The 122432-nt window shown below is 45.8% G+C and overlaps 1 protein-coding gene across 4 annotated transcripts; it reads left to right on the forward strand.

Annotated features, from left to right (window-relative positions):
- The first annotated feature begins 52504 nt into the window (after nt 1-52504).
- AHNAK2 (AHNAK nucleoprotein 2) lies at nt 52505-120349 on the forward strand. Of its 4 annotated transcripts, XM_083607837.1 has the most exons (14): nt 52505-52925; nt 84677-84744; nt 86893-86988; nt 87951-88013; nt 89338-89479; nt 90763-90944; nt 95924-96998; nt 97722-98965; nt 101843-102292; nt 103016-103352; nt 104061-105491; nt 106923-107431; nt 108155-108877; nt 109334-120349. In XM_083607837.1, exons 4-14 carry the CDS (start codon nt 87999-88001, stop codon nt 117827-117829), a joined length of 14604 nt encoding a protein of 4867 aa, XP_083463963.1. In that variant the 5' UTR covers nt 52505-52925; nt 84677-84744; nt 86893-86988; nt 87951-87998; the 3' UTR covers nt 117830-120349. The 4 variants fall into 4 exon arrangements, with proteins under 4 accessions (XP_083463963.1, XP_083463965.1, XP_083463966.1 ...); XM_083607839.1 differs by lacking the exons at nt 106923-107431; nt 108155-108877 and adding an exon at nt 106215-106306 and having other exon boundaries at nt 108917-120349; XM_083607840.1 differs by lacking the exon at nt 108155-108877 and having other exon boundaries at nt 106923-107471; nt 109374-120349.
- The last annotated feature ends 2083 nt before the right edge of the window (nt 120350-122432 follow it).

Consider the following 122432-nt stretch of genomic DNA (forward strand, 5'->3'; position numbering starts at 1 on the left):
CTATGTGGAACTATGTAGAATGTAAGAAAGAACCTCCATATGCACTATACATTTAAAAGCAGCATCATGCTATTATTATTATTATTATTATTATTATTATTATTATTATTCTCCCAAAGAAATTTGGGAACTGTGTTTTGTATGAGAGTCTTTCGGAAATCCCTGTAGCCCTCCATGCCTCTTGCCAGGGAACTTTAGCAAGGCTGGGAAAGAGACTGGCCTTGGGGGTTGGGGGCCCTTAGGTTTCTAGGACGGCACTGCCCCAGTTATCCAAGCACACCAATTCCCCCTGCTAATAACACCCCACAAAAAGTGGTACCCACATTCCTGAGTCTTCAGTGGGACTTTGTGCTACGTCAGCACATGACTTTGTCATGTGAAAAATGATGGCATCCCACACAAGAGGGAGCAAGAGACCTTTGTCTCACCCACCAAATGCTATTCTTTGTAACGATTATCAATCCCCACCGCCGCCGCCTTGTATTTCTCCCATATATGTGAGGCTAGCGATAAGTGCACATTACCCAATTTCCTGCACATCAGCATCTTGCTTGCTGGATATCTTTTTCTTTAATGCTGCTGCCTTAAGTGTCCATAAAAGTTTTCTATTTTAGAGTGGTCTTTTATGCTGATAACGATCCCCCAACATGTGAACACCCAGTGCAGCTGCACTGATGCTGTGGTGGCGGCAGCAAACACACAGCCACCCTGGCGCATGTTGAGTAGAGTGGCACAGCAGGGTGAGGCTGGCGAGGGGCGCTCCTGAGCCACGGAGGCCCCCTGCCAGCGCCAAAACTGGCTGACTACTGGAGCCAGGCCTGCAGTCCAGCATTCTCTTCTCTCATTGGCCAGTTAGGATATGAGAGCAATAGCATCTGCCCATTCATAACCCCCAGCAAGGGGAATTCAGAGGCATATTGCCTCTGGTGTCGTCAGAATGACTGGCAGCTGCTGATAAGCCAATGTGCTTTTCAAAGGCCCTTCAAAGGCTTGTCTTCATTCTGATCTCATTGGGAAGTGAAGAGATAAGCCCATGAAGAGATAAGCAACTTGTGGCCCATGAGCCAGATGCAGCCCACGAAGACCGTTTTACCAGACCACGAGCCACCCCTGAACCGAGCCGCCCACTCGGCAAGTCACCCGCACACTGCCCTAAACCAGCGTGGCGCAGGGACTCACCGAGCATGCCGGAAATCGTGTCTGTGCATGTGCAGATACTGGAAATCGTGTCTGCACATGTCCAGACACCCAAAATTGCTTCTGCGCTCGTGCGATTTTTGACGTCTGGGCATGCGCAGAAGCAATTTCCGGCACCACGGACATGCGCAGACGCGATTTCCGGCGTCACGCTGCTCCAGTCTGGCCCACGGACAATCTCTGTGGGAGTGATCCAACCCTAACCTTGCCGACCCCTGAATACAGTGGTACCTCGGGTTAAGTACTTAATTTGTTCCGGTGGTCCATTCTTAACCTGAAACTGTTCTTAACCTGAAGCACCACTTTAGCTAATGGGGCCTCCTGCTGCTACGCCGCCGGAGCACGATTTCTGTTCTCATCCTGAAGCAAAGTTCTTAACCCGAGGTACTATTTCCGGGTTAGCGGAGTCTGTAACCTGAAGCATATGTAACCCGAGGTACCACTGTAAGCCACTTTCCCAGCAAAAACCAGGCTCCCCCATTTCAGTCAAGGAGAAAGAAACCACACAGCTGCCTGGTACATGTTTAAGCAATTGTTTATGTTGGGCTTCAGCATGGGCGCCAGGTTGAACAAAATTTTGGAGGGCCACCTACTCTTCTACCCTGCCCTGCCCTTCTGTGGAGTGCACCTTCCTCTGCTGCGAAAAACTGGGTGCTGGCCTCCCCTTTCTCTGCCCCACCCACTCACCTTTCGCCCCCTCCCCCGCATGCAAGATTTTTCTGCCTGCTCATCTGCCTCCTGCCCTCCACCCCATCTCTACCCAATTGCCTCTCCAACCGGCCTGCTTGCCTGCCTACCTGCCCGTCTCTCCCCAGCTGCCCCAGGCTCCGAAGTGACCTGAAATGGGTTCAAAAGCCAGAAGGCAAGTTGGGAAAATAGAGCAGTACCTGGCTGGGGGTGGGTGGAGGTGGCTAGCCAAGGGAGGGAGAGGCACCAACTTGCACAAGATATTGGGGGGCCACCGCCCCCTAAGAATTTTGTTGGGGGGGCATGAAGGTACCAGGAACCCCTAGAGTTAAGTGCCTAGGGCCCTGAGTGATGCAGCCAGAGTTCAGTAGGAAAACGTTTGTGACTCAAAAGTAAATCCTTGTGAATAGACAAGACATGGGAGAGATCTATAGTCAGATCCTACAATGTTTTCCTTTTTTTAAAAAAATGCAACTGGAAGGAAAATGTATGTGAAGAATTGGATCAGGACAAAATGCTGAGAAGGGTGTAGAACCTGTCCCCTGCACCATATTCCCAATCTAAATTGCAGCGCGTGCCCCCAAAAAGTTGTCTTTTGGTCTCCAGTTTGTACCCTTGGGTCTAAGCAGGGCAAATAGCTTTCATTGGTGGCTGTGGGGAGGGGCGGCAGCTTTTGATCACGAAAATGCTGAAATATACTCAGAGTCGAGTGTGGATTTCATGCTCTTTATTCAGCTCATAGTGGTGAGGAATGTAAGTTCCCCCTAAATGTCTGCTTTATATACATTATTTACACAATGGGCCCCACGTGATTGGCTAATTCCGGGATTCTCCTGTAGGCCAGTCAGGCTGCGGATTCACTTCCACCTGGGGCTGGATTGGGTGGCTCCTGTGGACCAATCAGATTGCTGCATTCTGGATCCTGTTGTTCTAGGACCAATCAGACTGCTGCATTCTGAATCCTGTTGTTCTAGGACCAATCAGACTGCTGCATTCTGGATCCTATTGTTCTAGGGCCAATCAGACTGCTGCATTCTGAATCCTATTTGAAATATACTCAGAGTCGCAAAGTGATTTCATGCTCTTTATTCAGCTCATAGTGGTGAGGAGGAATGAATGAAAGTCCCCTCAAAGTATCTGCTTTATATACATTATTTACACAATGGGCTGCACATGATTGGCTAATTCCAGAATTCTACTGTAAGCCAATCAGGTTGTGGATTCACTTCTATCTGGAGCATGATAGGGTGGTTCCTGCCAACCAATCATACTGCTGCATTGTTCTAGGACCAATCAGACTGCTGCATTCTGAATCCTGTTGTTCTAGGACCAATCAGACTGCTGCATTTTGGATCCTATTCAACTCAGTACATAACAAATGCAATAGAGAGAAAAGCATTTTAAGAAGGAGAAATCATCCCCCAAACAATGTGTTCCCAATCCAAGGTTGCTTTGAAAGTGGGATTGGGGGTGAGAACATGTGAATTGCCCACATTTTCCAGTATAGACCTTACTCTCCTGAAAGTGTGCACAAAATTGCAGCCTAGCTACTGAAGCCAAACTGGCTACGTTGGATTTGAGCAGCCCTTCCCCCTCCCACTTCTCGATTGCCCACATTGTGAACAACTGAAAAACAGGATGAGGGCCTGAAGTCTGTCCCTGGTCCAAGGGATGTTTACCTTCTCCACTCTCCGTCTGTTTTCATGGAAACTTTTACTTCTGCAGCTCAACGTCAAGCCAATTTCCTTGCTTAAAGAGTCTTTGACCAAGGACGTCCTTAGGTGTGGGTCTTAATTGTTGCCGCCAGCTTCCGGAACAGGCTGGTCCCGGGAATGGTTTCCTAAGTGTAGCCATAGAGATGGAACCAAAAGCTGCCCAGTGGTCTATTCCAACAACTCAGCTCCTTTGCGCTGGAGTGAGGAAGAGAGTAACCTTTCCAAGAATCTGCCTGTTTTCAGGTTCTTTTTCCATCATCTGGTTTGGAGAATCTATCGCTGGCCATTTGCCAAACTCTTAATAAGGAAGGCTTCTGTAAATCAGATGACTCCCCCAGTCATTTGATGCTTCCATAGCCAATGTGTGCTGAGTCACGAGGATGGGGGTTACATAGTGTCGAGTTAACCAGGCAAAATGAATTACCGTATTTTTTGCTCTATAAGACTCACTTTTTCCCTCCTAAAAAGTAAGGGGAAATGTGTGTGCGTCTTATGGAGTGAATGCAGGCTGCGCAGCTATCCCAGAAGCCAGAACAGCAAGAGGGATCGCTGCTTTCGCTGCACAGCGATCCCTCTTGTTGTTCTGGCTTCTGAGATTCAGAATATTTTTTTTCTTGTTTTCCTCCTCCAAAAACTAGGTGCGTCTTATGGTCTGGTGCGTGTTATAGAGCGAAAAATACGGTACTCAATAAATTCCTCTTCCAAGGCTGGTTGGAAACCCTACTGATACATGTTCGTGTATGTTATGGTTGAAAAGGAAATTATTTGAAAATGATACATCGTTGGTACCTAACACCAAGTAAACTGGCAAAAAAATGTATAAATCTAAATCAAACAAGTGCCGGAAGTGTAAAGAGAAAGACGGTTCTTTTTATCCTATGTGGTGGACTTGTAGTAAGGTTAAAGCTTACTGGGAAATGATATATAACGAATGGAAAAGGATGTTCAAAATAACCTTTGTTTTTTTTAAAAAAACCAAAAAAACCCAGAAGATTTTTTGGGGGGAATAATACCTAAAGTGTATAGAAATTTATTTACGTATGCTACTACAGCCGCAAGAATGTGACTCACCCAAAAACGGAAAGAAGCAGAAGTCCCAGCAAAGGAAGAATGGATACAAGAACTTGCGGAATATGCAGAAATGGCGAAACTTACCGGAAGAATAAGAAATCAAGATAACAAACTTTTTATAAAAGAATGGAAATGGTTTATGGAATATTTATGGATAAATTGTAAATACAGTGGTACCTCAGGTTACATACGCTTCAGGTTACAGACTCTGCTAACACAGAAATAGTACCTCAGGTTAAGAACTTTGCTTCAGGATGAGAACAGAAATCGTGCTAAAACAGCAGCTCAGCGGCAGCAGGAGGCCGCATTAGCTAAAGTGGTGCTTCAGGTTAAGAACAGTTTCAGGTTAAGAATGGACCTCCGAAACAAATTAAGTACTTAACCCGAGGTACCACTGTAATAGTAATAATAATAATAATAATAATAATAATAATAATAATAATAATAATTTATTATTTATACCCCGCCCATCTGGCTGGGTTTTCCCAGCCACTCTGGGCAGCTTCTAACAAAAGATTAAAAATACATTGAAACATCAATCATTAAAAACTTCACTAAACAGGGCTGCCTTCAGATGTCTTCTAAACGTCAGATAGTTGTTTATTTCTTTGACATCTGATGGAAGGGCGTTCCACAGGGATAAAACAGATAAGAACATTGGCAGGATTATAGAAATAACCTGCAGTTTCATAAGAGTATATATTTAGATGAATAAATGAGCAAATTAAATGAATTTGGGCATGCAGAAGATATTAAAAAATAAATTTAAGGAACCACAGAAAGAGGGGGAAGGAAGTCACACTTTGAAATGTTAAAATGATTGAAAAAATAATGAAATGTATAAACTTGAAAAGTATAAATGAAAACTTTTTTTAAAAAAAGATACATGTTTGTGTATCATGAAGGCATCACAGAGAAAAGCGAAAGCAACCACATTCACATCCCATGTGGCTACACATTAGTGCCTTGCAGGGATGCTACATCTACCTTGCTCTTAAAAGGTTCCAGGTTAAATTCTTGACATCTCCCGGTAAGATGGGGAATAGCCCCTGTCTGAAACACTAGAGAACTGCTACAAATCAGTGTAGACAGCACTGAGTTATGTAGACCAATGTTCTGACTCGGTATAAGACAACGTCCTAATTTCCTTTTTGATGTTGCTGTCATGGACTGGTTAGATGCAAAGGAACAGGGGGAGGCACCAGCTGATGAACTCCCGAGGGAAGAAGGCTCAGAGCCCGGTGGGACGACGATGAGTGGTAAGATGTATAAGACTGAATCAGATAAGCGCTGGAGATGCACTGAGGTTGAGGGAATGTTCTTTCGTATGTGGTGGATCTGTAAAAGGGTAAAAGGGTATTGGGAAATGATCCATAACGAATTGGAGAAAATGTTTAAAAAAACATACCACTACTGTACTGTAGGGATGCGGGTGGTGCTGTGGGTTAAACCACAGGGCCTAGGACTTGCCGATCAAAAGGTCGGTGGTTCGAATCCCTGTGAAGGGGTGAGCTACCATTTCTCGGTCCCTGCTCCTGCCAACCTAGCAGTTCGAAAGCACGTCAAAGTGCAAGTAGATAAATAGGTACCACTCCGGCGGGAAGGTAAACGGTGTTTCCGTGCGCTGCTCTGGTTCATCAGAAGCGACTTAGTCATGCTAGCCACATGACCTGGAAGCTGTACGCCGGCTCCCTTGGCCAATAAAGCGAGATGAGCGCCGCAACCCCAGAGTCGTCCATGACTGAACCTAATGGTCAGGGGTCCCTTTACCTTTACTGTACTGTGGCCCATGTTTTGCTAGCCCCAAAATGGAAAACAAGTGAGGTCCCAGCCAAAGAAGAATGGCAACCTAAGTTGACAGAATATGCACAACTCGCAGACTTAATATATAGAATAAGAGAACAAGAAGAACATACGTTTAGAGAATATTGGAAAAGATTTATTGAATACATGGGAAATAACTGTGTACAGCCGAAAAAGTTGGCAGCATTAAGATGAATTCAACAGTGTAAATAAGTTATGATGGATGTAATAATGGAATACTGAATGGTTTCTGTAAAATATACAGGGATTTATGATGTGTAAAATGAACCGTGGAAAGAGAAGATGGGAAGTCATTGATATTTTGAGGATGTAAAAAGGAGTACTTTAAACTGCAAAAAAGAAAAAGAAAAAGACTGGGAAGAGGAGATATCGGAAGCTGAAGAGGTAACAGGGCTTAGTGAGCAGGGAGAGTCTGTGGCAGAGAGAAGTCCAGAATCAGAGGCAGAAGCGGAAGCCAGAGAGGAGGGAGGCCAAGAGACAGAGGTGAGTCAGACTGATGGCAATCAATGGCTGCTAGCTAGGTTCTGCCTCCACAGTTGGAGGCAGAAATGCTTCCGAATACCCATTTGCTAGAAACCGCAAGAGAAGAGACTGTGCTTGTGCTCAGGTCACACTTCAAGATTTCCCATGGGCTTCTGTTTGGCCACTGTGAGAACCAGATGCTGGACTAGATGGACCAGTAAGCTCTTCTTAGGTTCTTAAAAGCCAACTGACTGCTGGCAAGAGGACAGAAAGCCAAGGGAGGGGAGGGAGAAAGGAATGGAGTATCCTGGAACAGGGCAAGACAGGCAGGCTGGAAGCCTCACTCCCTGCTGCAGCTGTGTGCGCCAGGCCCCTCCTGCACTAGGAAGCCTCTTGCAGTTACAGTGGTACCTCGGGTTAAGAACTTAATTCGTTCTGGAGGTCTGTTCTTAACCTGAAACTGTTCTTAACCTGAAGCACCACTTTAGCTAATGGGGCCTCCTGCTGCTGCCTTACCACTGGAGCCCAATTTCTGAAGTTCTTAACCTGAAGCACTATTTCTGGGTTAGTGGAGTCTGTAACCTGAAGCGTATGTAACCCGAGGTACTGCTGTATAGGTATGAGCGACTTAAACCGCACCGTCACAAAGGAGGATGGTTTCTGCTCCACTTTAATGTGTCAAATGACATTGTCTTCAGACTGCCTTGGGCTGTTTCTCTTTCGCTGGCCAGCAGTTTAAATCTAACAGCCCTGGTTTCACACCCAAGCCCACGAGAATGATATAGGTAGCCTGGAGAGAAGGAGTTAACGAACCAAGCGGAAACGCACCTCCATATGGCTCCCCTCCCATTCCCACCCCTAAGGCGCACTGGCAGCGCAAAGCATGTCTCAGCAATAAAGGTTCTTGTTCCCTGCAATGCTGGAATCTCCTTCAGAGGCTGTGGGAGTTGGCGAGGGAAGGACGGCTCTGAATGATTAGAGGTTTATGCCATCCGGCAAAATTAACGTTTGTTCGCTGCCTGCGTGCCGAATTTAGATGAGGATCTCCTGGGGGCAATCACAGCGCTTTCCCGGCGCTGCACGTACTACTAGCAGGGCAGCCTTGGCATAAAATACAGGATACAGTACAGAAGAGAGGCTGTTAACCGTGTCCATCCCAGCCAAGACAGAAATGCAAAAGCCACTGGCTTTCAGGCACTGTGGTATTGTGGAGAAGATGGTAAAATGTGAGCTAGATGATGCTGGGTGAATTTGTAGCTGGTTGACGGACCAAAGCCAAATAATAATGCTCAGGGCAGCTAACACCAGTAAAATTACAATAAAAACATAATGGGGGGGACACACACACAACCCCCCCCCCAATTTATTAAAATACGAGTTAAAATACAATTTAAAATGCAGCCTCATTTAATGGTAGCCCATAGATCAAAACCATGTTGTTGTTTAGTCATTTAGTCGTGTCCGACTCTTCGTGACCCCATGGACCAGAGCACGCCAGGCACTCCTGTCTTCCACTGCCTTCCGCAGTTTGGTCAAACTCATGCTGGTAGCTTCGAGAACACTGTCCAACCATCTCGTCCTCTGTCATCCCCTTCTCCTTGTGCCCTCCATCTTTCCCAACATCAGGGTCTTTTCCAGGGAGTCTTCTCTTCTCATGAGGTGGCCAAAGTATTGGAGTCTCAGCTTCAGGATCTGTCCTTCCAGTGAGTACTCAGGGATGATTTCCATCAGAATGGATAGGTTTGATCTTCTTGCAGTCCATGGGACTCTCAAGAGTCTCCTCCAGCACCAGAATTCAAAAGCATCAATTCTTGCCTGGCCAGCATCAGGGAAATTTGCCTGCCAAGACCTGGCCAGGCTCCTCACTGCACAGGCAGGCAGGGGAGCAGCGCAGCGCTGCTTTGCTCCCGTGGCCAGCGCTGAGCTGGCGCAAGGGCTCCATGAATCCTCTGCGACCTGCCCGCATGTGCTTGGCAGCTTTGGCAGTGAGGCTTGGCATGGTGTGGTGTTGGCCTTGCGCTCCCCCCCCCCCCACGTCCGGGCACCAAAAAAGGACACCACACAGCTGACAGCGAGCAAATAAAAATCTGCCAGCTGGAATCATTGTGGGATTTGGTACCCCCACCTACCTGTCAAACTTGTCCCATGAGTGATGAGGGTGGTCAGGATCCGGCCTCCAGGCTAGTTATGCTCCCTTCCCTAAAATAAGAATTGGGGAAGATCCACACGATACACTTAAAGCCCATTCAACAGACATTTAAAACCCATTACAGTCATACCTCATGTTACGTTTGCTTCAGGTTGAGCGTTTTCAGGTTGCGTCCTGCAGCGACCCGGAAGTACTGGAAAGGCTTACATTCGGGTTTCACCGCTCGTGCATGCGCAGACGCGCAAAATGACGTCACGCGCATGAGCAGAAGCAGAGAGTCGCAACCCGCGCATGCGCAGACACGGGTTGCGTTCTGCTCGTGCTGCGAACGGGCCTCCAGAACTGTTTGCAACCAGAGGTACCACTGTACCTCCCCCAAAGAATTCTGGGCATACTATAGTTTCCCACTCACGGAGCTACAACTCCCAGCATCCTTAGCGAACTTCGGTTCTACCAAAATGGCAAACTGCTAATGGAGCAGCCTTCGTGGCTCCGGCTCAAAACGAAACAAAGGCCGGTGGGTAATGCAGGGCCCCTGAGGCTCAGGGGGAAGCACCTTGTTGTCGCTCGATCTCTCCGATGTAGCTGATTAAACCATTATGCCCCGGTGCCTTGAGGGACCATAGATGCACATCTTGGCAGCTCAGGCATGTTTTTCCACAGCAGATTTCCTGTAGAGATTTAGATGCTGAACGTGAACAGCATGAAGTAGTGGCTATAAAAACTGACCCAGTCAGGAAATGATAAGTGACTCTGCAAATCGGGCTTTGGATTGGGGCAGCCAGCTGTTTATGGAGCAGCAAACATCAGTCAGAAAGAGTTTTTGCATGACAGGAGGCAGCAGTCTGCTGACAAAGAGCAACTGTGAACACTGTTAAGAAGAAGAAGAAGAGTTTGGATTTGATATCCTTCTTTATCACTACCCAAAGGAGTGTCAAAGCTGCTAACAATCTCCTTTCCCTTCCTCCCCCACAACAAACACTCTGTGAGGTGAGTGGGGCTGAGAGACTTCAGAGAAGTGTGACTGGCCCAAGGTCACCCAGCAGCTGCATGTGGAGGAGCGGAGACGCGAACCTGGTTCCCCAGATTACGAGACTACCGCTCTTAACCACCACACCACACTGGCTCTCAAGAGCCTGCAGGATCAGTGGCTCAAGGTACGAAATGCACCTGGGTGATTTGGAACTAACCTTCCCAGGGGCTGCTCCAGACCACCTGTTTATTGACCATTCATCCTGAGTTGCTTGCACGAAGCCTATGTGGAGGTTAGACAAGGTCTGGTTTTGATTTGCTCCCATCTCTTTGCAGCATGGTTATACATCTGTGAGGACAAAGAAAACAATGAGAGCCTGCTGGATCAGGCCAGTGCCCCATCTGATCAGGACCACAGTACCTGAAGGACTGCCTCTCCCCATATAAACCACCCCAGACTTCTTCATCTGAGGCCCTTCTTCTTCATGTGCCTCCTCCACATGAGGTCCAGCGGGTGGAAACATGAGAACAGGGCCTTCTCTGTAGTGGCTCACCGTCAGGCACCAAACAAAAACATTCCTCTTCAACCAGGCCAGTTTGGGCTGATTACTGGAGATTCCTGGAGTGTCAACACAAGGGGGCTTGTGAAGAAGGCGCAGCAGAGACTGTACTTTTTGAGAATTCTAAGGAAAAACCATCTTCCGCAGAAACTGCTGCTTGCCTTCTATCACTGTGCCATTGAGAGCGTGCTCACTTATGGCTTATGTGTGTGGTACGGAAGCTGTACTACCCAGGACAGGATGGGGTTGTGCAGAGTTGTTAAGGCAGCAGAGAGCATTGTTGGCTGCCCACTCTCCACCTTAGAGCAGATTTATGCCACAAGGTGCCATAGGAAGGCACTGGACATAGTAAAAGATCCATCGCATCCTGGTCACTGTCTCTTCGAGCTCCTGCCGTCGGGACGGAGATACAGAACGATGAAGACAAGAACGAGCCGTCTTAAGAACAGCTTCTTCTCCAGAGCGATCTCGGCCCTGAATGGGAAGCCTGGACTTTGAAAGTCATCTAATCTTCCTTGCTGTACTATACTGTATTGTTTTAATTAGTGTTTTTATGGAGCACTCAAGTAATTTCGTTGTCCCTGAGAGGGGGCAATGACAATAAAGATATTATTATTATTATTATTATTATTATTATTATTATTATTATTATTCCACAGTCTTTTCGATGGGTTTGTGGGAGGGGGAATTATTGTTTTGCTGTTTTGTCTGCCCAGGGCTAATGGCGTCTCTTTGTTTGGAATGTGGCATATTATGGCTCCTGTGAGCAGAAACTGAAAATGGAATTGCTGGACTGTGGAAAACATCAGGGGAAAACATTTCACGCAGAATTAAGAAGGTGAAAGTTGAACAGGCCAGTGGTTGTAAAAGTAAAGGAAAATTATATGAAGGATTAGCAGCAGAATGGTTTATTGATTAACTAAGAAATGCAATGTGATTTCCCCCCCCCCCAAAAAAAATGTATTGGTTTTCTCTTATAATACACAAACATAAACACAGAAAAGAACATTACATTTAACACAACATAAAAACTTAACAATAAAATAGCAAAAGATAAAAGAAAAAAAATAGTTTTTTTCTATCCCTTAGCCTAATCTGTTACTTCTAGGAGTTTCTTAATTTATCTTATATTGCAATATCTCACTAAATATTCTTTAAATTTCTTCCAATCTTCTTGTGTTTCCTCCTCTTTCTGGTCGCGGATTCTTCCAGGCAGGTCAGCCATCTCTGAAAAGTCCATCATCTTCATCTGCCATTCTTCTATTGTCAGTATTTCTTGCAATTTCCAATTTTTGGCTAATAAAAGTCTTGCTGCTGTAGTGGCAGACAAAAACAGTCTAACATCCTTCTTGGGCAATTCCAGTCCTGTTATTCCAAGTAGAAAGGCTTCTGGTTTCTTAATAAATGTATTTTTCAACTTTTTTTTAATTCATTATAAATCTTTACCCAGAAGTCTTTCACCTTGGCACACATCCACCACATATGATAAAAAGTGCCTTCTTTCTCTTTACATTTCCAACATAGGTTATCATTAGTGTGGTAGATTTTTGCTAGTTTCACCGGGATTAAGTACCATCTGTACATCATCTTCATAATATTTTCTTTTAATACAGTACATGCCATGAAGTTAACCCCTCAGAAATGCAATGTGATATTAGATTATCAGCACTTTGCGAAATTCAGAGCATGGGAAGTCAACCAAAGATATAAAATTCGGCATTTATATTTGGCTTTTTTAAAAAAAATGTATTGTAATTTGGAATGTTTTAATGTGGTTTTTATTGGATAATTAAATCGGAAAGCTTAATAAATATTATAAAAAATAAAAATATTGTTTTGCTGTTTTGTTTTACTTATTTATTTGTATTTTTCCTGTATTTTATTCCATGAACCACCCTGAGATCTTATGATGAAGGGTCGTGTATAAATGCAATGCAATCAATAAATAAATATCCAGCATCCTATTCTCATGGTGTCCAATCAGATTCCCGTGGGAATTCCACAAGGAGGACCTGAACACAAGAGCCTTCTCCCCACCTGCCATTTCCACCAATTGGCTGTGCATTCTTGTGAGGTCATAACATTCATTGATTTACCCTGCGTGGGTGGAACCACCCATATAACTAATTTAGGGGAGAGGAAGTCTCAATAACTGGAGGAGGCAATGGCACTGAACAGGGAGAGGAAAATATATGTATATTCATTGATATCTGTACTTATCAGAGGCAGGATTATTTTCCACTGAAACTGCTAAGTTTCTTTCTTCCTCCAGTTGGAAACTAGGTACTATTCAGCACAGCTATAATTCAAATCATAGCCCAACCCTAAACTTAGCGGGTGGCTTTCAGCAAACCTCTTATCATGCAGGATTTGTTTATTTTTTTAATCCTCTGCTTGCTAAAATGAAAATAGCTGATGGGGCTGTTGGGATGAAGAATGAGATAAGAATTCCAAAGCATTTCCCTGCCAAAGCTTTGCTATATAAATTACTTGCAATCTTTTTTTTACTGGGGGAGGGGGTTACAAAAGGCAATTTTTGAGATGTTCACCTGGGTCTATTTTATGCCTCCCCAACATATAACTGCAAGTAGAAAAGTAATTAAAAAGCCCTCCTAATTGAAGGGGAAGCAAGTTTATATATCATCATCTAACACACACACACACACACCCCCATATGATGGTTATCAAAGGAAAACTCTGGAAAACCGTTTTCTCATCTAAGCAAGCAAGGCATGGCAGGTTGGTGCGTTTGCTGGGATTTCCTCAGGGAGGAAAAAGGGGGAGGTGAGACGCAGGAGGGAAACGTTTTGAGGTTTTGCTCAAAGGAAATTCCAGTAATAATGAATAAAGCAAATAACGTTGCCTAAGGACCCAAGAATGCCAAAAGCCAGCTAACTGCTGTAAACAATGATCTTGCACATCGTGCTTATGTTCTAACCGGCTTCATCACTGTCATACAGTGTATGGCACAAAAGCCAAATGAAACCCAGAACAGAGTTGAGGGAGCTGAGGCACTCGAGCTGTTGCTAGACTCCAACTCCCATCAACCCCAGTCAGCGTGGCCGACAATCAGGGTGGATGTAGTTGGAGTCAAGCAACATCTGTGAGGTTGCGCAGCCTTGAGACAGTGCATGGTGTGTGTTCATTCTTGTTCTTGTTTTCATTATGTACAGTGGTACCTCAGGTTAAGTACTTAATTCGTTCCGGAGGTCCGTTCTTAACCTGAAACTGTTCTTAACCTGAAGTACCACTTTAGCTAATGGGGCCTCCTGCTGCCGCAGCGCTGGCGGAACCCAAATTCTGTTCTTATCCTGAAGCAAAGTTCTTAACCTGAAGCACTATTTCTGGGTTAGTGGAGTGTGTAACCTGAAGCGTATGTAACCTGAAGCGTATGTAACCTGAGGTACCACTGTATCTTGTCTTCTCGTTTTGTATCGTTATGTTGTGAACTGCCCCGTGATCCCAAAATTTAACAAATCAGAAACAGGAAGTTAACGAACGGGTTCGTTGGCAGGACACATGGAACCAGCTGGCGTGTCAAACCCCCGTTGGCAGACGTGTCCCGGTGGGAACATGATTCAGCTTGCGGGCAACAGAGCACAAGCACTGAGCACCTATGACAGCCCAGCCAAATGCCCCTCTCAGGAATTGCAGAGAAATGCATCCTTTGCTGCTGCTGCAGCAGCAACATCATTTGAAGGAGAACAAAAAATGGGAGAAAAGATTGTTGCCTCGTTGGGCACCTTGTGGTGGCAAGGCAAGGGAGCATCGTGCCTGCTCTCCTCTTAATTCCCTTAATGTTCTGGCAGTGATTTGTGCCCAAGTGACTTTTCTTGTGGGGTAGGAGAGCGGGCATGGAATGGAATGAAGATGCCTTTGGGTGTCTTTCTTTTGTATTTTGCAGTTATATACATCATTTCTGTACCCCTTAACATACAATGTTATCTCTAAGTAGTGTGCAGAAAACTAAAACAGCAGCAACAGACAACGTAAAAGGTAAAGGGAACCCTGACCATTAGGTCCAGTCGTGACTGACTCTGGGGTTGCGATGCTCATCTCGCTTTATTGGCCAAGGGAGCCGGCGTACAGCTTCTGGGTCATGTGGCCAGCCTGACTAAGCCGCTTCTTGCAAACCAGAGCAGCGCAAGGAAACGCCATTTACCTTCCCGCTGGAGCGGTACCTATTTATCTACTTGCACTTTGACATGCTTTCAAACTGCTAGGTTGGCAGCAGCAGGGACCGAGCAACGGGAGCTCACCCTGTTGCGGGGATTTGAACCACTGACCTTCTGATCGGCAAGTCCTAGGCTCTGTGGTTTAACCCACAGCGCCACCCGCGTCCCAACAAACAACTTAAACACTGATAAATATCACAAAAACACAGTTGCATAAAAATGTCACATCAGTATCAAATTACTAATGCATGAACTCAACATTGATTCCTTCTCCTTCTGCATCCTTCCCTCTCAGCATCCTGGCCCCCAGCCAGGATTCCACCCATCCAGCCAGGACTCTCAGCCAGGGCCCAGACAAATTCACAGCTCGCCCACAAAAACCTGAGAATGAAGAGGGTTCCTGGAACCTGCCGACATCACCCAAGTCTCCCACACTAGGCTTGGTTTTGGAAGGTCAGGCACCAAGGCAGATGGAGAGTCCTCAGGCTGCCCAGAGCTGTGTACCACCCAGCAGTCAGCTGCACTCGTCCCACCCACTTCCAGGTGGTGTAGTGGTTAAGGGCGGTGGACTCGTAATCTGGTGAACCGGGTTCGCTTCCCCGCTCCTCCACATGCAGCTGCTGGGTGACCTTGGGCCAGTCACACTTCTCTGAAGTCTCTCAGCCCCACTCGCCTCGCAGAGTGTTTGTTGTGGGGGAGGAAGGGAAAGGAGAATGTTAGCCGCTTGGAGACTCCTTAAGGGGAGTGAAAAGCAAGATATCAAGTCCAAACTCTTCTTCAGGTACAGCAGGTTTGGTGAGTTTCCCAGATGGTCCCCAGAAAGGAAAAATAATACAATATAATAATAATTTATTATTTATACCCCACCCATCTGGCTGGGTTTCCCCAGCCACTCTGTGCGGCTTCCAACAAAATATTAAAAATACAATAAAATGTCACCCCTCCACTTGCATTTCTTCCTCTAGCTTCTGCCCTCCTCTCCAGCTTTTGGCACACCCATGTTCCTGTTCACATTGGTGTGCATTGGGACCTCTTTTTGCATGTGCCCAGGGTTTATTTTTGCACGCCTGTGAAAAAAGGGGGAGGGATGCACAGATCCTTCAAGTGTCCCTATTTTTCCAGTGACAGTCCTGGATTTACAAAAGCCATCCCTGTTTCTGATTTGATCCCAGAATGTTCCACTTTTCCTTAGGACATCCCTATTTTCATCAGAGAAATGTTGGAGGGTATGGAGTTATGCAACCTCCAAGACATCTGATGGCAGCCCTGTAGGTGAAGGGGGGGTTTTTACGTCAAAGTGCAAGTATATAAATAGGTACCACTCCAGCGGGAAGGTAAACGGCGTTTCCGTGCGCTGCTCTGGTTCGCCAGAAGCAGTTTAGTCAGGCTGGCCACATGACCCGGAAGCTGTACGCCGGCTCCCTCGGCCAATAAAGCGAGATGAGTACCGCAACCCCAGAGTCAGTCACGATTGGACCTAATGGTCAGGGGTCCCTTTACCTTATATTTGGGGGTGGGGGCAAGAGAGTGGGGCCCTAAGCTATAGCTTGTTTAGCTTATACATAAATCTGGTACTGGTTGTTATCCTTGCTTTCTTCTTCTTCTGTTTTTCCTTTTTCCCTTTCCCCCCTTATTCACTTTAATCTGTTGTAAAAATTAGGGACTGAGCATAAGCAAACCCGCACTTAAGAAGCTTTGGCACCTCAGGGATTCGAGTTTCCCATCTCGCCATGAATCTCTGGCGATGGGATGACCCTACACCGTCGTCTGATCTTGGCGAGAGAGAGAGAGAACAACAATCGCATCCTTTCCCAGTGCGCCAGTTCGCTCGCTCAGCTTCTGGTTTAATAGGAGAGCCGCAGCCAATCAGGTGAGCGCATGCAGCTGGGCATCCTCAGCCCATTTCGCTGGGAGTCTTTTCGGTCCCTGCAAGGCGGCGGCGGCGGCGGCGTCTCCACCCCTCACCACCACTCCCTTCCTCTGCAATGACCTAAAGCACCAGCTCTGCAAGGCTGCTGCGATGGAGCAGGATTGCAACGCAGGGCAGACCCGGACCGTCTAGTAGTCTCTGGTGACCGGCGGAGAGTGCCAGCAGTTCGCTCCCACCTCGAGCCACTTTTTCCTGCGTCTCTAAAACCTTCCATCTTCTGCGCTGGGACTGAGCCTACAGCAGACAGGAGGCTGCTTTCCTCCCTCTCTCTCTTTCTCTCCTCTCTGTCTCTCCTCCTCTCTCTCACATTGCTGAGCCAAGCCAAGCCACCAAGATGTGTGACTGCTTTCATCTAGTACTTCCAAACTGGCCGGGATCGCCAGGCAGTGGTGGGCTTAACTGTTTTTTCTACTTTCCTTCTGCTCCTCTGCTGCTGCTGCCGCTGCTGTTTTGAAATGCCTTTGCTAGCTGCGAACCCTCCCTCTCTGATATCCTCCTCTCCCTGCAGCTTCTTAGGGTGTGGCTTTGCCCAGATAACTGCATGCATCAGAGTTCAGAGCAACCCTGTAAATATTCACATGGGCAAAACTTTCCTTCGCCTTCTTACAACGCGACAAAGTCACCTCTGAAATCTCCTGCAATGTGTACAATTAAGTCAAGTGCTCTTTTTGTGGTTCCTGTCAGAATATGTCAGGTTTTTTAAACTCAGACTGCATGCCTTCAATTTCACTCTCCCCCCCCCCCCTCCTTTAGCAGTCAGGATGCTGGAGCACTGTGCATGGGCATGGCATGTTCTAAAAACAACCGCAAGACAAAGCTGGCTTTTTGACTGCAACTGAAAATATGTGATATACACGCATTGAATGTGTAGTTTTCGACATTTCTCACGCTTACTGTCAAGAGTTTATGAGTGATCGTGGTGAAAGTTAATGGTATTTTCAGGCACGGCATAAGGTACAGCAGAGTTACAGTAATGCCACCATAAGCTTTTAAAGTTTCATAAATAATTTCAGAATGTGTTCCCATAATCCTCTTGAGGAAGGAAGTGGAATTGTTTTAAGCTTTTTTCCTTTTCTTTTTTAAAAGGAGGTTTCAGGATTCAATCTTGTCTGGAAGCTGTGCTCCTAAATCCTCAGTATTGGGGGGAGGGTACAGGTGCCCAATAGTGACCAGAATGCACTCTGTGCATGCCTCAAGCTGCTCTTCTTCATTTCATATTCCTTCATGTGTTTTTCTTTAAAGAGCAATATTGCTGAAGAATGATGGTGGAAGCAGGTTAGCAGGTGGAGTTTAGAGAGAAATGTTTAAGAGCAAGACGAACAGAGAGCTGGCTAGAGTTTTATTTTCCTGTTTATTTTCTGACAAGCAACAGTGGCTCTTGACTTGTTCCCCCTCTCCCAAAAGGCAAAGTAGATCTTGTTATTTTTGCATGATAACCATCACCCAGTGTGGCATCTCCGAGAAAAAAAAAGAAAAAGGGGGAGGCAATTGCAATTGGCTGATTCATCCCAAAGGCAACTTTTCAGAAACAAGCGCAGTTGTCTGGGAGGCAGGCTGGCTGGCTGGCTGCCATGTGTTTGATATATTGCAAGTGTGTAGTGAATAGACAGAGAAGGTCGGTATCAAATTAGAGTGCCCGATAAGTGAGATATTTATTTCTTGCAAGATCAAAGCAAACATCAAATCTTTTCCTGGTGGCTCATCTTGTGTTATCCTTTTAGTGATTCAAAGTGTGTGCACACACAAGAAGACATGCCTTTTGAAAGACTGCAACTTGTGAAAAGCTTTCTGAGGAGGGTAGGGTGGAGTGATCTTAAGGGTGTGTGTATTGAATACATGGCTTGTTATAATGCCTGGGTTTTTTGTTGTTTTTTTGCAAGTCTCTTACAATCCTGTTTCCTAATGCGTTGGAATTTATGGGGCTGGCTTTATCTCCCCTTCATTCTCATGCAGAGTAGTAACTTTTACTGATTACGACTCCACGGAGCTGGGGGCTATTTTTCCGCAAGAGAAAAACAGAGCTTTAGCTCTTTCCCCTGACCCCAGGATAATATTTTGATTAGATGAGCATCATCCGAACAATAATATTTTCCAGCTTCGCATTTTACAACAGGGATGGCCGTTTGGCAACCTGAGGGCTGGATTTGACTCCTGGAGCAACTTTATCCGGGGGCCCCAGAGACCCCACCACGTTTTGATCAAGCTGTGATAAAAGGCCTTGCTCATAGTTTCACTCTGGTGCAATAGGAGCGACTCCATCTGTGTTTCATAAAACTCTATTGTATTGCTGTCTTTTCTTGTTTACTCTGGATGTAAGGAGGGACTCTGCTTCTCTTTCTCTCTCTCAGAACATTTATTCCTGAGGCTCCCACCAAAAGTGATGGTTTCATTTCTTCTGAGCACATATGCCTTATACTTGGGAAGCCTCTTAACTGCTAGGGGGTCCCACGGTTATTATAGAGCTCTCACCCACACTATTCATTTTAAAACGGTATCATGCCACCTTAAGCAGTTATGGTTCCATGCCCTCCTCCCCTCCAAGTCATGGAAACTGTAGGAACTTGTTAAAGATGTTGAGAGCTGTTATAAGACCCCTGTTCCCCTCTCAGAGCTCCAATTTCCCAGTGAGAAGCGGGATTGATTGTTATGCCATTCTCTCTTTGAGGGGAATACAAACTCTCAGCATCCATAATAAACCACAGCTCCCAGGTTTCTCCTTGTGGAGCCATGACTGTTTAAAGTGGTATGATACAGCTTTAAAAGTATAGCAGAAATGGAGCCAAAGTCTGACTACCCATGAGAAGTTGTGTTTTTTTTTCTGGATGTAGGCGTTGATGTTTCTGAGGCTATGTATACACCTCACAATTCAAATACATTCAAAGCACGTAACTTCCCCCCCAAAAATCCTGGTCCCTAAGTGTGGGAATTGTGGCTCTATGCTGGGTGAACTACGGTTCCCAGGATTCTTGTGGGAGGGGAAGTCATGTGTTTTAAATGTATGGTAAATTCACAGCCTGTTGTTTCCTCGGATTATGTGGTTACACAGTGCCTGGTGCTGTGATTTGAGCAGAAATGTGTTTCTGTTCGGCTTCTGCCATTGCCTCCAGTCTACGCTTGCCAGAACCTTCAGCTAAGGTCTTACTCACCTGGTTGCAGGGAAGGGCCGTGGCTCAGTGGGAGACAGTCCCAGGTTCAAATCTTGGCTTGTCCAGGGCTAAAAAAATCCAGAGAGATACCGCTAGCCAGTTCAGAGACTACTGAGCTTGTTGGATCGATATTTCAAGATATGACAGTCACCCACGACCTCCATTTTCCCGAAACAACTGAAAACATTTTTCTTCTGGCGGGCTGTCCTAGCTGGATAAATGAAACTTTGCCACACATATTTTGTATGGTTCTAGTTTTGTTTTACATTTATTTGTTGCTTTGTGCTTTTTAACTGTGTTTTATTTATTTTAATCTTACATCACCTTAAGACGATTGCATAGAAGGCGACAGATAAATTAATAATAATAAGAGTAACGTTCCTACGTGCACTGGTTCAGTTGTGCCAATCTTGATCGATGGGAAAGGTAGAGTGTATCTTTACACAAATACAACGGTGTGAGTCATGATAGCTCCCTAGTAGCAGCACCCCTCTTGCACCAGTCCTATCCATTTTGCATCTTTCACTGCAGACTGCAGGATCAGAGGCTTCATCTTAATTCCAAGCATTTGTGGCTTAATTGAATTACAGATCAGGCTGCCTGAGCAGCAGGTGCAAGATCTTGCAATAAGTTAAGTTGCCATGTTTTTGTAGGTTTCCTTTGAAGCAGAGATTAACAGCTTGTCCAATGCCAAGGAGCTGAGAAAACCTAAGAGATCTGCTGCTGATTTGCTAATAATTGACCTCTCTTGCACCTGATGCATACCAAGGAGTCAAGGCTTTGGTGATAAGTAAAGATAAAGGGACCCCTGACCATTAGGTCCAGTCGTGACCGACTCTGGGGTTGCGGCGCTCATCTCGCTTTATTGGCCGAGGGAGCTGGCGTACAGCTTCCAGGTCATGTGGCCAGCAGGACTAAACCACTTCTGGCGAACCAGTGCAGCGCACGGAAACGCCATTTACCTTCCCGCCGGAGAGGTACCTATTTATCTACTTGCACTTCATGCTTTCAAACTGCTAGGTTGGCAGGAGCAGGGACCGAGCAACGGGAGCTCACCCCGTCGCAGGGATTCAAACTGCCGACCTTCTGATCGGCAAGTCCTAGGCTCTGTGGTTTAACCCACAGCGATTTGCTAATAATTGACCTCTCTTGCACCTAATGCATACATAGGAGTCAAGGCTTTGCTGATAGAAACCTGTTATTGCTTAGCATGAGTTACAAATTACTTCTAAAAGGTAAAGCACTCAAGCAAGTTAGAATTGCGGGCACATACGCTAAACCCTGTCTGTGGTGCCTACCCTTTCCCCCAAATGTTGAGACAAGAGACCAGAGTATGGGTTCAAATTGGCCACAACTTTATTGAGCTTCAGAAGTGGGGAACTTGGCACAGGCCTTGGCAGGTAACCCTCTCAGCCCGTCTGCCTGAGGATATGCAGGCTGATGAGGTGTAGTGAGAGGGGACTGTAAAGCACAAACTTACACAGCATGCCCTTCCACTAACCTCATCCCGGGAGTTTGACCTACATGCCGCCGCTCTAGGGCCAGGGACTCCCGGTTTTGCCCTTTAACAGGCCCTGCAAGCGCCACTGCATGGGAAGGGAGCATGAATGCACACACACACACACACACACCGACTTGATGATAGACTAAAGGATACCTTGCCAAGGCCTAAAACCGCCAAAGTTGTGACGAAATGATACAGGGAAGGTGAAACCTGCCAATGCAGGGAAATTTCCTTCCCGGTTCTGAATACAGCAACCATCTTATGACCGCAGCAGCGCCCGCTGACCTGGAATGCAAAATATTAGTCTGTAAAGAAAAAAGTATCATTAACTTGACGACCGCTGACCTAGGATGAAATTATTTGGAGGCAAGAAATTATTAATTTGAGGGAGGGAGGGTGGGTGATCCTGGAAGGAAGAAAACCAAGTGAGGCTTGGACAAAAGGGTCAGCCTCTTTTCTTTGGCCTTAGCCCCACCACCGGTCGGCTGTCCATTGTCCTCCTTGGCCGAGGGCAGGTCAAAGGCCAACCCAAGCAGGTGAGAGGCACCCGTCCAGGTAAGCCCCCACTCGGTGCCTCAAACCCCGCCCACCTGTAGGAAAGGGAGGGCGGAAATTGCAAGAGAGGGGGGTTGTGAATATTATGTTATTGGGTTTTTTCCCTTGTAGGATGCTCTGATCTCCCTAGGAAGGAAGAGCAGGATGAAAGCAGAAAGCAGATTTTAAATAAAATAAAATAAACTTGCACCCCAAACATAATGCTCCTAAGTAGAATCACTTCATATCCATTCATCTGAGAGAGATGCTGAAAAATCCAGGTTTATTATGGGTGGACTGGCCCATTGCTTTTTCCAGTCAATAATATAATAATAATTTATTATTGATACCCCGCCCATCTGGGTAGGTTTCCCCAGCCACTCTGGGCAGCTTCCAACAGAATATTAAAAATAGAATCAAACATTAAAAACTTTCCTAAACAGGGCTGCCTTCAAATGTCTTCTAAAAGTCAGATAGTTGTTTATTTCCTTGACATCTGGTGGGAGGGCGTTCCACAGGGAGGGTGCCACCACCAAGAAGGCCCTTTTGCCTGGTTCCCTGTAACTTTGCTTCTCGCAGTCTATAGTTCAGGGATAGCCAACACGCAGCTCTCCAGATATTGTTGGACTACAGATCCCATCAGCCCTGTCCACTGATGGGATATGTAGTCTGCAACATCCAGATCATACCGCATTGGCTACTCTTGGCATACTTCCAACTATTTTGCACTTGAGAGGTAAAATGTATGCAATCAAATCCCAAACCCTGCCTGCCTGCTTGCCTTCATTTATTTATTTATCTAGCAAAATTTGAATATGGCTTGATTGAAGAAGAAAGCTCTAAACAGTTCACAGAAATATAAAACGAAACTTAAACATTCTCAATAAAAAAATAAAATAAAATTCTCAATTAAGAAATAGTTTAATCAGCATTTAATAGTATTGAAATCACCAGTAGCTAAAAACAGTAGCTAAAAATACACAAGAGGCAAAAGAGATGAAATAATTATACATGTCTAGACGGGCTTGCCCAAATAATACAGCAAAGGCGCCTGCCTGATGTCAAGAGGCGAGAAGTTCCATAGGTGCTGCCACACTAAAAGTTTGATTTCTTACAAGTGTGCGACAGGTGATAAGTAGCACTTGCAACAATGTCTGTTCCACAGATTGAAGTGGTCAAGAAGGCATATGTGAGGTAAAGCAAGCCCACAAGTCCCACCCACTCCCATTAGCAACCAGCTCATATTCACTGTGATACCAAAACAACTGTGTTCCAGCAGGAGCTGAGATTCTGCTTTGTCTCCTGATGGAATGATGCTAGGCTGCTTGGCAAGGGAGGCCATTGAATAAGCCACCTGAGGTGTATATACCCCTCAAAGCCCAAGGCCTTCCCTGTAGCTTCCCTAGATCTGCATTTCCATTTTAGTGTGAATAAGCTTGTCTGCACATTGTGTAATGTATGCAATAAACCTCAGTGTTACAGAGCACTGTAGTCAACAAGCGCTCTTTTTATTCATCACTTGGGCAGAGCAACATGCTTGTTTTATACTTAATTGGTCAAAATAAGGAGATGTGCTTTTTGGTGGAATGATGCATTGCGGTTGCCAAGAGTTATGATTCAGTAAGGACGTGGGCATCATGACTTAGTAATGATTCCAAGCTGCCCCAAAAAGAGTATTTGTGTTCTCTTAGTAGGTCGTTTAGTAGCGAGAAAGAAAAGTGCTGCCTTTTTTAAACCCAAAGAATTCATTCATAAATTTATTGCCAAAATCTTGGTATGGGTCTTTATTACAGGTATTGAGAAAGCGTGAGACAAATATAAGCGGCAGTCTTTTGCGCATTTGGATGCAAATCCTATGAATCTTTACTCAGAGGAAAGCCTCTTGAACCCGATGGCACTTCCTTCTTAGTAGAACATGGATGGGATCCAGCTGAAAAGCTGCCAGTTCTTTTTAAAAGACAAAGACTACATAATAATGAATTATGTACTTTGGGATAGCTCAGTTGGCAAATCATGAGACTCATCATCTCAGGTTGTGGGTTCGAGTCCACCTTGGGCAAAAGATTCCCGCATTGCAGAGAGTTGCCCTAGAAGACCCTCGTGGTCTCTTCCAACTGTATGGTTCTATGCTAACAAAGTGCAAAGTATATCAGGAACACTTGGAAAAAGTCCAAAGACTAGTAATTAAACCGAATATTTGTATCATGTGCTATGCAAGTCATCACCTGTCTCAATAATAATAATAAATCAATAGTGTGTTTACAGCAGGACTAGCCAATGTGGTGCATGCTAGACATTTGGGACTACAACTCCCATCAGCTCCAGGCAGCATAGCCAATGGTCAAGGATTATGGTAGTTGTAGTCTACATCTGGCCATTGGCTGCCCCTGGTCTTCAGCACTATGCCAGAGGATCTGCACAGAGCAGCTCAGCGTTTGTCCTGCTGCACAATGCAATCCTATGCATAACTAAGTTCTCTGAGTGGTTTGCATGCCTCTTCAGAAGTAGTTGAGCCAGTGTGGTGTAGTGGTTAAGAGCGGTGGACTCGTAATCTGGGGAACCGGGTTCGCTTCCCTGCTCCTCCACATGCAGTTGCTGGGTGACCTTGGGCTAGTCACACTTCTCTGAAGTCTCTCAGCCCCACTCACCTCACAGAGTGTTTGTTGTGGGGGGGGGTGAGGGAAAGGAGAATGTTAGCCGCTTTGAGACTCCTTCAGGCAGTGATAAAGTGGGATATCAAATCCAAACTCTTCTTCTTCTAATTCCCTCTGAGTTTATTGAGGCTTATTCCCAGGTAAGTGGGTAGAAGATTTCAGTGGGTGATGGTATTTCCCCAGTTGTCTGGGTTCCCTAGTTTCTTTCTGGCCACAGTTCAAGGCGATAGTTCTTACCTTTGAAGTCCTAAATCGGGGTGGGGGAGACAGATTATGTTCCTCCAGATGTTCGAGTCTGACTCCCATCATCTCAGACCATTGGACATGTTGGGTGGGTCACATGGGAGCTAGAATCCAACAACATCTGGTCTGTACCAGATGTGCTCCCTCTGCCCTGAAAAGGCTAGGAGCAAGATACCTACAGATCCAGCCTCCGATAAGGACCCGACCATTAGAGACAGAATTATTTGCCACAATATAGACGTGGTGTGCTAGGAGAGACTCTGCAGGGATCTGCAGGGCAGCAGCAGCAGCCAAGGTTCATGCCAAGAAATTGAATGGACCTGAGGTGTGGTCTGTGCACAAGACAGAAAGCAATGCAGCCCAAGAAAGTTGACTCAGACTATGAGATCTTCTGCTATAAATGCGACAAGAGAAAGAGAGAGAGAACAAGGAAAAATGCTCATAGCTGGCGTGGAACGCAATACAGCTTTAAATAGTATGTAGCATTTGGAAAGGTTTGTCGTATGAATAATGAGTTTGCACAATGCTACAGTTACCCCAGATAAACAAAAACCAGGAATGTTGCTTCCTGGTCTTAGGGCAAAGGACAAGCTGGTGCCCTCCATTCCATGTGCAGAATCCAACCTGTTTGGCAATTGAACCGACGCCAGCAGCACTGACAGGGCCTCCCCTGCTTATTGTGGGGTTCAAATATGGCTAGTGCTGGAAGAGATGCTCCTTTATGAAATTGGGTCCCTAGCTGTTTGGGGCTTCATGTGCTAGTGCCCTGCAGCTTAGTGGCAGCCAATGCAGCGCTTCCAGGGCCACTGACACGTAATCCCATTAGGCTGCCCCCTTTACTGACCTAGCAGCTGCATCCTGCGGTAGCAGTGACCTCCAGACCATCTTCAAGGGCAGCCCCACATACAGTGCATTACAGTAGTCCAGACAGGACCACAGCATGGGCAACTGAGGCCCGGCTATCCCAGTCTAGCTGTAGCTGGCAAATCAGCCTAAAATGGGCATAAGCACTTCTAGCCATAAAGGCGCGAGACTCCAGCGATAGGTTGGAATCCAGGAGTGCTATACTGCTTAAGAGTGATTGTGTCTGTTATGTACTGAGTTGAATAGGATCCAAAATGCAGCAGTCTGATTGGTCCTAGAACAATAGGATTCAGAATGCAGCAGTCTGATTGGTCCTAGAAAAATAGGATCCAGAATGCAGCAGTCTGATTGGTCCTAGAACAATAGGATTCAGAATGCAGCAGTCTGATTGGTCCTAGAAAAATAGGATCCAGAATGCAGCAGTCTGATTGGTCCACAGGAGCCACCCAATCCAGCTCCTGGTGGAAGTGAATCCTCAACCTGATTGGCCTACAGGAGAATCCCGGAATTAGCCAATCACGTGGGGCCCATTGTGTAAATAATGTATATAAAGCAGACATTCTGGGGGAACTTCGATTCCTCCTCACCACTATGAGCTGAATAAAGAGCATGAAATCCACTCTCGGCTCCGAGTATATTTCAGTGTCAATGGCCCTCAACATTTCAATTAGACCAGAAAGTAATCAACCTCCCAGTGAGGAAGTTGCATGGAGCAGCAGCTGCATTTAAACTGGATCCCAAGCTAATATTTCGCCAGAGCCAGATTATGAACAAATAAAAGCGAGATCAAAACCCTTGCCAACCAATATAAAGCGAAGTGTTTATTCAGAAGCAAATATGCCAGCAAAAGGGAAGCGCCTTGCTAGAATTAAGTATAAAAACAAAGCAGACGGTCCTCCAATCATGGGAGTATGAAAGAAGCTGACACCAGTTTCAAGCCTGGGTGCTTATGGGAAGCTTGAGAAACTGGTTTCATTATGAAAATAAAAGCCTTGTTGCAGATGGATTCCACTGTGCCCCGCAGTGTGACGATCTGAAAGCAGATGAAAACGGATACAGATCACTGGCGGAGGAAGAGGAGTGCGGGGGGAGCGCATCGCCCCCGGCAGCGCGATTCCAGTGGGGTGCTGTCACGGCCGCCCCCCCCCGCCAGAGCTGGGCCCCCTGCCCCCAGGACGAGCGCCAGGCCCACCCCACCTGCTCTCTGCCCACCAGCACCCCCCAGTGCCGGAGCATGAAGCTACGCCACTGATACAGATGGTCCCACCAACATTTACCTGAGGCATCTGCAGGGAGGGGAAAGCATGCATAACCTAATAAGGGAGAAGTTTTTCCAATGTGCACCAGGTAACTGCATCCATCCCTGTGGATGGCAGGATCTATATTCAAGCTAGATTGAATGGCTCCCAGTACGTTTCCGAGCGCAATTCAAAGTGTTGGTGCTGACCTTTCAAGCCCTAAACGGCCTCAGCCCAGTATACCTGAAGGAGCATCTCCACCCCCATTATCCATTATCCAGCCCGGACACTGAGGTCCAGCGCTGAGGGCCTTCTGGCGGTTCCCTCCCTGTGAGAAGTGAGGTTGCAGGGAACCAGGCAGAGGGCCTTCTCTGTAGTGGCACCCGCCCTGTGGAACGCCCTCCCACCAGATGTCAAGGCAATAAACAACTATTTTACTTTTAAAAGACAACTGAAGGCAGCCCTGTTTAGGGAAGTTTTTAATTTCTGACTCTGTATTGTTTTTAATATTTGGTTGGAAGCCGCCCAGAGTGACTGGGGAAACCCAGCCAGATGGGTGGGGTATAAATAATATATTATTATTATTATTATTATTATTATTATTATTATTATTATTACCATCCGTGCTTTAGTTGACATCCCTGCATCATAGGGGGTTGGACTAAATGACCCTGTTGAAGATGAGCACGAATGATTCCAGACTGGGGAAAACTACATTTTTGTGCTGCAAAGGGGTTAGTGTGCGTGCAGCCTCAGCTGACGTATGAGTGATAGGCCTTCCATTGAAGGAGTTAACCCTTATAAGAAAGGAAATGCAGGCTACTGAAATCGTCATCCTCCTCGTTTTATTTGGAGGCCGCCTTTCCAGGGTTACAACCGTGCTCAAAGTCAACAGCCGGCGTGAAGGATCAGAGCCGCTCAATATCTTGTGTGTGGTCCCCTAACACTTTGCAGACACACTCCTAAGAGTGAAAAGCATGACTGTGACAAGCTGCGCAGGGCTGAGAGGAGGAGGCAGGGTGCACCACCCACCTGCTTCTCAGAAAAACAGAGATTTGGTCGAGAGGACATTTGGTGGCAGGTCTGTGCATGTTGGCTTGAGCTGCATGACACAGCATCCTGCCTCAAGCTCTGATAAAAAAAATGTAATCTGTCTCCAGCCTTAATGCAAAACAACCAATGGCCAGTCACCTTCACATCCCCTATAATATAAATCAGAAGTGATGGCAGATGGGCTGTACAATCTGGGAAGATTTCCAAACTTTTTCTTTTTCTTTTTTAATAAAGTCGTTTAAACAGGCTTTGGCAGTGGTGTGTGAACAGCACTGCAGATGTGCTCTCTGGGTGAGGATTAAGCTAGAGGACAGGTAGGGAACAGAATCTGGCAGCAAACTGGTTGGTTTCCTTTATCCAGCTCTTTTTTAAATACACTCTGGCCTGGAGCTGAACCCAGATGTGAGTAGGGAGAGGAGATAGTGTCATATTTATCCCATTCTGATGGGCAGCAAACCCGGCAGTTCTGCAAAGGTAACTTGCAGCAAGAGTTCTGGGCACACGACTTGCACTGTTGAGATTTTTCTTAGAAAAAGAAGAGTACTTTTGCGAATTTTCTCTGAATATTTTCCATCTTTTTGTGGTACCCAGTGTTGTAAACAAAAATTGCCCTTTTCCCTTATGGGGTATCCAAGAGCCCATATAGAGTCCTTACATAGGTTCCCTATTGGTAGGAGAAAATAACAGAGGCCAACCAGAGAATATTGAGAAGCAAAGCAGCTAGTGAACTTGATCTTTATCAATCTGTTGCAACAGGGTGCTCCCCTCACCCGCACGAGAGAGGAGGAACCCAGAAAAATGGCGCGCAAGGCCTTATAAAGACTTTTGAAATTGCCACCCTGTAGATCAAGACCACCCCCAGAAACATCATACATACATCACAGAAGGGGTGTAACCTAAGACCACCCCTCAGATACATCCTACCTGCATCACAGAAAAGGCAGTCTAAAAAAGAAATTTGAATGTTGTTTTTCTCCTGTCGTTGTTTATCTCCTGTCTGGCAGGTTACTTGACTGGATTGCCTGGAGAGCCTGGCCAGTCTTTTGTAATGATAAATACTTAGTTCCTGGGCCATGTCACAGGCTCACACCTTATTCAAACACAGACATATCCTTAAGACAGGATTTGTGAGGAAAGAGACAATGGGGAGGTTTCCCACTTTGACCTTACAGAGAAAACATTTGCTCGGTTTAGGAATCAAAATGGTTCCAGGTTGGTCTTCCTGTGCTGATCTATGTATGTGCTTGGTTGGTACACTTATGAACATTACCATACATCTAAGACCATAAAATTCCTATCACGCCAGGTTGCCAAATACACAAACGGGCCCTAATGTTTGTGCTTCTTAGGGGTTGACAACATGCATACCATCCAAGTGCCCCTATTTTCCAGGGACAGTCCTGGAATTAGAAAAGCTGTACTGGCTTCTCAATTTGATCCCAGAATGCCCTTATTCCCCCCCCCCCAGGATGATGAGCCAGCACTTCTCCTGAGTAGCAGTGGCTGAGATGGAGCTTCCAGTTGCCTCTCCAGGTTCTCTCCAGGGCCACTGCCACTGGCCTCCTCCCTTGGCCACCAAGGCTCAGCACCGTGTGACATGGGAGCTCTGAGGTATAGGCAGAGGACAGGGCCCCCTGGGCTGGAAAAAAGGGGTAGCAGAGTAGAGCACTTTGTGCATTTGTTTCTATTTTTTAAAAAAATGCTTTGTGCAAGGAGTCTTGATTTTTTATTTTAAAAAATCCTTTGTGCATTTGCATCGAATCTTGCCTCTTCTAGAATATATTTCTTACTGTGTTTCCTTTTGTAAATCTACCAAAGAATAAGACCTTAAAAACCATGATATAATCAGATGATCAAAACATAGATAAGAGTTTTTAAAACAAATTTGCATGTTCATTTAGCAAGGCACATTTTTGCACATAAACAAAACACAGAGAAGCACATAAAATCCTGCCAGGATTTGCATTCTGACCGGCAAACCCAGCTCCGGCTTCAGAGAGCTCTTGCTATGGTTCCTGGGAGTATGTGAAGCACGCCGAGGACTTAAAATGCTCTGTATGAGAGCTAAGCTGTATTATTATTAATAATAAATATTTTAAGTGCCTAAAATAGCCGGGCAGTGTACTGAGATAAGATAAAAGACAGTCTCCATGTTATGTACTGAGTTGAATAGGATCCAAACCGCAGCAGTCTGATTGGTCCTAGAACAATAGGATCCAAAAGGCAGCAGTCTGATTGGTCCTAGAACAATAGGATTCAGAATGCAGCAGTCTGGTTGGTCCTAGAACAATGCAGCAGTATGATTGGTTGGCAGGAACCACCCAATCATGCTCTAGATAGAAGTGAATCCACAACCTGATTGGCTTACAGTAGAATTCCGGAATTAGCCAATCATGTGCAGCCCATTGTGTAAATAATGTATATAAAGCAGATACTTTGAGGGGACTTTCATTCATTCCTCCTCACCACTATGAGCTGAATAAAGAGCATGAAATCACTTTGCGACTCTGAGTATATTTCACTGGCGACGAGGATGGGATCCCGCTGAGCTGACTGCCACACACAGCACCGCAGCACCGCCACCTGCCGCACCGCTGCCTCGCACCGTGTATCCAGGCTTCAGCTCCGGGACCCAAGGAACTCAGAATGGCAACCGACAGCAGCTTCTCGCCATTCAACCCAGCATCTGGAGACTGGGAAGCGTACGCCTCCCGTTTCACCTTCCTCCTAGAAGCCAAAGGGGTCACCGATGAAGAAGACGCCAAGAAGAGGGCAATATTCTTCAGCGTCTGCGGAGAGGAGACGTTTGAAATCGCCCGGGCTCTCCTTGCGCCTGAAGACGTGGCTACGGTTCCATACAAAACAATAATGGAACAGCTGAAGGGGCACTTTTCGCCACAGCCCTCAGTGGTGGCTCGTCGAAATGCCTTCTACGCAAAGCGGCAAGCCCCTGGGGAAACCATAACTGGGTTTGTGACCTCTCTCCGCCAAGCTGCCCGGTTCTGCAACTTCTCAGAGCTGGAGAACATGCTTCGTGATCGCCTCGTCGGTGGCCTGAAGGATGAGAAGCTGCAACGACGCCTCTACGCTAAGAAGGACCTAACGTTCCAGGTCGCTCTGGAGGAGGCCCTGGCAACGGAAGCTGCCGAGAGGTCGACGCAAGAGGCACGGCCGACCCAGCCGTCCCAACCGAGGGTCCACCACAAAGACCTCACCGACGACTCAGGATCTGACAAGGAGGAGGTGCACCAAGTACAGCAGCGCACTCAAGCAGCCCACATACCACAGCTGCCTCGACGAGGAGGAGGGAACTGCGCAAGCTGCGGGGAAAGTCACGAGAGGAGGACCTGCCGTTGCCGCAACGCAGAGTGCAGGCAGTGCAGAAAATTGGGACACATCGCCCGGGTGTGTCGAGCTCGGCCCGCCCGACGCCAGGCATCAGATGACCAATCCAAGAGCCCCAGGTCCCGGGGCCCAACGCACCAAGGCAACTCGACGGAGCTCACGGACTTCCAGGTATACCAGTTGCCCCACCCCAACGTAGAGAAAATTTATGTAGAGGTACAGATAGAGGGGGCCCCATGCCGCATGGAGCTTGACACGGGTTCAACTCTATCCATAATCTCGGCAAGGACCTTAAGGAAACTGTGTCCTACTGGGGGTCCCAAACTCAGGCCGGCCCCATTCACCCTCCGGGACTTCCAGAAACGTAAGGTCCCCACAATGGGGGTGGGGACCTTCAGGGTGCAATACCGAGGGCGGACGCGGCAACTGGACTTGCTTGTGGTCAAGGGCCCCTACATTAGCTTACTGGGATTGGCATGGTTTGGACCACTGGGGCTAGCCGTCACCGGGGTGAACCACACAAGCTTACAAGTGGACGTGGATGCCATATGCAAGGAATTTCCGGGGGTTTTCGATGGGAAATTGGGACAGTATACGGGCCCCCCCATTGCTCTACAGCTTGACCCCACAGTACGACCAGTCAGGCTCAAGGCCCGCCGGGTCCCGTTCGCTCTGAAACCCCGTATAGACGAGGAATTGGACCGACTCGTGGAGCAAGGAGTGCTGGAGCCGGTGCCTAATGCCCCCTGGGAAACCCCAATCGTCACACCCGTCAAGCCTAATGGTTCGGTCCGCATCTGCGCAGACTACAAATGTACCATAAACAAGGCCCTCACGGCCCATGCATACCCAGTGCCAGTGGTCAGCCATGTCCTTGCCACCCTGGCTGGGTCGAAAATTTTTGGCAAGCTGGACTTGGCCCAAGCATATCAACAGCTGCCAGTAGATGAGGCCACAGCAGAGGCACAGACGATTGTGACGCACAGAGGAGCGTTCAGGGTAAAGCGGCTGCAATTCGGTGTCAGCGTGGCACCAGGCATATTCCAGAATCTAATGGACTCTCTCCTTAAAGGGATTCCTGGTGTCACCCCCTTCTTCGATGATGTGTTGATTGCCGGGCCCACACCAGAGGAGTTTGAGGACCGCCTCCGCACCGTTCTGCACCGTTTCCAGACGGCGGGTCTCAAGGTGAAGCGGGAAAAATGTCTACTAGGAGTGCCTCAGGTGGACTTTCTGGGATTTATGGTGGACGCAGAAGGGGTCCACCCGACTGGGGACAAGGTACGGGCCATTTGTGATGCCCCAGCGCCCAAGAACAAGACTGAACTTCAGGCCTTCTTGGGACTATTGAACTTTTACCATTCCTTCCTTCCCCACAAGGCGGCGGTAGCGGAGCCCCTACACAGACTCCTGGACAAGCGGGCCCCTTGGGTGTGGGGCCAGCGCCAGGAGGCCGCATTCCAGGCAGTCAAGGACTTGCTGGTCTCAAACTCGGTCTTGGCACACTTCGACGAGAGGCTGCCAGTGGTGCTAGCATGCGACGCCTCGCCCTATGGCATTGGCGCTGTCCTGGGACACCAACTCCCGGATGGAAGAGAGGTACCGGTGGCATACTTTTCCCAGACACTCAACGCAACCGAGCGGAACTACTCGCAAATCGACAAGGAGGGTCTGGCAATAGTGAAGGGAGTAAAAAAATTCCATGATTTCTTGTACGGGCGGCCCTTCACCGTGGTGACTGACCACAAGCCGTTGCTTGGCTTGTTTGCCCCCGAAAAGCAGACCCCCCAAGTGCTGTCTCCTCGCGTCCTCAGGTGGTCAATTTTCCTTGCCAGCTACCAGTATGCACTGATTCACCGCCCTGGGAAGGCGATGGGCCATGCAGATGCCCTCAGCAGGCTACCACTACCGGAAACAGGGCCTGACCCAGCACCTGCACAAGAGGTTATGAGCCTGGAGCTGCTTCCTGACCGCCCCATTCAGGCACAAGAAGTTGCACACCATTCCAAGAAAGATAGGGTCATCTCCCGGGTCCTGGACTGGGTGTGGAGGGGATGGCCCAGCAGCAGCCCCGGGCCAGAATTCGCCGGCTACACAACCCGCAAACATGAACTGTCGGCCCACAAGGGGTGCCTGTTATGGGGAAGCAGGGTCATTGTTCCCCAGCCCCTCCGCAAAAGGGTCCTCACAGCCCTACACGAGACACACCCAGGGGTAGTAAGAATGAAGGCCCTTGCCAGGAGTTATGTGTGGTGGCCGGGGATCGACGGAGAGATAGAGGCCTGGGTCAAACACTGCCAGGCCTGCCAAGAATCCCGCCCAGATCCCCCAAGGGCCCCAGTCCAGTCCTGGGAGTCCGCCCGAGCACCATGGTCACGCCTGCATGTGGACTTCGCTGGCCCCTTTCAGGGGAAAACATTCTTCATAGTGGTGGACTCCTACACCAAATGGCTGGAAGTCGCACTGGTACCATCCACTTCTACGTCCGCAGCCATCCGGGTACTACGCAGGCTGTTTGCAACCCACGGGCTCCCTGACACTCTCGTCTCAGACAACGGGACTGCATTTACGTCAGGAGAATTCCAAACCTTCACAGCGCAGAACGCCATCCGCCACATCCGTTCGGCGCCATTCCACCCTGCCACCAATGGCCAAGCAGAACGCATGGTGCGGACCACCAAGGACACCCTTCGCCGCATGACGCAAGGGGATTGGGAGTACCGCCTTGCCACATTCCTTCTAGCACAGCACAGCACCCCCAGCTCAACGACTGGCCGGAGCCCCGCTGAACTACTAATGGGTCGGCGCCTTGCAATCAGATTGGACCGCCTTCACCCCGATAGAGCTCAGGATGAGGTAGTGGTGGGGGAAGGCAGGAACCCCCGGACCTTCGAGGCCCAGGACCCAGTGTATGCAAAGAATTTTGGGGCAGGCCCTGCATGGATACCCGCCACAGTCACCAGGGTCACTGGCCCCCTGTCGTACGAGGTGCTAACAGATGGGGGGCAATGCTGGCGCCGCCACTGCGACCAGATACGGCGACGATTCCCGGGAGAAAACCAGGAGGAGGAGGACAGGTCAGGGAACAGTGGGGCAGTGAGGCCCATAGAGCAGCAGGGGCAAGCAGGAGAGGCAGAATCAGTAAATACAGAGGGGACCCGTGAGGCCGAAAGGACACCGGAACCAGAACCACGACTGAGCGAGCCGGTTGCGCCAGACCATACAGCCCCATCACAGCCAGCATCCTTGGAACACGAGCCAGAACCTGAACCCCGGACCAGGGAACACCCCAGGCCGCAACGCACACGTAGGCCGCCGGCGTACCTCGAGGACTATGAATGCGACCTCCCAGGCAGGACTGGAACTTAGAGGGGAGGGGTGTTATGTACTGAGTTGAATAGGATCCAAACCGCAGCAGTCTGATTGGTCCTAGAACAATAGGATCCAAAAGGCAGCAGTCTGATTGGTCCTAGAACAATAGGATTCAGAATGCAGCAGTCTGGTTGGTCCTAGAACAATGCAGCAGTATGATTGGTTGGCAGGAACCACCCAATCATGCTCTAGATAGAAGTGAATCCACAACCTGATTGGCTTACAGTAGAATTCCGGAATTAGCCAATCATGTGCAGCCCATTGTGTAAATAATGTATATAAAGCAGATACTTTGAGGGGACTTTCATTCATTCCTCCTCACCACTATGAGCTGAATAAAGAGCATGAAATCACTTTGCGACTCTGAGTATATTTCACTCCACCTTCAGGTTTACAGCCTTCAGGAGGCTGAGGGACGGGTTGTTAAAAAAGAGAGAGGCGGCAGACCACAAGTGCTAAAAGCATCATTTGTGGGAAGTGAGAGACATTTGAAGGAGTTTTTTCTATAAAGCGAGTCAAGAAGTAGCCATGTATAAGATAACAAAGGGGAGGGGCTTCCAGTAAAAGGGAACATCAACTGGGAAATGTCATGTCGGAAAGAGAAAACATGGGGTGTGGAGGAGATCAGAGCCAGCAGAAAGTAATGTAGCATTTGACGTACAAATGTTATTGAAACCACACAGTGCATAACCAGATAGAACCTCCCTTGGCACTACTAGGCGAGGGCTTCAAATTGGTCCAAGGCGCTGATGTCTTTTGATGAAACCATGGGTGCGAGTCGGTGTTGTGCAAAGTCTCTCTCAATGCAAGGATTTCTGCTGCGCAGCAGGACATTCTCCCTACTCTTCTCCTTTTGCACACCCTTAATCCATTCTGAGGGACGCGGGTGGCACTGTGGGTTAAACCACAGAGCCTAGGACTTGCCGATCAGAAGGTCGGCGGTTCGAATCCCCGCAACGGGGTGAGCTCCCGTTGCTCTGTCCCTGCTCCTGCCAACCTAGCAGTTTGAAAGCACGTCAAAGTGCAAGTAGATAAATAGGTACCACTCCGGCGGGAAAGTAAACAGTGTTTCTATGCGCTGCTCTGGTCCACCAGAAGTGGCTTAGTCATGCTGGCCACATGACCCAGAAGCTGTACGCCGGCTCCCTCAGCCAATAAAGTGATATGAGTGCCACAACCCCAGAGTCGGCCACAACTGGACCTAATGGTCAGGGGTCCCTTTACCTTAATCTATTCTGAATGCTCTCCCAATCCTCTGCAAGAAATTTTATATAATCGTAGAATTGTAGAGTTGGATGGGACCCCCCAGGGTCATCTAGTCCAACCCCTTGCAATGCAGGAATCTCAGCTAAAGCATCCATGACAGATAGCCATCCATTCTCTGATTTAAAACCGCAGGGAAGAAGAGTCCACAACCTCCCAAGGGAGACCGTTCCAGGGTCAAACGGGTCTTACCGTCAGAAAGTTTTTCCTGATGTTTAGCCAGACACTCCTTTTTTGTAACTTGAAGCCGCTGGTTCGATTCCAACCCTCCAGAACAGGAGAAAACAAGCTTGTTCCCTCTTCCAAGGGGCAGCCCTTCAGATATTTCAAGATGGCTGTCATATCACTCTCCTCTTTTCTAGGCTAAACATACCCAATTCATTCTTTCTTTCTTTTTGTTAAATCGTTTTTATTAATTTTCCAATAAAAACTTCCAATTAACATATCAAATCATAATCCAATAAAAATAAAATAAAATAATAAAATGATCTTCCAAATTATAATTTTTAATTTTCGGGGCTTCCCATAGTCTGGACCTTGAAGCATATCTCCAAATCTCAATCCTGCCTCTCGTCATTATTTCCATATTTCCACATCTCGATTTTAATGCTCTAAACATACCCAATTCCTTCAACCATTCCTCATAAGGCTTGGTTTCCAGACCCAGATTTGGGAGGTTCTGAGGATGTGCAGAGGGTGTCCAATGGGGATTGCACAATCACAATTACACAAGTGGGGGTGGGGGGCTGCAGCCAGAAACACCATAACCAGACACTGGAGAGACCTGTCAGGAGTAAGCATGGACCAATGGTACCAAATAGTATGGGAAACAGCCCTACTAGAAAAATTAACCAATAAACTGAAACTGACACAGGGACAAACAGAAGAAGACGCCTTTACCCCGGTATGGCTCCCCTTTATCACATACACAGCCCAACAAGACAATGACAATAATCCACCAACAGCATACAAATCAATATGGCTAACCTGATCCAAAACACCCACCCACCCCACTCACACATGAAAACAAAGATCACCACAGCCAATCACAAACAAACAACCACACCCTGGGCCAACCCCAACCTCTCTCACCACCAAAAGAACACAAGTGAACAGCACGAGCAATGCTGACACCAAACCCTACATACATTAAGCAAAATAGAAACATCCCCACCTGACCCCACCCCCACCCATCTCCCCCCCTCCACCCCATCCCCCCCCAATGTCTCAACAAATGGAACTGATTTGTAAAAATGTCACATGGAAAAAATACGAGAGACATTACGCATACTTCTGTAAAACAAGAACATCTTTAATAAAATAATTTTTTAAAAAATTACACAAGTGGGGATGCTCACACTGATGGGACATGACAGTTGAGTGCCACCCCTTTTTCCCCCGAGACTGTCACTTATTTGGGTTTGATCCCAGAGGAGGACTCCAGTAAACTGGTATCCGGATTCCCCCCCTTCCCATTTTCCGGCAGAACCCTTGCATTATTTCCAAATAAAGTGGGTCTTTATAAGCTGAAGATCCCTTCCTTGTCTACACTATAGATGAGGGATGGGGGAAGCATGGCACTCCAGATGTTGTTGGACTACAGGTCCCATCATCACTGACCCTTGATCATGCTGGCTGGGGCTGATGGGATCTGGAGTCCAGCAACATCAGGAAGGACACAGAGTCCCCCAACCCAGCATCAAACTACGGTTGTTGCTGCACTTCCATTCAAGTCAGGGTGCATTTTTAACCGAGAAAGGCAGAGCGTGATCTGTAACTGATTTGAATGCCTGTTCTTCCCACTGGTTCACAGATACTATTTGCATACTTTCCAGCTTGCATTATCTGGGGATAAACGGAAAGCTATTACGTAACTGCTGGGTGATGACAGCCAGCGTTCTTGTTCTTTCTGCCGAAACACAAGAAGGAGAAGGTGGAGGCCGAGAGGAGTGATCTCTTGCTTGTGATCCTGTGGCATTGTTTCTGTAATGAGCTGGTAGATCAAAATGCTCTTGATTAATAGGGGTGGGGAAAATCAGGATTTGCAGTAATGCCACTTTGGAGAGGAGCCAGCTTCAGGGAGTGGAGATGGAGTAAAGTTTCCAAGACTATGAGAGCAACACGAGAGCATGCATTGCCACTGGTGGTGGGTGAATCTCTGTGGCTCAGTTTGCTAACAGCATTGCGCCGATGTCAGAGGGGCAAAAACACAGCTAAGAAGCTCAAATCATGCATATAACTGATACCCTTCTTTGAAAATTAAACCAATGTCCAGACTTTCACATTGAAAAACTTTACATGCAGATACTTATAGATGAATTAAAACATAATATTTAAAGTCACATGCTTCTCCAAGCATGGGCTTTCTTCTTCTAACTTCCAAACAACTGTATTTTCCTTGCTTTCCAGAGCTCAGCACTTTCAGCCTTCTGTATCCCTGTTAAGGTTATGCCTAGCAGCTCCTATGAGATTCCCACTTTCACCTTCTCCTGCAGTTTTGGTCTCTTTCTTCCAAGCGCTCCCACACTCTATTCAACTTAGCAGTGTTCACAGTGGATTCTAAAACATAGTCATCTTGCCACACACAAAATGGAGTCTGTCCTTCACTGGATACCTCCCATGTGACCAACGTTAGCCAATCACATGAGAACCACTTGAGAACTCTCTAGAATTCAGCTACCAAGCAGTCAGATTTAAACACATAGTAATGCACACAAGCACTTACAATTTCAGTGAATTAAATTACAATACTTAACACAGTGACTATGTTCTTACTTCCACTGTTGGAGGCAGAATGCCTCAGAATACTGGCTGGTTGGAGTCTATCAACATCTGGAAAGCTCTATAATGGCTGCCTTATGGTTATACGTGGGTAGATATATCTTGAGCAAAGTTTGGCGAACCTCCATAGCCAAAGGACTTACTGGGTAAACTTCCTTGTGCTTAAAAAAGGTGGAACTTTATTATTTTCTTTTGCTCCTTAGTGCTGTCCACAAATTTAACAAAGTTATGCAAAAGTTAAAACTGTGGAATGGGTCGAAATCCAGGTATGAATTTGTGTACGTCGCGGAATTTGAAGTTGCAGAATTTGAGTTAACTTAGTGCGGAATTTGTGTTTTGTCTGACTTCTCTCACTGTTTCATACCTCTTTTTGACCACTTGAGGGACATACCTGGTGAGCAGTCTAATGAATTAGCCATTATATATTAGAGAGCTACTGTGTTCAAATGGGATGATGTAACATTTCAAGGTGGGTGTGACCGCCATGCTTTCAGCATATGCACTAGTTTCAGCTTAAGGGACTGGGTGAACCAAACATGGACACCGAATTCGTATCCCTGTGATGTGGTCAGTCGTAAAATATGGTTTACGTAACAATGAGAAGTGCTTGTCAGCAGAGGAACAAATTGGGCCAGATATTCAGCTGCTGAAAAATGAGTATAGATTAAAGTTGGAGCACTGGCCTGAGAGCAGGGCACACCCACACCATAATTTACAGCATCCTTTAACCGTCATGCCCCCCCCCGAAATCCTGGGAAATATAGTTTCTTTGGGGTGTTGAGAGTTGCTAAGAGACCCCCCCCCCATTGCCCTCCTAGGCCTACAATTCTGAGTGTTCTTTGGGAAGCGAGATTGACTGTTACCTACTCTGGCAATTTATCTCCTGCATTGGTATGAGGTTGGACTAGAAGACCTTTGGGATCTCCCCCATTCTGTGGTTCTACTCATTAATTTCCTGCAGTAAATGAAATGCAGACACCTTGTATCTCTGGGCACCCTGGTGGGTCAGACCAAAGCCCCATCTAGTCTGGCATTCTGCTTCCCCAAGCAGGTGTCTCCAGGAAGTCCACAAGAGGGCATAAAGTCCTCTGCTGTTGTTCGCTGCCCACTCATAATCTGGGTGGCATGCCGCCAGTGACATACTAAGGCGGTGATTGCCTTATTTTATTCATCAGAATATTTATATGCTGCTCTACGATACAAAATAACAAATCAGTTCTCAGTAATATCTACCCATAACAAAATCCTGTAACTATTTAAGAGACCATCCATTAAGTTTTACGGAAAGGTGTTTTCTTAATTTCCTGAGTGAGGCTGGTGAAATAGAAAAAGTTTTCAGCAGGGATTTTAAGGCTAAAACAAGAAGGTGGGTGCTCAGTCTCTGCTGGCAGAGCTTTCCACAGGACTGGATTGATGAGATTCTTAATAGCTCAGTCGGTAGAACATGAGACTCTTAACTGCAGGGTTGTGGGTTTGAGCCCCATGTTGGGCAAAATTCCTGCCTCGCAGGGGGTTGGACTAAATGACCCTCATGGTCCCTTCCAGCTATACAATTCTATGACTCTATGACACTAAAGGCTTTATTTCACCAACTCAGGAGACAACCAATGACACTCCAGCAGTAGATCTCAGTGATTGAGCAGGGACATAAGGGTTCAGGTGGCCCCTAATTCCTTATATAGCCAAGGAAGCCAACTGTGGTCTACAGCAGAGCTTCTCTAGCATATTCCAGAGTTCCCAGAAGCCTGATCCACAACAACGTGGAGCAGGGCTTTCAGTGTGGCTGCCCCTGTTCTGTGGAACAACATTCCTGCCATGATACAACAAGCACCTGCTCTCCATACTGTGCAGAAACAAATGAAGACCTTTGTGTTCCAACAGGTCTCTGCCATAGTTTTCTACCTTGTATTCATTCTAAATTCATATTGCGGGGGTTTTGTGTGCTGTTTTTAAGTGTTTGGGGGAGGTGGGGTGGCTTTTTTCCAATTGTGTTTTGTGCATTGCTTTGACATATATTGGTGGAAGAAGATACAGTCATACCTCGGGATGAATACGCTTCGGGTTAAGCATTTTCGGGTTGCGCTCTGCGGCAACCCGGAAGTAACGGAGCACATTACTTCCAGGTTTCGCCACGCGCACATGCGCAGACCATCAAAATGATATCACGCGCATGCGCAGAAGCTCCAAAATGTGACCTGCAGACGCGCAGACACGGGTTACGTTCGCTTCGGGATGCGAATGGAGCTCCGGAACGGATCCCGTTCGCATCCCAAGGTACCACTGTATAATTATGGTACCTCTGAATGTGCTTCTATGCATCTGATCAGAAAGTACTGTGGTTACTGTCAGGGCCGTCTTAAGCATATCTAACGCCAAGGTGCAAAGATCCCTCCGGCGCCCCTCCCCTCCCTTTCCAAGAGTTGCCAACCTTTTTTAGGGAGGACGGCGCTGCCGGCGACGCCCCCAGCTTTGCAGGGCTGGAGGAGGTGGGCAGTGGCTGGAGGGCAGGGAAGAGGGGAGGCTGGACGCAGCAGCTCCCGGCTCAGCTGGCCGCTTCATGCCATGGTAGCCACGCAGGTAGAGGTTCCAGGCGTGGCGCTGCTTCGGCATGGCATGGCAGAGGCGGGCAAGGGTGGCGAGCTGATGCCGGGAGGCACCGCGCCCAGCCTCCGCCTCTTCCCTGGCGCCCTCCAGAACTTAGCGCCCTGGCGCCCAGCGCCACTAGCCTCTATGGGTAAGACGTCCCTCGTTACTGTGGCTAAAGCCAGGTAGCTTTTTCCAGTCATTGTGCAGCAGAACATTTTCCAGCGGGAGTTTTTACCTCTTGGGATATAAGTCCTTCATCCAGCACCCAAGAAACACCATTGCTGCACACAGTAGGCGACGTGGCTTGCTTCATGCACACCTTAATGGTTACAAACAATCATTATGGCTCCATTATGTTAAATCCTTCCTGGGGCCCCGAAAAGAACAATGGGCAATGTTGTTTCACCGCCCAAGAGGATCGTGTCCACACCCACACAAAATGTGGGTCCTCCTTCATCAATCATACTTTGTGCCAACAGACAAAAAGACACTGATTTGTCATGTTTATTCAGAAGTAAGTCCCATTGCATTCAGTGGGATTTACTCCCATGCAAACATGCATAGGATTGCAGCATAAGGAAAGGAGCACATTAAGATGCTGGTACATCCCTTCCTATATAACACCCAGACTACCACGCCATGTGCGAGCAGTGAAGACGCTCAAGTCCGCAAAGAAGTCCTGGCAGAGAACACTTTGCTTCAGACTATTCTGAATATTCAGAAGGGATATTAGGACTATGATTCTATGATTCTGTTCACTGTGCGTCAGAGGCGCCATGTGCTGCACGGTGCATTTAAAGCTGTATCATACCACTTTAGGGACGTGGGTGGTGCTGTGGTCTAAACCACTGAGTCTCTTGGGCTTGCTGATTGGAAGGTTGGTGGTTCGAATCCCTGCAACGGGGTGAGCTCCTGTTGCTCTATCCCAGCTCCTGCCAACCTAGCAGTTCGAAAGCACGCCAGTGCAATATAGATAAATAAGTACCGCTGTGGCGGGAAGGTAAACGGTGCTTCCGTGTTCTCTGGCTTCCGTCATGGTGTTCTGTTGCACCAGAAGCGGTTTAGTCCTGCTGGCCACATGACCCAGAAAGCTGTCTGTGGACAAACACCAGCTCCCTCAGCCTGAAACGAGATGAGCACCGCAATCCCATAGTCGCCTTTGACTGAACTTAACCCTCCAGGGGTCCTTTAACTTTACATACCACTTTAAATAGTTGTTGCTTCCTTCCCCCCATGGAATCCTGGGAACTGTAGTTTGTTAATGGGCTGAGAGCTATTCCCGTCACTAAGCTACAATTCTCAGAGTGATTTAACCGTCTTTTCCCATGGAACTTTTGGGAATTGTTGCAGCCACACTGACAGAGGCTGATTGCAGTAAAAACACCTGAATTACTGAATTACAATAATCTATTATATCCCACCCCCCATCCGCACTGGTTCCCCCCCTTTTTTAATGAATGGGGTAGAATAACGTAATTACACAACTGCCGCAGCAGCCAGTGAAACAAATAGCAGAAGGCAGTAGTTCTGGGCAGAAGGCAAACTGCAGCAGAAGGGAAACAGGACTGTGTGTGAAAATACAGGGCAGAAAAGAAAACTCCTTCTTACATCCCTGAATCTAACCTCTCCTCCTCCTCTGGCAATTGAACTAAAGCTAAATTATGCATAACTGCATTTGCTCACAATCATTTCTCATAAGCCCCCCGCACCTCCCCACTATCTAAATTCGATTGCAATCTCCCCGAGCCAGAAGTATTTCCTTTTGCTTTATTTCATTCTGCTGGTACTATATAAATACTGAGGGGTATAAGGTTTCCCAGCTTTGCATGCAACAAGCTGTCAAGTTCTTTTAAAGTCGTTCTCATAAAGGGAGGAATTCCGCCAACTAACCAACGTTCGGCCCACATGTGTCCTTGATTAGATTAACAAAGTGATTTGTTGAAAGAGCCGTTTCTGTTGGCTCTGCGAGTTGAAACACCGCTTGATTTTAAATCAGGCTTCGCTGCTCTCAAAGCAGTAATCGGGAGGCATGAGTACCTCTCTGACAAATCGTTCCGGGGGGCAGCAATTGGTAGGTCCCAGGACATCTTTTTTGGACACATACATTTGCCACCATCTCTGTGCTTCCTCAAATGACCGTCTCCACATCCACACCACACATTTAAAGCACATTCAACCCACAAGAACATGGTTCCCCCCAAAGAATCCTGGGAACTGTAGTTTCCAGAACTACAATTCCCAGTATCCTCAGAAATCTGCAGTTCCCAAGATTCCTTTGGGGGCAGCCATGTTCTTGGGACGCAGGTGGCGCTTGGGATGCAGGTGGCGCTGTGGGTTAAACCACAGAGCCTAGGACTTGCCAATCAGAAGGTTGGTGGTTCGAATCCCCACGACGGGGTGAGCTCCCGTTGCTCGGTCCCTGCTCCTGCCAACCTAGCAGTTCGAAAGTACATCACAGTGCAAGTAGATAAATAGGTACCGCTCCAGCGGGAAGGTAAACGGCGTTTCCGTGCACTGCTCTGGTTCGCCAGAAGTGGCTTAGTCATGCTGGCCACATGACCCGGAAGCTGTACACCGGCTCCCTCGGCCAGTAAAGCGAGATGAGCGCCGCAACCCCAGAGTCGGTCACGACTGGACCTAATGGTCAGGGGTCCCTTTACCTTTACCTTATGTTCTTTAAATGTACAGTGTGGGTGTGAGCTGAGAGATTGGGGGCAAAAGCGAGGGGTCATTCCTCCCAGGTTCAGTCCCTGGCATTTTCACATTAAAGCAGCGTTTCCCGTGTTTTCCAGATGTTTTGGACTACAACTCCCATCAGCCCAAACCAGCACAGCCATACTGGCTATGGCTGATGGGAGTTGCAATTGTTGTAAACAAAAATCTGCCCTTTTCCCTTATGGGGTATCCAAGAGCCCATATAGAGTCCTTATGTAGGTTCCCTATTGGTAGGAGAAAATAACAGAGGCCAACCAGAGAATATTGAGAAGCAAAGCAGCTCATAAGCCTGATCTTTATTGATCTGTTGCAACAGGATGCTCCCCTCACCCGCAGGAGGGAGGAGGAACCCAGAACAATGGTGTGCAAGCCCTTATATATACTTTTGAAATTGCTACCCTGTAGATCAAGACTACCCCCAGAAGCATCATACATACATCACAGAAGGGGTGTAACTCAAGACCACCATCCCCAGATACATTATACCTACATCACAGAAAGGGCGGTTTACAGCAGAAATCTGAGTGGTTTGTTTACCTCCTGTCTGCCAGATTACCTGTTTAATGGTCACTTGATTGGATTGCCTGGGGAGCCTGGCCAGTCTTTTGTAGTTCCTGAGCCAGGTCACAGCCTCACACCCTATTCATATCTTGTTGTTGTTTAGTCCTGTGCTGATCTATGTAAGTGCTTGGTTGGTACACTTATGAACATTTAACATACGGTGGTACCTCAGGTTAAGTACTTAATTTGTTCTGGAGGTCCATACTTAACCTGAAACTGTTCTTAACCTGAAGCACCACTTTAGCCAATGGGGCCTCCTGCTACCGCCATGCCACTGGAGCACAATTTCTGTTCTCATCCTGAAGCAAAGTTCTTAACCTGAAGCACTATTTCTGGGTTAGCAGAGTTTGTAACCTGAAGTGTATGTAACCTGAAGCATCTGTAACCTGAGGTACCACTGTATATCTAAGACCTCAAAATTCCTATCACACAATCCAAAACTTCCAGAGGGCAGCAGGTTGAGGTGGGCTGCCTTAGAGGAAGTGCTCGCAGAAAGACCTAAGACCTCATAACTGCTGCCAGACAGAGTGGACAAAGAGCTTAACTGGCATAACACAGCAGCTTCCTAGGTCTCCAGTCTTTATCCCGAAACTAATGCTTCTCAAACTTAGGCCACATCTGCACTACGCATCTGAAGCAGTATCATTCCATTTTTAACACTCATGGCTTCCCCCAGGGACTCCTGGGAACTGTAGTTTGGTAAAGATGCTGAGAACGGTTAGGAGACACACACCCCTTACAGCCTCATAGCGGTTTAACAATCAGTCCCTCTTCTGAGGAAACTCTGGTAATTACAATGGTACCTCAGGTTAAGAACTTAATTTGTTCCGGAGGTCCATTCTTAACCTGAAACAGTTCTTAACCTGAGGTACCACTTTAGCTAATGGGGCCTCCCGCTGCCGCCGCACGATTTCTGTTCTCATCCTGAAGCAAAGTTCTTAACCCGAGGTACTATTTCTGGGTTAGCGGAGTCTGTAACCTGAAGCGTCTGTAACCTGAAGCGTCTGTCACCCGAGGGACCACTGTATAGCTGGTGAATCGGGGCCTCCAAGCCATTCTCAGCACCCACAACCAACTACAGTTTTCAGGATCCTATGGAGGAAGCCATGACTGCTGAGCAGTATAATTCTTCTTTTGGTGTACAGTGGTACCTCAGGTTAAGTACTTAATTCGTTCCAGAGATCCGTACTTAACCTGAAACTGTTCTTAACCTGAAGACCACTTTAGCTAATGGGGCCTCCTGCTGCCGCTGCGCCGCCGGAGCATGATTTCTGTTCTCATCCTGAAGCAAAGTTCTTAACCCAAGGCACTATTTCTGGGTTAGCGGAGTCTGTAACCTGAAGCGTATGTAACCTGAAGCGTATGTAACCTGAGGTACCACTGAATAGTGTATTATTTGGCTTCAGAGGGTTGTCAGCAAACATTCCTGCTGCAATGTTTCACCTTGATTCCAAATTTTGATTAATTGGTGTCAAGCGCCTTACCATTTCCTGTGTTGTGAACAGGGCCTATATCCCTGCCAATGCCGCCTTGTTTCTGTTTTTTGTTTTTATTTATTGAATTTATATTCCGCCCTACCTCCTGAAGGAGGAATATTAAATAGTACTTCAATTACTCTGGATTACTCTGGCTCCACGTTGACTTTGCCTCCACTGCTGTGGAACCCAGGGCACTCAGCTCTGCATATGCAAAGGCGAGGCAAACAAGTTTTCATTGCAGGTTGCCAAGTGCCCTGGAATGTATAATAGCCGGTGGCAAACCTGAAAGGACTGCATCCGAATTTCCAAAATGCAGGGTGGGTGGGATGAGTAATCCTATGAGAATTATAAGGTCTCAGATATAAATGTTCATAAATGTACCAGGCAAACACATACATAAATATATAAACCACGTGTCAGAAATAGTACAGGAGAACAATCCTGAAGCCATTTTGACTCTCCCAAATTGACCTCAAATATTTCTCTGCAAGGAGGAAGGAAATGGGAAAAGCTTTCCAATTGTCTTTGGACTGTAGGAGCTTACACCTCCCTTTTCAAATACAGTCTGGCAAGTATCTGTTAAGCTGAGCAAACTATGAATATGCGTAAGAGATTCAGGAATTAAAGCATTTACCATCTCAAAGGAATGGCCAGGCTACCCAGAAAACGCAATCAGATAAGGCATTATCAGGTATCTTGGCAGATAGGAGAGAAGCAAAACAGTAATAAACCTGCAGGCACCCAATTTGCAGAAACTCGCAGCAAACATTGCTCTGAAATGTATTTGTTGTTGTTGTTTAGTTGTTTAGTCGTGTCCGACTCTTCGTGACCCCATGGACCAGAGCACGCCAGGCACTCCTGTCTTCCACTGCCTCCCGCAGTTTGGTCAAACTCATGTTCGTAGCTTCGAGAACACTATCCAACCATCTCGTCCTCTGTCGCCCCCTTCTCCTTGTGCCCTCCATCTTTCCCAACTTCAGGGTCTTTTCCAGGGAGTCTTCTCTTCTCATGAGGTGGCCAAAGTCTTGGAGCCTCAGCTTCAGGATCTGTGCTTCCAGTGAGCACTCAGGGCTGATTTCCTTCAGAATGAATAAATTTGATCTTCTTGCAGTCCATGGGACTCTCAAGAGTCTCCTCCAGCACCAGAATTCAAAAGCATCAATTCTTTGGCGATCAGCCTTCTTTATGGTCCAGCTCTCACTTCCATACATCACTACTGGGAAAACCATAGCTTTAACTATACGGACCTTTGTTGGCAAGGTGATGTCTCTGCTTTTTAAGATGCTGTCTAGGTTTGTCATTGCTTTTCTCCCAAGAAGCATTCCAGGATCAAATCAGAAACTGGGATGTCTTCTGTAAATCTGGGACTGTCGCTGGAAAATAGAGACACTTCGAACGGACTGAGAATGTCAGAACAAAAGTTGTAAGGACAACAGCAACAACAACAACAAATTATATATTGCTATATATTGTTGAATTGCACCATTTCGCAATGCAGTGTCACAGAATTGCAAAGTTTCAAGGAAGCTTGAGGGTCCAACCCCCTGCAGTGCAAGACTCCATGACAGCCAGCCATCCAATCTCCGCTTAAAAACCTCCAATGAATGAGAACCCACAGCCTCCTGAGGGAGACCATTCCAACGTCAAACTCCGAATGCGCGCACACAAGCCAGGCTTCCTAGCTGCTTGGAGCGGCTCTTAAAGGCAGCCGTGGGACCAGCTTCTCACACTGCGTGTGTTTCAATAAGAACTTCCATGCTGCTCCTTCTTGAAAACGCTCGCTGATTTGGAAATGAAATGGAACAGCCTTAATGACGAACACATGCAAAAGTGGCACGAACTGGAACGAGTCGGATCCACCGGTCCTCCATTCATTCCAGCAGGCCCCTTTTCCGTTCTGGTGGTGGCTGCGCTGGACCTTTTCATGCGGAGGGGAGGGGGAGTCTTTTTCATCCCAGGGGCCACATTCTCTTCTGGAAAACCTTCCGAGAGTCACATGACAGTGACGGCTGCACCCAGAGGCCAAAGTGGGCAGAGCCATAATTATAAGTTTCGTGCAGTAGGCTAGTTTCTGCAAACAGACACCTACAGCTCCCCACGCCCTTCTCTCTCTCCTCCATCCAAGCAAGGAAGAAGCATCTATGGATGGCCATCTGCCGTGGATGATTTAGCTGAGATTCCTGCATTGCAGGGGGGTTGGACAAGATGACCCTTGAGTGCCTTCTGTTGTAAACAAAAATCTGCCCTTTTTCCCTTATGAGGTATCCAAGAGCCCATATAGAGTCCTTATGTGGGTTCCCTATTGGTAGGAGAAAATAACAGAGGCCAAACTTTTATCACAAACTTTTATCTGTCATTTTATCATCACAAACTTACCACACAGAAAAGGTGGGTGGTCTAAAACAGAAATATGAATGTTGTTTTTCCGGTCTGCCAGGTTATCTGATAATGCCTTATCTGATTGCCTTTCCTGATATTCTGTCACCCATTGAAATGCTGATTACTCAATTCCTGAGACAATGGGAAGGTTCCCTGACCAGCTCCCTGACCCCCCTCCCTCCTTGCAGAGAAATATTTGGTCAGTTTGGGAATAAAAAATGGTTTCAGGTTGATCTTCCTGTGCTGATCTATGTACATGATTGGTTGGTGCATTTATGAACATTTATTATATATCTAAGACCTTAAAATTCTTATCACAAGTCCCACAGCACTTGGTTATCTCTTGATATTGTAGACTTAGAACTGGTTCAGAAAAGGGAGCAACTTCTCTATAAGGACAGATTCAACCTCTGTCAAGGAAAGAGAGTCTCCCACCTCCATTCCACTGTAGAGCAGCTCTTACTATCAGAAAGTTCTTCCTGATATTTATTCGGAATCTCCTTCCTTGTAGCTTGAAGCCATGGGTTCGAGTCCTACCCTCCAGAGCAGGAGAAGGCAACCTTGTTCCATCTTCCATGGGATAGCCCTTGAGATATCTGAAGATGGCTAAGATGCTGTTTGCTTTTGGGGAGATGTTTAAGTATCATGATTCTAGTAGTTTACAGACTATTCACTGCTTTGAATAGAAAAAAGAAAAGTGTGCTAATTTTGTTTGTTGTTGTTTAATCGTTTAGTCATGTCCGACTCTTCGTGACCTCATGGACCAGAGCACGTCAGGCACTTCTGTCTTCCACTGCCTCCTGCAGTTTGGTCAAACTCTTGCTGGTAGCTTTGAGAACACTATCCAACCATCTCGTCCTCTGTCGTCCCCTTCTCCTCGTGCCCTCCATCTTCCCCACCATCAGGGTCTTTTCCAGGGAGTCTTCTCTTCTCATGAGGTGGCCAAAGTCTTGGAGCCTCAGCTTCTCGATCTGTCCTTCCAGTGAGCACTCAGGGCTGATTTCCATCAGAATGGATAGGTTTGATCTTCTTGCAGTCCATGGGACTCTCAAGAGTCTCCTCCAGCATCATAATTAAAAAGCATCAATTCTTCGGCAATCAGTCTTCTTTATGGTCCAGCTCTCACTTCCATGCATCACTACTGGGAAAACCATAGCTTTTACTATACGGACCTTTGTTGCAAAGGTGATGTCTCTGTTCTAATTTTAAGTGTGCTCAATTTCTTTAGATGACAGGGCTGTATGCACTCTGGTAATCCTCCCCAAATTCTGTTGGAAGTGGTAAAGGCCTGTATAGTATCAAAGAAGAAGGGGGGAACCAACTCCTTTCCATGAGGTGTTCCTTAAAGTAGAACTCGGCATCAACAGAACCAACATTTGACTGTGGTTTGTGGCTCATTGATTTCTGTCCATGGAGAAGCTCAACATGATAGCTCAGTTGGTAGAGCATGGGACGCTTAATGTCAGGGTTGTGGGTTTGAGCCCGAGATTGAGCAAAAGATTCCTGCATTGCCGGGGGTTGGACTGGATGACCCTTGTGGTCCCTTCAAATCTACAGTTCTACAATTCGCTTGAAATATTCAGCAAAGCCAAATGTAAGCAGGTTTGGGATTTAAATCCTAGAATTCCGGGGAATCATGCCATATTTTGCCACAAACGAGCCGCATACATGTGCATATACTTGCTATCGTATCTTGCGGCCTTTTGCTCTGCTGTCATAACATGCTGGTAGATCGCACCAAACTCTTGCATTTCTAGTGTGTGTTCAGCAATATTTGCTCTGGTTCCAATCTGAGCTTCGGGTGGGACAAAAAGGCTGAGCCACTGTGCTTCCTTTGAGAAGATGATCCTGAGGTTTGTTCTGGCATTTTATCAAAGGAGTTGATCTCCTGTTTCTTCCCCCACCCGCTGCACTTTCCCAAAGGGGGAATCACTGGAGGAGGGCCGGAACGAAACTTGAACAAACCAGTTTTCTACCAAATGCTAAGCAACATTTCTCGCTTATGAGTATCTTGGATGCAGAACCAACACACCCTGACCTAGACTTGCAATAATATTCCAAGCGAATGCATATGCCTGGCTGCCGGCTCCCAGTGTTAATTGAACATGAATATTCCACAGCCGTAGGTTTTTAAGTCCTCAAAGTGTTAAAAAACTGCAGGAGGCACAGAATTAAGGCAATCCCTTGCATAGTTTCCTAGGAGTTAGCCCCATTCACCATAGAATCATAGAATTGGAAGGGAGCTTTCCCTGGGTGAGCTCGAACCACCAACCTTCTGGTTAACAGCCAGACACACTGCCCCATTGTGCAACAAGAGGAATTAGCATAATGGGCCTTGCTTCAGAAAAAACACATGCATACGATTGGTGGGAAGCTGTTATTAGACAGGCTTAAAAGGGGGATTAACCAACATTACACAGGACACGTCCATCAGGGTAGGATCTTCACACAATCCTGCTCACGGTGCAATCCTTCCCATCTCTGCTCAATGTCCCATTGAGATCAGTGAGGTGTAAAGGTAAAGGTAAAGGTAAAGGGACCCCTGACCATTAGGTTCAGTCGTGACCGACTCTGGGGTTGTGGTGCTCATCTCACTTTATTGGCCGAGGGAGCCGACATACAGCTTCTGGGTCATGTGGCCAGTGGGGCATACTCTTAGGTTAAAAGGTAAAGGTAAAGGCCCTGGACAGTTAAGTCCAGTCAAAAGCAACTACAGTGGTACCTCCGTTCCGGAGCCCTGTTCGCATCATGAGCAGAACGCAACCCACGTCTGTGCGTGCATGGGTCGCGATTCGCCACTTCTGTGCATATGCGTGACATCATTCTGAGCGTCTGTGCATGCATGAGCGGCGAAACCCAGAAGTAACCCGTTCTGTTACTTCCGGGTCACCGCAGGATGCAACCTGAAAAGATTTAACCTGAAGCAACCTTAACCCGAGGAATGACTGTATGGGGTTGCAGCGGTCATCTTGCTTTCAGGCTGAGGGAGCTGGCGTTTGTTGACAGACAGCTTTCTTGGTCATGTGGCCAGCATGACTAAACCGCTTCTGGTGCAACAGAACACTGATGGAAACCAGAGTGCACGGAAACGCCATTTACCTTCCCGTCACAGTGGTACCTATTTATCTACTTGCACGGGCGTGCTTTTGAACTGCTAGGTTGGCAGGAGCTGGGGCAGAGCAACGGGAGCTCACCCCGTCACAGGGATTCGAACCGCCGACCTTCTGATCGGCAAGCCGAAGAGGTTCAGTGATTTAGACTACAGCGCCAGCCGCATCTTAGTTTAGGTGTGCATAGGATCACAGCTCAATTTACAGGTGCTATCAACAACAGCTAGTGAACCTGTCCCAGTGGCTTCAACAGGATTTCATCATGGCTGAGCTGGATCCCAGCTAGAATGTGTGTTTTTGTACTGTCCTGGCCCCAGTAGTGCGATGGTAAGGAAAGTCTGAAAGACACATATTGCCAATCTATATGCTGATCCCACGCGGCCACACCCCAAAAACTTGGGCGCTCCACCATCGCAGGCCCGCAGGTGTGTGATCCTTGCATAGTGCCAGGCAATGTGATGATGACTCATACACGCACATACACACACCTGCACACGTGGCCACAACAGGTATGCAAATCTGGCAAGAGACTGTGTGATTAGGCAGCGATCCTGTATCCTGAGTCCACTGGTGCTAAAATAGCAGGGTTGCAATAAATTTGCTGGATCAGCCTGAAAAGGATGTCTAAAGGACGCCATCGATGGCAAGATATTTAACTATGGCCCTTGCATGTGTGCTTGTGTGTGTTCTTGGCTACGTGTGTGTCTGGTGAGCACCGTGACTCATTGCCCTGAGGCCAGATTGGAAATGAACCTCAGGAAGAGAGATGTTTTGTTATGTGCGCTTTCGTTCCCAATGCATTTGCAGCCACAGGGAAACTTCTGCTCTCTCTCTCTCTCTCTCTCTCTCTCTTTCTCTCTCTTTCTCCACCCCTGGATCCACATTGGTGCTTGCAAATGTAGGCTTAGAGACAGAGTCCGTATTGAAATCCACCCGCCCCAGTCTTCTCCCTCCATGCCTGAGGGTGAGTCACAGACTCGGCAAAAGGCATGGAGAGTTGCTCCAGCCCTGAATGAAGCAGTCCAGCTGTTGTCTTCCTGTAGGGGTGGAGTAGGGGGGTCGGAGCTGGATATCACAGGCTGCCTGAGCTGCAACTGCACCACTGAGCTTGGAGTGGGGCAGGCCAGGAGGACTCCTGGCGGAGACTACGAGGCAGCTCTCTTTCTAACCTGATGGGAGGAACTCCCTGCTCAGCCTGACTTCTGAGATTCAGCAGCAGCAACAACACGTTTGTTTTGCTGAAGTTCTGCGTGCCTCACTTTGCAGAGGGCTGCTTGGAGGAGCTGATCCCGCACTGGCACGCTTTATCTGTTTGAACTACAGAGCCATTTCTGAGAACTTTTGTTTCTTTGTTTTGGTAAGTCTTTTTTTCTTCCCACCTTCTTCCTCCTGTTTTGTTGGGGTATGTGGGCTTGCAGCACCAGACTGCAAAGCCAGACATGAGCTTTTTGGTTCGGGGATGGTTCACTGTCTGCATGCCCTGAGATCTAAAGAGAGAGCGTAAAGATTGCATGTCAAGCTGGACAGTGCTCCAGGGATGTGATGAGGAAAGGTGTGGAGAGTATGTTGTGCGCTCACCATCAAGTCTTGCTGTGTTGCGGAAGTAAAAAACCCAGAAATGAACACCTCAGAGGTTGTGGAATTGGGCTTTTGGGTAACTTTGAGGTGAGGGGCTTTTGATCAAAAGTATAGCAAACAGTGATGACTCAACAGATTGCTTTATGAGTTCAGAGATAAGGGACAACTCTTACAGGTGAATGAGATCTGTATCAGTAAGGTATGCAGTTAAAAGTTTTCTGCTCAAACCTGTGCATGTTAGATTCAGAAGCAGAGTCTCATCAACTTCTTCCAGGGGCGTGTTCACAGGGTTGTATGCTGGCAGTAAAGTCTTGTGTGTATCAGGAGAGCATACTGGCTCAGTGTGGAAGTTGAGCTCCAAGGCCTTTGGTTCAGTTTTTACATATAAAGGTGAATCTATCAAAATTCAAAACAGTGAGAACCAAAGCACCTTCAAAATCTGCATTTATCTTAATTTTCTGAGGCAGTTCTCCAACCAAATAAGGTTTGCAAAAAATGCATATATTTAAGGAAAGTGTGCCTAAATAGGAATGCATTGGTGGAAGTAGCATACAAAAATGGATTATATTAGGAGAAATTGCTTGCAAAAAAAAAAAAAATGACAAAGTTGTATACAACACTAAAATGCTGGATAATTTGCAAGATGATTGGTGTAGTGGGGGGAGGAATGCAAATTGCAGCACATATGCGGAGAACCAAATAAGATTTGGGAAAATGAGAGGACGGGAACTGGCAAATCCTTCAATCCCTAGTCTCCATATGCACCAAGCAAATAGGCACAGCCAGCACACATACACCCTAAAATATTTGAGAATGAGCAGGAGTGGGCTTGCTTGTCAGTGGCTGGGAGTGAGGGGCCTGCTGCAGACTTAGCCCCACCCACTCACTCAGCAGGGTCTACAAGTTGCACCTTGCAAATGAGTAGTTGTCATTCAGCCATTCTGACCACTGCCTTTTGAGACCATGTGCGGAAGGCAAAATAGGCACTGCACTTCTGATGTGGGAGAGGAAGGCGTGTCCCTCTGTATCTAGAACACTGCTGCCTTGCTGCGAGTCAGTTTAGGGCTGTTTTACACTGAGTGGCAGTAGTAGTAGAGTTTCAGACAGCCATTGTTCCCTGCCCTACCTGGAGATGGTAGGACTCGAACTCGGGACTTCCTTCGTGCAAAGTGCTCCCGCTGAGCTTTGGGTCCTTCCACAAGGACATGCTGTCTGTACAGTTCCTTACAATAACCAAGCCTTCCCTACGCACCCAGTGATGCAGACACAAGAGTCAGCTGGAGGGGGTAACATTGCAGCCTTCCCTTATAGAGTTGCCACAAGCACGGACTCCCCAAAGATTTCCTACTGCCCTGAACATGCCCAATCTTGTCCAATCTCAGAAGCTAAGCAGGGTCAAGCCTGGTTAGTACGTGGATGGGACCCTGCCTGGGAATACTGGGTGCCATAGGCTTAGAAGCCTGGATAGCTCAGTTGGTTAGAGTCTGGTGCTGATCATGCCAAGGTTGCAGGTTCGATCCCTGTATGGGACAGCTGCATATCCCTGCATTGCAGGGGGTTGGACTAGATGATCCACAGGGTCCCTTCCAGCACTACATTTCTATTATTTCTATAAGATCAGGCTTGGTTTGCTTCTATTCTGTGCTTCTGTTCTCTGCATCAGTCTGTCGGGAAATTAAATGACCATTGCATCTCCTTGCAGGCCCCCTTTTAAAAAGAAAGGTGGGAAACTATGAAAAATATGTGCAAAAGAAATGTTAGATTTCTGGGGCTGGTCCATTCAAAATTGTGTGGCCTCATCCTATACATGTTGGCTCACAAGTGAGTTCCATTCAGTGAACTGGGATGCATTCCCTAGTAAATGTACTTAGAACTGCGGACTTACAAAGTCCCTGCTCGCTGGCCTGTCCCCAAAGTCAGTAAGGCGGGTGTTTGTACTTTTTGGTGCGTTGTGGATTTACTGCCTAAAGCATGATTTGATTTCAGTGCTTCGTTTTTCTTTTTGCACGTTCCCCTGAATACTTTTCTAGAAATGCAAGATAAGAAGAAACAAACAGATATTACCTCCAGAATTTGCAGGTGCTAGAGATAGGGCCTTCTCCGTGGTGGTCTCTCATCTGTTGGAGTCCTTTCCAGTGGGCGAACAGTTGGCCCTTCAGTTCTGGATTTTAAGTGGGCTTTGCAGCAATTGTTGCTTTTAGCTGCCTTGTCTTCTGGCGAATCACTTGGACGAGTTTTGACTTATCCCAGGGGCTCTCCTGCAGCTGGTTTCAAGTGTGTTCTCAATCGTAATGTTACAGGTCTCTTGGCTGGACTTCCCTAGCTACTGTTTCAAATTATGGCCCTTTGGTTGATATTGTGCTTGTGTATGTTTTATAGCTGAATAGTTTTATGTAAGCTACCTTAAGATGGCTTTTTGGCCCGGAAAGGTGGCTTAGAGATACTTAAGATTAAATAACTAGAGGACTCTTGCAGAGTTTCTGTCGCTGTTTGTACTGGAGGAAGAGAGTCATTTCGCTCGGGGCTTGAGGGGAGTTGTATATTTGGCTATATATTTGTATATTGGCTGAGGTGTATGTTTGTTTAACAGAAGGGGGTGAAACGCAGGATTGAAGGTTCTGCTCTGAGCCAGCTTGGGAGGTTTCAAAGCCTTTGGAAGCCAGATTTGACCCCAGGGCTTCCAGGTGCCTATCAGTATTGCAGATTCCATCAGAGCATGAAACAACAACTTCTGGTTTCCATGTAGGAATGGCAGGCCAGACAAACCCAGCCTAGCCTGCTCCTGTGCAGCTGGAGCTACAGCCATGAGTTAGCCACGAGAAGCTCTTATTTTAACCTCTTCCTTGCTGCACTTTAGATGACTAGTGAAAGGACAGCTGCAGGGGCCCATCTGCAAGTTCATAAAAGCATAGAGTTGGGAGCAGGGGTGGGTTCAGTGCACATTTAGAGTCGAAACTATTAAATGCATACTCTCAGAAGCAACACACAAACTGAAACTGAAATTCGCACCTGTCTGAATTTTTCAATGCCGGTTTCCAACTGATGTGTACAGAAATGCATACGTTAGGAGAAAGTGTGCAATAAACTGAAACTGTCAGTGAAATTCACATACAAAATGGCATTCTATCAGGGGGAATGGCTTGCAAAAATGTGTGTGTTGGTCAAAACCACATGCAGAAATGTGTTTATTGTGATAAAATTACACTAAAACACTGATGGATGCTTATGATGTTTTTTTTCTTAAAAAAACATGAATTACTGCAGAAGTGTGAAATACTGAATATAAGGCTGGAAAAATGAGCAACTCAGAGAAGTGAAATTGGCCGATCCTTCCATTCGTGGTTGGAAGGGATTTTGGGGGTGCTCTAGTCCTGGCATGGGGAGCCTCAGGGCCAGGGTCCAAATGTGGCCCTCTGAAACACTCTGTCTGGCCCTTAGAACTCTCCCCACAAACCACACCCCTCACTGGACCTGCTCTGCTTCCCAAATCTTTTTGCCCAGTTGGAACGTGACCCTGAACTCTCCCCTTGTTTGGATGGAGAATAGAGGGGGCCGTTCTTGTATGCATGCAGAAACTAGCCTGCTAAAGTTCCCCAACCCTCAGTTGGGTTAACTTTTGGTCGGGCTGTCATGTCCTCAGATTTGGGTCTTCAAATATGGGCCTACCCTGAGCAAGTTGCATGCAAAGATGGGGTGGGATTTACAGCACGGAAAGGGCTGCATTGGTGGGGGTCCAAACCTGGGATCTAGATGTGCTTCTTCTCCCCACGCAAACCAAGGTTTGTTCTTGGCTCACTGCTCTGAGCCTCTCAGCTGCTGTGCTCCATGCCCTCCTTGACTGCCTTTGACCAGGATGTGTGCTTGAAATCCCTCTTGCCTGCATGGACGATGGATGGAGAGATGCGAGAGGGCTGTGGGTGGAAACCTCTGAAATGTAGCCTACCGTACAAAGGTCAGAGTCACACCTGGCACCCCAATCTGCTTTTGCTTCTGGCCCTGTCTGCCACTGGCATATGGCCCCTGGAAGCTTGCCAGGGAGGCAATATGGCCCCCAAGTTGAGAAAGTCCCCCCCCCCGGTTCTGGGGCAGCCACAGCTCACAATTGGTGTTGCTCAGCCAGCTGGTGGAATCCTATCTGGCTCAGCTCTGAAGCTGCAAGCCTTGGCGGAGGAAGAGGAGTTCGGGGGGAGCACACCGCCCCCAGCAGCGCGATCCTGGTGGGTTCCCATCACTGCTGCCCCCCTGCCCACACTGGGTGCCAGGCCCTTGTGGGAGGTGTGCCATGCCCCCAGGATGCACGCCACACCCCTGCAGGTAGCACGCCACGCCCCAAGGACACACGTGAAGCTCCGCCACTGCCTGCAAGCTCCCCTGGAGTCTCATTTCCGGTCAGTTGACCAAACCTGTGTTTTACCCTCTCTAGCTGAGCAGGCAGCTAGCAGACTGTCAGGATCTGGCCAGCAGGACCCTGGCACAAGGCGGAAGTCTGGTATTGGTGCTCTGATCAAGCAAAGCTGTGCCGGGGCTGTAGAGGACACTCCTTTTAAAAGAAATCATAGACCACAGAATTGTAAGGTTGGAAGGGAACACGGGAGTCATCTGGTCCTGCAATGCAGGAAACTTTTGCCCAAAATAGGATTCGAACCCATGACCATGAGACTAAGAGTCTCATGTTCTACCAAGTGAGCTATTCAAGATGGATGGGTCTGGAACCCTGACGGCTGCAGCCCTGTAGGCAAAAATCTCCACCCAGGGTCCACAGGAGAGGATTCTGTTGTTCATTTCTGAAGGCAAGTGGATTTCCATAATTGGAAGGGTTGTGAGGGTCATCTAGTCCAACCGCCTTGCAGTGCAGGAATCACAGCCAGGGGAGCCTTTAGCATATGTGCTACCGGGGTGCAAAGATCCGCCCAGCGCCCCCAAGTCTGACAAGCGCTGCCGCTGTGAATGACAAGCGCCGCTGCCAGTGCGCCGTGTCTTTGGTAAATGAGCGCACAAAGTCGAAAGTCCTTTAGTGAAACAGTAGGTATACATTTTGCTTTTCTAGCTTGGTCAAAATGATTTATTATTTCGTAACAGGTAGATAGTTAAGAGCTTAGGTGACTTCAGCGGCAGGCGCCGGGCACCCCCCAGAATTAAACGCCCGGGTGCCGTACACCCATTGCACCCCCTGGTAAAGACGGCCCTGATCACAGCTAATACAAGCAGAGCTTTCACCACTGTGGCACTTTTTTATGGAATACCCACCTTGGGGAGGCTTTCCAAGCTCTCATCTCTCCAAGGATTTAGAAGACCGAGATTTTGCGGTTATGGGCGGCTCCCCATGCGATGTCTGGCTGCCTCCCCCAGCTTGTCATTCTGGTGGTTCTATTTTGATGGGGTGGGGCAGGAATGGTTGAGTGTAACAGAAGGGAACCTTGGTGGATCTTTGCCAAACAGCTGCCAAGAGTTGGTAGGCAGGTACAGTTTTAAGTCGAGAAGCTGCAGGCAGGTGGCGACGCATAACCCTTCCCCTGCCTGCCGCTTTCCTCCTGTGTCCCCTTCTCCCTGCTGCCTAATTGCCAGAGCAGAACAAATATGGTTAGTAATCTGGAAAGCAAGTCCTATAAGAAAAGGTGGAAGCAACTGAGGATCTTCACTTTGGAGAAGGCTGAGAAAGAACAGGCTAAACCCTCTTCAAATACCCAAAGGGTTGCTACATAGGTAAATAATAATAATAATAATAATAATAATAATAATAATAATAATAATTTCTTATTTATACCTCGCCCATCTGGCTGAGTTTCCCCAGTCACTCTGGGCGGCTCCCAATCAAGTATTAAAAACAATACAGCGTTAAATGTTAAAAACCTCCCTGAACAGGGCTGCCTTCAGATGTCTTTTAAAGATAGGATAGCTACTTATTTCCTTCACATCTGAAGGGAGGGTGTTCCACAGGGCGGGCACCACTACCGAGAAGGCCCTCTGTCTCGTTCCCTGTAACCTTACTTCTCGCAATGACAGAACCGCCAGAAGGCCCTCGGCGCTGGATCTCAGTGTCCGGGCTGAACGATGGGGGTGGAGATACTCCTTCAGGTATACATGACCGAGGCCGTTTAGGGCTTTAAAGTTCAGCACCAACACTTTGAATTGTGCTCGGAAACGTACTGGGAGCCAATGCAGATCTCTCAGAACCGGTGTTATGTGGTTCCAGCGGCCACTCCCAGTCACCAGTCTAGCTGCCGCATTCTGGATTAATTGCAGTTTCCGGGTCACCTTCAAAGGTAGCCCCACGTAGAGTGCGTTGTAGTAGTCCAAGTAAAGGTAAAGGGACCCCTGACCATTAGGTCCAGTCATGGCCGACTCTGGGGTTGTGGCGCTCATCTTGCTTTATTGGCCAAGGGAGCTGGTGTACAGCTTCCGGGTCATGTGGCCAGCATGACTAAGCCGGCGCTTCTGGCGAAGCAGAGCAGTGCACGGAAACACCGTTTACCTTCCCGCTGGAGCGGTACCTATTTATCTACTTGCACTTTGACGTGCTTTCGAGCTGCTACGTTGGCAGGAGCAGGGACCAAGCAACGGGAGCTCACCCCATCGTGGGGATTCAAACCGCCGACCTTCTGATTGGCAAGTCCTAGGCTCTGTGGTTTAACCTACAGCTTCACCATAGAAGAGGGCAAAGACTTCTTACCTGCTTCCTGCCAAGGCAGGACTGGATCAGGGGCTGAGCTATCTGCTCCGGCCCCTGGAGCGGTGCACATGCTGTGCACCTGGGGGAGGGGCTAGCTGCCATGGGGGTGGGGCTAGATGCCGTGGGGGCACCACCCACAGCGAGTGGTGAGCAGCCCAGGGGGTGCCGCCCGCAGCAATCGGCCCAGGGGGCGGTGCAGCGATGTCACCCCCTCAGGGATGACACCTGGGGCAGGCCGCACCAACTACACTCCCTTCCTCCACCAGTGGACTGGATCTAAAGCCGTTTCAAGAAGGGTAATTTTGGTTGAACATTAGGAGACACCCAATGTTTAATGGAAGAGCAGTTCACCCATGGAAGCAACCTTGCAGTGGTAGGATCTCCCTTGCTGGAGGTCTTCACTTTGGAATGCTCTGGGTTGGAATTCTGTGTATCAAGCAGTGGGCTAGACTCTATGGCCTTCAGGGACCCCTTCAACTCTAGGATTTCCCTGCAAAACAGCATGTCCAGAAAGTTAGCTGCGGCGGGGCAGGGTTTTGCAGGGAGAAAGTGGCAGGTGGGGAAGGGTTAAGCACCCCATTCCGCTCACTGCTTCTCTGCTTCAAATCATGCCCTCCCCACACTGCTTTTCAACTGTTCAGCAGAGAACCAGATTCTCTGCAGAATGTCTCATTCCATCCTTAATGGCCAGATTTTACTTGATTTTATCGTAAGCTGCCGTGGGAGGGAATCATGTGAGCTTGACTCTTTCATTCTCCACAAGCCCTATTTATCCTGGCATTCCCATTCAGCTGTATGTTAGTGCAGGTTTGGTAGTTGATACAGAGAGTAAGCCAGCTTCCTTTGATCTGTCTGTGTTTACCTCTTTTCTTTTACTGTTTTTGGTATAACTCAGCCCTGTGGATGGGAGGCTTATATAAATCTTATTTGGGGCAAGTGTGTTAAAGATGATCTCAGCCACTACTTAAAAGCAGTTCGCTGAAGATGGCTGCATTCCAGTCTGCAGTACAACTGTTTTTCATGCAAAATGCATCAAGGGTATATCCCCCCCCCCCCCAGTCTGGAAAGAGTGCTGGCAAAAGTTCTCTTTGGGGATATTCTTCTGGGCCCTGGTGATAGGGAATATTTTTAAATTATAGTATTCATCATCTTGTTAGGTCACTTTTTATTCCCAGCTATGAGGTCAGTGTGCCTTTAGTTCTCTTTGGCCAGGTTTGCTGTTAATCACCATAATCAAGTCCAGCGATCAGGGGATGATACAGTGAAATATATTAAGGCCCGGTGATTGGAATTAGCATTCAGGGCAGGGTAGAGCAACTTATAGTTCACGCAGTTTCATGCAGTTCAGGAATTGTGGATATATAAGTCCTTGACAACTGCCCTACAGGCTGCAAGAAAATAAGAAGAGCCTTGCTGAATCAAGCCAACGCCCATCTATGCCAGCATCTTGCTATCACAGTTGCCAACCAAGTGTCCATTGAAACCCTGCAAGCAGGACCTGAGTGTCCATTCCTGGGTTTTCTGCAACTAGTATTCAGAAGCAACAGTGAAAGTAGAACATGGCCACCTGGCTAAGTAGCCATTGGTCGTCCTCTCCTCCTTGAATTCGCCCATTCCTCTTTTAAAGCCATTCAAAAGCAAGCCTGATGAGGAACAGTTGAAGGAATTGGGTATGTTTAGCCTGGAAAAGATTTATGGGGGGAAATTATGGAAAAATGGGATAGATATAAGATATATGTTCAAAATGGTACGTTTATGAACATTTATTATATATAATTATATATATATATATATATTATATATATATGACCTTAATTGATTTCAGTTAGAACGTGGTGCTAATAACAGCAAGGTTGCAGGTTCGATCCCCACATAGGACAGCTGCGTATTCATTCCTGCCTTGCAGAGGGTTGGTTGGACTAGATGATCCCCCGGGTCCCTTCCAACTCTACAGCTCTCTGATTCAACGACAGGATTTCCCAATCTGTCAACAGGCATTCAGTAGAACGCTGGGGCAACATTGCAAGAACAGCTATTCTCTCCCAGGCAAATATTAACTCTGCTTTGCTCTTGATGCGGTTCAATGGATGCTGTCTCCGCACCATTTAACTTGGTTGGTTTTTGGTAATGCCTTCATTGTTAACATGAAACACAGACAATAAGGCATGGGCCTCACGTTACTTTTAAAAGCACCATTTGACCTGCGTAGAGTGGATTCACTCAAACAAGGAAGCAGCGTCTGTATGAAATTCAACCCATCAGGAAAGGCCATGGCCCAGTAGGTGTATGCCATGGCTTTCTCCCCAAAAACCTGGGAAGTGTACTTTGTTAAAGGTGCCAGGAACTATAGCATTTTGAGGGGTCTCCTAATAATTTTCAGCACCCTTAAGAAGCTGGGGTTCCCAGGATTATTTGGTGGGTGCCCTTACAGAGTGCTTTAAATGTATGGTGCAGATGGGACCAAACATTGGGGAGAAGGGGTGATGAAGTTTCTGCCTGTGATGAACAAAAGCTGATGGACTACAGCTCCCATCATCCCTGACCATTGGCCACACTGGCTGGGGCTGATGGGAGTTCCCGTCCAACAGTGTCTGGAGTTCCACAGGTTCCTCATACCTGCTGAATTCATATTCATGGAATTGCAGAGTTGGAAGAAACCCTGAGATCATCTTTCTACAGTTAAACCATGCTATATGATTGGGGTGTGCTAAGCTCATTGTGTGATGTCTACATGTGGCCTTTGTATATGTTAAGCCCAGTGTGCTTGAATTACTGAAGAAAAGGTGTGCAGGGGCGCGGTCCTTTAAGAAATCCCAAGAACATGGAAATGTAGCCTACCAGCCTCTTACCAGGCTAGTAACTTTTGAGTGTTATTTGCAAGGCTGTATAAGGCCAGTCCTTATTCCTTTCTATGCTAAAACTCATAGGCTAGAGATCATGAGGTTTGGGTGCCAGTGAAAACAAACGACGGCACTGTCTGCCACATAATACAGTTTTAAACAAGGACTTCTGAGAGATTAAAATCTATCACTGTGCTCCAAAAGAGATACCGTTTCCATGTGACTGCCAATATTTCCTGTTCCTAGCAGAAGAGCATTTCCTGTTTCTAATATCAGCCCAATGCAGAAGGCCCAGCGATACACAAAAAATAAGCCTGGCATTTTGGAAAGAAAGACAAGGTTGGAATGTGTGTTGTTCCCTGTAGTACAGGAAAAAGATGGTCAGTGTATTATTTTAATAGAACTGTTTCCATTATTCCAGAGGAGCTAATTCTAGCCATCAAACTGAGCTCTTTATGAGATTTGTGAACCCTGGAATTATGCACATAAACATCAACATTTCAGGCTTCCTTGAAAGCAAACAATTGTGTCATCATTGCGCAAGCAAATATGTGTAATTACGGAATCTGTGCTTCAGGAATTCTTGAGGAATTCATTCTTTGCAAATTCCTAGACGGACCAACCTGATCTGCGGCTCCAGGACTAAGGAGTGCACTACATTCCTCCAGATATTGTGACAGATATCTGCTCAAAAACTGTCCCCTTTATTATTTTAAAAATGTGCATTTTGGGATAAACTACAGCTAGAAATGCATAACATGAGAGAAAAGATATATTTGCAAATGCATTTTTTTTGCGAGAAAACGTGTATCTAAATATAATTTCTGTGCTTTTTAAAAAAATAATAATCACAAATTAATGCAGAAACAGAATGACACAGACTTATGAATGAGCACGTGCAAAGCTGTTACAATCTGGAATTAGTTTTAGTCATCCATTTCTATGTATAATTTAGAGTACAATATGTGTGTTGAAAATTGCCTTCTGCTTCTCTTGCCAATTGCTGTCTACTTTGAGTGGCAGCAGCCAGAGCCTCAGGTGGGGGCCTTTCACAGCCCGTTTATTTGATATCCTTTTAATAGCAAATGCCAGGGAATGAATCTGGGACTTTGTACATTTAGCATATTTACTCTGCCTCTGAGCTGCAAGTCTTCCTTCCTTCCTTTTTCTTGTACCACTGCTGGCAAGATCTGGCAGGAGAAGCTGTACAGCAAAAGTGTCAATACTGATACAGTCATACCTCGGGTTACAGACGCTTCAGGTTGCGTGTTTTTGGGTTGCGCACCGTGCCAAACCCGGAAGTACCGGAACGGATTACTTCCGGGTTTTGGCGCATGCGCAGAAGCACTAAATTGTGCTTTGCGCATGCACAGAAGTGCCGAATCATGACCCGTGTGTGCGCAGACATGGAGCTGTGGGTTGCGAACGCTGCAGGTTATGAACGTGCCTCCCGCATGGATCACATTCGCAACCCGAGCATCCACTGTAATGTAGTAGGGAACGAACGGCACTTTAACTGTGTGGGAGCTGTGTAGAGAAGTGGTCTTGAACCAGTGTGCTTTAGCAACCTGGGGTGCCTTGAATGATGGTCAGGGATGCCACGGGCAACACTGGCCTCTGTCCCTGTTTCCTTCCCTCCCTCCTCCGATGCCCTCTCACATAATAATAATAATAATAATAATAATAATAATAATAATAATAATAAATTTTATTTATATTCCGCACTCCCCAGCCGAAGCCGGGCTCAGGGCGGCTAACAACAATAAAACAGTACAAAAGTACAGCACAAACAGCACTCTAAAATCATTCATTAAAAAAATAATTAAAGGCTTGCACAGCTGTTTACTGCAGCAGCCATGGCTAAAAGCTCCCCAGGTGAGTGGAGCCTCTGGGGCTGGCTAAGGGGTGCTGGCTACCAGGAGCTGAGGGGGGCCTCAGAGTAAGCAAGCAAGCAGACAAGGGAGCCCAGCCAGCCAGTCCACCAGCCCTTGCTGTCAGGAACAGACAGACAAGTCCCAGGCCCCTGTGGGGCAGTGTGAGGAGGCACAGTTCTTTGGGGCTGGGAGGCGGGGTGGGCAGCTCAGAGACCAGGACTCTCAAGGAGAGGGGTGAGGGGAGGAGGCTGAGGGAACCCTCCCCAAGGGAGGGTGTTTGAAAAAGGGTGAGGGGCTGCCAGCTCTGCAGGCAAGGGGTAACACAACTGGGTTCCTGAGCCCTACAGGGGCGCCGCAGAAAGAATGCAGTTGGTCAAGAGAGCCATGGACTCAAAAAGGTTGAGAACTTCTGGTGTAGAGGCATCCTGTGTCGGAGGGAAGGAACCAAAGGAGCAGGCCCTCTCCAGGCATTGATAACGCAGGAGGGCTCAATGCTTTAGGGGCCCTAGGGATGGAGTAGACATGTGATTCTGTTTGCACTTGAAGGCAAACATCCCTAATTAGAAACAAAATAAAACAAATAAAATAAAACAAAATAATAATAAAAATTCCTTCCAGTAGCACCTTAGAGACCAGCTAAGTTAGTTACTGGTATGAGCTTTTGTGTGCATGCACACTTCTTCAGATACCTAATTCACAAATTCTGAAAGAAGATGCAAAACAAAACACAAAACGCCCTTTGAAATTCGCCCCCCCCCCTCTGAATTTTGCTGTGCCAAGTAATGTGTACTAAGATGCATATACTAGTGTAAACTGTGCAAATAAATGCACATTTTAGTGAAAATAACATATCTGCAAATATGCATTATATGTGGGGAAACTGCTTTGCAAAAAAATGTGTGACTTGGGCAAGATTGCATGGGGAAATGTTAGAAGAAATCTGTGCTAAAGTTAGCTAATGAATTTACAGTGGTACCTCGGGTTCCATACGCTTCAGGTTACAAACTCCACTAACCCAGAAAAAGTACCTCGGGTTAAGAACTTTGTTTCAGGATGGGAACAGAAATCATGCTCCGGCGGCATGGCGGCAGCAAGAGGCCCCATTAGCTAAAGTGGTGCTTCAGGTTAAGAACAGTTTCAAGTTAAGAGCATGAATGAATTAAGTACTTAATCCGAGGTACCACTGTACATGAGGACTTCTTAAAAAAACCTCACAAACTGATGTGGAAATGGGAAGAATTGAATGTAAGGTTGGAAAAATGAGAAACTGTGGGGGGGGGGCACTTGAAATTGACGAATCGGCCCATCCCTAAGAGGTCTGGGGACACATGCACCAGCCTTGTCCCCCACCCCAAAAAAACCTTTTAGGAATTCAACTGAAGACAGCTAGAATCTCTCCATAGAATAGATCTTCATGTTCAATATGTAAAAGGCAAAAAGGGCTGGGGCTGGTGTGCACAGGCAATTTGGGGGCTGGGGCATGCACCCCTACACAGTTTGAGTAATCATACATTTTTAAAAAAATGCCTGAGCAGGGCTTTAGTAAGCTTGAGGGGAGGGGGCCTGGTTTGATAAAGTCTGCAAAACTCTGAGTTAGGGAAGGAAACCATAAATGCCTTAATATATGTGAATATATTATATGGCTATAATTTATTTGCCAAATGCTCTTTACTTCTTTTTGTAAGCTATTAGCTCTCAGGCAAGGCATGATATTAGGTATGGGTCTACTTTTAAGTATGCTGTGGCATAGCTGTCAACGTTTCCCTTTTTTTAAGGGAAATTCCCTTATTCCAAATAGGATTCCTCGCAAGAAAAGGGAAAAGTTGACAGCTAATGTACTGTGGGAAAACCCACAAGGATTTACTTATTGTGCATGATTGGCTGCAAACACGCTGTCCATTTAAAGCCCCCCCCCCAAAAAAAAACCAATAATGGGAACTGTAGTTTAAGGGTGCTGGAAATTGCAGCACTGCGAGGGGAAAACTACGGTTCCCAGGATTGTTTGGGGGAATCAATGTGCCTTTAACGTGACTTAAGTGTATGGTGTGTGCACAGCTTTATTTGTTTCTAAAGAAAGGACTTCCTTCAGCAGCTGATTTGAATGCTGGCAGCCGTCCTCTTCAGGGATTACTGGCCACACATAAGGGGATGTTTTGTGTTCCTGAGAGAGGCTTTGCCCTCCCATTGTTCCTTTCAGCCTCCTCACCTTGAGAATTCTGCTGAGCCTGATTCAGCAGAATCGCCCACTAATTCACATACCAGTCCGTCAGGTTCCACGGGAGAGGTCTCCTTCTCTACTGCTAGAAGCAAAGATCACAATAATGCAGGTGTGCCCAGTGACTGAGAGTTCAAATGTTAGCTGTTGAGGAAATGTTGTGATTCGGGGAGTATCTGGCTCTGAAGCTGCTGCCCCAGTTCATACATTCAATATTCACCATGCAGAGCAGACTCATCACCATAGTCCAGGGGTGAGGAACCTTTTGTGGCCAGCAAGCCAGATCCTTATCTCCCCAACCAACCCCACGATGGGCCAAATTTGACATTACCTCGACCCCTGTCATTACTATGACATCAAGTGATGCTGCCCTTTGAAGCCCCGAATATTGGTTCTTCAAAGTGCAGCATGGGGCTGTTTGAAAGCCCTTTTGCGTCCGTACGGGCTGCCTCTCGCATGCCGACTGTACGGGATGCCATGCATGCGCACTCCGTACGGGAGCTGCGTTACAGGCCCCTCCTGCACTAGGAAGCCTCTTGCATTTACAGTGGTACCTCAGGTTAAGAACTTAATTTGTTCTGAAGGTCTGTTCTTAACCTGAAACTGTTCTTAACCTGAAGCACCACTTTAGCTAATGGGGCCTCCCGCCGCCACGTGATTTCTGTTCTCATTCTGTTCTTAACCCGAGGTACTATTTCTGGGTTAGTGGAGTCTGTAACCTGAAGCGTATGTAACCTGAAGCGTATGTAACCCAAGGTACCACTGTACTGGTGGCTTCTGTAAATCTGGGACTGTCCCTGGAAAATAGAGACACTTGGAGTGTCTGCAGAGCCAGAGGCAAATGTGATCAGAGCAGCCAATGTGAAGGTACCATAGACCTGGCAATCCAAAGTACTTCAGATAAAATTCAACTCCTTCTTCCTCTGGAAAGAACCTATGTTCCCCCAGCCTAGGAAAGAACAAGGAAGTCTACAAGAGCCAGGTGTTACAGGCCTTGCCACAGAGCAGGGAAAGCAGGGAGAATGTGTTAGCAAACGGTTGGCAGATGACAAAATGCACACAGCAAAGAATCTTCTCCCCGGCTTGTGTTTTGATTTATTTCGCTCTCGTCTCCTCTCCAAGAACTCAAGAGTAATTTCCAGTCATTGCAACTCCCTCCTGGCTGGGGTGGAGCTCTGGCTGTGCTCAACCAAGACATCTCAGAGTGTAAATCATTCTCCTCTCCAAGCCTCTTTGCAGTGGCAAACTTCAGCTTCTGGAAGTAAGATGCCTTGCAGCCAGGAAGAGGCAAATGGCAGGCACAAAAATAGTAAGATGTCATGAAATAAAGACACCTTTATTTACGTTACCTAATCTGCTTGAATTGCAGTGTTGAGCTTGTTGCAGAATTGAAAGACAGCAGCTGAAAGACATGGAAATGCATGTACTGTATATGCCCAGTTACAGGTGTTGGTCTGCTGTAGTCGAAACAAAATAAAAAAATTCCTTCCAGTAGCACCTTAGAGACCAACTAAGTTTGTATCTGAAGAAGTGTGCATGCGCCCGAAAGCTCATACCAATAACAAACTTAGTTGGTCTCTAAGGTGCTACTGGAAGGAATTTTTTTATTTTGTATATGCCCCCAAATATTCTCTTTGGGGGCTTCTGCCAGCTCAGGCATTGCCAAACTTCTCAAACTTTATGTGTGTATTAAAGGCAGGGAATGCGAACCAGGTCTCAGGTTAAACTTCTGAAATCTCCAGGTAGGGCTGGGAATGTTCCCGGTCTAAAATCCTGGAGAGCAGCTGCCAGTCAGTTCAGACAGCCAGAAGCAGCTTGTCATGTTCATCTTAGGGGGGTCAGTGTTTTTTCAGGCCTGCTCCAAAGTGAAGTCGGAGACCACTAGCCCTGGGCGAGAACAAGCCCCAAAGCCACATTCATGTCAACAGGGCTTCTGCCAGAAGCCCAGAAGATACTATGAGCCACCTGCTGCGAAGCTGAAATTACGTCAAGCCACCTTCACAGCCTATCAGTAAGGAGGTAATAAAACACCCACTGTCTGCATTTCCTTGTCTTTTGACAACAGAACAGCTTCTGTGAAATACTGTTCACCTCCGGCTGAAAAAGCTCCCAGCAGTGGAATTCCAACAGGCCCACAAAGCTTGCATTTCTGGCATTTCTTGATTTTTTTCATTTCTGAAAGCAGGTTGTACAAGGTTTTTGTTTTTTTTTAAGAACACTTTCACTGCGAAAAAACAGGAAAGCATCAGGGAAACGGCCCTGTCCTGTTATTTATGGACTCGCCTTTCCCCTGGACTGTGCTTTAGCCCAACACCTGTTTGAGCGGAATTCATGTGACGGGAACAAATAGGAGTGTTGTCAGCATAGAGTTAAGCTGCATGGAGTTCAATTTGTCCCAGGGCACAGGCTCCAAAGAATCTGTTCTCAGCACTAGGTGTGTGAAGTGCTGAAAAAGACGAGCACCTGAGTGTAAAATGAATTGATAGTAATCGACCACAAGCAAAATCGTTCTCCCTGAGATGCTAGTTTCTAGCTATGTGTTATTCTATTTTTCACAGAGGGAATCATTTGTATTTGGAAAGAGTTGCAGCCTGACAGCAACATGCTGAATGCACAAAAAGTCTCAGGTTCAATCCTTGGCGAAGACTTTGAATCTCACTGTTGTGGGTTCGAGTCCTGCCTTGGGCCAAAGATTCCTCCCTGGCGGGGGGTTGGACTAGATGATCCGTGGGGTCCCTTCCAACTCAACCATTGTAGGGGCTGGTGTCGCCCCGGGCACAATCAAGGAACACACTCCTCCGCTGCCTTTAAATGCTTCTCCCTAGTTTTTCTTTTGCTTCTCTATCCCATGAATCCTTTGTGCTTTTCTAAAGAAGGGGGGGGGGAGGCTTTTTAAAATGCCATTATCCAAGCTGACCTCAAAGCCAGGAGACCTCCAAGGTCAAAATGCTGACAAAACATAGTCCTGATAAAAGCTCTGTCCTCAGGAGCATTGTACATGCTGCAAACCTTTGGGAAGGGACAGAGGTTAATTTGTGAATAGAGGTTAGTGAAAACTGGGGACCAAGCAGCTAATGTCAACAAGGAGCTGTTGGTTTTTCCTACGGATGAGACAATGCCTTTGGAAAGTTTTCTTTCAAAAACCGAAACTACAGTTAAAAACTGATCTCATGTTGCAGAATGTGTATCTAACGGGGAATGATTCCAGATGCAGAAATTGCTTAATCATGTTTTCTTAGATTTCACCGAATTAGGTCCTCGATCAGTCATAGCCAGATGCTTTCCCTTTCTTTCTCGGAACTAGCAAACTTTTATTGTTTTCCTTGGATGTAGGATTATTTAAAAGTAATATTTTCTGCATGCTGTAAAATAAAACCATTTTACAGCATACAGAAAAGAACGTAAGAATTCCGTGGCAGAATGACAACAAAGCCCATATAGTCCAATAATGACTGATGTGAATTATAGGCCAAAAGATTGAATTATAGAATTGTAGAGTTGCAAGGGACCCTAAGGGTCATCTAGTCCAACCCCCTGCAATGCAGAAATCTCAGCTGAAGCATCCATGACAGATGGCCATCCTTCTAGAAAAGCAGTAAATTGGCTTCCTTTGAACACTCTACATCAGAGGTAGCAACGAGCTGCCCTTCAGATGCTACAGGACCAAAAGTCGCACCAACCTTGACGGCTGGCCAATCCAGCAGAGGCTGATGGGAGTTCGAGTCCCACAGCACTTAGTTATCTCATGATATTGTAGAGTGGGAAAAGGTTCAGAAAAGGGCAAGCCAACGCGACCAAGCGGGTGGAGCAACTTCTCTACAAGGAAAGGTTGCAGTTTTGGGAACTTTCTGGTTTCGAGAAAAGGCAACGAGAAGGGGGCATGATAGACTTTGTAAAATCATTCATGACATAGAGAAAGCGGATCAAGGAAGGTTTTTCTCCCGCTCTCATAACACTCGAAGATTCAAATGTTAGAAGATTTGAGACAAATGAAAGAACTGAACTGTGGAACTCACTTCCACAAGAGACAGTCGTGGTGGTCACCAACACAAATGGCCCTAAAAGAGGACTGGACAGATTCATGGAGAATAAGACTGTCAATGGCTATTAGCTGTGATGACGGCCTCCAGGGTTGAAGGCAACAAAGCCTCTTCTTTTTTATAATAATATTTTATTGATTTCCCACATTTTTAACATCCTCACAATATTCATTTTTCGTCTCTGCTTATTAGGTTCTTTTGAACCTTTGACCTTCCCTCCAACCCCTCCATGGGTTCTTTTTTTAACCCATAATTAACTGCATCTTTTACATTTTCTAAATCATTATGTCAATCATAAGTAGAATATAGCAGAATTTCACATTCCTGCCAGTGTCTTTAATTTTTTACAGTGATCTTTTAAATAGAAGTACAAATCTGTTCCAGTCCTTTTCAAATGCTTGGTCTTCCTGGTTTCGGATCTTTCCCGTCAGTTTCGCCATCTCCGCATGGTCCATCAGTTTTGCTTGCCACTCCTCTTTCGTTGGCACTTCATCTGGCTTCCATTTCTGGGCTAGTAATAATCAGGAGGCAGCAAAGCTTCTGAAATCGCAAGAGGAAAGAGCGCTTTTGTGCTCAGATTCTGCTTCAGAAAAGCCCTGGCAGGCTTCTAGAGAACGTTGAGATTCCTGGGCACAGAATTTGATAGCCACGTTTCTCCCAGGTTCTCGAATTATTATATATAAACCCTTCTTTACCTCTTTTTTAAAATCATAATTTAGTGGGCTGTCCCTTTCTTTTAAGGGACGCGGGTGGTGCTGTGGTCTAAACCACGGAGCCTAGGACTTGCCGATCAGAAGGTCAGCGGTTCGAATCCCCGCAACGGGTGAGCTCCCGTTGCTCGGTCCCTGCTCCTGCCAACCTAGCAGTTTGAAAGCACGTCAAAGTGCAAGTAGATAAATAGGTACCACTCCGGCGGGAAGGTAAACGGCGTTTCCATGCGCTGCTCTGGTTCTCCAGAAACGGCTTAGTCATGCTGGCCACATGACCCGGAAGCTGTACGCCGGCTCCCTCGGCCAATAAACCGAGATGAGCACCGCAACCCCAGAGTCACCCACGACTGGACCTAATGGTCAGGGGTCCCTTTACCTTCACCCTTTCTTTTGGTCATTAAAAAAAATAAAAAATGTTCTCCTCTGTTTCTGCATTCTTCTTTTTAATACGCATAAAGATTTGGTGCCCCAAAGGGTGTTTCCTTTCCCAGGCCTCCTTATATTGTTTCCTCGGTTCCCATTTTTCAGCCCTCGGAGACACAGCGTTGCTCATAAACATGCTTTCGGCTGGTGGATTCATGTGTGGTTCTCTATAGCAACAAACAAAACCGTGAGTCAGAAACTGGCATAGAACTATAAACACATTATCCGTCCCCACCCCCCTCCCCAGACATTGCCCAGCGTTTTCTTAATTTCTGTGGCATGCTGCTGAGTCCTGCTGTAGAAAATGAAGTTGCCCCTGATATCTACTCTGTGTTCCTAACAGAAGTACACCCCTTTTTATCGGCCCTCCATCCCCAAGTGGAGGGGGAGGGGGAAGCTGAGCCTGCCGAATTTCATTCTGTCATGCAATTGTTAAAAGTTCTCCAGAGCCCCCCATCAGAAAATTTGCAGACACCATGTCAGCAACATTTAAATTTTGTGTTGCACTTGAATGACTGAAAAACAGGTTCAGTTCTTCTTCCTCATCCCATCCCATCTCCTGCCCCCAACTCCTGGAAATTAGGAACAGAGGAGCCAGATGCAAAAGGGAACAGGATTCCTGCACCTTTAATAATTTACTTGCATGGCATCCAGCCAACCTAGGTAGGAAATTCACATAGGTGCCTTCGGCTAGCCACTGGCCTGGCCCAGATGCAAAGTTCTAGATCCAACAGCTCACATGTTAGAGGACATCCTCCAAGTGTCCCTATTTTCCAGGGACATCCCTGATTTAAAGAAGCCACCCCACTTTCTGATTTGATCCCAAAATGTCCCACTTTTCCTTAGGATGTCCCTATTTTCACTGGAGAAACTTTGGAGGGTATGAGTTATCTGACCCCCAAGCCATCTGAAGGCAATCCTGTATAGGAAAGGGTTTTGTTTTTTTAAAAAAAAATGTTTAATTTTTTTATGTTTTCATATATCGTATTCTTCGCTCTATAGGACGCACCGGACCATAGGAGGGGGAGAACAAGGGGGGAAAATTCTCCCCCTCTCTGTTCAGCGCCCCTTCAGCGAAGTGGCAGGAGAAACGGAGCCCCTTCCATTTCTCCTCCCGCTTTGCTGAAGGGGCGCTGCACAGAGAGGGAAAACTGTGCAGCGCCTCTCCAGCGAAGCGAAGCCTGGAGAGCAAGAGGGAGCGGTGTGCACCGGGCCCTCTCGCTCTCCAGGCTTCAGGCGGCTATCAGCAAGCCTTCGGAGTGCAGCGAGAACTCCTGCTGCGCTCCAAAGGCTTGCGGATAGCTGCCTGAAGCCCCCGGGGCGCAGTGGGAGTTCCCGCTGCGCTCTGGGGGCTTCAGGCGGCTTCAGCGAAAGCAACGCGAAGCCTCCGGAGCGCGGGGAGAGCTCTCCCTCTGCACTTCGGAGGCTTCACGTTGCTATCGCTGAAGCCAAGGAGCCTGTATTCGCTCCATTAGACGCACACACATTTCCCCTTAATTTTTGAAGGGGAAACTGTGCCTCTTATAGAGCGAAAAATACGGTATGTCAGAAGCTGCCCAGAGTGGCTGGGGCAACCCAGTAAGATATGTGGGGTATAAATAGTAAAATTATCATTATGGAATGGGACGTCCCTATTTTCATTGGAGAAATGTTGGAGGGTATGTTAGAGAAGGAACAAAATCAGGCTTCAAGAGCTCTATCTTTCCCCCTTTCCTGTGCCTGCAGCAAAATAACAGTTTTGTGGTTTGGATGTTGCGAGGAAAGCTTGATTTAATAGGTAGCAACTCAATGTTTGGCAGATAGAGATCTCTGTAGTAGCAATTTATCTCTGGAACTCTCTGCCACAAGGAAGTGCATGTGGTCATCATACTTCCTTCACTGGCAAAGAACCCCATGCAAAATGACTGCTGCCTGTAAATAGTTTTAACTGGATTTTGGATAAATGTGCAATTAATTGTGGCTGTTTTGAATTTTATTGTGTTATTATCTTCCTTAGTGTGTCAGGCAAGCCACTATTCTGAGTCATGCTTTTTTATAGAGCAGGGTAGGGGGCACTGGGGATGAATATATGCAACCAAGGGTGCAGCAGCCCCCAAAAGTTCAGAAACCACTGGTCTTGGGCAAATGTTACATGTGTTTTCATCGCTGATGAGATTATATCTCACAATCCCTAAATGTTCTTCTTGGTCACTTGAATATGATTAGTTCACTCTGGGCAACGTGACTGACTGTTGTTGAACATTTCTGGAACATAAAGAATGTTTTTTGTTTGTTTGTTTTCCTGCATCACATGCTTAAGCAAAAGCACTTCTGGCCCAGCTTGTTTAGGAACATGCCTCGGAAAATGTCAAAACTCGCTTTCAGACATTCTGCCAATGTTTTGTGTAAATACAGAAGCCAAAACTCAGAATTCAATTGCAGACTATGAATGAGAATCATAAACTAAAATAAGAGCATATGAAGAGCTCTGCTGGATCAGGCCATAGTCCCATCTAATCCAGCAGCATCTTCTTCATCATTTTTTATATTTCATTTATGATTTTCAGTTTTATACATTTCAATAATTTTATAATCATTTTAACATTTCAAAACTCGACTTCCTTCCCCCTCTTTCTGTGGTTCCTTAAATTTATTTTTAATATTTTCTGCATATCCAAATTAGCTCAATTTGCTCATTTATTCATCTTCTTTAAATATATACTCTTATAATGAAACTGCAGGTTATTACAATAATCCTGCCAATGTTCTTATCTGTTTACGGTTTGTTTGTAAATAGTTCATAAACCATTTCCATTCTTTTACAAAAAGTTTGTTATCTTGGTTTCTTATTTTTCAGGTAAGTTTCACCATTTCTGCATATTCCATAAGTTTTTGTAACCATTCTTCTTTTGCTGGGACTTCTTCTTCTTTCCATTTTGGGGCAAGTAACATTCTTGCCGCTGTAGTCGCATATATGAATAAATTTCTATACAGTTGGGGTAGTTCTGTCCCTATAATTCCCAAAAGGAAAGCTTCTGGGTTGCTTTTTTTACAAACTTTATTTTTAAACATCTTTTTCAATTCATTATATATCATTTCCCAGTAAGCTTTAACCTTTGTACAAGACCACCACATATGATAAAAAGAACCTTCTTTCTCTTTACATTTCCAACACTTATTTGATTTGGATTTATACATTTTTGCCAATGTACTCAGTGTTAGGTACCATCGATATATCATTTTCATATAATTTTCTCTTAGACCGTAACATGCTGTAAATTTTATATCCATATTCCACAATCGTTCCCATGCCTCCATATCTATATTATGGCCAATATCTATTGTCCAGTGTATCACTGAGGATTTTACTTGCTCATCCTTTGTCTCCAATTCCAATAATATCTTATACATTTGAGACAACAATTTTACATTACATTCCAACAGCTCTCTCTCCAGTTCTGATATTTGTTTCCCCAACATCCTCTTCTTACAGTGCCCAGCCAGATGCCTGTGGGAAGCCCGCATTTAGGGCCTGAGTGCAACATCACTTAGTGGTACCTTGGTTTACAAACTTAATCCGTTTCGGAAGTCCATTCTTAAACCAAAGTGTTCTTAAACCAAGGTGTGCTTTGTTGGGATACTGCCAGGGAGATAAAGTCCATCATGACTCCACGTCGTCTCCGGACGTCCATCGATCTCCCGTAGACACGCAGTGTCAGCAATTAGCGACACGAGCTCCAGAAAATAGATTGCCACATTCCTGGGCTCATGCACACTCTATCAGCAGATAATGCACAGCAGAAGTCGCACTCAGGAGAGCATTATTTACAAGTTTTATTCAGCGTTGATCAGAACAAAAAAACATGACTGCCTGCTTAAGTGTCTCCGACACACAGAGAGAAAACGAAAGCAACAGAAAAAAACATAAACATCCTGTGAACAGGAAATACGCAGGCTTTGACACAAACATCCTGCTCCCTTTTAAGATGGAATGGAAATATCCTAACATGCTTTCCCATAGCAGCGGGGGACTCAATTTACAAATGGAACACACTCGACAGGAAGCAGAACATGTTCTGCTTCCAAGGCAAAGTTCACAAACCAAAACACCTACTTCCAGGTTTGCAGCGTTTTTTTTCTTCGTTTTTTTATTCAAAGTTATAACAAAACATATTTTCCAAAAACATATCCTTATTCCCTCCCCATTTTTCCTCCCCCCTCCCCCCTCAAAACCCATTCCCCCACCCCACCCCCCGACTTCCTTCAGTTCCAGTCTTTGGTTTCTCCAATAATGCTATTTTCTGCATGTTACAGAGTTGTATAGATCCTCCAACTGTTTAGCTAATTATTATCAGTAAAAAAAAAAAAATTGTGGATGTTTATTCAAAACCTGCCAAGGAGTCCAGTTCGCTTTGTTGCGTCTTCAAATACTTTGTGAAAGGTTCCCGTTCATCCTTAAAGTCACAGTTATCCTTGTCCCGTAGCTTATGAGTCAATTTTGCCAGTTCTGCATAATCCATCAGTTTTTCTTGCCATAATTCTTTAGTTGGGATTTCGTCAGTCTTCCATCCTTGTGCTATCAGAACTCTCGCGGCCGTTGTCACATACATGAAGATGTTTTTCAACTTTTTTGGCAGGTCTTTCCCTACGATCCCCAACAAAAATGCCTCGGGTTTTTAAACAAATGTTAGATGGAACATTTTCTTCAGTTCATTGTATATCATTTCCCAAATTTTTTTAATTAACTTACAATCCCACCACATATGATAAAATGTTCCCTCCTTTTCCTTACACTTCCAACATATGTTTGAACTAGTTTTGTACATTTTCCCTAACTGCACTGGTGTTGTGTACCATCTGTACATCATCTTCATGTAATTCTCCTTCAATAGGGAACAGTCTGTAAATTTTAAGTCAGTTTTCCATAATTTAACCCAATCCTCCATCATGATGTTGTGACCTACATCTTGTGCCCATTTAATCATAACTGATTTTACCTCTTCATCTTTCGTCTCCCATTCTAATAGTATGCTATATGCGGCCTTCAGTAGTTTCACTTTCCCTTCAATCACTTCCGTTTGAAACCTAGATCTAGTATACCTAAATCCTTTCTTACAGTCTTCTTTATATGTTTCATGTAGTTGTCGATAATGCAGGTCTGCAGCGTTTTTAATCCAAGTTGTTCATAAACTAAGCTGTTCTTAAACCAAGGTACCACTGTACAGTGGTACCTCGGGTTAAGAACTTAATTCGTTCTGGAGGTCCGTTCTTAACCTGAAACTGTTCTTAACCAGAAGCACCACTTTAGCTAATGGGGCCTCCCGCTGCCGCTGCACCACTGCTGTGCGATTTCTGTTCTCATCCTGAAGCAAAGTTCTTAACCCGACGTACTATTTCTGGGTTAGCAGAGTCTGTAACCTGAAGCATATGTAATCCGAGGTACCACTGTACTAGGGTAAAGTGTGTGCATATAACTGTATATATTCATGCATAAAATATGCAAAAGTTCATTATATCGGCAAGTCCTAGGCTCTGTGGTTTAACCCACAGTGCCACCCATCAGCACCTAAATCAGCAGGCCATGACTGATGCAGCTGGAAGCACCTCTTCATGCAGTACAAAGCTTCCTCTTTCAATTTCTGCGGGTCACAAGGCTAGGCCAAGGTGATTTTTTTCAGGTCAGCTTGCAACCCCATCTGCTCATGAGCAATTGCAAAGTGTGTTTCTGCCAGCAGTGAGTCACTACAGAGAACACACACACAGCACCAGAGAGAAAGTTTTCCAGACAAATAGGACTTTTATTTCTATTCAAGGACAGATTTGAACTCTGGTAGCTCCTTTTCTCTATAAATTAAAGGGCTGATTCTACCAATTGTCTAAACTCATGATTCCCATAAATACCTTGTCTCCAAGCTTCCTTTATTAAATGCCTGGCTCTCATTGCCAAGCAAGTGTCAGGGTTTTCGTTTTGTTTTTTTTTTGCAAGCAGTCATGCCATTTATGGTGATTTTTACACAGAGGCTAGATGTTTCTTCTTTAGAAACATCACCAATAAAACCAACATACTCGTGACAACTTCTAAACTTACAGAAGTATATAACTCCCCCAGCCGCCTGATTTCTCTGATCTTGTCAGGGTTCCTCTCAGCGTGGCCAATAACAAATTGTTGGTCTGGTCTAAAATAAAAGGCACCTCTTAGGACAGGGAGGAATGGACGTGGGAGGGAGACCAAAGCCGTAAGCTTTCATAAACACTGTTCCATGAAAATATTGTGCCATAATAAAGTTGGTTGCATCTTTAAGGTGCCAAAATATAGTTGAATGTGCAAAAATGCACAGAGCTATAATTTTCAGAGTGCTTTAACAATCCATACTCCTTCTCAGGGAACTCTGAGAATTGTAGCTTTGTGAAGGGTATAGGGGTCTCCTAACAATGCTCAGAGACTACAATTCCCAGGATTCTTTGGGGGAGGGCCTGAATGGTTAAAGAGGCATGATACTGCTTTAAATGTGCTGTGGCAGATGGGACCTTTGAGTGTGTTTACCCAGCTGTCCTTGAGCTGTAACAGTGCCTCTTGCTCGCTTGGATGAAGAGGGTGTACACTTAGAAACTGCTGGCTTCCGTGTAGCTGGAATGTGGCCTCTTGCACAAGGGTAGCCCATTGGTTGCATCACACATTTTTACCTCTGGGAATTCCCACTGTGTTTTAGCCATGCCCACCATTCACATGTGGGCACCCCTGAAGGTTGCACCCAAGGAGATACTTCAGTCGGGCAGGAAAAGGCCCCACCTCCACCCCTGTACTAGACTCTAGCTGAAACAGAAGCGTGAGGGCTGTCTTAAAGCGCTTCTCAAAAGTGCTGTTTGAAACAGCCACACACATCTTTCATGTAAAGGAGAAAGGGGCAGATGCTTCAAACAGCACTTTTGCAAAAGGCTTTAAACTGCACATTTGGCAGGTGTGCACATCCCTGTTCACTTTTCAATCCTGTGATGACATAATGATGTCATGTGATTGGCAGGTTGTTAAATATGGTCCACGGGGTTCGTCCCGAAACAATAAGGCTCCACCCACACCCATGCTAAAGGATAGGGAATAAGATGATCAACCACATCTAATTGGCATATTTATTAGTCAGCAAACTCTTGTTTGGCCTTCAGAGATGGAATACATTGGCATAGAAATGATCATTCAACAGAGCACCCATGAGTCATTTAAAAAGCACTTTTTTTAGTGAGGATTTCATTTGACCAAGTGTGATATCAGTTCCCTCATGGGACAAATCCAGTCATAAGTAATTGTTTGACATTTCCCTGTTAACAATGGACACAAGTGTGCAGCTAATACATTGGGAATGTGGCAGGATGGAAAGAGGCGAAGCAAATTCTGAATAACAAATTACCAGCAACAGTTGCAAAGCTTCTAGAACAGGAGTAGTGAGTATTTTTGTAGCCTGGGGTCCACATTCCCCTCTTTTTGTGGGGCCAGGGGCAAAAGTTTGTGGAATAATGGATGTGACTGTATCCCTTGTACAATAGACTGTGATTCAGCCACACAAAATTCAGAGGTTTCTACTCACATACACACTTCTCCATCCCCAACCCAAGCGTTATCATTGCTCAAAGACAAATTCTAGCAAAATGTTTGAGAGGGCATGGATTGGGGCCAGTGAAGAGATGTGGCCTGGAAATAGGTGTGGCTGTGTGAGAGTCCCAATGGCCAGATAGAGAGCACGGAAGATCACATTTGGTTCTGGGATTGAGGTTCCACACCCCTGTTCCTTGGGATACCTATACAGTGGTATCTCGGGTTACATACGCTTCAGGTTACAGACTCTGCTAACCCAGAAATAGTGCTTCAGGTTAAGAACTTTGCTTCAGGATGAGAACAGAAATCGTGCTCCGGCAGCGTGGCGGCAGCAGGAGGCCCCATTAGCTAAAGTGGTGCTTCAGGTTAAGAACAGTTTCAGGTTAAGAACGGACCTCCGGAACAAATTAAGTACTTAACCCGAGGTTAACCCGGGGGGGACCTTGGCCCTCCAGATGTTTCTGGACTATCCCCTCAATTGTTGGCAATGATGGGAGCCTCATCTCAGCAACATCTGGAAAGCCAGATGTTCCCCACACCTGCTGTATGGCGACTGAGCCTCCAAAGTCAAGCTGATTTTCACTTTTGGTGAAATCAGGCAACAGCTAAGGGATGCACAGAAGCCCCTCTGTGAAACTTTACGTGTCCTGCCAAAGCTCTTTTGGGTACCCATGAAATTGCTTATGGCACAATCCTAGAGCTATCCACTCACAAGTAAGCGCTGTTGAGTTTATCAGAACTTTCCCCCAAGTAGGTAGGTAGGAAGGCAAGCATAAGATTCCAGCCTTAGATGTTTCATCCAGGTTCCACGCACACGTCTAAACATCCTTGAGATTGGGAGACCAATTGTGGCCCCACCTCGATTTAACACAGTTAGAAGTTGCCATATACCTGTCAATGGGAGAGGAAGGAGAAACAAACCGGTGCTGCTCCCCCCCCCCCCCGTCTTCCACAAATGGGGAGTGGAAATGACCTGTGACCCAGGAGATGTTTCCGTACTGCAGTTCCAACCATCCTTGACCATTAGCTATACTGGCCAGGGCTGATGGAATTTTGAGTCCAGAACATCTAAAGGGCCATAGAGTTCCTACTAATAACACAGAACATCAATTTCCCCCCATTTAAATAGTATTTATGTATTTATATTAAATTTGTATACCGCTCTTCTTCCAAAGATCTCAAGGAGGTTCACAGCATAAAAAAATACAAAATAAAAACACAAAGGACATAATAAAAACAAGAACAAAACAAACCCATTTTACCATCCCTTCCCTGAACACATTTTAAAGGACATAGTCTGTTAATCAACTGAAGGTCTGGTTGAAGGGGAATGCTTTTGTCTGGCTCCTAAAGATGTATCGTGAAGGCGCCAGACAAGCCTCCTTGGGGAGAGCATGGCACAAATGGGGAGCCACTGCAAAAAAGACTCGTTCTTATATTGTCACCATCTGGACCGGTCATGGAGGAAGGACACAGAAGGGCCGAGGTTACGATTGATGGGAAGAGGTGGTCATTGAAGTAGCTGCCAGACTATAAAATGCGTTTATTATGGTTTAGCATAAGCTGAATCACATGTTCTAAATGGTGTTTCTTGAACACTGTAGTTTCAGAAAGCAAGTCCATTGCGGTTTGCTTTGGTAACTGAAGATCTAAGAGCTCATGAAAATGTTGCATTTTGTGCTATTTTAATATAGCATTAGGTTGCTACTTCCATTTGTAATTGGAGCTGAAGACCCTGAACTCTGGGGAAAGAAGAAGATATTGAAATAAATTGATGCTGATGACATCAAGTGAGAAAACTATTTTTGTGTTCTTCGTATCACAGAGACGGCACATTTAGCAGACAGAGAGCCAAAGATTGCTCATCCCAGATGATGCACTTGGGAAAAAGAAAGCAATTATATACATTCATACATCTCGCTCGCCATTCAGTTCTGCAAAGTGGCCCTGCAGGTGTTGTTGGACTCCAGTTCCCATCACCCCCAGAAAACATTGTAAATGGTCAGAGATTATAGGATTTGTAGTCCAAAATAAAAAATCTGGAGGGCTACAGGTTGCCCAACCCCAATCTAAATAAGAGATAAGATTTAAATACTGCAAATACACACGTCCTCTTTTGTCTTCTCTCTCTCTCTCTCTTTGTGTGTATGTATGTGTGCGTGTGTGATAGTCTTATGATATTTAAATGTTCTTCTGATCTGTCTTAACGCCTACAGACTTCTTTCAAAACTATTCCCTTGTTTTGAAAGCAGTCCAGTGGCTACTGGAAATAGTTACAGCCACAAATTCCATCAATGCCTCTCAGAAGGAGGTTGACACAAAGCATCAATTGTCAGAGATTTATGTAAGGAGTGAAAACTCTGGAAATGTTGGCTGCATTGAAAAGTGACTAACCAGAGTGAGAGTTTTTACGTGTAATTCTGTATATAGGAAAAGAAGCGAGATTTGCTCAATGTGTGGTTCGTTCGTTCTGATTTCCGGAAGCCTGTTTTTGAGCCCCTTGTGGTGCGAGGCTGCTTAGTCACAGAATAGCACAGCTGATAGAGAAATTCATATTCAGTCCCGTATAAACCCTGCAAAGCCACTCACCAGGAAGAAAATGCCACAGATTCATCCATACCGTTCATTTCATGTGGATTGTAAGATTCCCAGCTCTCCATTGACCATATTTACTTTCTCCTCCAAATCACTCCCTCCCCACATTTGCCCCTCTCTCAATCCATATTTTCTCATACCCTGTCCTTTTCATAGTATCTCTAGTACGAAAAAATCCCAGAGGTCAGGAAGCTTACTATCCACGTTAAACAACAGTATGGCTGGGCCCTGAGTAGATAGCCCACGTGATGTTTCATCAATAGCTCAAATCTGTGCCATTTGTGATCCAGCCAGAGCACACCAGCCTTCTATCTTGAGCTACGGTGCAGACAGGGAACCATTCTGGGCAACATCCCAGGGGCCACATGCTGCTGGTGGAAGGGACCAGAGGGAAAAGTGGGGCTGAGCAACAAATGTGAGTTTCACCTTTGGACAGCAGGCTAGTTTCTTCTTCACTCACATGCCTCTCTGCCCTTCATCCCGGCATGCAAAAAGCATCATCAGAGATCAAGGTCCTATAGTAGTACAGCTAAATCACTCAAGGAGGGTTCAAAGCAGGGCTGTGGCTAGAAACAGAGAGACATGTGGACCTAACCTTCCCTATCCCTGTCTTGCATAAAGGTAAAGGGACCCCTGACCATTAGGTTCAGTCGTGGTCGACTCTGGGGTTGCGGCACTCATCTCGCTTTATTGGCCGAGGAAGCCTGTGTTCAGCTTCCGGGTCATGTGGCCAGCATGACTAAGCCGCTTCTGGCGAACCAGAGCAGCGCACGGAAACACCGTTTATCTTCCCGCCAGAGCGGTACCTATTTATCTACTTGCACTTTGATATGCTTTCGAACTGCTAGGTTGGCAGGAGCAGGGACAGAGTAACGGGAGCTCACCCCGTTGCGGGGATTTGAACCGCCAACCTTCTGATTGGCAAGTCCTAGACTCTGTGGTTTAACCCACAGTGCCACCCGTGTCAAATCTCCTGATTTTGCAGTCCCAGGGAAACAGCAAAGAAGTTCAACATGTCCACGATGGAGAGCTGTATTCCCCGAGGTGTGCAGGCTTGCTTCAGTCAGTGGTTCTCAGAGAGCAAGTCAAGAGAACCCCAGGTGGGCAGTCCCTTCCATTTGTCTTCTTACTTTCCAACAAGTACTTTATATACCTTGAGTCTTCCAGAATGCACCAACCTAGACCATTGATACAATACAGGAAGCTGTATGTGCCTTCATTCCTTGCATTGACTGTTTTTCGGCAAGAAGTCATTTGTTTCAGCCAACCTATCAGGAGCACATAGAAACTAGTTACATAGATTTGTTTTTATTTTGTTAAATTTATTTGTATGTCATTGGTAATTGTTTTATATCATTTTATGTAGATAGATAATTTATTACGGTCGAAGACCAGCTGACATAACATAACAATAAAAACAGTGTTCATAAAGATAAAATATACAGTCGGAGCAGATTGCAGCAATAGCTCATGAGTTAAAATTGAGATATATACATACACCTGTACAACTGAGATTTGTGCTACTATAAAAAATTGACCCTGAGGCGCCCCAAAGGGCGACTTCAGCATTTTCCTAGTAAGTTATTTTATTCCAGAGGATGATCTGTGCCTACAAATTTGGGCGCAGAATCTGGCTACCAGCCAGGTATTCTTATGATCTTTGCCTAAGAGGAGAGAATTAAGTTTAGACTTGTCTGAAAGATCGGTGAGCCTCTTCAGCAAAGGATCAATGGTGTCTCTACGAATCTCAACACAAAAAGGTGTTGTTAAATATATGTTACCGTATATCATTTTATGTACAACAGTTAGGGTTTTTTTAATTAAGCTTTTTATGAATTCTTTTTTAAAAACAACAACAAATTGACATAACCCTCTAAATTCTCCCAGGCTTTGCACTTCAGAGAAATCCTTATCTGTGGACCCAAATGACTCTGTTTGCTTTGAGATGTAAATCCCTGGAACTGGATTTAAAGTGAGCTCTTCCAGATGGGATGGTCTGTCATTTTTCTCCTCTGTTCTCACTTGACGCTGCCCAGGAGCACAGAAGTGTCCAATCTTGGGTTTATGTCTGGCCGGGTGTGAACAGGTTAACTACCTGAAAAGTCAACATTTCTCAACTTCATTTTTTTAATTGTTCATTTAATTTTTAATTTAATTGAGCACTTACTGTTTCCAACCCTAACCATGTGGAAAGCCATCTAATTAGACTTTAATTTGATTTTGACTTGTTTTTAGGAGGTAATTTAATTATTGTTTGATTTTATACCAATGTTATATATCTGATGTTAGCTGCCCTGAGCCTGACTTCGGCCGGGGAGGGCAGGATATAAATAGAAGATGATGATTATTATTTTATTTTAAAAAGCAGGCACCGTTCAGACAGAAGGGAGTGTTCACATGTTGCATTCAACGAGTGTATGAGGGCCACCTGGTATTATGCTTGAGTAGTTGCCCATGGTGCCCACAGGTGGATCAGGACCATGTTGCTTTGGGTTTGGGGCATATTTCAATTCCATATCTATCATGAGGTTAATAACCTTTGTTTTTCACTGCTGTGGGTGGGACAATTGTTTGATGGCTTGTTTGATCATTCCAGCTTCGGGGAGACAACTCAGACCAGAAGACACTGAGGCTGACGGCGAGGCTGATGCAGAAGATGACTCTGTGAGTAACACCCAACAGTTTTGCAGCCACCACTGGTTTTAATTCAGAGATTGTTCAGCATCTTTTCCTTTACGACAGGAGCTAAGAAGATCAAGAAGTCAAACTAAAGCCTGAGTTTAATTCACAAACCATACTGACTCCCTTTTACGCCCTGAACTGGAATAGAAAATGCAATTTTATTTGAAAGTCTCCAGTCCATATTAAATGTAACCCAGAGCAGAAACCTAAAAATTGGGAGATGACTGCCTGGTACTTAAAAATACTCGGGGGCCCATGGCACATATTTGCCTCTGGGCAAATGAAGATGGCTGATAGGATCTTACCTGCGCTGCATCATAAAGCACACCTGTTTAAAAGTGAAAGGGGCTTGGGTTGAGCTGTGAAGGGTTAGACAAAGGGTTGGATGACGTGTAAAATAAAGGGGGTTTTGTCGGTTGTAAAGGAGGAGTGGTGTGAGAAAAGTGTGGGGTTGGCAAAGGGATTGGTGAGTAGGTGGGGTTGGCGAACAGAGGTGGCAGCCCCAGTTATATGTAATAAATAATGGTTTGTATAGTCGATTTGAAAATTTTGGCTGTGGAAAAAAAGAAGTTAGGTATCTGTTGTAAACAAAAATTGCCCTTTTCCCTTATGGGGTATCCAAGAGCCCATATAGAGTCCTTACATAGGTTCTCTATTGGTAGGAGAGAATAACAGAGGCCAACCAGAGAATATTGAGAAGCAAAGCAGCTAGTAAGCCCGATCTTTATTGATCTGTTGCAACAGGGTGCTCCCCTCACCTGCAGGAGAGAGGAGGAACCCAGAAAAATGGCATGCAAGGCTTTATAAAGACTTTTGAAATTCCCATCCTGTAGATCAGGACCACCCCCAGAAACATCATACATACATCACAGAAGGGGTGTAACCTAAGACCACCCCTCAGATACATCATACCTACATCACAGAAAAGGCGGTCTAAACAGAAATTTGAATGTTGTTTTTCTCCTGTCGTTGTTTATCTCCTGTCTGGCAGGTTACTTGATTGGATTGCCTGGGGAGCCTGGCCATTCTTTTGTAGTGATAAATACTTATTTCCTGGGCCAGGTCACAGGCTCACACCCTATTCATATCTTAAATGTGTCCTTAAGACAGGATTTGTGAGGAAAGAGACAATGGGGAGGTTTCCCACTTTGACTTTGCAGAGAAAACATTTGGTCAGTTTAGGAATCAAAATGGTTCCAGGTTGGCCTTCCTGTGCTGATCTATGCACGTGCTTGGGTGGTACACTTATGAACACTACCATATATCTAAGACCATAATATTCCTATCACAGTATCAGCTGAAAAATCCACCGTTATGTCCGTGACCGAGCAAATGACTCTTAAAAACTCAAAGCCCTGGTATGAAGGCACATGGCCTCTCCCACTGTTTGCCCCCAGGAAATGTCATTCACAGGCATACCACCTTTGATCCTGGTTTTACTGCCACTCCTTTACAGATACACAGCTAACTCCTTTTTTAGTTTTGTCACATTTCGCTGGGGGGAAGGTGATGCAATGATTTCAAAGGATTCCCTTCCTCTGCTGCTTCCTCTGCTTAAATTAGGGATGGGGCACATTTTTTAAGCCAGTGGCCACATTCCATCAGAAAAAGTGGTTGGGGGGGCAAATGTGGGGGAGGGAGAGAGCTAAGGGTGGGCAGAGCTGCAGCCAAATACCTTAAGCTCTCTCTTTTGCCACCTCTTCTCTGGAAATGTCTGGCTTCTGTGCTGGGCACCAAGAAAGAGGCTCATCTTCCTCAGCACCCATTGCAAAAACACAGTGGGCTGTCAGAGGAACAATAGAGTGACCTTAGGGGTAGAGGCTAGGAGGAGAAACAGAGACTGGGAAGGAAGGGATGCAGGCTAGACAAAAACCTACCATGCACCAGATCCTTGGCCCTGATTTAAACTCTTCAAACTGGAAGCATCCGTTGTTCACCAAGTAATATTGAATAGGGGGTACCTGTCGATGGTGGAAGGGGCTCCCTTGAGACTGCCTCCCTTCGTTGGGGGTTTTTAAGCAGAGGTTGGATGGCCATCTGTCATGGATGCTTCAGTTGAGATTCCTGCATTGGGTTCCTTTCCAACTCTACAATTCTATGCTAAATTCTGTTGTTGTTCCACTCCTACAGGTCGATGAAGTGACAAGTGAAAACATACGACCAAGACCACAAGGATCCTCTCCTGTTTATGAGTATTGCATAGAAGATGAATATTTTAACAAAAAGGCAAGATGTGACACAATGGGATTTTGTCTTTCACTGTTTCGCTAGTGTCAAATTCTCAGTTCTTTTGGACCATCGAGGCAATGGCTTCCTTAGCCCTTTGAAGTTAAAGTCAAAACTGGCATCAGTTGGCCGTGGGGAGAACCACCTGTTCTTTCCCCAAAGAATGCCCCATGCAAGACACTACATAATGACATAGTGTTGTCCCAAATTCTAGAGGGAAAGCTACTGGACCATTAAGGCAGCTAAGCCCTGCAAGGAAAGAGTGGTGATGCTTTATAATCGCCATGATTATAAAGATAAGCCATCCCTCACTTGGCGGAATACTTGGCTGAGTACTTTGGCCCTGCCCTAGATAAAACCATTGAAACCAAGCATATATGGCCAGCTGGAACATCTGAGCAAATAAAAGTGTATTTGCCTGGTGACAAAATAGCCCTATAGTTTATTTGCATTTTATGTACTATTTATTTTTGACAATTCATATACTGCTTAATTACATCTTCATTGCATATCTTTAGGCACCATGTGCCTCTTCACCCACCCAAATCTTTGGCTAATTAAACAATGTAGGGCCTTTTAAACTAAACTTACTGTTTTCTGTGCTATTAATGGTATGTATTTTTGTGTTCTTATACTGTAAACCGCCCTATGATCCTTGAATGAAATGCAGCATATAAATGTGAATAAATAGGGGGTTTTTTCCTGGTCCCTATGTGTGGGTGTGTACACACACATACATATATACCTTTGAAGTCTGAAGAGAGGTGATAATTGTGTGCAGATAACTGATTATCGCATATTTCAGAACCCTTGAAATGAATTGTCCAGCTATTGTTAACTACAGTGCCACTCCCACCACAGAAAAATAGCTAATGACTACAGAATGACAGATGTGTGAGAAGTTTGGCATAATCTGTGCAAATCCATTTTAGCTAACTTAAAAATTACACCTGTGTTTGCAGCTTCAGCAAGATATAGAGAACAGACAAAGACGGGATTCTTCTATCAAAATGAGTGATTCACAGGTGAGCTTAAGGTGTCTGATAAACACCAGGTACGCCCTTCTGTACAGAAGAGCATTGTTTCGGAGCTCTTCAAACTGAATGATCTTCTCATTGATACCTGTCCCTGGACGGGAATGCAACCACAGATTTACAAATGCACGCTTTAACTGTTACTTGCCAAAGAATACTTCCCAAACTGGTTCCAGTTTGCGAAGCCACAGAGGGCCAGTCCATGCAAGTCTTGGGTGTGTGTAAGTTGTATGTTTGGAAAATATGCATGTACAGATCCCTGCAGATAGGTACGCACTCACACAACTCGGTCTACACATGGTGTGGGCGCATGTGGGTGTGTGCCTGAAATATGCATTCAAGCCTCACTGCCTGTGTGAACCAGCCTATAGGCTTTCTGAAATTTTTCCCCCAGGTTTTCAAGGGAGCTTGTGATAGACCAAAGTCGCCACCCACAGATTCTCACTTGTCACAGCGCTGAAGATTCTACGCATACATATCCAGGGCTCTGTTGTACTCCATGCTAAGAATAATAATTAAATATCTATGTCCAGGATATCCAAGCAATGATGGATTCTGCAACCAATATTTGCATTATTTATTCTACAATGTTTTCTTTTCTGCATAGTTTATTTTGGTGTTGCTTGCAATGGGATGGGAGGAGACGTGGCCACTTTCCCCCTTGGAAGTCATCTGAAACTGGAAAACACTCTACCCAGAAAACCTTTATGTTGACTCTGAGTATGTGCAAATAAGCCCAGCAGTTCCACTGTTGTCAGTGTAGTTTGCTGTTTTCTGGATGCCAAGGGTTTCAACTATTCAGTATAATGTCAGGTTGAAACCAAATTGTGTGGGAAGATCTCCACGTAGATTTTTCACAATCAATCAAACTGTTTACCCAAGTTACCTTGGGGTTCAATTAATTTGCTGTAGAGCAGCCACACCTGTGAAACGAAACAGGATATGCAGGTGGCTGGAGCTGCGAAGAACGATATTGAATATACCCATTGTACACCTAAGTGAACATTCGTTTTTCAAAAGGAGCCGAATTTAATAATATTCAAAGCATTGTAATAGTCATGCTACTGTCTCTGGACGAGAGACTACTTACTTGAGATGCAGTTAGAGTTCTGTTTTGGTTTAAAACCTGGATAAGGAAACTTTTTAGCCTTTCAGGGGCTAGAACATTCTAGAAGCTTTTGTAAATCTACACAATGTGCAGAAGTGCGCCTTCGATGCAACCCCCCATCAGCTGATGTTTACTGATGTCATGACAGGAATGGGTTGAAGTCTTCAATGAAATGAGTTTTGATAATGTACTTTTTGGTCCAACTAGGAATCTATGGAGGTTACCTTACAAACAGAAGTCGAATCTGGGGCAAGTGGTTTTAGTGTGGCTGGTGGAGGAACCGAAGGATTATTTGTGAAGCAAGTTCTCAAAGAGTCCCCAGCATCGAAGTTATTCAGTCTGAGAGAAGGTAAAGTCTTATGTCACATTTATTTTAGTAAAATTAGCTACGAAAGTGAAACCTGGCCAGATGGGTGGGGTATAAATAAATTATTATTATTATTATTATTATTATTATTATTATTATTATTAAAAGGTTAATTAAAATGTTGGTCAAATTTATGCAAACTTTTTTTAAAAAGCACATTGGACAATCTATAGAGGAGGAGAAAGTGGGCTTTCTCTTTTTTAAACAAATGGCTGAACAAATAACAGTAGAAGAGCCGGGACTAACCTACTTACAGTGCAATCCTATAAATGTCTACTTAGAAGTAGAATCATAGAATCATAGAGTTGGAAGAGACCACAAGGGCCATCGAGTCCAAGCCCCTGCCAAGCAGGAAACACCATCAGAGCACTCCTGACATATGGTTGTCAAGCCTCTGCTTAAAGACCTCCAAAGAAGGAGACTCCACCACACTCCTTGGCAGCAAATTCCACTGTTGAATTCAATAGGCCTTACTTCCAGGCAAGGTGGTATAGGACTGCAGTCTTAGTCAACTGGCTATGATCTAAAATTATCTTGACGGATAGCCAGCTGTAGCTGGAGGGCTTAGAATCTGTAAAAAACAACTGTACAAATAAAAACCTGCTCATGAATGCTCACACAACCTAAGGGACAATTCAACTGATCAGATACAGCAGTTTTGTACTCCAGGGTGATCCCCACACACACCTGAGACAACAACCTGTTAGATAGTCACTTGCAACCTGGTTTTGTGAATGCATTCATAAAGTGCCCATGCTGCAGGATTATCTGAAGATCTCTCTGAAAACCAGCTTGGCCACAATTCTGCATGCACAATTTTGGGATGCTTGTTATTTCCATCATATGACCTGATTTCTTGCAGGAAGGAATACTCATGCCCATGCAGAATTACTGCAACTGGAAATTCTATGCAAGATGTCAATACTAGCATTTAATTCTGGGAGATATGTGTAAATATTTTCATGAGCAGGTGGTTGAATCAAGACACTAGAATATGTGTTTTTTAATGGTACAACAGGCTCCTTTTCAATGGATTTAGAAATGCCCACATCATAGCTGTCAATGTTTCCCTTTTTTAAAGGGAAATCCCCTTATTCTGAATAGGATTCCGTGCAAGAAAAGGGAAAAGTTGACAGCTATAGCCCACATGGGTGGGTAGGTGGGGTGTTTGCTGTTGTTTTTAGATATCTTTGCATAAACAAGGCATCTAATTAATGAGCCCGATATTTTGACACCCAATTAGTTTCTGCTGCCTCTTTTCACAGGTGATCAGCTTCTAAGTGCCACAATCTTTTTCGATAATATCAAATATGAAGATGCACTCAAGATTCTGCAGTATTCCGAGCCGTACAAAGTACAGTTCAACCTCAAAAGAAAGCTCGCCAGGAAGGAAGAGCTTGAAACAATGCATTTTGCAACGCAATCCAAAAAAGAAAAAACGAGTCAGGTAATGCACAGCTGTAAAATTACACTTCAGATCAAGGCATGGATCTTGGGGGAGGTATTAACTTGACCATCGCTCGTGTAATTTTAGGACAGTGGTCTAGATCCGGCGATATATTGGGCAAACAGAAAGGCATTTCTGCTAAACCAAAGTAGCCCTGTCAAATTATCACAATTTTTTCAACCCCACTGCAGCGCCTCTCCACTCCATTGCTGCACCACACATTGCTCCAGAAGTGAGCCAAGAAACCCCCATCATGCAAACTAACACCCACTCATCTGTTTCTGGATCCAACCTTCAGGGGTTTTTTTAGTGGAAGTGAGATTTGAGGGGATGCGGCCTTTGAGGCATTGAATTATTGAAGCCCTTTTTGTGTGTGTTCTTCAGTTTCTGTAAGAATGCAGAAAGCCTCTCAGAATAGGGTGCAATCTCTCTCTTTCTCCGTGTGTGTGTGTGTGTGTGTGTGTGTGTATGTATCACACTGGGTTGTCGGGCATCTTTTTATTATAATTTATTTAATTTTATACCGTCCTATACCTGGGGGGAGGTGGTCCTCAGGGCAGTTCACAGAATAAAATCAAGATATAAAACCACAAAATACATAGTAAAAATAAAAACAACCCAATACCCCCCCACAAAAAAACACATTTTAAAAGGGCATAGGATGTCAGTCAGATGAACCAAAGGCCTGGTTAATGTCTTGAAGACTTTTTAATGCCAACAGGCCCATGCAGCTGTTTACATGTTTCTCAAGCAGCCAGTCATTTAAATGGTTTTTGGGGGTGAGGATTACTACTTTTTAATGTGTTTATATTGCTGTACACTGACCTGATGTTTCATGGGAGGGTAGTATGTAAATACTTTTATAAATAAAACAGATACATAAAGGGGGTGTTTTTAAGCCAAAGGACAACATTCCTTCATGGACAACTTCCTGAGGGACACAGGCCAGCAGCAGACAAGGTCTGAGGTAAAAGTGGGGCGGCCATAGACATACTTTGATGAGGAACATGGCTCTTTGTACAGCAGGCCACATTTTTATCCAAAGTATCAAATGTGGTGACAGTAATAATAATAGAAGAAAACAACAACACCACAAACTGGCTTATAAGTATAAAACCAAATTTACTAGAATAATAGCTAGACTAGAGATAGACTTGTAACCATTCAAACAACAAACATACTAAGGTGCCATGTGCAAGACAAATCCTGGAGATAATGTAAACATGGAGTGGATAAATGTGCAACTCTGTCTTAACAACGTAAACGTTATACAGACTGGATAAATGAACCGTTCAACAAGTAACGTAAGTCCAAGCACAGAATGGCAACCCCGTGTCGCCACAACGGCAAGGGTAGCACACTGGGTGGGAGAATATGAAAAAGTTTCAAAATACAGTCCGTATAATGTTTGCTGCACATGTAATTTGTTAAAATAGAGTTGTTGGCTGCGTTTCTGGAACCAATGAGAGGAAATAAATTGCAGAAGACTCTGCAATAGTTGCTATGATGAAATTGCAGAGGAATATTGTAGCCTGAGGGCAAGAATGATGCCGAAAGCCAGGTGGAATCTGCACACGTATTTAAAAAATGCTGTGAAAACGCTTGTTGTTGTTTTTTTTAAAAAAAAGTTTTGAAAAATACATTGAATTTGCCCTAGCTCACTGTCTCCATCTAGCGTCACATTTGTATAGTGCACTTAAAATGTTTTATTTGCAGCTGTATAGCTGAGTCCCCAGCCTAGCATCAACCTTTTTCTGATGCATGCGAGTAAAGGCATTTCAGCCACACCAACTCGCATTATCCAACGTCTTAGCCTTTTGCCCCAAAGTGGAGTGGAGCCCTGGCCTCAGCAGTGCTGCTGACAGCATTTTGTTTTCTGAGGAGAAAGTGCCTCCTCCTGTTCTGTTTTTGTCTGGTCGGCTGCTGTAATGCTAGGCCCGATCCCCAGGTTAAGGGGTTCTGAGAAGCAGGCCTCTCCTGTCTGCAGCTTCACGTTTCAGGTGAATCACAGCACTTGACAAGCTGAAGACTACTGGCATATTAGTATGGTGCCTAAGGACACTTTCTTGGAGCAGAAGTATCCCCCCCCCCAATTAATCGCTTCCTATGAAGCATCTCAAAGCAATTTCACGATACGATAAAAACCACAAACGAAACAGCTGGTTACGTAAAGACAGTTAAGACAATTGCTTATATAAAAGCAATTTAAACAATTGCACATGGAAAGCGATTCCAAATAAATTCAAATACCAATTGGGATGAAAACCTCCACTTAGAAGGCTTGCGGAAAAAGGAAAGCCTTCAGCTGGCACAAAAAAAGACAATAAAAACCAGACCTGTCTGATAACTGGAGGAAGTTCCGTGCTGCCACACTAAGGGCCTATTTCTGACATTGTGCAGAGCAGACACCCTAATTTGATTGTGTAGAAACATAAAATTGTAGAGCTGGAAGGGACCCCTAGGGTTATCTAGTCCAACCCCCTGCAATGCAGGAATATGCAGATGGCCTATATATATAATAATATATAATAGTAATATTTTTATTTATACCCCACCCCACGTTGCCTCAGGCACTCTGGGCGGCTTCCAACACACGAATAAATAATAATAAAACATCAAACATTAATAGTAACAATCAGATCCTATAGTACATAAAAAAGTCACAATAACTTTAAAATAAGAAAGTTATATCAGACAAAGCACTATTCAGTAATCCAATAGTAAACGGTAAAATTAAACATCAGCAGATAATAATTTAACGGTTTACACTTATCAATTCCAAGAAAGAATTACTAATCTATAATCAACAAAGTAACAGCAAATCACAATGCATAAAATAACAGCAAACGCACAAAACCATGTAAAAGGGTCAAACTGAGAAATAAGGACACACAACTCAGTTTTTAAAAACTATCCCTGAACTCCTCTCTTCCCAGCTGCTTTTGCTGTTCTCACAGTCATGGTCTGGGAAAGGCTCTTGGGGATGGAGGTTGCGACAAGGCAGGTGGAAAAGCCATTGCCTGCAGAAAGTCTCCCCTGCCCCCCCTCAGTTCCTCCTCTGGAGCAGAGCAGGTCTCCTATAAATATAGGTTGTGGTGACCTACGGAACACAATGCACACTCCAGTTGTGAGATGCGAGGATGCAAGACAAAGGTCCTCTTACACAGGGCAGGCTTATTATACACCCTTGTGCAAATTAATTGAAACAAACAATGTAGTTTATTGTACAAAACTCACATATACATGTAGAAAACTCACATTAGTAACGGATATGACCTCCACTATTTTAAAGCAGCATTTGAACACGGTTTGGCATGGAGTCTACTAGTTTCGAACAGTCACTGTTGATTTTCGGATCCCTGTACCACACTTGAATCAGCGCCTGAATGAGATTCTCCGTAGTCGTACAGTCTACAGCACGGAGGCGACTTTTGCATATAGCCCACAAATTCTCAGTGGGATTTACGTCCGGGGAATTCCCTGGCCAATCAAGTACCTGTATTTGCTGCTCTGTCATGAATTTCTTCACCACTTTCGATGTGTGGCAGGGGGCTAGGTCCTGCTGCAATATCCCAATACCATCAGGATACCTCTTTTCCAGCTCTGCAATAACTCTCTTTAGTATATTGTGGCGAGCACATCATTCCTTCTATTGGCTGCAGGCTTCCAACACCATTATGACCAACGCACTTTGCGTGTTTGTTTTGAGTACAGGATTATGAGTAAGATAGAAAACATGCTTTGTTTCAATTAATTTGCACAAGGGAGTACACCTTCTCTTATTAACAGCTTCACACTGTGTCGTAGCGGCTAGGAACATTGCATCTAGGTTTCAGGAGGGGTACATGACTGGGGAATGGGAAGAGACTGCAAAATTGAGTAAGTTGTATTATCTACATGATATTTTTCAGCAAGTGTTTGTCACCTTGAATTGCTAGAGGGACCTAGTGGTCAGGGGTCCCTTTACCTTTTTACATTCCTGGAAGCATGAGGCTTTTATGGAATGTGAATCAGTTGTTTTGGAGACTCGTGTTTGCTCTGCTTCCAGTGAGCTCCCAGCACTGGTTTGTGAAGCCGTGCATGCACAACGTTGGCTGCAAGTCACATCTATCCTGTAGTTCCCTGAGAAATACTGCATTTTTATGTGTTTTCTCCCTAACCAGCTTCAGTCTGATTTGAAAATGTAAGCCATATGATGACATCCATGCCCCTCTCCACCCACTGATGTGGACAGGCAATGGGAGACTTGGAAAAACATCCAACCTTTTATCTCATTGTATTATGAAAAAAAGGGACGCGAATAGCGCGGTGGGTTAAAACACAGAGCCTAGGACTCACCGATCAGAAGGTCGGTGGTTCGAATCCCCGCCACGGGGTGACCTTCCGTTGCTCGGTCCCAGCTCCTGCCAACCTAGCAGTTCGAAAGCACGTCAAAAGTGCAAGTAGATAAATAGGAACCGCTCTGGCGGGAAGGTAAACGGCGTTTCCATGTGCTGCTCTGGTTCGCCAGAAGCGGCTTAGTCATGCTGGCCACATGACCCGGAAGCTGTACGCCGGCTCCCTCGGCCAATAAAGCGAGATGAGTGCCGCAACCCCAGAGTCGGTCACGACTGGACCTAATGGTCAGGGGTCCCTTTATCTTTTACCTTTATTATGAAAAAGCTTTAATAAAAATTATTATTATTATTAAAGAGAAATACACCCAACCATGCTATGTGTGCGATGATGTCCAAATGTGATTTGAAATGAAGCAGAGGGAAGTTATCCCACTGTGTTTTAAGCTGGTAATGTGTACACAGCCAAAGTCTCTCTGCTAATTAAGTCTGTTTTAACGTTTTGGGGTTTCTTGTTGCTATTTGATTCATTTAAACATTCTGATGTACATTGCTTTCAACAATTTTGAAGATGCAAAGGGGTGGGGATTAAATACATACGTATTAAGTACTACAACCATTTATTTTGGAAATTCTATTTCTCAGGGGAAGGAAGCACTGGAAACATCAGAAAAGACATTCACAGAAGAAGATAAAGCAGACTTAATTGTAAAACAAAGAGTTGGAAGACCAAAAAGATCCAAAAAGGACAGACTTTCCTGGCCAAAATTCCAGTCATTAAAAGGTAAAAAGATACTGGGGCAAAGGAGATCTCGTAGCACGTCAGATGCATACGAACATGCAATTCCGGATATTTCCCCAACAAGCACAGACACAGAATCACAATTTCAGCCAGAAGAAATTCATGCAAAAGTTAAAAGAGGAAGTCAAAAGAAACTAAGATTCCCCAGTATTGGATTCAAGATGCACAGAACTAAACAAGAACCAGAGGAGAGGACAAAATACGAAGTCAGACCTCTCACAGACTATGAAAATGATACTGCGCAGGAAATCCCAGAATTAATAACAGTGCAATATTCTACTTCACGGGCTAAAGAGAAAAAACTGGAGGAAATACAGGAACCCAGAAAAGATGTTAGGGAAACAAAATTTGAACTGCCATACCATACAGGTAAATACCCTGAAGTTGAATTAACAATTAAAAAAACAAAAGAAAAGAAATCAAAATCCAAAGCCATCACAAAAAAATCAGAAACGACAGTGATAACAACACAGATAACAAAACCTATATTGCAAACAGGTGAACTACAAGATGTACAAATAAAACAGTTAACACCACCAAAACAACGAAAAAAGAAGCAAAAGGGATCCACAGAAAAAATGTATACAAAATTACAAATGGACAATGAACAAACAGAAAAAGAAAAAAAAGACATGGATGGCATCAAAGGAGTAATTAATCAAAATGAAGAAGATTCAAACGTCATGATAGCAACAACTGACATACGTATGCCGACAGCCAAAGCTTCTTTGGAACTTAAAACTCCACACATACAACTAGAGACACCATCAACTGATATGTCTCTGGGTGCTGCTGAGATTAAGAAGGAGGGCATGGACACTACGTTTAAAATGCCAAAATTCCAAATGCCCAAATTTGGAACAGAACCGAAGGCTCCAGACATAAAGATTGAGGCACAATCGGCTGATATTGCAGTAGGTGGAGTTGAAGCTAATCTGGAGGGCACCGGCAGTAAATTTACAATGCCAAAACTCCAAATGCCCAAGTTTGGAATGTCACTTCCCACAGGGAAACTCGCTGCAGAGGGAGAAATCACTTTACCTTCTGTGGACGTGGAAATCTCCAAACCAGAACTGAAAGGGGAAGTGACCCTGCCCTCTGTGGGCATCGAGACTGACGGGAAATTGACCGGAGCTGAGATGAAGGCACCTAGCGTGGAGTTGGAGGTCGCTGAGAAGGGCAAAATCAAAACACCTGATGTCAAAATGCCAAGCGTCAAGGTTCCAAAAATAAAGACTTCTCAAGTGGGAGTCTCACTGCCCAAGGTTGAAGCAGACATCTCTGCTCCCAAAGCAAAAGTGGAAATTCCAGAGGCAGAGGTCTCTGTTAAGGTGCCTGATGCAGAAGGGAGAATCGAGAGTGGAGGGATGAAAATACACATGCCAAAGTTCAAGATGCCCAGTATGGGTTTCTCCAAACCAGAAATAAAAGGTCCCAAAGTCGATGTTGACGTCAGTGCACCCAAGGTTGACATTACTCTTCCAGACGTCAGTGTAACCAAGCCTGAGATCAAAGCAGGTGACATTTCAGCAGACATCAGCCTCTCGGCACCCGACATAAAGATTCCAAAGGGGGAAGCTTCCTTGGAACTGAAGGCTCCAGACCTAAAACTTGAGGCACCATCGGCTGATACTGATGTAGGTGGAGTTGAAGCTAAGCTGGAGGGCACGGACAGTAAATTTAAGATGCCAAAATTCCAAATGCCCAAGTTTGGAATGTCACTTCCCAAAGGGAAAGCCACTGCAGAGGGAGAAATTACCTTACCTTCTGTGGAAGTGGATGTTTCCAAACCAGAACTGAAAGGGGAAGTGACCCTGCCCTCTGTGGGCATCGAGACTGACAGGAAATTGCCCAGAGCTGAAATGAAGGAACCAAGTGTGGAGTTCGAGGTCGCTGAGAAGGGCAAAATCAAAATGCCTGATGTCAAAATGCCAAGTGTCAAGGTTCCGAAAATAAAGACTCCTCAAGTGGGAGTCTCACTGCCCAAGGTTGAGGCAGACATCTCTGTTCCCAAAGCAAAAGTGGAAATTCCAGAGGCAGAGGTCTCTGTTAAGGTGCCTGATGCAGAAGGGAGCATCGAGGGTGGCGGAATGAAAATACACATGCCAAAGTTCAAGATGCCCAGCATGGGTTTCTCCAAACCAGAGATCAAAGGTCCCAAAGTCGATGTGGACATCAGTGCACCCAAAGTTGACATCGCTCTTCCAGATGTCAGTGTAACCAAGCCTGAAATCAAAGCAGGTGACATTTCAGCAGACATGAAGTTCACAGCACCTGACGTACAGTTTCCAAAGGGGGAAGCTTCCTTGGAACTGAAGGCTCCAGACTTGAAGGTTGAGGCACCATTGGCTGATATTGATGTAGGCGGCATTGAAGCAAAGGTGGAGGGCACGGACAGTAAATTTAAGATGCCAAAATTCCAAATGCCCAAGTTTGGAATGTCACCTCCCACAGGGAAGGCCACTGCAGAGGGAGAAATCACCTTACCTTCTGTGGAAGTGGATGTTTCCAAACCAGAACTGAAAGGGGAAGTGACCCTGCCCTCTGTGGGCATCGAGACTGACGGGAAATTGCCTGGAGCTGAAATGAAGGCACCTAGTGTGGAGTTGGAGGTTGCTGAGAAGGGCAAAATCAAAATGCCTGGTGTCAAAATGCCAAGCGTCAAGGTTCCCAAAATGAAGACTCCTCAAGTGGGAGTCTCACTGCCCAAGGTTGAGGCAGACATCTCTGTTCCCAAAGCAAAAGTGGAAATTCCAGAGGCAGAGGTCTCTGTTAAGGTGCCTGATGCAGAAGGGAGCATCGAGAGTGGAGGGATGAAAAGACACATGCCAAAGTTCAAGATGCCCAGCATGGGTTTCTCCAAACCAGAGATCAAAGGTCCCAAAGTCGATGTGGACATCAGTGCACCCAAAGTTGACATCGCTCTTCCAGATGTCAGCGTAACCAAGCCTGAAATCAAAGCAGGTGACATTTCAGCAGACATGAAGTTCACAGCACCTGACGTACAGTTTCCAAAGGGGGAAGCTTCCTTGGAACTGAAGGCTCCAGAACTAAAGCTTGAGGAACCATCGGCTGATATTGATGTAGGTGGAGTTGAAGCTAAGCTGGAGGGCACGGACAGTAAATTTAAGATGCCAAAATTCCAAATGCCCAAGTTTGGAATGTCACTTCCCAAAGGGAAAGCCACTGCAGAGGGAGAAATCACCTTACCTTCTGTAGACGTGGATGTTTCCAAACCAGAACTGAAAGGGGAAGTGACCCTGCCCTCTGTGGGCATCGAGACTGATGTAAAATTGCCCGGAGCTGAAATGAAGGCTCCAAGTGTGGAGTTGGAGGTCGCTGAGAAAGGCAAAATCAAAATGCCTGATGTCAAAATGCCCAAAATGAAGGTCCCTGGTATGAAGACTCCTCAAGTGGGAGTCTCGCTGCCGAAGGTTGAAGCAGACATCTCGGTTCCCAAAGCAAAAATGGAAATTCCAGAGGCAGAGGTCTCTGTTAAGGTGCCTGATGCAGAAGGGAGCATCGAGGGTGGCGGAATGAAAATACACATGCCAAAATTCAAGATGCCCAGCATGGGTTTCTCCAAACCAGAGATCAAAGGTCCCAAAGTCGATGTGGACGTCAGCGCACCAAAGGTTGACATTCCTCTTCCGGACGTCAGTATAACCAAGCCTGAGATCAAAGCAGGCGACATTTCAGCAGACATCACGCTCTCAGCACCCAACATAAAAATTCCAAAGGGGGAAGCTTCTTTGGAACTAAAGGCTCCAGACCTAAAGCTTGAGGCACCATCGGCGGATGTCGTTCTAGGTGGAGTTGAAGCGAAGCTGGAGGGCACAGACAGTAAATTTAAGATGCCAAAACTCCAAATGCCGAAGTTTGGAATGTCACTTCCAAGAGGGAAAGCCACTGCAGAGGGAGATATCAGCTTACCTTCTGTTGATGTGGATATCTCAAAACCAGAACTGAAAGGGGAAGTGACCCTGCCCTCTGTGTGCATCGAGACTGATGTGAAATTGCCCGGAGCTGAAATGAAGGCTCCAACTGTGGAGTTGGAGGTCGCTGAGAAGGGCAAAATCAAAATGCCTGATGTCAAAATGCCAAGCGTCAAGGTCCCAAAAATAAAAACTCCTCAAGTGGGAGTCTCGCTGCCCAAGGTTGAGGCAGACATCTCTGCTCCCAAAGCAAAAGTGGAAATTCCAGAGGCAGAGGTCTCTGTTAAGGTCCCTGATGCAGAAGGCAGCATCGAGGGTGGCGGAATGAAAATACACATGCCAAAGTTCAAGATGCCCAGCATGGGTTTCTCCAAACCAGAAATAAAAGGTCCCAAAGTCGATGTGGACGTCAGCGCACCAAAGGTTGACATTGCTCTTCCGGACGTCAGTGTAACCAAGCCTGAAATCAAAGCAGGTGACATTTCAGCAGACATGAAGTTCACAGCACCTGACATAAAGATTCCAAAGGGGGAAGCTTCCTTGGAACTGAAGGCTCCAGACTTTAAGGTTGAGGCACCATCGGCTGATGTCGTTCTAGGTGGAGTTGAAGCGAAGCTGGAGGGTACGCACAGTAAATTTAAGATGCCAAAATTCCAAATGCCCAAGTTTGGAATGTCACCTGCCACAGGGAAAGCCACTGCAGAGGGAGAAATCACCTTACCTTCTGTGGAAGTGGATGTTTCCAAACCAGAACTGAAAGGGGAAGTGACCCTGCCCTCTGTGGGCATAGAGACTGACGGGAAATTGCCTGGAGCTGAAATGAAGGCACCTAGTGTGGAGTTGGAGGTTGCTGAGAAGGGCAAAATCAAAATGCCTAGTGTCAAAATGCCAAGCGTTAAGGTTCCCAAAATGAAGACTCCTCAAGCGGGAGTCTCACTGCCCAAGGTTGAAGCAGACATCTCTGTTCCCAAAGCAAAAGTGGAAATTCCAGAGGCAGAGGTCTCTGTTAAGGTGCCTGATACAGAAGGGAGCATCGAGGGTGGCGGAATGAAAATACACATGCCAAAGTTCAAGATGCCCAGCATGGGTTTCTCCAAACCAGAGATCAAAGGTCCCAAAGTCGATGTGGACGTCAGCGCACCCAAGGTTGACATTCCTCTTCCGGACGTCAGTATAACCAAGCCTGAGATCAAAGCAGGTGACATTTCAGCAGAAATCAGCCTCTCAGCACCTGACATAAAGATTCCAAAGGGGGAAGCTTCCTTGGAACTGAAGGCTCCAGACCTAAAGCTTGAGGCACCATCGGCGGATGTCGTTCTAGGTGGAGTTGAAGCGAAGGTGGAGGGTACGGACAGTAAATTTGAGATGCCAAAACTCCAAATGCCAAAGTTTGGAATGTCACTTCCAAAAGTGAAAGCCACTGCAGAGGGAGAAATCACCTTACCTTCTGTGGAAGTGGATATGTCCAAACCAGAACTGAAAGGGGAAGTGACCCTGCCCTCTGTAGGTATCGAGACTGATGTGAAATTGCCTGGAGCTGAAATGAAGGCTCCAAGTGTGGAGTTGGAGGTCGCTGAGAAGGGCAAAATCAAAATGCCTGATGTCAAAATGCCCAAAATGAAGACTCCTCAAGTGGGAGTCTCACTGCCCAAGGTTGAGGCAGACATCTCTGTTCCCAAAGCAAAAGTGGACATTCCAGAGGCAGAGGTCTCTGTTAAGGTGCCTGATGAAGAAGGCAGAATTGATGGTGGCGGGATGAAAATACACATTCCAAAGATCAAGATGCCCAGCATGGGTTTCTCCAAACCAGAGATCAAAGGTCCCAAGGTCGATGTGGACGTCAGCGCACCCAAGGTTGACATCGCTATTCCAGATGTCAGTGTAACCAAGCCTGAAATCAAAGCAGGTGACATTTCAGCAGATATCAAGTTCACAGCACCCGACGTGAAGATTCCAAAGGGAGAAGCTTCCTTGGAACTGAAGGCTCCAGACTTGAAGGTTGAGGCACCATTGGCTGATATTGATGTAGGCGGCATTGAAGCAAAGGTGGAGGGCACGGACAGTAAATTTAAGATGCCAAAATTCCAAATGCCCAAGTTTGGAATGTCACCTCCCACAGGGAAGGCCACTGCAGAGGGAGAAATCACTTTACCTTCTGTGGAAGTGGATGTTTCCAAACCAGAACTGAAAGGGGAAGTGACCCTGCCCTCTGTGGGCATCGAGACTGACGGGAAATTGCCTGGAGCTGAAATGAAGGCACCTAGTGTGGAGTTGGAGGTTGCTGAGAAGGGCAAAATCAAAATGCCTGGTGTCAAAATGCCAAGCGTCAAGGTTCCCAAAATGAAGACTCCTCAAGCGGGAGTCTCACTGCCCAAGGTTGAAGCAGACATCTCGTTTCCCAAAGCAAAAGTGGAAATTCCAGAGGCAGAGGTCTCTGTTAAGGTGCCTGATGCAGAAGGGAGCATCGAGGGTGGCGGAATGAAAATACACATGCCAAAGTTCAAGATGCCCAGCATGGGTTTCTCCAAACCAGAGATCAAAGGTCCCAAAGTCGATGTGGACGTCAGCGCACCCAAGGTTGACATTGCTCTTCCGGACGTCAGTATAACCAAGCCTGAGATCAAAGCAGGCGACATTTCAGCAGACATCAGCCTCTCAGCACCTGACATAAAGATTCCAAAGGGGGAAGCTTCCTTGGAACTGAAGGCTCCAGACCTAAAGCTTGAGGCACCATCGGCGGATGTCGTTCTAGGTGGAGTTGAAGCAAAGGTGGAGGGTACGGACAGTAAATTTAAGATGCCAAAACTCCAAATGCCAAAGTTTGGAATGTCACTTCCAAAAGTGAAAGCCACTGCAGAGGGAGAAATCACCTTACCTTCTGTGGAAGTGGATATGTCCAAACCAGAACTGAAAGGGGAAGTGACCCTGCCCTCTGTAGGCATCAAGACTGATGTGAAATTGCCTGGAGCTGAAATGAAGGCTCCAAGTGTGGAGTTGGAGGTCGCTGAGAAGGGCAAAATCAAAATGCCTGATGTCAAAATGCCCAAAATGAAGACTCCTCAAGTGGGAGTCTCACTGCCCAAGGTTGAGGCAGACATCTCTGCTCCCAAAGCAAAAGTGGACATTCCAGAGGCAGAGGTCTCTGTTAAGGTGCCTGATGCAGAAGGGAGCATCGAGGGTGGCGGAATGAAAATACACATGCCAAAGTTCAAGATGCCCAGCATGGGTTTCTCCAAACCAGAGATCAAAGGTCCCAAAGTCGATGTGGACGTCAGCGCACCCAAGGTTGACATTCCTCTTCCGGACGTCAGTATAACCAAGCCTGAGATCAAAGCAGGTGACATTTCAGCAGAAATCAGCCTCTCAGCACCTGACATAAAGATTCCAAAGGGGGAAGCTTCCTTGGAACTGAAGGCTCCAGACCTAAAGCTTGAGGCACCATCGGCGGATGTCGTTCTAGGTGGAGTTGAAGCGAAGGTGGAGGGTACGGACAGTAAATTTGAGATGCCAAAACTCCAAATGCCAAAGTTTGGAATGTCACTTCCAAAAGTGAAAGCCACTGCAGAGGGAGAAATCACCTTACCTTCTGTGGAAGTGGATATGTCCAAACCAGAACTGAAAGGGGAAGTGACCCTGCCCTCTGTAGGTATCGAGACTGATGTGAAATTGCCTGGAGCTGAAATGAAGGCTCCAAGTGTGGAGTTGGAGGTCGCTGAGAAGGGCAAAATCAAAATGCCTGATGTCAAAATGCCCAAAATGAAGACTCCTCAAGTGGGAGTCTCACTGCCCAAGGTTGAGGCAGACATCTCTGTTCCCAAAGCAAAAGTGGACATTCCAGAGTCAGAGGTCTCTGTTAAGGTGCCTGATGAAGAAGGCAGAATTGATGGTGGCGGGATGAAAATACACATTCCAAAGATCAAGATGCCCAGCATGGGTTTCTCCAAACCAGAGATCAAAGGTCCCAAGGTCGATGTGGACGTCAGCGCACCCAAGGTTGACATCGCTATTCCAGATGTCAGTGTAACCAAGCCTGAAATCAAAGCAGGTGACATTTCAGCAGATATCAAGTTCACAGCACCCGACGTGAAGATTCCAAAGGGAGAAGCTTCCTTGGAACTGAAGGCTCCAGACTTGAAGGTTGAGGCACCATTGGCTGATATTGATGTAGGCGGCATTGAAGCAAAGGTGGAGGGCACGGACAGTAAATTTAAGATGCCAAAATTCCAAATGCCCAAGTTTGGAATGTCACCTCCCACAGGGAAGGCCACTGCAGAGGGAGAAATCACTTTACCTTCTGTGGAAGTGGATGTTTCCAAACCAGAACTGAAAGGGGAAGTGACCCTGCCCTCTGTGGGCATCGAGACTGACGGGAAATTGCCTGGAGCTGAAATGAAGGCACCTAGTGTGGAGTTGGAGGTTGCTGAGAAGGGCAAAATCAAAATGCCTGGTGTCAAAATGCCAAGCGTCAAGGTTCCCAAAATGAAGACTCCTCAAGCGGGAGTCTCACTGCCCAAGGTTGAAGCAGACATCTCGTTTCCCAAAGCAAAAGTGGAAATTCCAGAGGCAGAGGTCTCTGTTAAGGTGCCTGATGCAGAAGGGAGCATCGAGGGTGGCGGAATGAAAATACACATGCCAAAGTTCAAGATGCCCAGCATGGGTTTCTCCAAACCAGAGATCAAAGGTCCCAAAGTCGATGTGGACGTCAGCGCACCCAAGGTTGACATTGCTCTTCCGGACGTCAGTATAACCAAGCCTGAGATCAAAGCAGGCGACATTTCAGCAGACATCAGCCTCTCAGCACCTGACATAAAGATTCCAAAGGGGGAAGCTTCCTTGGAACTGAAGGCTCCAGACCTAAAGCTTGAGGCACCATCGGCGGATGTCGTTCTAGGTGGAGTTGAAGCAAAGGTGGAGGGTACGGACAGTAAATTTAAGATGCCAAAACTCCAAATGCCAAAGTTTGGAATGTCACTTCCAAAAGTGAAAGCCACTGCAGAGGGAGAAATCACCTTACCTTCTGTGGAAGTGGATATGTCCAAACCAGAACTGAAAGGGGAAGTGACCCTGCCCTCTGTAGGCATCAAGACTGATGTGAAATTGCCTGGAGCTGAAATGAAGGCTCCAAGTGTGGAGTTGGAGGTCGCTGAGAAGGGCAAAATCAAAATGCCTGATGTCAAAATGCCCAAAATGAAGACTCCTCAAGTGGGAGTCTCACTGCCCAAGGTTGAGGCAGACATCTCTGCTCCCAAAGCAAAAGTGGACATTCCAGAGGCAGAGGTCTCTGTTAAGGTGCCTGATGCAGAAGGGAGCATCGAGGGTGGAGGGATGAAAATACACATGCCAAAGTTCAAGATGCCCAGCATGGGTTTTTCCAAACCAGAAATCAAAGGTCCCAAAGTCGATGTGGACATCAGCGCACCCAAGGTTGACATTGCTCTTCCGGACGTCAGTGTAACCAAGCCTGAGATCCAAGCAGGTGACATTTCAGCAGACATGAAGTTCACAGCACCTGACGTACAGTTTCCAAAAGGAGAGGCTTCCTTGGAACTGAAGGCTCCAGACCTAAACGTTGAGGCACCATCGGCAGATGTCACTCTAGGTGGAGTTGAAGCGAAGCTGGAGGGCACCGACACTAAATTTAAGATGCCAAAATTCCAAATGCCCAAGTTTGGAATGTCACTTCCCAAAGGTAAAGCCACTGCAGAGGGAGAAATCACCTTACCTTCTGTGGACGTGGATATCTCCAAACCAGAACTGAAAGGGGATGTGACCCTTCCCTCTGTGGGCATCGAGACTGATGTGAAGTTGCCCGGAGATGAAATGAAGGCACCTAGTGTGGAGTTGGAGGTCACTGAGAAGGGCAAAATCAAAATGCCTGATGTCAAAATGCCAAGCGTCAAGGTTCCCAAAATGAAGACTCCTCAAGTGGGAGTCTCGCTTCCAAATGTTGAAGCAGACATCTCTGTTCCCAAAGCAAAAGTGGAAATTCCAGAGGCAGAGGTCTCTGTTAAGGTGCCTGATGCAGAAGGGAGCATCGAGGGTGGCGGAATGAAAATACACATGCCAAAGTTCAAGATGCCCAGCATGGGTTTCTCCAAACCAGAGATCAAAGGTCCCAAAGTCGATGTGGATGTCAGCGCACCCAAGGTTGACATTCCTCTTCCGGACATCAGTATAACCAAGCCTGAGATCAAAGCAGGCGACATTTCAGCAGACATCAGCCTCTCAGCACCTGACATAAAGATTCCAAAGGGGGAAGCTTCCTTGGAACTGAAGGCTCCAGACTTTAAGGTTGAGGCACCATCGGCTGATGTCGTTCTAGGTGGAGTTGAAGCGAAGGTGGAGGGTACGGACAGTAAATTTAAGATGCCAAAACTCCAAATGCCAAAGTTTGGAATGTCACTTCCAAAAGTGAAGGCCACTGCAGAGGGAGATATCAGCTTACCTTCTGTGAAAGTGGATATGTCCAAACCAGAACTGAAAGGGGAAGTGACCCTGCCCTCTGTAGGCATCGAGACTGATGTGAAATTGCCTGGAGCTGAAATGAAGGCTCCAAGTGTGGAGTTGGAGGTCGCTGAGAAGGGCAAAATCAAAATGCCTGATGTCAAAATGCCCAAAATGAAGACTCCTCAAGTGGGAGTCTCACTGCCCAAGGTTGAGGCAGACATCTCTGTTCCCAAAGCAAAAGTGGACATTCCAGAGGCAGAGGTCTCTGTTAAGGTGCCTGATGAAGAAGGCAGAATTGATGGTGGTGGGATGAAAATACACATTCCAAAGATCAAGATGCCCAGCATGGGTTTCTCCAAACCAGAGATCAAAGGTCCCAAGGTCGATGTGGACGTCAGCGCACCCAAGGTTGACATCGCTCTTCCAGATGTCAGTGTAACCAAGCCTGAAATCAAAGCAGGTGACATTTCAGCAGATATCAAGTTCACAGCACCCGACGTGAAGATTCCAAAGGGAGAAGCTTCCTTGGAACTGAAGGCTCCAGACTTGAAGGTTGAGGCACCATCGGCTAATATTGATGTAGGTGGCATTGAAGCGAAGGTGGAGGGCACGGACAGTAAATTTAAGATGCCAAAATTCCAAATGCCCAAGTTTGGAATGTCACTTCCGAAAGGGAAAGCCACTGCAGAGGGAGAAATCACCTTACCTTCTGTGGAAGTGGATGTTTCCAAACCAGAACTGAAAGGGGAAGTGACCCTGCCCTCTGTGGGCATCGAGACTGACGTGAAATTGCCCGGAGCTGAAATGAAGGCACCTAGTGTGGAGTTGGAGGTTGCTAAGAAGGGCAAAATCAAAATGCCTGGTGTCAAAATGCCCAAAATGAAGACTCCTCAAGTGGGAGTCTCACTGCCCAAGGTTGAGGCAGATATCTCTCTTCCCAAAGCAAAAGTGGAAATTCCAGAGGCAGAGGTCTCTGTTAAGGTGCCTGATGCAGAAGGGAGCATCGAGGGTGGCGGAATGAAAATACACACGCCAAAGTTCAAGATGCCCAGCATGGGTTTCTCCAAACCAGAGATCAAAGGTCCCAAAGTCGACGTGGACATCAGTGCACCCAAGGTTGACATCGCTCTTCCAGATGTCAGTGTAACCAAGCCTGAAATCAAAGCAGGTGACATTTCAGCAGACATGAAGTTCACAGCACCTGACATAAAGATTCCAAAGGGGGAAGCTTCCTTGGAACTGAAGGCTCCAGACCTAAAGCTTGAGGCACCATCGGCTGATATTGATGTAGGTGGCATTGAAGCGAAGGTGGAGGGCACGGACAGTAAATTTAAGATGCCAAAATTCCAAATGCCCAAGTTTGGAATGTCACTTCCCAAGGGGAAAGCCACTGCAGAAGGAGAAATCACCTTACCTTCTGTGGAAGTGGATATCTCCAAACCAGAACTGAAAGGGGAAGTGACGCTGCCCTCTGTGGGCATCGAGACTGATGTTAAATTGCCTGGAGCTGAAATGAAGGCTCCAAGTATGGAGTTGGAGGTCTCTGAGAATGGCAAAGTCAAAATGCCTGACGTCAAAATGCCAAGCATGAAGGTCCCTGAGCTGAAGACTCCTCAGGCGGGAGTCTCGCTGCCGAAGGTTGAGGGAGACGTCTCTGTTCCCAAAGAAAAAGTGGAAATTCCAGAGACAGAGGTCTCTGTTAAAGTGCCTGATGCAGAAGGCAGGATCGAGGGTGGAGGGATGAAAATACACATGCCAAAGTTCAAGATGCCCAGCATAGGTTTCTCCAAACCAGAAATCAAAGGTCCCAAAGTCATTGTGGACGTCAGCGCACCCAAGGTTGACATTGCTCTTCCGGACGTCAGTGTAGCCAAGCCTGAGATCAAAGCAGGTGACATTTCAGCAGACATCAGCCTTTCAGCACCTGACGTGAAGTTTCCAAAAGGAGAGGCTTCCTTGGAGCTGAAGGCTCCAGACCTAAACGTTGAGGCACCATCAGCAGATGTCACTCTAGGTGGAGTTGAAGCGAAGCTGGAGGGCACCGACACTAAATTTAAGATGCCAAAATTCCAAATGCCCAAGTTTGGAATGTCACTTCCCAAGGGGAAAGCCACTGCAGAGGGAGAAATCACCTTACCTTGTGTGGAAGTGGATATGTCCAAATCAGAACTGAAAGGGGAAGTGACCCTGCCCTCTTTGGGCATCGAGACTGATGTGAAGTTGCCCGGAGCTGAATTGAAGGCACCTAGTGTGGAGTTGGAGGTCGCTGAGAAGGGCAAAATCAAAATGCCTGATGTCAAAATGCCAAGCGTCGAGGTTCCCAAAATGAAGACTCCTCAAGTGGGAGTCTCGCTGCCCAAGGTTAAAGCGGACATCTCCCTTCCCAAAGCAAAAGTGGAAATTCCAGAGGCAGAGGTCTCTGTTAAGGTGCCTGAAGCAGGAGGCAGCATTGAGGTTGAGGCACCATCAGCGGATTTCGCTCTAGGTGGAGTTGAAGCGAAGCTGGAGAGTACGGACAGTAAATTTAAGATGCCCAAATTCCATATGCCCAAGTTTGGAATGTCACTTCCCAAGGGGAAAGCTGTTGCAGCAGGAGAAATCACCTTGCCTTCTGTGGAAGCGGATGTGCCCAAACCAGAACTGAAAGGGGAAGTGACCCTGCCCTCTGTAGGCATCGAGACTGACGTGAAATTGCCCGGAGCTGAAATGAAGGCACCTAGTGTGGAGTTGGAGGTTGCTGAGAAGGGCAAAATCAAAATGCCTGGTGTCAAAATGCCCAAAATGAAGACTCCTCAAGTGGGAGTCTCACTGCCCAAGGTTGAGGCAGACATCTCGGTTCCCAAAGCGAAAATGGAAATTCCAGAGGCAGAGGTCTCTGTTAAGGTGCCTGATGCCGAAGGGAGCATCGAAGGTGGCGGAATGAAAATACACATGCCAAAGTTCAAGATGCCCAGCATGGGTTTCTCCAAACCAGAGATCAAAGGTCCCAAAGTCGATGTGGACGTCAGCGCACCCAAGGTTGACATTGCTCTTCCGGACGTCAGTGTAGCCAAGCCTGAGATCAAAGCAGGTGACATTTCAGCAGACATCAGCCTTTCAGCACCTGACGTGAAGTTTCCAAAAGGAGAGGCTTCCTTGGAGCTGAAGGCTCCAGACCTAAACGTTGAGGCACCATCAGCAGATGTCACTCTAGGTGGAGTTGAAGCGAAGCTGGAGGGCACCGACACTAAATTTAAGATGCCAAAATTCCAAATGCCCAAGTTTGGAATGTCACTTCCCAAGGGGAAAGCCACTGCAGAGGGAGAAATCACCTTACCTTGTGTGGAAGTGGATATGTCCAAATCAGAACTGAAAGGGGAAGTGACCCTGCCCTCTTTGGGCATCGAGACTGATGTGAAGTTGCCCGGAGCTGAATTGAAGGCACCTAGTGTGGAGTTGGAGGTCGCTGAGAAGGGCAAAATCAAAATGCCTGATGTCAAAATGCCAAGCGTCGAGGTTCCCAAAATGAAGACTCCTCAAGTGGGAGTCTCGCTGCCCAAGGTTAAAGCGGACATCTCCCTTCCCAAAGCAAAAGTGGAAATTCCAGAGGCAGAGGTCTCTGTTAAGGTGCCTGAAGCAGGAGGCAGCATTGAGGTTGAGGCACCATCAGCGGATTTCGCTCTAGGTGGAGTTGAAGCGAAGCTGGAGAGTACGGACAGTAAATTTAAGATGCCCAAATTCCATATGCCCAAGTTTGGAATGTCACTTCCCAAGGGGAAAGCTGTTGCAGCAGGAGAAATCACCTTACCTTCTGTGGAAGCGGATGTGCCCAAACCAGAACTGAAAGGGGAAGTGACCCTGCCCTCTGTAGGCATCGAGACTGACGTGAAATTGCCCGGAGCTGAAATGAAGGCACCTAGTGTGGAGTTGGAGGTTGCTGAGAAGGGCAAAATCAAAATGCCTGGTGTCAAAATGCCCAAAATGAAGACTCCTCAAGTGGGAGTCTCACTGCCCAAGGTTGAGGCAGACATCTCGGTTCCCAAAGCGAAAATGGAAATTCCAGAGGCAGAGGTCTCTGTTAAGGTGCCTGATGCCGAAGGGAGCATCGAAGGTGGCGGAATGAAAATACACATGCCAAAGTTCAAGATGCCCAGCATGGGTTTCTCCAAACCAGAGATCAAAGGTCCCAAAGTCGATGTGGACGTCAGCGCACCCAAGGTTGATATTGCTCTTCCAGACGTCAGTGTACTCAAGCCTGAAATCAAAGCAGGTGACATTTCAGCAGACATGAAGTTCACAGCACCTGACGTACAGTTTCCAAAGGGGGAGGCTTCCTTGGAACTGAAGGCTCCAGACGTAAAGGTTGAGGCACCACTAGTTGATGTTGATTTGGGAGGTGTTGAGACAAAGGTGGAAGGCATGGACAGTAAATTTAAAAGGCCTAAATTCCAAATGCCCAAGTTTGGAATTTCATTTCCCAAAGGTAAAGCCAGTGTAGATGGCATGGGCACCCTACCTTCTGTGGAAGTAGATGTCTCCATACCAGAACAGAAAGGCGAAGTCATACTGCCCTCTATGAGCATCGAGACAGATTTGAAATTGCAAGGAGCTGAAATACGGGCACCTAGTGCGGAATTGGAGGTCTCTGAAAAAGGAAAAATCAAAGTGCCCGATGTCAAAATGCCAAGCGTCAAGGTCCCCAAAATGAGGACTCCTCAGGTGGGAGTCTCATTGCCAAAAGTCCAAGCAGACATCTCTCTTCCCACAGCAGCAATGGAGAATCCAGAGGCTTCCGCATCTGTCAATGTGCCTCATGCAGAAAGTAGCATTAAGAGTGGCGGGATGAAAATACACATGCCAAAGTTCAAGATGCCCAGCATGGGTTTTTCCAAACCAGAAATCAAAGGTCCCAAAGTCGATGTGGACATCAGCGCACCCAAAGTTGACATTGATCTTCCTGATGTCAGTGTAACCAAGCCTGAAATCAAAGCAGGTGACATTTCAGCAGACATGAAGTTCACAGCACCTGACATAAAGATTCCAAAGGGGGAAGCTTCCTTGGAACTGAAGGCTCCAGACCTAAACATTGAGGCACCATCGGCAGATGTCGCTCTAGGTGGAGTTGAAGCGAAGCTGGAGGGCACTGACACTAGATTTAAGATGCCAAAATTCCAAATGCCCAAGTTTGGAATGTCACTTCCCAAGGGGAAAGCCACTGCAGAGGGAGAACTCACCTTACCTTCTGTGGAAGTGGATATCTCCAAACCAGAACTCAAAGGGGAAGTGACCCTGCCCTCTGTGGGCATCGAGACTGATGTTAAATTGCCCGGAGCTGAAATGAAGGCACCAAGTGTGGAGTTGGAGGTCTCTGAGAAGAGCAAAATCAAAATGCCTGACATCAAAATGCCAAGCATGAAGGTCCCTGATCTGAAGACTCCTCAGGTGGGAGTCTCGCTGCCGAAGGTTGAAGCAGACATCTCTGTTCCCAAAGCAAAAGTGGAAATTCCAGAGGCAGAGGTCTCTGTTAAAGTGCCTGATGCAGAAGGCAAGATCGAGGGTGGCGGAATGAAAATACATATGCCAAAGTTCAAGATGCCCAGCATAGGTTTCTCCAAACCAGAAATCAAATTTCCGAAAGTCGATGTGGACATCAGCGCACCCAGAGTTGACATTGATCTTCCAGACGTCAGTGTAACCAAGCCTGAGATCAAAGCAAGCGACATTTCAGCAGACACCAGCCTTTCAGTACCTGACATGAAGTTTCCAAAAGGAGAGGCTTCCTTGGAACTGAAGGCTCCAGACCTAAACGTCGAGGCACCATCAGCAGATGTCACTCTAGGTGGAGTTGAAGCGAAGCTGGAGGGCACGGACAGTAAATTTAAGATGCCAAAATTCCAAATGCCGAAGTTTGGAATGTCACTTCCCAAGGGGAAAGCCGCTGTAGAGGGAGAACTCACCTTACCTTCTGTGGAAGTGGATATCTCCAAACCAGAACTGAAAGGGGAAGTGACCCTGCCCTCTGTGGGCATCGAGACTGATGTGAAGTTGCCCGGAGCTGAATTGAAGGCACCTAGTGTGGAGTTGGAGGTCGCTGAGAAGGGCAAAATCAAAATGCCTGATGTCAAAATGCCAAGCGTCGAGGTTCCCAAAATGAAGACTCCTCAAGTGGGAGTCTCGCTTCCAAATGTTGAAGCAGACATCTCCCTTCCCAAAGCAAAAGTGGAAGTTCCAGAGGCAGAGGTCTCTGTTAAGGTGCCTGATGCAGAAGGCAGCATTGATGGTGGCGGGATGAAAATACACATGCCAAAGTTCAAGATGCCGAGCATGGGTTTCTCCAAACCAGAAATCAAAGGTCCCAAAGTCGATGTGGACGTCAGCGCACCCAAGGTTGACATTGCTCTTCCTGACGTCAGTGTAACCAAGCCTGAGATGAAGGCAGGGGACATTTCAGCAGATATCAAGTTCTCCGCACCTGATGTGAATATTCTAAAGGGGGAGACTTCCTTGGAACTGAGAGCTGCAGACCTACAAATAGAGGTACCTTCTGCTCAGATTACTCTGGATGGTGCTGAGGCAAAGATGGAGGGCCCAGACAGTAAATTTAAGATGCCAAAGCTCCAAGCGCCCAAATTTGAAATTTCGCTTCCCAAAGCGAAAGGTGCAGACGAGATCATTTTTCCATCTGTGGATATTTCTGTTCCAAAATCAGATGCTGACATCCAAGGACCAGATTCAGAAGGCAAAAGTATTAAACGTGAAAGCTATGAAAAAGAAATTGTTGAAAAAGAAAGCAAATTTAAAATGCCAAAATTCAAGCTTCCATCATTTAGCTGGTCTCCAAAGAAAGAAGCAAGTGTTTCTACTGATACTTATGCAAATTTAGAAGATCCCTCAGTTCCAGTTCCAACAGGTGATATTGAATCTGAATTAACACTCACTGTAGAGGAAGGTGAAGTCCACATTGAAGACCTAGAGGGACATATATCTTTTGATAAAGACAGTGAGAAAACCAAAATCAGAAGGCCTCATTTTAGCATGCCAAAGATATCCCTTCCAAAAATGAAAAGTCATAAAGCAGAAATATCTGTACCACAGTTGCATGCTGACATGACAGTATCTACGATAGAGGATGAAGGAAAGATGTCACTACAAATGCGGGATACAGATATCAGTGGTAGTGATTCTAGAAAAGGCATTAAAATGCCCGAAGTTAAGCTTCCAAGCCTAGAACTTTCCAAACCAGAACTTAAAGTTCCAAAAATGGACATGGAAATCAGCTTACCTGAAAGTGATGTCAAACTTTCTATACCTGATGCCAGTCTTTCAGAAGCAGAATTAAAATCACTTGATGTTGGTGATAATGTTAGTAAAACAATGGCAGAAATTAAAGTCCCTGTGGTGAAAGGCCTAGAAGTAGGAGTTGAAGGACCGTCCACTGATATCTCTGTAGATGGAACAGAGATAAAAACTGAAGGAATGGATGGGAAGATGAAAAGGCCTAAATTCCAAAGGCCTAAGTTTGGAATCTCATTTTCTAAAGGAAAAACTCCAGACACCGAGATTAGTTTACCATCTGAAGATGCAAAAGTTCCTCAGTTGAAAACAACTGCAGATATTGCAGATATTGCAGTAGAGGCTCCAACACTTGAAGGAGAAGGTGACTTAGCTGGTTCAGGAAAAACCGGCCCCGAAGGGAAAATTAAAATGCCCCCAATCCCTAGAGCCGACATGAAGATTCCAGCAATAGACATAAAATTACCATCAGTGGGTCTTTCTGTGGCACAGCCAGAGACGGAGGCTCAATATTTGGTTGCTGCAGCAAAAGATGCTAAATTTGAGGGAGATATAAAGACTGGAAGTATAGATGCAGAAGAAAAAGAAGGGCATTTCAAAATGCCAAAATTCAAATTACCATCATTTAATTGGTCACCTAAAAAGGAAGCAAGTCTTAAAACTACTGCAAAGGAACCTCTGGAAGAACCTAAATTGACTATCTTATCAGATGATACAGATGCAGAACTAACAGCAGTTCTGTCAGAAGATCAAGAAGTCCACATGGAGCTAGATGCTGAAATAGCTACAAAAAAAGGTCAGATGAAAAGGCCACATTTTAATATGCCCAAAATCTCCCTTCACAGGCCAAAGCTACCAAAATCGCAGGGTAGCCTGCCAAAAGTGGAGGCAGATATTACTGTGGAAAGAGAAGGGGCTTTGGTACACATACCTGATATAGAGAGCAGTTTTACCACACAGAAAGAAGAAACCGAAATATGCATAAAAATGCCAAAGGGCACATCAAAAGTGGAAATCAAAGCTCCCCAAGTAGATACCGATATTAAAGTTGATATTAAGGAGCCCACCATAGATAGTTCAGTTGAACTGAAAAGTGCAGAAATAGGATCTGAAAGTGAAATCAATGTGGATAGTGGAAGTATGAAAACTGATGTTGCGGAGGGCACAATTAGAATGCTAAAACTCCAAATGCCAAAGTTTGGAATTTCAGTTCCAGAAGGAAAATTGCCAGAGACTGGGGTCACCTTACCCGAAATGGAAACTGAAGTTTCTCATCTACAAGCAACAAAAGACTTTGAGAGACTTTGCGGCGAAGCTCCAACCTTGGAAGTAAAAGCTGAACCCGCTGATGCAGAAATAAAGGTGTCAGCTGGAGAAATACAAATGCCCGGAGTTGACATCGAAGTATCTGGCATATCTGTTCGCAGCCCTGCTGAGCAGGATGCAAAAGAACAAGGAGAACATGAAGCAAAGTCTGGAGAGAGTCAAACTGAGGAGTCTCCGGGTTGGTTTAAAATGCCAAAGTTTAGGATGCCTTCATTTGGCCGATCATCTTCAAAGGGGAAAAAAGGTGATGCTGAAGGAGATGGCAATACAGGAAAAGCTCCTCTTGCTGAAGTAGAAATAAAAGCTCCTGAATTGGCAACCCAGTCTCCCCATGTGGTTAGTGAATTGTATTCTGGACAGGACATTTTAGAAGGCAAAGTCATGTTTCCTCAGGAGGACATTACAAAAGATGGAGTTTCAATACAGAAGGAAAAGGACTTCAGAACTGGCCTATTAATGGGGGAAGGCAGTTTTTCACAGGCCTCAGGAAAAGCTGACGATAAAATAAGCCCCCTGGGATCTAAAACATATGCTGATGTAGTTAAGCTTGGTGCTGAAGGACAGATTGTACAGATACATAAAACTCCATCCACTGTCCCCACATCAGAAATCAGTGTACCAGATGTGGATATTGACATGACAGTGGCTGAGACACATGCCACTAAAATTACTGTGGCTGGAACAGAGGAAAAAGTTGGTGCTATCATTACAGAGGTAAATGTCGTTGAGCAAAGCCCTGATGCAAAGGCTGAAAAGGAGAGCCAAATAAAATCACCCAAAAAGGATATTCAAGGGAAAGAAAGCATATTCAAAATGCCAAAGTTCAGTGTGCCTTCTTTTGGATGGTCAACCACAAAAACCACCAAGAAAGTTGATGATGCTACACCTGACTTGCAAGAGCCTGATGTTAGACCACCAGAAGTTAGAATGGATGTTTCTGTCACTGATGAAGACTTTGAAATAATAGAGTACCCAATAGAAGGCTTTGAAAAAGATATGCCCATGGAAGGAGAAGTGAAAGCAGAAGGGACAGATGGCTCAAGTAAAACAAAATCATCAAAATTCAAGATGCCAAAGTTTGGCAGTTTACGTACCAAATCACGAAGTGCAGAAGTTGATGCTGACCCACCAAAAACAGAGGCTGAGGTGTCACTAGATAAAACTGAAGGACAGATATTTGGAATCCAGGCTCAAAAAGCAGAAGAGTTTGTTGACATGAAAAGTAGAAAACTTGACCTTGCGGAGAAACCAGGAGACACCATGGGCAAACAAGTTTTTGAAGATTCAGAGATAAATTTCCATATTCACAAACTTAAAATACCCAAGTTCACATACAGCATATCTGTAGCTGAAGGACAAGTGTTGACTTCAGAAGACACAACACACATGAAATGTGCTGCTATTGATACAGATGGTGATGGTGCCCCTCAACAAGAATTCAGAACTACATTCCTCGATAAGAAGGTAGAAGACATTGGTTGTAATATCCAGAAATCAACAGTCAGAATTACAACATTGTCTGACATCCAAAGAACACAAGTGGAAACTAAACTGCCATCTACAGATCGTTCTTTTGAGGAGACAACAACACTCGTACAGAGGCCAGTGGAATTCAACATTAAATTTCCTACAGAAAAAATAGACACCATGAATGGTAAAGTCCAAAAATCAGTAGCTAAAATTACAACACTGACAGAACCAGATATCCAGACAACACAACTTGAGTGTAAACTCCCATCTACTGAGACATTTATTCAAAGTTCATCACTGCACATTGAAGGACCATACTTGGAAGGAAACGGAAAACAGCTACAAGGTAAATCTGCGTTTGACTCCTGCGATTCTGAAAGTCAGGAATCTTTCTCAACTCAGATAGTGAGAGAATCAGAGATTCCTCCATCAGAAGTTCAAACTGCCACCTATGGGTTTTCTCTTTTAAAAGTGAAAATTCAGGAATCACTTGTGAACTTGGATATGCCAGTCAAACTGTCTTCTACAGAATATACAAGCGAAATTTTTGAGAGTAAAGATCACCAACCTTCAGGTGAAAAGGCAAGAGAAACAACACAAAAGACCAGCTTTGCTGAACTGAAAGTATCAGACAAAGGCCAAGAACTTATTGAAGAAGCATCTTCTACTACTAAGCTGACAAAGTTGAAAACATTTGCAGTTGAAGTACAATCTTCTGATGAGTTTGCAGACAGTTCAATGATGTCTGAATCTGCTGTAGAAATTACCGAAGAAACTGAATTTGCAAGTGCTGAAGAAGAGTCAACAACAGATCCAAAGGAAAAATCTGATAGTAAGAGATCTTCTGGCAGGTTTAAATTTTGGCTTCCAAGTCTTGGGTTTTCTTCCTCTGTTGATGACACAGGCGCAGATTCCAAACCTGAAGTTCAAAAAGAGTTTCAAGAAGAGACACAAGTCGATGTCCCATCCACATCAGACAGTGACACTGCCAAACAAACTGAAAAAGCTGGGTGGTTTAGATTCCCTAAGTTAGGTTTTTCATCTCCAACAAAAAAGGGAAGGGAAACTGATAAAGTAGAAGAGACAGATCCAAAAGAAGAAAAACCTCAGGATGAGGAAAGTCCGACAGAAAAATCAGAAACTTTTTTTGATGCACAAGAATCCTTGCCACCTAATGAGACAATCACAGAGAGTGAAACCTCAGAGACCACACCCATTGTTTCATCTTCTGCAAGAACTGAATTGATACTGCTAGAGAAAGGGAAAGCGCCAACCCAAAGCGTTCCTGAAGAGGCATAAAATTAAGATGGTTTCTTTTCCTTCAAAATTCAAGCATACATAAAAATGTGATGAAACACTTTTCTAGGCAGGGGAGAATTAGAAAACACATTGCCTTCTTTCCAGCAAAAGAAAATAAAACATTACATTAAAAGGATCGAAGAAATGTTTTGATTAAAATTACAGTACTGTTTTCAAGCTCATTGAAATATAGAAAAATAGTTCTTAACAAAAACACTTGTTGCATGGGACATAAGGAAACAAATTAGACAAAGGAAGCTACTGACAAGAGACATCCGTAGTTCTAATGAAACCAACAAAGACCCTTTCTATTAATTTCCACAAGTGTTCCTTCTTCAGACCTACTTAGAGGAATAAAGACTGGACAAAAGTTTAAATATAATCATTTGAGAATCAAATCACAGCAATGATTTTGTTCTAGATTATTTGCAGAGTATTAGGAAGCTAGTGCTGGGAGAATTAGGAGACATATTTTCTTTTTTAGATTTTATTTTTTTAACTGTATTTCTGCTGCTATCTTATGAAAAGTATATATAAATATATTTTCATTATCTTTGAGCAATAGGCATATTTCAGGATCGTTTTGAAACATAGACCAAATGGAAATAATACTGTAAATGTTACAATGCTTATTCTTCCTTTCCAGTCGCAAAGCATCTTGCCAGTTTTCAAGACTATCAGTTAAACTGAAGTATTGGCACCTAAAAAACATTGCATATCAGTCCTAAACGTTTTGCAGAACAACATATATAAATGTTACTTCTGAAATTTCTTTTTAATGACAAAGAATCTTAGCACCAGTGTCTTAAGATATGTGTTAGCGTGCCTTTTGAAGTTTTATATATGTAAAATATCAGGACTAACCAACATCTGGCCACCTGGGTGAAAAGTAGCTATAAGAAAAATATTGCTTGCCTTCATGCTTTTCCTGTGGCAAGTTGGGTAAATGCATTTGCCACTGTACAGAAGAAGCAGTTTTAGCTATGCCCTTGCAAAGATTTTTTTCAAGCCTTTGCACTGGGGAGTCAAAAGTTGAACCTGGTACATGATGCACACAGCCAGTTTCCTACCGACTGAAGGCCAACACACACAAAATTCCTGTGGCTACCATGCCTGTAGCTGATTGCCTGAGCAGATCGCGTGTTTTATGGTGGATACAGGATGAATACAAATGACTTACTATGTGAAAACTTGCCACGGTGCATATTTAATTGGTGTCTGTTTTGTCCTGCCAAGCGGCAAGAGTTTGACCCACACTTCCTCACATTTCTAATCAGGTAGAGAAATGCAGCAGAATTCCTCATGCAATTTTGCAAGACAAAACAAGCCTCTTCTGTTGTTCTTCCCTCATTATTGTGTGATGGGGGAGAGCCAGCTCAAGACATGCTACCTGAGGTGAAAGACAAGATGCCCCCCCTTCCCCTATTCCTCATACAGAAGCCAAGCAGACTGCCGACTGAACCCTACTGCAACACTGCCAGCAGGTAGAACAGTGCATCTGAAGGCAGCGGGCTCACCTACAGGGGACAAAGGGCAATATTGTGGCACACACAGCTCTGTCCTCCAACACCTTGCTGCTTGTTTTATCTGCCTCAGGCAATCGCTCCACTCTGTCTAATGGCAGAGCCAACCTTAGGGACCTTCCTGTACACATTTAGGCTGCCCGTGTGATTTAGAGCATTGGATTAGCCAGTGTTCTAAATTGTGCAAGGAATTCAGAAGGATCCCTGGCGCTGAAGTATTTTTCTAAATGTGGAGGACAATGGTGTCAGTTGCCAGGTCATGACAGACTGGTTGGGGTAAGGTCCATGGGGTCATCCCCACTTCAGTCATATGAGGCATGAAGGGGGCTACAGTTGACATGAAAATGCCTACATCATAAGTTATGACTTGCCAGCCATAATCTGTATTCATTTGTTGACACTCATTCACCCCAGTGTTGTTTTGTACCCTTCTGCTGAGCAGTAAAAAGAAATCCCCACAGGCCAGGTACAGATATGTAACCACATGATCACCAGTAATCACTCTCAGTCCAAAGACATGTGTTGGGCAGACCAAAGCTGTCACATTCATTAATCCATCTAACCATTCAAAAGTGGCATTCGTTGACTCCAATCTTAAGACAAGGGTCATAAGATCCAACTGTCTTGATAAAGAGAACCTTCTGACCACAACAGTACCCCTACAGAATGGGGGCTGAAGTGGCTTAAGGTGTGTACTTCAGTGTGACTGGATTGTAAACTGGCGTTCAAGTGACTTCAGAAATAAAACTTAATAGTCAGGAGTTTAGTGCTTGGATAAGATGGAAGGGAGCATATGTAAGTGGCTTTAACTTTCCTAAGGATATAGGTTGTAAATAGTTATTGTTTGCCTTTTGGATTATATGAATGCTTGCTACACGTATGCAGCCAACAAGATGGTACACACATGCCTGTGAAACATTGTGCTTATGTACGGCAATAATGTTGATTGTATCCTGGCTATGCTCCTCCTGATACAGAAATAAAAGTAGTACCATTAGTATTGTGATCGTCATTCTGATTCTGAAGAAATACTATCCATGCTAACATGCCGATGTGGCTATCTAAAATGTCTGGGAAAGTTGGGGATTGGGGAATCTCTGGTTGTTAGGACTAGGATTCTGAGTTCGTTTGCAAAAACAAATACAACAAAACCCTGGAATGTCCCTGAGAGAATGTCACTGAGATGGAACTCCTTCCCTTCCATCTGCAGATTTGGGAATTATCTGCAAATCTGGAAATTATCTTCTCTTGCATTCAAGTTTAGCAGTCTGACAATGACTGTTAAGCCTGTACTGTAGATAAAGTCTGCAGGGGGACCTGGGACAATTTCCAAAGTAGTAGGTGAAACTACTACTGTGCCATGTGAACTGCAGATGTCAGAAAATACCTGAGAACAACAAAACCTGGGTTCGGTGGGTAATTTGTCAGTCCTCTATACTCTTGCCAGTTACAGCCCATTTACTTTGTGCCATAGATTTTAATGATAACTGCTTTGAGGTTATTGATGTGTTTGTTACAATCAAGCCACATGTAAATCTTGTGACGTAAATAAGCGAATGATCGCTAGCCATCAGTGCTAGATTGCAGGTTCATTTTCCGGGTTTAGAGAGTCCATGGCAATATGTCAACTTTTCCTCCGCAAAAGGCAGTGTGGCACTGAGAAGCTAGAGGGAGTCAAATTGCCCTACCCACAGGGGTGGGCAAGTGACAGGGGTGGTTGTTGTTGCTGCACCGTGGAAGCTCAGGCCATTGGTGAACTCCCCCACGAAATTAGGGCCTTAGTAATTTAATTATATGCCAACCTTCTGACTGGGTTGCCCTGTGGCAGGGGTTGGCAAAAATTTTAGCCACAGTCCGGTCCACTGTCCCTCAGACCTTGTGGCGGGCTGGAGAAGCGGTACCGGGGGGGGGGGCTGCAAGAATAGGCAAGGGGGGCAAGTAGTCCTCCTCCCCAGCCCCAGCCGCTGTGCTTACCTTCCCAGGGGCTGCCGCCACTGCTGCTTCTCGTGGGTAGGCAGAGGGAACTTGTTCGCTCTGCTCTCTGGTCCACAGGAGCACCAGGGCAGCGGCGGCAGCGGAGGGAAGAGGGGCTGCTTAAAATGGCGCTCGGCCAGCCAGCCTTGTGAGAGGCAGAGGGGGGAATGGAATGGTGTGAGGGGGGGGGAATGGCACAGCCTGAACAAACAGAAGCCCCATGCCGATCCATGTCCGCCAGACAGATCCTGAAGGCAATTGGGCCTGATCCGGCCCCCGGGCCTTCGTTTGCTGACCCCTGCCCTGTGGTGTTGATGGACATGAAAGCATGTAACCAATTATGTATTCAAAATGGTTCCACCCTAGCTTTTGGCCCCCGCAGGGTCCTCAAGGCAGCCTCCAAATTAAAAACACAGATAGCTAATTTTTAAAAAAGTAATGCAATCCGTGCAACAATTTTTGTTTTTTTGTTTTTTTATAAAAAAAAGCCTTTAAAACCACAAAAGTAGAAAGTGTAAAAGCAAGTCAGTTTAAAATAATATAATGCCACACCAGGAGGTTAGTCAAAGCAGGTTTTTTTTAAAAAGGACTTGAGCGTTCGGCTTTTCAGCTACACTGGCCTCTAGTTCATTTCCAGATATCATTCAAAGTGCTGGTAATTATCGCAACGGTGCAAAATGGCTTGGGAGCTTCTCTTGATTTCAACAGGTCCCATCCACACATTGTACTCCTGGAAAAAGTTACCTCAGGCCTAGTAGAAGCAGTATATTGTCACTTTTTTGTGTATAAAGCTATGCCTATTGCTTCCCGGCCAAGAATTACAGAGAGGCAGAAGCGGGTCTGGTTCAGCTTTCCTTATCAGTTGTACCCTTCCTCTAATTTTTAAATAAATGCCTATTAATTTAGCACAAATGTCCACACCAACTCTGCAAGCACAGTTAAGACAAAGGAACAATAAACATATTTTCGACATGCTGAGTTCGCAGTTAACAAAATTTGCATGGGTCTTTCCACCATCAGAGCCTAGCAGTCCAATTTCCATTAGGCCTCTGTGCATTTTTATTACAGCTTCACGATGTGTGCAAATAGGTATCCTTATTCTCCTT

Source organism: Podarcis filfolensis, assembly GCF_964270895.1.
Source record: "Podarcis filfolensis genome assembly, chromosome: 1".
Classification (NCBI taxonomy): domain Eukaryota; kingdom Metazoa; phylum Chordata; class Lepidosauria; order Squamata; family Lacertidae; genus Podarcis; species Podarcis filfolensis.

Coding starts and splice junctions, on each gene's coding strand:
- AHNAK2 (XM_083607837.1), top strand. Junction 89,480..90,762: donor GTTATTCAGTCTGAGAGAAG/GTAAAGTCTTAT, acceptor CTCTTTTCACAG/GTGATCAGCTTCTAAGTGCC. Junction 102,293..103,015: donor CACCTAGTGTGGAGTTGGAG/GTTGCTGAGAAG, acceptor GTGGAGTTGGAG/GTCGCTGAGAAGGGCAAAAT.